This window comes from Dromaius novaehollandiae, chromosome 2, assembly GCF_036370855.1.
Source record: "Dromaius novaehollandiae isolate bDroNov1 chromosome 2, bDroNov1.hap1, whole genome shotgun sequence".
Taxonomy (NCBI): Eukaryota; Metazoa; Chordata; class Aves; order Casuariiformes; family Dromaiidae; genus Dromaius; species Dromaius novaehollandiae.
The window spans coordinates 146643586-146786811 of NC_088099.1; the positions used below are offsets into that span (position 1 = coordinate 146643586).

Below are 143226 nucleotides of genomic sequence, written 5' to 3' on the forward strand. Positions count from 1 at the left end.
GCTTACTTCTTTGAGAAGCTATTCCAAAACACGACATGGATAACAAAGTCTAATGGTCACTGTTAACGTTAAGGAAAGGGCAGAGATGTGGCTGGTGCAAATGAAGATGTGTTTTGCATCCCTCCCTGGACCGCCTCGCAAGGACACGCGGAGCGGCGCTCGGTCACTGCACACCTAGACGTGGTGCACAAAACTTGCACAGCCGCACGGGGTTTGCGTGAGATCGGGTCCGCCGCGATCTCTGGGGCGCGGGCTGGCTTTGGCTCCCCAAACAGGCAGCAGGCACAAAAACAGAGTGCAAAGCGCCGTGAGAAGGCTGTCCGGGATCGTCCCACACGCGTCGGAGAGGAGTGCCAATTTCTTATGCCGAAGGGGGTTAAAGACAGGCTGGAAAATAAATTTCCGAAGCTGGACTGCATTCCCGCGTTCACTCGGCAGTTAATGCTGAGCGGGAGCTAAAACTGGCGGAGCCAACTGCGAGCAAGCCCTGGAGCGGGCAGGAAGCCCCGCGGATGCCCCTCGCTCCCCCTCCGCTGCTTTGTTCTCGTTCAGGCCACCGCAGCGCCGCCGGGGGCCCCGACGGCTCCCGGGCCCCGAGCAGCGCGGAGAGCTGTGACCTCGCCCCGGGGCCCGGAGGGCGGCGGCGGGAGGGGCGTAACGGTCAACGCCGCGCTCCGCCTCGCGCCCCGCCCCGCCCCGCCTCGCGCCCCGCCTCGCGCCCCGCCCCGACACCTCGCGCCCGGCCCCTCCCCGCCTCGCGCCCCGCCCCCCCCGCCTCGCGCCTCGCCGGCGCTGCCGCTGCCGCTGCCGCTGCCGCTGCCGCCGGCGCCCCTCCCCTCCCCGGGCCCCGCCAGCGGTGCTGCCGGTCCCGGAAGCGCTCGCGCGGGCGTCCGGAAGACCTTCCCCCTCGGCCGCGCCAAGATGGCGGTGGACACCGCAACGGAGCTGCTGTTTTTGGACACGTTCAAGCACCAGAGCGCGGAGGTAACGCGGCGGGGTGCTCTCCCTCCCCCCTCCCTCCTTCCTCCTCCCCCGCCTCGGCCGCCGCCGGCGCCCTGCCGCCCGCTCCCCGAGCACGGCCGCGGGCCGCAGAGCGCGGCGGGGCCGAGCGGCGCGGGGGCTGGTGTAGGCCCGGCGCGGCCCTCGCCTCAGCGGGCGGCCGGGCCCGGGCTCATCCCCGGCCGGGTGCCTGCCGGGGTGCGCCTCCGCCGCGCGGCCCGCCTCGCCCTCCAGAGCCTCGCCGCGGCCCCACGGGGGGCCCTGCCCTGAATGTCCCGGCAGCCCGGGGCGCCGCTGGCGGGGGGCTGAAGCAGAGGACGTCCCCGGGGAGGGAGCGAAGGTTCGGGCTTTGGGAGCTTAGCGCCCTTCACTCGCCCCTTGCTTAGGGAAAAACAAAGAGGAGAGGCTAGCCGGCATAAAGGGGATCCACTGATCCGCAGTGTCTGCAGGGGAAGATGTCAGAGGGACGGCTGAATCCTGGGAACTGGCGAGATACATCTGCCCCTCTGCCGTTAGTGAGGATGTGTGTACGTGAGGCGTGCCTTTAGGTTTGTGCAGCCTACGTGTATTCTCGTGCAGCGGGAGCAAAAAGAGTATTTTAAGCTTGCTTTGACAGTGAGAGGTCTTCGTGTTTTCCACTTGCGGGCTGTAGGGATCCTGAGTCTCCTTGAAGCTGCTTGCATTGGAGCAGATTTGCCAAGGATTCTGCCTATTGTGCTGCTCAGGATGGGACAAGGGTAGTGTGTATGACCAAGATGAGGAAAATATGAAGTGCACTTCAACCTGAGAGAGATGTTTTGTGTGTGGGCAGGTGTTAGGGAAAGAAAATGAAGTGTTTTGAGCTAATGCTGCCATAAAAACACACCAGGAGTTATTTTGGAGTCCCTTTTAGCTACCAGGGTCAGGGAAACCCAAATGTATTTTTAAATCTACAATTTAAAATAGCAGTGAGTAGGAGACCCCAGCTACTTCTGTTCCCTTTTGGGGCAGCACATTGTCTTATTGAACTTTTTAAATTGCTTATAACTTTCTGGCACTTTCATCTTTGTCAATGACATCTTCTAAACCTGAACTATGCTGAACTTTTACTAAAGAAAAAATGTATTTTATATTTTGCAGAAAAGCTGCCTTGTGCATTATTAATAGTTCTCCAGCTAAATGGGTTGTGAAACTTGCCTTAGAACTGGCACTTGCTGAAAAGTGCTGCTTAGTTTCTTAATCAAATTATTTATTTGGTTTAGTTGCACATTTTAATGTGCATTTTACAGTCCCCATGTAATTATTTTTTAAAATATTTTGGAGGAAATGTGAATAAGACTCAGTTGTGTTCTTGATAAGGTCACTGATAGCAGTCTTGGTATGGTCCCAGGAATGCATCTCTTTTTGGCAGTGCTGCTGGGGGTACAGTCTTCTTAGCAGTATGTCTTCCCCCAGAAACGTGTGTCTCGTACTTGATATATGTACCTTTTTAAAGGCAAAGCAAACAGTTCCCACACTTTCTGTCGTTGTTGATTACAGCCACCCCGTTCCATGGAATAATGTGCATCCTGTCATAGCATGTTGTGCTTTTGTTCTACCATCCTGATCATAATATGTCAGCCCCCAGGGCAAGATACTGTATTTGCATACTAAAAGATGTATGCATAGAATTCTTCATAAAAGAATTCTGTAATATAAATGTAATGTAAATTCCTGTAATTTTTTGTTTTTTGCTTTCCAAGATGTTTTTCTATGAAAGATGTTTTTCCGTGAAAGATATATAATTTTTGATCGCAGATCTTTTTTTTTTTTATTTATTTCAATTTTTTACTTATGTTGATAGGCACTTATATTGGTTGAGATTTTTTTTGCTAGTGCATTCTTTGCTAATACAACATTGGAACCATTCTATGAGAAATGTGCTTTTGACCTTCTGTTTAAGAAATTTATATGCTTAAGGTTGGACATATTTAATATTTTTTCCTATTTTACGAATTTATAGATACAGATGATCTAAATATAGCAATATCTAATATAATGAGTTTACTGAGAGGAGACTTTCAGCAAGAACTGCTTGGTGGCTACTACACGGGAAGTCAATGTAACTTTCTGATTACTTCCTAGTTTGCTCAAACATAACTTTTAGGAGTGCCAAAATATAAGTTGTATTTATATTTGCTATTTCTGTGTTGGAAATGGAAATGTTATTTCCAAAAGGTGTTAAAGTGTTGTTGCAAAATCAGAGAAATAAACATTGTACATAATTCTGTATGTCTAACAAAACAGTACTTACAATATCATTAATGTTTCTAACATAATGTTTGTAATATAACATTCTCTTATCTTTAAAATTAGAACACACATACACTTTTTCTTTTTTCTTGGGTTATAAATTTGATGTGGTTTGTTAAAAGGGAAACATATGCTCAAAATCCTTTTTCTAATAATTTATGTTCCAGTTTTTATCTTTACCAACATATCTTTCTACTAAAAAAAAAAATCTTTTACTGTTTAAAAGATTCTTGCAAGTAAAGGGAACCGATCATGTAAATGAAGCAATAACACTTTCTGTGAAAATGATATTAAATATATAAAAAGTGCCATAAATTTATTTAAAAAAATCTTTCCTGTTTAACGGTCAAAGAAATTATACTCTTTACAGAAATGAATTTTATAATTATTAGCATTCCACTTTAATTTGGTTATTTTTTTAACAAAGAATATGAGAGTACGTTATTGTGTTTCCATTTTATATTTCTTAAGCTTTCTTTGTTCTTTGTTTTGTAGCAAAGTACCAATATAGATGTAGTTCGTTTTCCGTGTGTCGTTTATATAAATGAAGTACGTGTCATTCCTCCGGGAGTAAGAGCTCACACCAGTTTGCCTGACAATAGAGCTTATGGGTAAGTGAAAGATAAGAGGTGTCTGACTCAGGTACACCTTCCTATTATTTTGTCTGGAACTTGTGTATCTCAATAAAACTTCCTATATAAAAAAGGTAAACTACGTTCATGTATGTGTTGAACTTATAGTCATTTTGGGGAATTACTTAAACAGTGAAAGGTGGTATTTTTTCCTTGTTTGTCCTACTTTTATTCTGACAAGGAGCTCGATGGGTTTAACTTTTACCTTTGTTTTGTTTCCAGAGAGACATCTCCACATACATTTCAACTGGACTTGTTTTTCAACAATGTCAGCAAGCCAAGTGCCCCTGTTTTTGATAGGCTGGGGAGGTATGTAGTTCCCAAATTACTTCATGATTTCATTATCTACCTTTTATTTTTCTTCCTGAGAATTTTTGAGTGCAGAAGATGCACAGTAGAAAATGTGTCTCCCCTATGCCTCTCTTGTTTGGTCTGTCTTTTCCTAGTAGGTATTCTTCTTGCCCTTTTCATCCAATCTGTGTGGGAGAAACAGACATTCATGCTTAAAGATGAGAAGATTTTGTTATTTTTAAACTGACAGCACTCTTTCAGAATCCATATGTGTTAAGGAGAAGTATTTTATGAAAATAAATATTTTTGCTCTCTTGATATTCAGCATGTGTATTGTTCAGTGTTCTATTATTAGCTTTCCTGTTCAGTACTGCGATGTTTCATTTCTGTAAATGTGTTTTGTATTAATGGAAAAATAACTTTGTATATTTTATTTAACAGCCTTGAATATGATGAAAATACTTCAATTATTTTTAGACCTAATGCAAAGGTAATGCAGTGTCATTTAAACCTCCTCCTCTTTTTTACATGTCTGTCATTTGAGTGCAGTATGGTTGTGCATGGTGTGTTAGCACTGTGTAAAGCATCTATTGCTTAAGACAGTTTAAGACCTCATTCTAAAACCTGCTTGTAGTTCTAATACTTATTACTTTAAAGCCTGCATTATTGATGGTATGTAAATTACATGAGTCTCAGAAGATTTGATTGCTTGACAGTTCTTGTTGAGATTACCAACAGGAGTATACACTACTTACCAGCAATGATAAATCAGAATGTTATGGCTGCAGGGCACAACCTAGCACATCCTCTTCAGTTCTGTTTGGGTTTATTTCATTCAGATAAGTGTTTGTGTGACCCACGCTAGGGTGTTTTTCTTTCTTTTTTTTTTTGTATAAATTGGCTGTAGTAGATTAGGCAATATATTGCAAGGAATTGAATGCTTTTAGAGAAAGATTAGTCATTCGTTGTAATGATTGATATATTTAAAGTTTTCTTAGTTTTCAAAATGCAAGGAAGAGGAATACTGTAGTGTTCCATTCTCCTTTCTTGCTTTTATGCAGATACCGATACAGCTATTTTAAAAAAAAACTCTTCTGAAATTCTCTTGTGTTGTTTTCAACTGCTTTTTCTTTTAAAAAACAGGTCAACACAGATGGATTGGTTCTAAGAGGCTGGTACAACTGTCTGACTTTGGCAATATATGGCTCTGTCGATAGAGTAATAAGTCATGACAGAGAATCACCTCCTCCACCCCCACCTCCACCACCTCCTCCCCAGCAACAGCCTGGTTTGAAAAGAAACCCAAAACATGGTAAGCCTGTTAGCACTAGCTGGAAGAAGACAGAAATATTTTTAAACAGTATTACATTATTGCATCTGAAAAAAGCAATTCTTTCACGTTTGAGATTTTACTGGATTTATTTTTCTAGCTTTATATCTTTGTCCTTTATTTTTCTATTTTTTAGGCTTATTTTGAATGGTTTTGAGTAGATTTTTGTCTAGTGCTTTTTCTGAGAGTGGGTTAATTGCTCTGTTGCGAAATCCCTATGATGGTCAAAATTAAGTATTTTAATTTGTGTGAAATAATTCAAATTTAGATGATAAATCTCTTTTCAAAAAAATCATAACAAGAGAATTTCAGTCACGATTAACTTTCCTTTCGTGACTTGTAGGTGACTATATTACAGAAAAGTATTTGCTTGTGTTGGTGTTAGAATTGCCATGAATGAATTCATGAGCAAGTTTCTTTTTGTGCTGTAATTTTGTTTTCAGTTTTTAAAACTAAACAAGTTAAACAAGTTTTTTTGTTTTTAATTTTATTTTAAAATTAGAACTGTCTTGTTCAAGGTAGAGGTGTCATGCTGCAGAGATGTGAATATTCTGTACTGTAAAAAATCACTGGTAGATCAAAATTTAATCTTTTAATTTTTTTTTTTAAGTAACTTCAGTTATTACTGGTAGAGTTACAATATTGCTAGATACTGTTCAAGCTGAAAAATGGCAATTATTCACCTTAATTTTAACTCGGTGTTATATTGACAAACATCTGTAGTGTTAATAACCTTGCTATTTGTGTTTACATCAGAAATTATTTCAGAAAACTGCTTCAGATACTACTTTATTGAAATACAGCTGAGAAATAAAGGTGTTTCCTAGTGAAAACTAGCACTGAAATACTAAAATGTCCCATTTCTATTCCTGTGATTCCACTAAATGCAATTTTTGTTTTCATAATAAATACAGTTGATGGGGAGAAAGAAGACCAGTTCAATGGCAGCCCTCCAAGACCACAACCTAGGGGACCAAGGACACCTCCAGGCCCCCCTCCTCCTGACGATGATGAGGATGAACCTATGCCAGTGTCAGGTAGAATGAGAGCACACTGTTTTATCTGCTGCACATCACTGCTTAGTGGAAGTAGAATTCTGTGTTCCTGCCCTGTGGTATGTTTTCTGTCTGCTTTTACTGCTGATGGACAGATTCAGTTTTAGGAAAGAGATTTGTAAGAAAACCTGTTGGGTATGTTAAGTTGTATCTATTTAAGAGTTAGTATATTTGAGAGTATCAGCTGTTGACCAATACACTAGTTGATCATGTTTTATACAAAGTTGCTGTTGATTTTGGTATTCATTATCCTCCTCCATCCCTCTGTTTGCATTATCTGCTGAGTTCTCAGGTCTCCGTATCGATTAAAAGTACAAAGAACTCTTTACATAATTCTTATAGTCTTACTGGAGTAATTGTTGTTAGTGTTCAGCCAAGTCATCTGAATTTTTCCTCAAGATGTTCTTTTTGTATCTCCACTGCATAATGCAGTATCATAAGACCTATTATTGAGCATTAGATTTCAGAGAATTATTCTTATTTCTTTGTATTTTTCTTTTCCTAGTGGTTGGGGAAAAAGAAGATGATGTTGACCATAGGGAGGATTACTTTGAGCCCATTTCTCCTGATCGGACATCCATTCATCCAGAAAGTCAATATTCTGATGAGGGAGAAGTAGAAGAAGATCAACCAGAAGAAGGAGAGGATGAAGAAGAGGATGTGGATGTTGAGGAGGAGGAGGATGAGGAAGAAGATGATGGGCATACAGTAGAGAGTATTCCTGAGGAGGAGGAGGAAGAGGAGGAAGAAGAAGATGAAGAAGAGGGTGAAGAGGAAGAGGAAGGTGAAGGTAAGTAATCTTGTAAAAATAAAAGAAAGAAAACTAGTTTACAAAATTTTGATGGCTGTATTGTTATGATGACTAGGAGTGAAGAGAGCTAGGTCTCATTTTGCCTCGGTGACTGTACTGTTGCATACTGTATTTACAGTTCTGACATCTCTCAAAGAGAACAGTATTTTACTGTGGAGTATATATTTCTTTATAGTCAGTCTCCCTGTTACCTTCTGTACGATAGATAGTTGCATCAAAAAATAGATGCAACTTTTATAGGTGAGAATGAACCTTGTTACTTGATTTGTTAAGAAAAAGTGGAAAGCTGTGGAACAAATGATTTCTTAATTAAAAATTAAGTAAAATTGTTTGACTCACCAAGAATGTGTATTATTTGTCATTAATGTTTATGTAAGAATGTCAGTAACCTTCTTGAATTATCCAAAGTTCCCACCATGCCTGTGCAAATCTAACTACAAGTTTTTTTAAATTTAGTTTCAGTAGTTTCTCAGAATTTATGAACAAGATTATCCATAACTGATTTTGTTTCATAAATGAATCTTTTTCTTCTTAGGAGATGATGGATATGAGCAAATCTCAAGTGATGAAGATGGAATTGCTGATCTGGAACGTGAAACATTTAAATATCCAAGCTTTGATATTGAATATACTCCTGAGGATCTGGCTTCTGTGCCTCCTGTGACATATGAGCCTTTCGAAAGGGAGCTTGGACCTCTTTTGTACTTCAGCTGCCCTTACAAGACTGTATTTGAGAATGAAGTTGGTAAAATAAAGGACCAAGACCCAGAAAAAGAAAATTCAGGGACAGTGGAAGCCTCGGTTAAGTTAACTGAACTGTTGGAATTGTATCAAGAGGAAAGGGGTGCAAAGTGGGTCACTGCATTAGAAGAAGTTCCAAGTTTAATCGTGAAAGGATTGAGCTACCTGCAAGTGAAAGACACAAAGCAAGGGTATATTACCCAGCTAGTAGACTGGACCCTGCAAGCATTAAGCCTTCAGGTAGCTCTTAAACAGCCCATTGCTTTGAATGTCCGACAGCTGAAGGCTGGGACGAAACTGGTGTCGTCATTAGCAGAATGTGGGACTCAAGGAATAATGGCACTCTTGCAGGCAGGAGTTATTAACGTGTTATTTGAATTGTTGTTTGCAGATCATGTATCATCTTCCCTTAAACTTAATGCTTTCAAAGCTTTGGATAGTGTTATTAGTATGACTGAGGGAATGGAAATGTTTCTAAGAGGTAGTGTAGATGTACATGAAAAAAGTGGTTATCAGAAACTCCTGGAACTCATACTATTAGATCAGACTGTGAGAGTAGTTACTGCTGGTTCTGCAATTCTCCAGAAATGTCACTTCTATGAGATTCTGTCAGATATTAAAAAGGTGGTTGATCAATTAGCAGAGAACACCCCTTCTCTTCCTAATCACACTGAGCCGGAGCAGGACCAAGACTTGACAGGACTTGACAGAACCAACCAAGAATATGAAAACGATGTGGAGGCTCCTATGGATATGGATCATCTTTTGGAATCTTCTAATATAAGTGAAGGAGAGGTGGAAAAGCTTGTTAGCCTTCTTGAAGAAATCTTCCATTTGATGGAAACTGCTCCTCATACAATGATTCAGCCACCTGTGAAATCCTTCCCAACCATGGCACGCATCACAGGCCCTCCGGAAAGGGATGATCCTTACCCTGTCCTGTTTAGGTATGGCAGTCGCAAGTTCACTTTCTGATGTGTTTTTCCCCCCAGTTTGCTATAGATAATTGTTAGGGATGACCTTGTTGACTAACGCTTTTCTAGATTTTTTCAGTTTGTACTTTACCAAAGTATTCTGGATTTTTCTCATAAAAGTCTGAGAGAATTGAGCAGTTAATGTTAACTGTTAATTTGTTGGCTTTCAATCGAGTCGTCAATGCCCATGATGGAAAGTTAACATCTTCAGTCCCATTCACAGATCCTGGACAGCTGTGCTGGGTGCTGTACAAGTGCACAGTTGAAGATTGTTATGGATCTGGAGTTTTATCGCTTTGTGGTCTTGGGACGTGTCTATGCATATGGATAAAACCAAACTGGAACATCTCTGTCTATATGCTGAACTGGCTAGATATATAATTCAGCCCTCATTGCAAGTCATGGTTGTGTTAGTGTGGCTTGCTGTTTCAGAGCATGGGGAGAGGAGCTGAGGCCTGTCTGCATTCAGCCGTGTAAAAATTACCTTGGTTAATTCTCTGTTAGCAAGTTTCCATCTAGAAAGTATTTCTCTTTACACTCACAGATTTCTTTGATAGTAGCAGTGTAGGTCAGAGCTGAATATAAGTATCTAAAAGAAAGCAGCCTTCAAGGTACCCCTTTCGTATACTTTAATTGTTTTCTTAGCACATTAAAAAACTACAAACCCAGTGTTAACGATAATTCAAATACAATGAATTTAATAAAAGACAAAGGTTTTTTTTGTGTTGATAAGGTGCTTCAGTGTTTGTTTTTTTTTTTGTAATCAGTACTGTATATGTCAGGAATTTAGCTCTTGTAGCTATTATAGCAGTTATATTTTTTATGATTAGAATTTTTTTACTACTTCACAATTGGTTGTTACTTCTCACAGTCCACAGAAGATTAGATGCTGAAGCTAGGAAGCATATAATTTTATATTCTGTTATTATACAATGTTGACAGTTGGTTGTAATATTGCTGATTCTTTTCCTGTACCTTTTTGCAGGTATCTTCATAGTCACCATTTCTTGGAATGCATTACTTTGCTACTGTCTATTCCAGTGACAAGCGCTCATCCAGGTGTGCTTCCAGCTATACGAGATGTATTGCGTTTCCTAGCACAGTCACAGAAGGGTCTTCTTTTCTTTCTTGCTGAGTACGAAGCAACAAATTTGTTGGTTAGAGCTCTTTGTCAGTTGTCTGATCCGGATCAAGAGGAAGGTCTCCAATCAGATGGTGCAAACGAGGATACTTTTGCCCTGTGGCTCCTGCATTCAACACAGACTTTACAGTGCATTTCTGAATTATTCTGCCACTTTCAGCGGTGCACAGCCAGTGAAGAAACTGACCATTCGGATCTGTTGGGAACACTTCACAACCTTTACTTGATTACCTTTAATCCTGTTGGACGATCTGCTGTGGCTCATGTGTTCAGTCTGGAGAAAAACCTCCAAAGTCTTATAACTTTAATGGAGTACTACTCCAAAGAAGCCTTAGGGTAACTTATGTATTTATTTACCTTCTGTAGGTTTTTACATTTAAAAGGTATTTACCCCTAAAAATGGTTCAATTAGTCTAAAAGAAAACCTTTCATTCTGTTAGACCATGATCTTTTTGTAAAAACTCTTAAGTAGAATAGCATAATAGAAAATGAGGCCTGTCATTTGTGATCAAGTACCTAATGTCCAGAAATTACATAGGTCATCCAGAGAGGTGCTATGATACATGTCAGACTTTTGGCTGAGAAGAAAAGATTAATAAGCAGACAGTTTTCATTCAAGCATAACATTTGACTGTGAAACAAGGCCTGGGGAAACAGCATTGCAGACTTTTCTGTGGTGGGGTGGGTATTTCTCAGTTCCCGAAGTTTTTGTAAGTGTTAAAAACACAGCCATTGTTTTCTCTGGACAGGCAGTGCTACTACCTAGGTTGCAGTGCTTTTAAAGCAAGATTTGAAAAACAAAGTTACGGAAACAGATTTGCTTGTTACTTGATTCTAGTGAGTGCTCACAGTTCTCCTTTCTGAATGCTGAAGTAAATGTAAATCAAAGAGCTTTCATTTTTCAAATAGTATAGGAGGTGTTTTTTTTTTTTATGATGATTATATGGTGCAAGCCTTGGTAAAGGCAAGAGTTCTGTAGGTAGATTACTAAGGGTCAGAGAATGAGTAATCTAAGAAATACCAGTTGCATTAGCTGAGACTTAAAGAAAATCTTTATCCTTGTTTCAGGGACTCGAAGTCTAAGAAGTCGGTTGCTTATAATTATGCCTGCATCCTTGTTTTGCTGGTGGTTCAATCTTCCAGTGATGTCCAAATGCTGGAACAGCACTCAGCGCCTTTGCTGAAGCTTTGTAAGGCAGATGAAAATAACACCAAATTGCAAGGTACAGTATATGTCATTATCAACTGAATTGTTTGAATGTATAGAAGAAACCTTTTATACGTGGGTAATTGGTACTTCACAATCATCTGGTTTGGATAATGTATATAATGAAATTCCTTTTCCAGCTGCATCTGTTTAGTTGAGTCACTGAGATGATGTGTAATTCTTTTCTGTTAATGAGAGTTCAATAGGAAATTCTTTCTAGTTAAAATATTTTTCAAGTAATATTAACTGCTGTGAATTTTGGATAATTACAGGAAGTTTGCAATTATTTCTATGTCAAAAATAACTTAGGGCAGCAAATTTTAGTAAAAATGGACTAGTCAGTCAGTGAGCTGACTTTACTTTGATTGTTTCCTTTGGTGATGTAGGCTTTGTATATACTAAGAAAAAGAATGTTCCTGGGACTGTTTTGTGGCAGCTAGACCAGCTGGCATGCTCTAGGTCCCTGTTATTAAAACCTTTGGCCTCCAAATTATCTCTTGGGGACATTCCATGGCTTGTGCTGATTCACAGATCAGGCCTGAGTTATTGGTCAAGCAAAATGCTGCTGGAGACCATTCTGGCACCTGAACAGTGAAGCTGTGGTGTGCAGGAGTGTTCTCTCCACTGCTTAATTGACTGGTATAGATGTACCATTAATTTCTTCCAAAGCTTAAGTGCGCTAAAAGAAATCAGAACTCTTCAAAAGTTTTAGTTTGATTTCGTCTTCTGCTGGGCTCCTATTTCTTTTCTCTTTGCCTGGTCATTAGACCATTTCATGAGAAGAGGGGCTAGTTTATTAAACCAAATCATGAAGTCAAACTGAAAATAGTTGTCAATTCCCACCTGTTTGACCTTTGAACCTTCTCATTCTTGTGAACGTTTTTTGAGAACAATGGATTTTGAAAAGTTGCTCAAGACGTTAGGACATTCAGGTTGTTTTGGACTAAGAGTATATCAGTGTATAAGAACTTTCTGAGAGAATATGTCCTATTAACGGGGATGGGCTCCATTTGGGCACTTAAAGGAAGGTTTGGAATCGGGTTGTAACAACCTGTTATGAACATCAGGGGGAATGTGCTTTGGTCCTTGTCTCTTTCTTTACTGATAGTGGGACCCTTAGTGTCCTTTTTAAAATACGTTTAATCACAGATAATACAAATAATCTGAAAATTATATGAGTGTTCAGCTTGATCTGAGCAGAATTTTGTCCATGAGCAAGAGATGGATCGACTGTTCTGAAGTCTTACTGTTTTTGGTGATGCTTTTCAGCTGGCTATGACTACAGTGTGTGCCTGAAATTTCACATTTGGGCTTAGGACCTGTTGTGTAATTTAAGTCTATTTGCATTTCAAAAAGTTTTATGTTAATAAATGCGTTGACAAAATATTTGATTAAATGTAAGTAACTTTTTCTTTTTCTTCCCCTAGAACTTAGCAAGTGGCTCGAACCTTTGAAAAATCTTAGATTTGAAATTAACTGTATTCCAAATCTCATTGAATATATTAAACAGGTTAGTAAAATACTGATAGTGCTAACTTTTAGTGATGCCCTATGATCTTGCACATTTTTTTAGTTTAGGATTTATCTTCTCGTGTATACTAACATGATTGCGTAAAAATGTATATTATTACCCAAAATATATGTTTTTATTAAAGCTTATGCTCTAGGCCAGTTCTTACCCTCACTTATCCTGAAGGAACCAAAACTAAGGTAAATGAATGATGCAAAGTTTATCTCATCATGCAGAATATCAAGATGTAATTTGGAAAAATGAACAGATCCTTTTTTATATGCATTTTTTCACTATTGTTTCTGATTCTGAGTCTTTCAATCCAGACACTTAAGTAGCAAAAAGAAAATATAAAAACTTTGATTTAGATGATACAAATTTTTGGTTTACAGTACATTCTCATTAGTTGAAAAGCTTTAAATGTTAGATCTGTTACTATACAGTGATCAAGAATGACTGCATTGCTGTGATCAAAATAGAAAAGGTATGTTCTAATATATTACAAAGACTGTAAGCAGGAGCTGACCTGAAAACCAGAAGGTGCAAAGAAGAAATTCAAGAGTTGAATTAGAAAAGCTGTCAGGTCATCCAGCAATGTAGTGGGGATGAAAAGACATTCTACAGTGATGTGAAAATATGTATATAAAAAAATCTGTAAAATAATAGCATGTTTCAGTCCTCTTCAGAATTGTACTGCTGCTCAACTTTTTTTGGGTGGAACTGATGTGGCTGTCTCAGAGACACTAAAACTGCTGGATTTTGGAAAGGTTTGGGTAAAATTACTGGAAGACTTTGCCTGTTCTCAAATATCCACCTCTACTGTCCCTGCAAAGATCCAACCATTTTAATCTTTTAGCTTGCCATAAAACCACCGTGCAGACCTTGACCCTATTTTCTTTTTCTTCTGCCATATTTGTGACTGCTTCCCAAAAAGTGGAATAATTGAGCTTAAGTTTTGGACAATACTTACAATAACTAAAAACAGAACTTGAGTAATTGTTATTCTAAAAAACTATGCTTGCCTTAGGTAGGTTTTTGGAAGAGTGGTGATGAGAACTTAAAATGTTATTCTTTTCAGTATTTTTAATTTTTTTTTTAAAGATATGGGACATGACAAATATGTTGTTTCCTCGGTGCTTAATTTTGTTAATCTGCCTTGAAGAATATATTTTCATTCTTTCCCCAACAAATCTTGAAAATTGCACATACTGCAGCTTAGTTCAGTTTAGGATTTTTGCTCTGTTCAGAAGGGACTTCATTCTAAACTGATTTTTTTCCCTAATGAAGAAGGTGGCAATAGAACGGAGCAGCTAGTCTTCTAATTTATTCTGATCTCATGTGGAGTAAGCAAGTTACTCCAGTGCTTTTTTTTTTTTTTTTTTTTTTTCCCCCCAAATCTTCATAATATCTGAAGAAGCTGCATAGGGTCTCTTGTCAAATTCTGAGAATGCACAAAGTGTTGCAGAATAGAGCTAAGATATATGATGCATGGAATATTTTAAACTTGAAGGGTTTTAAATGATATGCCTTAGTTATCTAAACAGGAACAGGATCTCCAAAGCTGAATACAGAGGTCTCTTGGAAGACCAAGTGAAACACAAGAGGGACTGAGGATAGGCATGTGCCTTAGAGTTAAGCCAGTAATACTTCATTAGAGATAAGAACCTTAGACTAGTATATCTCAGGTGTGCAAGGAGCCAAAGGAATTAATCCAGAACTGAAGTTGCTTCTTAAAGCTGGGGTGGTCTTTTGAAAGCTAGATTGTTAGCACACCCTGCCCTAGTTGTGTTCAGCATTCAAAGAACTGCATCTCAAGTCTGATAATGAGGAAGAAAAAAGAGAAATCCTGTTAAGAATAAGGTAGATCATGTTGTTTTATGCATGGCCTTGTTCCCAAACTGTGTAACTACTCCTTTCTTCTGAATCTTTGCTCAAAGACTTGCTATTATAAGCCTTTCCTTTTTTCCTTACTAGTTTGCGTATTGTCATGGGTATACATAAAGTGAGGTGAAACTGATAGTTTGCTACTTCTCTAAATGCAGCCAGTCAGTATAAAGGTGGATGTGCCTCTGGACTATAGAGACCTGTACCCCGGACCTGTGCATTGGGAACTTAGGGCATGGCGAAGCGTATTATCAGTCTGAAGGGGGGACAGCATAGGCACTTGAATGGTCAGCTGCCAGTTCTTGGGAATTAACAAGACAAGCTCTGTTTTCAGCTGTAATGAGCAGACAGCAGTTTTTCATCGAGCGGCTTCAGTTGCTTCTGAAAGCCAAATAGAGAGTACGTAATTTTTCAGTAGACAAGCTGAAAAGGGCTTCCTACTGGTTTCTCCTGAAGCTATCTCCCAGAGGATAATTCCTCCCTTTCAGGGGACTCCACTGAAACACAGTTTTAGCATTAGCTGTTACTTTCCCTTTTTTGCTTGAAAATCCATCTGAAACATACTTTTGTTGGGAGTAAAGAATAAAAGAAAGTAGTCATATTAGAGATAGCCATCTAACAAAATAAAAAAAAATCAACCTCTGTTTCAGCTAGCTGCCTTCTGGAAGAGAGTCTTGCAGACCTCCATTCTCTTCCACAGAGGCAGGTATTAGTGGATGAAAACCGGATGTAAATATATATTTTAAACACTAATAGTCCTTTGACCATAACTAATTTTCAGGCCCTTTGTTCTGGTGGAGTCTTTGATACATTGGTTCCCTAGTCTATAGAAGTGCAATGTATAGCTGTGGATTATCAGAATGTGATGAGAATTAGTGCAGAGTGGACCTGTTTTTTCAAAAAGTAGGAAATGAGCGTTATGTTAGATTTGCTCATCTGTGTAACTGGGTGTCTTGATGAATGTTTAGCTGTTGGCCAAGCTATGTATTTATTCCAGTTCAAAAAACTAAGATAGTAATATATTTGTCATAAAGTTCTCTCTTGTAATACAGTTCATTTTTTGTTTTATTTTAAGAATATTGATAGCTTGATGACCCCAGATGGAGTTGGTCTTCCTACTGCACTTCGTGTTCTTTGCCACGTTGCATGTCCGCCACCTCTGGTAGAAGGTATGAGAGATGTATTTGTACCACTTAACACAGAAATCTCAGCTTTCTTAACCATGTCTGAAGCATAACTGCGATTGCCCAAGAGAAATTTGACATACAGAAATGTTATTTCTTTTCTGTGCAGGTCAACAGAAAGATCTTAAATGGAATCTTGCAGTTATTCAGCTCTTTTCCTCCGAAGGAATGGACACCTTCATTCGGGTTCTACAGAAGCTGAACAGCATACTTATTCAGCCTTGGCGACTCCATGTCAACATGGGCACCACGCTTCACAGAGTTACTACTATTTCTATGGCCCGCTGTACACTTACTCTCCTTAAAACAATGCTCACAGAACTGCTGAGGGGTGGATCTTTTGAATTCAAAGACATGCGTGTTCCGTCAGCTCTTGTCTCCTTACACATGCTCCTGTGTTCTATTCCCCTCTCAGGCCGCTTAGATAGCGATGAACAAAAAATTCAGAACGACATTGTTGATATCTTACTGACTTTTACACAGGGTGTTAATGAAAAACTTACCATTTCAGAAGAAACTTTGGCAAATAATACTTGGTCTTTAATGCTGAAAGAAGTTCTCTCTTCAATTTTGAGAATTCCTGAAGGCTTTTTCTCTGGACTTATACTGCTTTCAGAATTGTTGCCTCTTCCGCTACCCATGCAGACAACTCAGGTATAATTCAGATTTATTTAGTTTTTGAAGACTTTTAATTGTGCATAACCCTTTAAACCATTCTTACTTGTGGAAAAAACAGAGATATATGAAAGGATGAATTGAAGTTTCTATAAAGCAATTCTGTTCAGACAGGTTGGTTGGAGATGCATTTCTTCATCAGAAACAAAATTGTTCTTACTCGGAACATCTTTTTATATTAATGGTTATATGTTGTTCTTTTGGCCCTTGTCAAGTTCTCTAGAATTTCATTATATTACTTAAATGTTTGATTCTGAAGCCTTTGAATTTAACACTGAATGCTGAGCTCCTGATGTATTAAGACTCTCCCTTCTTTTGGCATGAATCTTGAATTTGTTATCTTTAACAAATAAGTCGGCATAAAAGATGTGTGACTACAGGTGTTCCCAAAGGGATACCTAATTTTTTGGAATTATTTGTTTAATTTGTTATTTTGAGATCAAATTCTGCCCTGTCATTTAGTGATATTAATGAAAATGGCATTGCATGTTTTTGATGAACACAGTATTTTGTGTTTATTTATGCCTTATGGTAGAATTCAGGTTTTATGATAGAAGTTGAAAACAAAACCCTTCTATTCTTCTGTTCCTGCAGGTAATTGAACCACATGATATTTCAGTGGCACTCAACACCAGGAAGCTGTGGAGCATGCACCTTCATGTTCAAGCCAAGCTGCTACAAGAGATAGTTCGATCTTTCTCTGGTTCATCTTGTCAGCCTATTCAGCATATGTTGAGACGTATTTGTGTTCAGTTGTGTGACTTGGCTTCACCTACTGCGCTTCTTATCATGAGGACTGTGCTGGATCTGATTGTAGAAGATCTGCAAAGGTATTTACATTTTCTGTTGCAAAGACTTTTTTTAATGGACTCCTTTAAATTCACCCTTGTTCTGTGCAGTAGGTTTATCAGGAGAAAAATGTTTAACTTGAGAAGTACCATTTATCCTTTGGGAACTCAAATGAGTTCTCAGTCCAGTACATAATGCTTAATGTTGTCAACCAACCATGTCTTACTTTTTTTTTTTTTTTTTAATATACAATGTTTCACCTTATGTTTGTAATAAGTGTTTTAGGAAGGTGTTTTTCAAGTCCCTATACAACCTTTTCTGTTTCTGTGGACTGCTTCTAAAGGATCTGTTTGAAATAAATGAGAAAAGTAGGCCTACTGTCAGTAGGGTATAACTACTATATTGGGTTGTGCACCTCAGCTGGAAAATGTATGGGTGTCTGTAAGCTGGAAGAAGTTCACCACCACCATTTCAGAGGTTATTGAAACAAAGAATTCCATTTGTTTCAAAGCATATTTAGCCACATATAATTAGATGCAGTATGGTATGCAAAATGAATAATAGGTTAGTTAATTTATAATACAACCAAAAGTCATCTAGTGGAATTTGAGCAGTTTTCCAAGAATACTAAAACTAGAAGTTTAAGTACGTAGATGTTTTGTTTAAAATGCAGAATTATATGACTCTGGTCATGGTGGTTGTTACAGCTTTAAAAATCACTTTAAAACAGCTTTTCCTACATATTCAAAGTGCATTGACTTCCTTTCAGCAACACAGAAGATAAAGAGAAACAATACACTGGACAGACAACCCGATTACTTGCTTTATTGGATGCCCTGGCTTCACACAAAGCTTGTAAATCGGCTATTTTGCATCTGATCAATGGCACTAGTAAAGGTGATGAAAAATATGCAGAAGTTTTCCAGGAGCTCTTGGCTTTAATGCGATCGGCTGGGGACAACGTTGTTCATCAGCAGAGCGCTGAATGTGTAGCTTCCCTTTTGCAGTCCCTCTGTGATCAGGTATTTATATATTCAATGTATAACGTCTGTGCAAATTTTAATTATAGGAGGCAAATCTAGTGAGGTTATTTCTTAGGTGCTTATTTTTTCCAAAAGAAAAGCCTCATCAACATTATTACAACACAAAAAGAAAAAGCTTGTATGGTTGGCTGCTTTGACAGACTTGCTGTGGGTCTTGTTGCTCTTGAATGTAAATCATTTTATTTATGATATCTCTTTTGTAGTAGACACACTATTCTGATAGCTTATGAGAGACTAAGAACTGAATGGCACAAAGATTGACTGTCCTTCCAGCTGAGAGGGATGTCATCTGTGTTTGTTGGAAGATTTTGGAACATGGGTCATTGGCAATGATCACCTTTTACCTGCTTGAATAAATGTCTGTCTCTTGGCTGTCTAGCTGAAACCTCTTAAGAATTTATTCCAAATGTAAAGATATAAGCAAAAAATAAGAATGATATGCTGTTACCATAAAATTCCACCATTAAAACAAAGTATAGTAATACTATAGCAAAATAAGAAGTGTTACCTGACAATTGATTCATGGACTAGGCCAGGTAGTTTCTCATTGGTTGCATGCATGGATTTACATGTTAGTGTTTTACTAGCTGCATGTATTTATATGCTATAATGCTTACCATTTATGCAAAAGACATTTGGGCATTGTTGGCCAGTAAAGAGATCAGTCAGGCATATACATATAAATAAGAACTGTTTGCTCATGCAAATTCATTGTATTATGTTTTATGTTGGTAAAACATGGAGGGGACAATAGATCTTAAACTTTCCAGATGGTATTTGCAACGTCTTAATTTTGATGAATATTTTGAAATAAAGGGACAGTTTGACTACCTAAGCAAGAAACTATATGCAAGTGTGAGACATTATTCAGTGACAGTTTGGCTTTTAGTTATGGCTCTGCTCTCACCTTTTAGCCTTTGAAGCTTTTATTTTTTAAAAAATCAATAATTGTTTGCAATTCTTAAAAGAATCAAATTGAAAAGGATACACTGGGTTCGTGTTTTACTGGTCAGTAATCAACTCTCTCAAATACAGGATTAAAATGATAGAGTGGTAGCGAGAGAATTTAGTGTTTTCTGAATTAATGTATAGTTTATATTTATTGCTGGTACAACGAATGCATTTTTTTTTTTTACTATGTATGTAATAATCACTTCTCATAGGATATTGCACTCATTATACCAAGTTCGTCAGAAGGTTCTGTCTCTGAATTAGAACAGCTTTCCAATTCCTTACCAAGCAAAGAAATGATGCCCTTAATTTCTGACTGCCTGATGGAAACATTGACTAATGCCGAGAGCAGTTATAGTTGTCTGTTGACATGTATCCGAACAATGATGTTCCTTACAGAGCATGACTATGGCTTCTATCACTTAAAGAGGTATGGTATCTTAAGATAACTCTGAGAACTTAAGATTTTTAAAAACTTCAGTGATGTGAAATCAGTGGTGTGTTTAGAAAGACTTAGAAATTTTGTAAATTATTGCCTCTCTGCCTAAGAGCCCAAAATATAATTGAAATAGTGGTGTACTAGAAAGGCAATATTTAATGACAGTCTGCAAGATTTACAGTTTAAAATGAAGGAAAAAAAAAACCATTGGGAAGACCACTGAGAAGTGTGTGTGTGGGAGGGGGTTGTGTGTGTGTTTTGGGCAGGGGAGGATAATCAAATGATCACACTTCTGTTTTAGGTAGGGTTTTAAACACTGCAGAGTTCATTGTTTAGCTGCTGTAAAGAAAAAGTGCCTAAGCTCTTTTATACCTTGCATGCAAAAAATGAAGTATTTTACAATGAAATATCAGCAACATCCAGTACACCGAGTAAGGTGTTGCCTTAGGCTAGTAGGAAATTCTGAGAATAAGTCATCTGAACTTCCATTTTCTTGTGGCTTTGGTGTTTTACTCTGTACTTAGGTCTCCCTTCACTTGAATTTTTTTAACTGTGAATTATTTCTGCAGTATGCACACAGAAGCACTTTCTTTCTCAAAAAAACCCCCCAGCCAAGCAAACAAAAAAATGAAGAACATTTGTGCCCTCCATTTCTCCACTCCAAGGCAAGAGGATTCGAGTGAATACAGTGCTTGTGGCCTGCCCTTTGAGAGTAACTTAAAAATTAGAGCTCTTTCACAGGACGTTAGAGACCTGTGTCTCATTCCCTCTCTTTTAGGGGATTCAGTCTGCAGCTTTCACTTCTCCAGGATGTCCTAACCACGGAGAACTGGGGTTTTTGGAACGGGGATTTTGTTACTACTTTTGTTGAGTCCATTTCGTTTTCAATGGAATATACACGTGCGTTGGACGGTACTGTGTCCTTTTGACATGTTATCCCCTGTCCTGTATTTGGGCCCATTTCTTCCTATTAAGGTGATGTGTAGAGGGGCAAAAGTGTTGTGAGGCTCCGGAAGACAAAAAGGTGATAGCTGGAGTCTCACCAATAAAAGGCTCTGCCAACCACTCTTCCAGGTAATGGTATGGAATTGTGCTGCTCAGACTGCAAGAAGCTGCACTATCCATGAATGAAAGATAAGTAGGTTAAAGCTGCTGTTATTTCTATAACTCCCATACATCTGGCTATCGGCTTCAGTACGTGGCCTTGCTATTTTGACGTTGATGATTACCTTTCTGGTTTTGTTCCTGTAGTTAAGCATCATGGGATGCAATGAAATTCTAAAGCAGGTGTAGTACTGCTATATACATGAGGCATTTGTGCAAGTGAATATTTCTGTACTACTATCCCATGTCCACCAGAACTAGAAGTTTCATTTCTTACAGTTTTTAGAGATATTGCTATAGTATATATGACTGTATGTGCAGTCTGAAATATCTGCAGACACCACCAGTGAGAACAGCGGGTTAGTACAGAGAGAATAATGAAGCTCCAACTTCATAATCAAATCCCAACTTGATGATTATCAAACTACCATACTTGTTTTTTGTCCATGTTGTTTTCTTCCTACAGCAAGTTACAGTGGAACATGTTCACAATACATGCATTAATAAAGTATTTTCTCTTTTTTATTGTGCAAACAGCTCCCTCAGAAAACACAGCAGTGCTCTGTACACTGTATTGAAGCGAGTAATAAGTAGCTTTAGCAAAGACACAGGTGAACTGGCCTCTTCTTTTTTGGATTTTATGCGACAGATTCTAAACTCTGATACACTGGTAAGTGAGTATGTATTAAACACTTAGATAAATTCAGCTGCATCTCCTTGAAATCTGCAATGTGAGATGTATTCAAGAACTGTTTTGTCAGAAAGTAGTTGACTATATAGATTGTTGTGTAAGCCCTTTCCAGCAGTATTTTTAGTGCCATTTTTATTTTTTAATAAAATCTGTGAAAGCTAGGCAGAGTATACATTTAATAAAAACAAGTTTTTTTCAGTAGGAGGAAATGGCACTGTGATTCTTAAAGGAGAAAAGTGCAGTTACTTGTTTTCAAGCTGGAAATGTGATGTTAAAAGAAGTCACACTGGCAGTACAAATAAAGAGAAGGGCCTGAGCAAGCATTCCAAATGCTTACCCTTTGCAGAAAACATATTTATAAAAATATTGAAACTGAATTCAATATATCTTACAAAAATCAAAGTTCTTGGTAGGAACTCTAAAAAAAAAAATTGCAAAATGTTTTGGTCCCAGCAGATTTTAATTTCTGTGTTAAAGTAAGAGAATTGATGGTAAAGTACATAATATTTATGGGGGAAGAAAAGGCTTTTGTAGATTTTCTATGCTTAAAGAAGACTTTTGAAATGTCAGTTTTACCTAAGTGCATATATTTAAAACTATCAGCACTGTAAGTTAGGTATACCAACTGTTCTAAGTGAACAGCATGCTCTTGTGTCCAGGTTTTAGATTCACGTTATCCTGTTAGAGAGCTGCTGGGGTTTTAATTTAAAGAAAGATAGCATAAATATTTAGTGCAGAAAGGAATCTAAAATATTTATTAGTTCTCTGATACAGACCCCAGCTTATATGGGAAAGGATTGCATGCATCTTGATACAGCAGCTGAATTTGCCTATGGAATTGTACTTTATTAAAAATACTTTGCCCAGTATGTTTTTAAAGCAGTAAAAATTACTTGTTTTGCTAAATTTGCTCTAATGTACATTTGAATTCTAAGGGGTTGCAATCCAGGAGTATAATGAGTATTTAAATAGACTTATTTCCCACTTGTCATTTTTTTCAGGGATGTTGTGGTGAAGATGGAAATCTTATGGAGGTAGATGGATCTCATCCAGGCAGAACACTGGGTCTAACGACAGCAGAGTTAAAACATCTGTTGCAGAACAAAGAAGAAACTCCAGAAAACCTACTGCTTGAGCTGGAGAAACATGTTATGGTAAAAGAATTTGAATAATCAGGTTCATGTTACAGTCTTGTACATTAACCTGCTTTTAAATAATATAGACTATCCCTTCTTGATAAGAACGGTACAAATTTCTGTGGCATATCTTATGGAATTGGTAGTAGCTGCTGCCATTGTTTTAATAGTGATGTCTAAAATCACCTGTTTTGATGCAGGATGCGTCAGATTCCGATTTCATTCTTTGTACTGTGCTAATGCTAAGAAGTTTCAGGTAGAGTTGGGATCACCTTGTGCTGAGAGTGCTTACACAGCACAAGAACATAAACAATTAACTGTGTGCCGAGAGGCAACCAGGGTATATGGTAGGGACCACTGGACACCAGGACCTGATTGTTAGTGTAAAAAGCAGTGGTCCCTGTTGCCTAGCACTGTCATAGGCACACAGGGCTGGAAGGAATCACCTGAATATGATCCATGGTTTGATGTCCAGCTGGTGACCAGTAACAAGTGGAGCCTCCAGGAGTCAATACTGGCACTCATATTGTTGGACATTTTCAGCAGAGACCTGGATGATGACACATGTTCAGCAAATTTGTGGATGGCACTAAGCTGGGGCAGTGGCTAATGTGACAAACAGCAGAGCCTCAATCCAGAGGGACCTTGATAAACTTTTGAGGATTGGGTTGACAAGAACCCACTGTCGTGCATTAGGAAAACTGAAAAGTCTTTCACCTAGAGCAGGATAAACCCATCCATTGATGCAGACAGGGTAGCCGTGGACTGAGTAGGAACTCAGCTGAAAAGGGGTTAGGGTGGATGTCAGGTTGAGCATGGGCCAGAAGTGCATGCTCGTTACAAAGAAGGCAAGCTGTGCTCTGAGCTATACTGGAAGAAGTGTGGGCAGCAAACCAAGGGATATTGTTGTCTCCCTCCTCAGGATGCTGGTGAACTCTCCTTTGGAATGCTACATCCAACTTTGACTGGCTTTGTCCTCCCCCTAGTTCTACAAAGATGTAGGGAAACTGGAGAGGGTCCTACCAGCATGGTCTGGGGCCTAGAGCACATGTGTATGGAGAAGGATTGAGGGAGTTAGGCTTGATTACTCAGGTGAAGAGGGCAAGGAGCTATCTAATAGCTTCTTACAACTGTTTGGAAGGTATTTACAAAGGTGATGTAACCAAACTCATCTTGGTAGTACCAGATGATAGAATGGGGCAGTGGCCACAGATTGTGGCTTTGGAGGTTCAGGTTGGGCATTAGGAAAAAAAAATTCACTAGGCGGTTGTGAAATCTCTTTCATTGGAGTTTTTCTTATTTTAGACTTGGCTAGATAAAGCCATGGCTGACCTGATCTGGTTTTGGTGATAGTCCTGCTTTCCCTGGAGGTTGGGCTGGATGACCTGCAGAACTTCCTCCATCCATTCTTTCTGTATTCCTAATACTGGAATCTAATCCTCCATAATTTGTGATAGCTATGCAGTAGATGGCTAATTTAAGAGTCCAAAGAAGATCTGTTCCACAAGCTGTTTGCCACAAATGCTTTCTGGTTCTATACTCCCCTCTTCTTTCTTCTGCCTCCTAAATCTACAGTAAACAAAAGCCATAGCTCTGCTGAAGGAGAAAGACCATTCCCAACATCCTAAGCATTAGCTATAGCAAAGGTCTTAACTAAAAACTGAGGTGGTTCTACATACTGGACTATGTTACAGAGACTGTTGCATCAGCTAGTAGCAAAGCCTAGAATGTACATGTGGTGACTTGGTTTGTTTTACAGTATACTGAGGAGCTCTCTTCAGTTTGTGTGTTTAGGTGCCTCAGTTTTGCTATTTGTGGAGAGAGGAACTGTCTTGTCTAGTGTTTCATTTTCTTCTTTTATTAATCCAAAAACATATTTCCCCCTCTGGGAAGGGGAGAAAATTTCTGACTTGTCATGTGTTGACCTAGGATCGTTCTAAAGAAGATGATGGCCTTGAATCCTTACTGGACAACATCGTTGGTGTCAGGCAAATGTTGGAATCAGCAGGTGATTCTTGTCCGCTAAGTGACCAAGATGCAGAGCCGGTTCTTTCTGCACCAGACTCTCTTCAGAATTTGTTTAACAACAGGTAAAATTGTTAAATATGGGGGTAGCAAATTGTATTTGAAAAACAGTGTATTTAATTTCATTTAAACATCAAGGGTAAGGCAGCAGTGGGCACTCCAAATTCTCTGATGCTGTGTGTGCTTGTAGTTGGTCGTAGTTCGCGGTCAGGAAGGCATTTGACATTGCTATGTTGCAGGACTACGTACGTGTTGGCAGACGTGATGGATGACCAGCTGAAGTCTATGTGGTTCTCGCCCTTTCAGGCTGAAGAAATTGACACTGATCTGGATATGGTAAAAGGCTTCATTAGCATAACTGAAGTGGATTTAAAAATGAGGGTTAATGTAAGCTGGTAGCATCAGAGATTCCCTTGGCAAAGTGATTTTATTTCCTTAGCTCACCCTTTTAAATTGGCCTAGCTGTAGGAGCTGTCATTTTTTAAAGTTTGTTATCAAATGCCTTCAAGGTCACATGGAAACAGCCAGAAAATTAGCCTCATCCCCAGTGTCCTAGTGCAGGAGTCATCATCTTTAGGACAACAGTTGGTGCATCAGTCCTAGCCTGCATTTGTATTGCTGCTGGGGATTTTCTGCAAGTTGTACTAAATGTGGAAAAGGAGCGTGATATCTTTGCTCTTTTCCTTGCTTACTTTCTGTCATTGCAGTAATACCCAAAGAACCTGGTCATTACATTCAGTGTTTTAAAATCTTCATTCTAAAGTGACAAAAGTGGAAAAAATGCAGTAGTAAATGAAGTTATTTGCACAAAAACTTTTCACTGTACTTGCAACTTGATTTTTATAATCTAAAATGTAGTTGTCATTTTGAAAAATACAAAATAACTTTCCTATTTTATTCCTTATTGTCTTTTACCTAAGCAATTGTTACACTGTAGTGCCTTAGTTTCTATGTGGAAAGCTATCAATTTCTGTTGGCTTCATTCCCTTCATTTTTTTTCTAGCTTTACTCTTTTTTTTTTATGATTACACACAAATTTTTACTTCAGTTTCTGTAATTTCTTCAGCAAAACCAAAACTGCTCATTCCTCTCTAAAAGCAGCATTGATAAATTCATAGGACTGTAGCTTAGGCGAAAGGAGGCCTCACTGCAGGTCGTCTAATGACAAGACAGCCATTTGTATTTGAAACCTAAGCCTTTGCTTTTGAGGTTCAGGACTGTCAAGACAATAATGCTGAAGCTCTGCTTATTTTTTATTGCTGCTTTTTGTTTTGAGCCACACTAATGCATTGAAAGGGGGAGGATGGGGCTTTGTACTCTTGCAAAGGAAGACCTAGGGTAGGTTAGGACCCTAGCTGAATCTTATTCATCCTGCTGCAGCATGTTTTCTTCTTCAGAAGTACTAGTAATGATTGTTGTGATAAAGTTAAACTCTCTCACTGCAGGTAAAAGTTGACTTAATTGAACTGTCAGAGAAGGGCTGCAGTGACTTTGACTTGCAAGCTGAATTAGAGAGATCATTTTTGTCAGAACCATCATCTCCTGGTCGTACAAAAACCACAAAAGGGTTCAAACTTGGCAAGCACAAGCATGAGACCTTCATAACTTCAAGGTAAGATGAATTTAATGAGTAAACAGTTAATGTGTTCTTGCTGCGAGGATTGGTAAATGAAGTTTTGTATACTCTCAAAATGTAGACTGTCTTTTAAATTGCATCTCCAATATGGAGAATGGCTGACATTCAGTAAGAATAAACTTTTGCATTAACTGAGTTATCATGATTTGTCATGACAGTGGAAAATCTGAGTACATAGAGCCTGCAAAGAGAGCTCATGTTGTGCCACCACCGCGAGGAAGAGGCAGGGGAGGATTTGGACAAGGGATTCGACCACACGATATCTTTCGTCAGAGGAAACAGAATACAAGCAGGCCACCTTCCATGCATGTGGACGATTTTGTTGCTGCAGAGAGCAAGGAAGTGGTTGCTCCAGATGGGATACCACCAGCCAAACGACCACCAAAAGTATCGCAGAAGATATCTTCACGTGGTGGGTTCTCAGGGAATCGTGGAGGACGAGGAGCTTTTCACAGTCAGAACAGGTTCTTTACACCACCTGCTTCAAAAGGTATGTTGTCTCTTATATTAGAATTGGAGTAAATGAATTAATGATGCTAAAAAATGCTTCGGTAGGATCCCACTTAACTAACAACAATTAATCATCTGTGCTGTGAACTGTTCCTGGAGCAGTGTGCCTGGGAGGGAGATAAGCTCTTGGGCACTAGGAAAGTTCTCTAGAGTGCTGTGGAGTTAAACCAAAGCTGCAACTTCCTGTGTTGCCTCTCTCTCTAGCCCTCTGGTAATCTTACATAAGTAGTTAGCCGTTTTCTTTTCGATCTAACGGTCTTGTATATAGCAACTGTTGGAGTGCTTCAGAGCTGTAATGAGGGGAAAAAAAACCCTTCCCTGCCATTTGTGATACGGTAGTTCCTAAAATCAGACATTACAGTACATCTCTGCACTTAAATGAGACTTGAATAGAAAGGATGGAGGAGCCTGACAAGAATGAGATGCAATTTTCAATGAACTTGGAGATTCTGCTAGAGTATTAAGTTTCTTTCATTTGCAGACAAGGTTGCATTCCTTTCCTCTCCATCTTCTAATTAAGGCAAGTATTCCCTTGCACAGTAGAAGCAGAAAATACTTGCACTTAGTAAAGTTATAAATACTAGAATTTACTTTAGCGTAAAAACTTAAAATATAGGAGTCCATCTTAATACAGCAGATAATGTTGTGAAATTTTTTAAAACCAGAGTTCATGTCTGAAAAATAGATATTTTTCTCCTGATTCTGTGCATAATACAATAACGTGTAGACTGTGATGAGTTAGAATACTAAGGGCATATTGATGCAGAGTTGATTTTATTTATTTGAATTATGTAAATACTGCATTTACTCACCCTAAGCATTGCGAAGATTAAAATTAAAATGTGAGATTTACTCAACAGCGTGTGGGTTTTTTTCTCCATATCTAGGAAATTACAGTCGTCGTGAAGGTGCTCGAGGCTCAAGCTGGAGTGCACAGAGTACGCCCAGGGGAACCTACAATGACAGTAGAGGTGGTCAAAGCAATTTTAACAGGGGTCCACTGCCACCATTGAGACCATTAAGTTCAGCAGGTACATGGTATTCATATGGGCATCGAACTATAGAAAATTCCTTGAATTTCATTTTTGCTTTACAAATGAAACCATGCAAGGATGCTACAGACACCTTGAAATTCAGCAAATGTTTTAAGCATATATGAACCGTTGTCACTGAGACTGTCAAATACATGCTTTCATACGAACTGTCCTGTAATCCATAAAACTTGCTGAATTGAACACTTGATCGCAGAATCTTAATTTTGCATTCAGATTTTTGCAATTCAGTTGTCTTCGTAACTACATGGTAATTATAGAGCCAGTCAAAACAAAAATGCTTGCCTAAAAGAAAAGTGAAAATTAAAAGGAGAAAACAGACCCAGTTTGTGTCTCGTCTTGTTTTTGTTTCTTATGTTTTCACAGCACCTACTACGCCTAGGGTTTTTTCTTTTTTTTTTTTTTTTTTTTTTCAACTGAGTATACTTTTCTTTGCTTTAAGGCTACCGACCGAGTCCTCGCGATCGTGCTTCCAGAGGCCGGGGTGGAATTGGACCGTCTTGGACAAGTGCTAATAGTAGTAGCAGTGGTGGCTCAAGAGGGAAGTTTGTTAGTGGAGGCAGTGGAAGAGGTCGTCATGTACGTTCCTTCACACGATAAAATGAGAGCTAAAGGAAAAGCCAACCACGTGGACTTCTTGTGAAGATGACAAAGAAAAATGGAGGCACTAAAGGACCAATTTGGAGTTACTGGGTATCTGGAGGACACCAAGAGAATATTTTTGTCTGAAGAGAACAGTTTTTGTTTGATACAAGACTTGAAATTTCAATAAAATTCAAGACTTTTTGTGTACAATTGTATATTTTTTTGTTCCTTTTGAAAGAACGTTTTAATTTTTGTGGACTTTGGTAGACAATATTCAGTAAAGAAACTCTTTGAGTTAAGACTTGAAGGACTTTTAAAATACTCATTGTGCCAAAAGAAGGGTACAGGTGTGTTGTATATGACTTATTACTGCAAGAAAATTAAAAAAATGTGTAAGGCAGTTTTGGTTTTTTCTCTCAGGTTTAGAGCCGTTAGCCCTTTTTTTTTAGCCAGTCTGTAATTAATGAATGAGGTATATCTGACCCACAGTTGAAGTAGAAGGGGAAACACTTAATAGAAGATTGACTTAATCTGTGAAAGAAAACAAATGTATAAATGTAATTTATATAAATTTTGTTGTACATCCTTGATGTCATGATTAGACACTTAAGTAAGATCCTGCACCTGTGTGAAATCCATAGAATATCTTTCATTGACTTCAGTGAGAATAAGGTAACATCCTGGTATTTACTTTACCACTCCAGCTTATGTATTAGGAATATAAATATCCTTTCACTGGAAAACAGAATATGCTTCAAGGTTAGAAGGCAAGATACTCCTGCTTTGAGAGTCTGGAGTTAATGAGCTGCTTACCTGGCTGCAGGCTTGTGTAGTTGGGGAGAGGGGCTAGAGACAGATGCATAAAGTGAACAACCTCATAGTGAAGCATTAACACCAGACCTTTCCTTTGAATAGAAGGTTTGGATTTGTGTTTCTATAATTCTTCTTAGACTGAGATATATTGCAAAAAGAGAAACTTTGAGAAGTAGGAATTCACGAAGAAATGTTACCACTAGATTTACCTCCAAATTTATTTTCATATTAAACTCAGTGACTGAAGTAAGCTTTTTACATGCCTGCATTCCTTTGAGCTCCATGGGATGTCATAGAAATAACCAGTTCCCAGTAACCTTGTGTTGGATATTTGGATAGGCTGAGCAGTGGTAGCTTTTTCTTAAAGACTATATAAAATTTTTACATATGATCTCCACTATTAGACTTCACTGAGCTTGATTTTTTCACTTGCCCTTTGATCTCTTGACATTACAAAAGTGCTATGAAGGGGTCTTTGTCTACTCAAGCAAGGCGTGGTTGTGCTGTTCTTGTTTTAAGTAATCTTACTTTGGACAGCTAGTCTGCATAGTATCATAAGCTTTAACACCCTATTTTAAGTGTTCCCTAAAATATGAGCATACTTTAAAATGAAAATTTTCAGCTTTATACTGACTGGCTAGATTAAGTAGGTTTCTATTCGAACTGTAGAAGGCCCCCTCTTGCGTGTACTTTCTTCTCTTTGTGGAGACTGCAGGCCACACTGTCCCACAATTTCTGAGAGTTGATGAGTTTGCACAAAGTCAATTGACATAACCTATAAAAGTGGTAAAGTAAATTTTTCTACTAGCTGACTGGGTGTGGTTAAAGGGAATAACATTGGTTCACAGAGGTATGTATTTTAACATTGTTTAGATAACAGGGTGGACAAAAATTGCTTGGAAGTCAAAACTTTCTGAATGGTAAAAATAAGGAAGATGTAATTTTACAATAATGAACTGTAATGACTAAAATGGGTGGAGCTCTCAGACATTACAGGTATTAATACTATTTTTTTAAAGAGCACTGCATAAATATTTTTAAAGCTGACTAGCTCCTTTACGCCATGTGTTTAAGGTTTTTTATTTTTTTTAGAAATTTTACAGCATTTGAAACTAGCAGGGATGCGAATGATTTGTTTTCAGTCAGGGAATTTGAAATGAAAAGTGAAGAAAAGTATTAAGCATGGAATAAATGTGTAAATATTCCATACTGCTTCTTGAAAATATGAGATATGGCATGTCACACTGGTCATTTTCAAACTAGGAAGAAATAAAGGGTTGGTTACATTGTTCAACATGAACACAATCTCTGTAAATTTAGTCAACCTTGAAAAAGAAGTATATGTCTATTTTTTTTTTGAAAATAATTTAGTTCTGAGGTCCTTCACTGCACAGTGGTTCCTTTCTTGGATAAATTTAACTTGAAATAATGCTGTAAATGCCATGTTTAAAATTTTGAGTTACTTGGTTTGACTCTTAATTTTTACCTTGAGCAAATAACATTTAAATCATTAAATTTCACTTTTTATACCATGCCAAAAAAGGAATTTAAGTTTCGTTTCCTAACTGGAACACCAGAACACTGGATGTGGCTAATGGCAATGTCAAAATACTTTTTAGTATCATACACTTACCTGATGAGCAAAGCATTTGGGAAGAGCAAGTAATGTTGAACAGTTCCACAATACAGTATACTTCTTCCTCCTAAAGTCCTGTGGCTGAGTACACGGACTGTATGTCTGACAGTGTATGTTAAAAAAAGGAGAAAATATTAACAAGAGCTGCTTTTTAGGTTTACATTTGTAAGAATTGCCTTGGTTAATTTAATGTCCTAGTTAAAGGACTGATAAAAATGCATAGCTGGTGGGCTAATGGTGAGACAAGTTGTGTGCATTTTTTTTATTTTCAAAATCTTCAGCAGCTTGTTGCTTGTTATTCTATACTGTCTGAAGGCCAGATGTAGATGATGTATATAAGCAGATAAACAGGTTTTTTTGCAAGATGCACTACTCTTTAATGTTGTGACATGCAAGCTTTTAGCCTTTTTTTCACTGAGTAACTTTTCCCATCAGGTAAAACAATATGCATGAGAAAGTTAATACAGGCTGCATGCAGCAAATGCATGCTCTGGCTTGCCCTGTATCCTGACTGTTAATGTTCAAGCAAATGCATCTCAAGATTACAACCTATGAAGTGAAACTTCTGAAAGACTCTTGTTTTCCTGATCTTACATATTCTTACCTCACATGTAGGATATATAGTGGATAGGGAAAACCTATATAGGGATAAGATCCCTTTAATTGATGGATAGTGTATTTTTCCCTTCTTGCCAGTTTATTATCCTGCTGTCTCTGCAGGACTGGCCATCATACTCCTGTGTTCTAGTTTTTGGCTTTGCTAGTTCTTCTCTCCTTCAAAATGGCTGCTCATCCCCTTCAGAAACTCCCATCTGGAAAGCAGGGAAAACTTCCTTGAGCAAGAGGCTGTTCAATCAAATGCTTCCCTTATTTATTACTAAATACATCTCCTTTACTTGGCAAAAAGCCAGTCACAACTGACTGGTATATAGTCTTACCTACTTCAGTGCGTTGACCCTCTAATACAGCTTATTCATGGCTTTCTGTACTGTGCATCCAGTGTAGCTGAAGTATGCTATTTCATCTGATAAAGAGGATACTCAAAAATAACAGAAAGAAGTGAAGCAAATTGCATTCATCATTATATATACCCTTTATTAATTCAACTTTTATACAAAGTGTACTTCAAATTGATACAAATACTGTTACTGTTTCTTTTACAGACTAGAGTTTAAGGTCCGAGATACCACTGTTTTATCCTTCTTGTATGTATAAAGGTAGAAAATGTAAATAGATTGGCAGTGAACCATAATGCTGGAAGACAGTTCAGTGTTTATTTGTTAATATAAAGTTGCATAGAGTTGTAGGGCTTTGTAAAGGCATTTCTCCGTGTGATAAAAATCTCCCTGACCTACCGTTCTTCATCCAAGCAGCAATACATGAGGAAGGAAAAGGCTAGTACTGCTCCATTTAAATATTATCCAGCACTTCTGCATAAAACAGCTGTAGAAAAGCACCATGCCAAAAACATTGAGGAGAACAGCATATGGAAAATTTAAATTTAATTTGCAAGGCTCCCCATTCTAATATGTCAGGAACTGTTTGCCACCTGGGATTTACTAATACATTGAACTTATGAAAACCAGAGAGATAACACATTTCCCCAGTTAAAATACTTTACTGTAATATGTACTTTGCTTGACTGTACAAATTGGTTCTCTTCTGCCCTAACAAGAAACTATTGTATATGTGTGCTGTTAAATTAATGTCTTATATGACTGTTAATCTAGTACTAGAATCATACTAACTAAAAACTCTGTGCTTAATTATTAAGGCCAGCATAACTCTACCTTGCAACTCTGACATCTCACTCAGATGCATGTTTCTGTATTGTAGAAGCCTTTTAGAAAGTCTCATTTAAACCTAGAGGAAGCTTTCCCCCAAAATACTGTTACCTTTCATGAAAGAATGCAAGCCTAGCCATAATGGTCCATACTGGCCAAGCCCATTGACACTTTTCCTTTGGGAGGAGAGAAGGACAGGGCATGTAGCTTTATTAACGAATGAAACAGAGGAAGCATGTCTTGAACTTGACCTCTCAAATGGAGAAGTTAGTGTAAGGGAACTAATTTAAATATAGCTGAATTGGCCTCTTATGTCTTCAGAGTAAACATGTAAATTCTGATTTTTCTTTCAAAGACAAACTTACTTACCACTGACTTTAAAATGCTAATTTATATAGATCCTTAGTGTTATCCTTTATTACCCAATTTAACGTAATTGTCAGGATTTGCTCAACTCCTTATAATTTCATGTACTTTACTTAACAGCTTGCTCTCAGAGTTTTATTAGAGAATCTCCCAGGTTTGGTACTGTTACATTTAGTACCCACTTAGTTGTGGATAAAGGTTTAATTTCCTTTTAATTCTAATGCTATTTTAATTGTAATCCCACAAGCTAGCAAGCTAACACGTACAATGGTGAGCGGGTGCACAGGCTGGTGCAGCTGTATCACTGCTCTCAGGCTGAGAGAAGTTGATGGAACTGCAGTTTCTCTTTCTTTCCACCCTCCATTAATCTGGGCCTGCTCTACTGTTTGTGCTCTCCCTCTTCTAGCTGCAAAGTGCAATTAGAAGCAACTAATGATGCAACTGTTTGCATGGTTACTGGTCCATTTGAGTAACTGTTCAACTCCCTATCAGCACAGTCCCCATTGTGAGGGAATAGAATCAAGATGTGATTCAGTCTGAGAATATTTAGGATTCTTGTTACCTTGTTCCATGCTCGAACCTTCTGGTAATGTAATTTTAGCAGTCTTTCATATAATCCTAAAATACAATTATGACTAGGGAACTGTGCATTTCCAAGTGAACATCTACACTTACTCAAAGTCTTCTACAATATTTGGACCTTTAGTTTTTATGAAAAAGATTAACAGACTATTTAAAAGAAAAAATATCCTTTGCTTCTGCCAGCTGTTATTAAAAGCTGTAATACATGAGATTGGAAAAGCTAAATTTAGATAAAATTCTAATCTAATGGGCTATTTAATTTCACTCTAGTTTAAGAAATAGGTAAAATGATGACTACGTTCAAGCATACACAGCCCTCTGTGTGAGTGATTCATTAGCAGAAGAAAGTCTTAAGTGCATCGGTTATCATCACTAAGGAATGTGATTAAGCTCAAAATTGAATGATTTTCCAGTGTAACTGGAGAGATCTGGTGTTATTAGCTAATATACCTCCATTTAAAATATCTCTGTGAGTGCTTTCTTTCTGCTAAGGGAAACCCAAGCTGACAGGTCATTCCAGCTACAAGTGGTCCCAAAGCATTTCCATTTTTGAACACTGGAATTTCAAACTCCAGAGCTGGCCACTAGGAGCTACACAGACTGCACAGCAGAAAGTGCTCACTTTACACCGAGGAGCTGTTTCCTTGTGGAGTTTTGTCTGTCCCCTTAGGATACAGACAGCAGACCAAATGCTAAGTAAATATTAAATAAGCCCTATTTTCTGCACTAGAATTAGGAATGTCATCCTCTTTTTTGTAACTAAAAACAAACACAGATCCAATTATGCAAAAAGCATGGAGCTGATAATGTGCTTTTTGTGGTCAGAATGTAAAAGATAAGGTGATCATTACTGCCCTCCAATTCAGGAAGGATGATCCAGCTCATCTTGATAGAAGGAAGGATATAGAATTTTGAAGGAATTTTCTTCTTTCACTTTAAGCAAGGTATATAAAGTTACATCATAGAACCACACAGTTACACTACACAGAAAAACATCCTGAAAAAACACTGATTCTAATAGCATGAAATCTGGAATGGCCAAGCAGCTTCAAAATCAGTATGAATGCTGAAACAGAACCACAAAGACCACAAACACTAACAGCTTGCTTATTTGGAGCACAAGATAATAAGAGCATTCTTAGGTTCTAACTACAACTTTAATGTGTCCACTGATGTATGTGTAGTGACCACTGAATGCTTGGTGTGAAGGAAGTTTAAATCTTAGCTACTATTTTACTGTCTCACATTGTTAGATATGGCTGCTTAAGAGATGCGCTATGTCATGAGTTGGGAAAGACTGCTGTAATGACCTAAATGCTGTCAACAATTGTAATTTCATCTAGAATTTAAGTGTGAACTAAAAAATAAACATTTGGAGATAGCTCTTCCTATGAATATTTTCTTTCAGGAAAAAACCTTTACAGGAGAGTTATTTCAGCCAATTTCTAAGTGCACACAAGGGCTGAACATGTGTACATTTCCTTTCAGTGGCACTAAAGAAAAAAGTGAATTAGAAGGATTTATTAATGCCTGAAATTTAATCAAGAGAGCTCCGACCACACATCTTTATAATGTAGTGTACATGCTAAAAAGGGTTGCTGTCTCTCTCTTTGGTTATGTTGTTAGCCATGAAAGCTTTGATCTGAGTGACAGCAAGGCACACACAGTAGTGAATCTGCTTCCTAAACTAGAAAACTAGCTTATTAAGACTGTTGCACCTGCATACTGTCTTCCTGAAAGTTCAGAACTGATTTAGCACATTCAGTAAACAGGAGGCCAGGTTTCCCCTTAGTTACTCCACTGAAGAGCTGTAACAGAGGACAGAATATGGCTCAATTATAGCACTGAACACAACACAAACAGGCTGTAGGAGAAGTTTAGGGAAAAATCTTTGAACTGTACAAATTTCTCAAGCATACTGCAGTCCTTACAGGCAAATGCCCCCTTGTTTCAGGATCTGTGGATCTATAAAGTCCTAGCTCTTGTATATTATAGTTCAGTACTAATAAGGAAGTCCGAAGTCCATACGACTGTGCAAATGTTTGTCCATTGTGGATACTGATGTTCAAGTAGCCTTAAAGCTGCAAAAAGAAAATTAAAGATACTAAGATATTCATATATACCTTAAAGATATTGAGTACTGCATAGGCTGGTCTTCAGCCCAAAAGGTCTCTGTAAAAATAGCTGATATTTTCACATCAAGGAAATAGTGTTGTGAACTGTGAAAACATGCAGAACTCAACATGCATTATTACTGACTAGGTAATACAAATATTACTGAAGTGGCAGAGGTATGGGAATGAACATGAACAGCTCTCTAGCCCTGCTGCTCAAATACAACCTCCCCAAATTTCTGAATACAAAGCAAACTCCTTTAAGTTATGCACACACCTGTATAAAAGATTATAGATGACACCATTACCTTGCTCTTTGGTATTAGTCTCTTATTAAATGTGTATCAGCCTGGGAAATTAGAGCGGCTCTAAAGTAAAAATCAACCTCACTTGAAGCTGTTACATAGCAATAGAATTAAAGTGCTTTCTTTTTGCCTTTGAAATATATCTTCTACAGCCTATAAATGAACAAAATCTATTACTTTCTATTATTGACTTTCCCTAAAATTAAACTAAATCCCAAATGTCAAAACTGATTATAAAAACTTAAATGCACTCTAAAGGACCAGGAAGGAGAAAAACTTTATATATCATCTAATTTAAAAAGTTCTAATTTCCAGGCTTGAAGGAATTCTGTAAATGATGCGCTGAAGAGCTACAAATCAAGCCTCTCGTCTCCATTTTATGAAAACATTAGCTAAAAATGTCTTTTTAAATTACAGGTTTTAAAGTCCAATGTTCGATAAGAGAAAATTCCCCTCATTAGTTTTTATAGACCAAGAGGAAAAAAGTAGTAATTTAGATTTAAAAAGAAAACCAGTAAATCACAAATGATATAAAGTTTACCAATCATTCATTCATAGAAAGCAGAAACATTTGCTAGACAGCCAGAGAAATTAGAAGAAAAGGTTTTTGAGCTTACTTCTACTTAGATAACCGTAACTTCCCTAGGTTTTCGTTTTACACTCTCTAGTCGTGTCAGAGGGCGGAAGTTTGTTGACTTCTTGTTTCCTTCTGCAGTATTTAATCGACAGTCTTTCTGTAGGCCTTTTAGAAGCTCCATTAATTCCCGCTTCTCTAGCTCTGCCTGCTCCAGCTCTTGACGATGCTGTCTCTCTGCTGCCATCAAAGACCGTACATCTGACATCATTCGTGACATCTGACTCTGAAAAGCAAACAGAAACTCCCGCAAGAAACAAAGACAAACTCTTTTCTAGTGATGGTGATATGACGGTGAAATGGCCATGCATGCAGGGCAATGGATTCTAAAGAATAGGCACTATTGAAATTATCTAGCATGTTTTTTGATAGCAGAAAAAATGTAAGCAAGATGAGACACAATCCAGCATTCACCTTCTGAGATGGTCTTGTTTCAATGATTCCAATAGAGTTTTCCCAAGAAGTACAAATAGTTTCCTATAAAGTGTAATATCTGACAGTAGATTCACCTGGTTGCCGCGTAAATTTTGTATTTCAAGACTCCAACCAAAATAAGGTTTTGGTTATGTTCAGATACATTCTTCAAGGATTTATAATCAAATCTCATAAGAAGAAAAATGTAACCTACACAATATCTCGAGTGCTTTGGGCTTTAAAAATCATTATTTATTCTGTGATATAGTAAGAACTGAATGAATGACAAAAATAATCAAATAACAAGCAAAGGCTATATTAATTTCACTGTGTAAGTCTCCAACCCTTTCACCACAGTTGAACCATACTGTAAGTATCACGGTCTACAGTAGGGCTTTTGTGTCAGTATTGGATTAAGCTACTTTGGACAGCACTAAAACAGGAGCTGGATTTTTAATTACATCCAGTTTGTGAAACACACTCTACATCTGAGCTTCAGACTGATTTACTGACATGTTATGTGTACACAGAACAAAACAGTCCAGGCTATCCAGGCAAGCTCCAAATGAATCTGAAGAAGATCAGCTGCACTAGTGCAGCACTCAGCCTGCTTCTCAACAGAACTTATCAGCCTAGGCAAAGCACTGTGCTAATAGCTGTATTGTTTCCCATATTTAATGGGAACTCTTATCTCTATGAAATTCTACATTTACGAAATGTAAAAAGAAATGCAAGTTTCTTTGCACAGAAAAAAAAAATGGAGACTTCTACTGGGAAGAGCAAAAAAAGATAAACTATTAGGAGAAAAAAAAAGAGAGAAGAAAATGATCATATCTACCTTTAGTTCTTCAATTTCATTTTGCAGAATACTCTCTTTCTGGACCATGTGTCTTCTCTGTGAATCTAATCTTGACTCCATCTCATGCTTTGCCTCCTCCACTCTGCAGATCATTTCTGACCTAAAGAAAAAAAAAAACTTATTTCTCCTTTTAAATCTTGTAAATATGGCAAAAATAAATTTTCAAATTCCAGAAAGATTTCTTGCAACCAAACAGCCTGAACCAATTCCCATCATACTCTAAATGACCCTGCTCATTCTTGCTGCTCATCATGCAGTATTCAGTAGCCTTTTTCCCAGCCAGAATGGTCCAGTCAAAAACACACTAACATCAAAAAAGAGTGTTCGGTGCCCAAATGCAACAACAATGGACTACATATATAAGTGACAACTCTATCATATTACTTAAAAAATTCTAAGAGCTCAAGATCATGTATGTTGAGCCTTAAATGATTTATTGCCTTTTACCTATAGCATACACTTGGTTAATACTACTAAGCATATGTAGTCAAGATAAAAATTGTGAGTACTATAGTATCTGTAAACATGTAATCTTGTCATTTTTAGGGTGGACATTAAATAATAGGATATACTAAACTATTATAACCTAATCATAGTGAAAAACTGTTACTACATTAACCTTTTGAGTTTAGGAAGTAGGCAAGCTAGCATCCTTATTAGCAGAATTCCTTTGTGTCTCAATGCATTTAAAAAAAGTTTTCAGCCTGACTTCACAGCAATGTTCAAGAGCACAGGACTTAAAGAACAAGTTAAAAGAGAGAAATGAGAAAGAACATGGAAAAAACAGTCCAAATGGAACATTATGGAAAGGAAAAGCTAGAGTAACATATATAAGAAGAAAAAGAAGAGGTTGGAAAGAACTGGCATATTCACTGACCTGCCATGATTTTAATCAAAATTTAAAACTAGATTCTCAGAGGGAGAATCTAGTAGAGAGAGACTACAGAGTGGAGAGAGAGATTCTCTACCAGTTGGTATCTGCCTTTAACTGCCATAACGATTAGAGATTTTTATTTTCAAGGCTTTTAAAAAAATATAAAATGTAATTATAAAATAATACGACTCTGCCTCCATACCAGGCAAAGGGAAAAGTGAAACTGTTAGCTTCAGTTTAGTTCCTGGTAGGTATTTTGTCATTTTATGTTGTCAGTTCACAATTTTATTCAATTGCTGCCAATAGTCTTTTAAGATTTGTAATGACTTGGACAAAAGAACAACAGCAAAAAAGTCAAAACAGTGAGTTTAAAGACTGCACTGATATATAAAAATACTCTGGCCCATTAATATCAACTGGTTAATGGATTATTTAACAAATACCAGAATCCAGTGCTAGTATTTGAAACGCCCTATGCAGTGGCTTTAGGCTCAGATTAATACAAACACCAAAGAAATAGAAGATTTGTACCGTAGTAGTTCTAGTTCAGTTCTTAGCTCTGCTACACAATTATGCTGTGTGTCTTCCGCGCTGAGAATGGTGTAACCACAACCATTGGGGCATTCACGGCTCCGATATTCGCACACTGCCAAATGGCCATCTAAGTTACGTCGTTCAATCTGAACTGTACAACCTGAACAAGGAACAGTAAGGTAAGTCAGCTGTTTCAACAAAAGTATTTTAGTTAATTCCAAATAAAAACACTCAAGCAAGCAAGCCACAATATCTTGAGCTAAGCAACTGTCAATCTGTTCAAGCAATGAAAAAAAGTCATTTCTTTAGAATATGGATTGAGATCATTATAACACACATACTAGTAATAATACACATTCTATGAGTCTTACCAATGGTAGGTATTTTTTTTATAACTTATTGTCACTAATCTAGCATTAGTGCAACTTCAGTAATGACAGCACTGATGTCAAGCTGAGACTATAGCAGCTTGCCTGCACTTCTTCAGTTCAAATCATTGCAGTCTGGCGTAGAAGAATGAAAATGTGTTAAAAAAAAAAAAAAAAAAAAAAAAGTAGACCTCAAAAATAGAAAGGAAGTGTAAGGACACATAGTAAACCAGTGGGTGAGCTGGAATGGAACATTGTTTTCCTGACCATTGATTTTGGGTATGACATACTAGACCACAGAAATAGTTTAGAACATTTATTTATCTTTAAGAACCAGTTGCAAAAATAGAAGCATTTACACAAAAATTCTAGGACACAAACTTTACAAATCTGAGGTGACTAAAAACAAAATGTGGAGAACCAAAAAAGAACACCACATAAACTGCTGCCATGTTTAACACACTAAACTTTGAAGTTTGTAGTCTTAATCTTAGACAATGTTTGCTGTAGTATATATTTTTAGCTTGCATTTCATTTAAAGATAAAAGAGATGTAAGAAAACTGAAAGAAACAATAGCACAATGAAACTTGTCAACAAACTATTCCAGAAAATTACAAAAGACAGCTCTCTAATGGAGATTTACTAATAAATATTATGATATTTAATTGAGGTTCTTTAGTAAATACTCTGATGTACTTTTGAGAGAGTTCAAGGTATTTAAGAATCCTCAGTCCCCAGAACATAATGCATCAGAGCTAATGTGTGGTAACTGTATAAATGCTACTAATCAGGCAGAAAATAAACCCGGTTAATTTAAAGCATCTACAATAGTTGCTTACTGCTGAGAGAAATGTTAACTTCCAGTAGAGCAATACTAGCACCTTAATCTTCTCATTATTAATTACAATGGCAGACTTGACTATGCCCTTTGCATCATTTATTAGAAATTAAATCTGCCTAGTAACACAGCCTTTTGAATAAAGCTGACCAGGAAGCTTTAACAGTATGTTTCTTCCTCAGGAAATGCAGGTTTGTTTAAAATAAAGACATGAACATACCAATTCTGACAAACTTCAGTTCAAAAAAATTCTCACATACAAGATAAGTTCTTGCTAAAACTGAGAGAAAGTGAGTGACTGCGCATGAAGGCTACATACCTAGGCAATTGGGTGTTTTAAAAATAAATGACGGCCTTTAAGCATGTGACTTCTGTAGATGCTAATACATTGACTCAGTCACAACAATAAACGGTCAAAGCTGAAAGACACACTAGTAACTTGACAAAAAGTAAAAGAAATGCACTAGTACATTTTGGCAAATCTGAAGTCAATCTTTCTGATTCAAATTAGCTATTGGATAAGAAATTGTTGCTCATGATCAGGATTGCCACAAATTAGGAATAAATTTTGTACAAAGATTGCTGCAAGGAGTACTAATGCTTTGACTTTCTGTTTAGCTCTTTTTGTATGTTTGCTGAACAGCAGCACTCATGCACCAATGATTGTGTCCATACAGAGAGGTGCCAGCGGTAGTACCTACTTGCCTCTGCCGAAAGAATATTTTCTTGGCTCATTTTGGTCTAGCATTCAGAAATCATGCAGAGTTCAACTCAGAAGCAAATGAATGGCCATTTTTGCCATTCTGTTGGACAAAAGATGACAAATACATGTTCTCAGAATAAAGATGATTTAACTTCTTTGAATATTACTCACCAGCATTGGAGCAAAGTATCTGACTGTATTCACATTCCCTTTCATGCCTGTCTATAGATTCTAGAGAACAAACCATTTCACAGCCATACTCTCTGTTTTTGCAGTGTAGCTGAAGACGGTTTAAATCATTTTTCATATATCTATGTGCAAAAAACAAAAAACAAAAAACCCCACTTGGATGGAGAATACATTATTGAAAATCTGTATTTTCTACTTTCAGGAAGAGAAAGTGGAACTGTAATTTCCATGAGGAAAACTGATGAATAATGTGCCTAAATTTTTTTTTTAGCATTCAAGTGACCATACTGAAAGAAAACATGGAAGACCATGTTGGCTTAAAAGAGAGAAACAACGTTAATGGAAAAGTTAATCTCCAAAATTAACCATGCAAATGAATTTCTGAATAAAGTTTTAACTGTATCCTTTAATTAGCTCAGCAGATAATAATAATAATAAGTGCTTAGGCTACAGTTCAACAGTCATTCACTATTTAACTTTTTTGTTTCCAAACACGTCAAACTAAATTGACTACAATAAGCACAGACAATACAAAGTATAAATTGTACTTTGGGACTTTATCCACATTGTACTTCAACTTTCCATACAGTATAATCTCATTACTGATAAAAATCATGGGAATACCAGAGTTAAAACTCTCAGTAAAAGGAATTAAATTAAGCATAACATAATTTGTTAATTTGCTTGAGCAAGATTAGAAAACACAGGGGTTAAAGACCCAGCAGTGTCTTCTGATGAAACTGTGTGCTGGCAATAGCAGGAATTGCAGAAAAGTGACTTGTGAAAACAGCCTGCTTTGTGTGACAAGGACCAAGACAGATACTCCGATGGCTAAAGACCATTTTTTTAAAAGGGATTTTGAAGCAAATAGTATTATTTATATCTACAGGAACCCATTCATTACAAACCCTACTACAAAAATATTGTAGCACAGCTGAGCAGAAAAACTAAAGATATACAATGTTTAGTGACTGTTGCTGTCAAGAGCTGCATTGCCTGGTTTCTCTAGAAGAGATAGGAAAGTATTTTGGTGCTGTAAAAGAGATTCAGAATAATACCCAGAAAGATATCTACAATCAACACTCACAATATAAAAAGGTGGAGAACAAACTAAGCGTTCTATCCATTCTGAATACCTCAAAAGTCAGTTAGAATAAATAGAAAATGTTAATGTTCTCATCCAAGTGATCAGTTTCTGCCACAGGCATATTGAGTAAGTATAATTTGAGTGACAGTAAATGAGAAGAGATGAAGCTCTGCAGGCAAATTGAGAAATCCTATATTTATACAATTTCAACATAGAGGGATTGTTGTATACCTGTAGAGAGGTCGTAGCAAAGATACATCAAGCGTTTGTCTGTCTTCAGGGCAGTTACTGTGATGAATGAGCCATCCATGTATACAAGCAGTACAGAAAGCATGCTCACACGGAGCCTGTAATGGATCTTCTAACACATCTCGGCAGATGGAGCATAAAAGTCCTTCGTTAACATAGCCAACAAAACGCTCAATATCATAGCCCATGCTTTCCGCACACTTTCAACCTATTAAAACAACATACAGAAAAAAAAAATTAATCCTGAATCCACAGAGCTAGATCCACAATGGGCCTGGAAGCAGTTAGAGAAATCTGGAGAACTTCAGGTGCAAACTTAGTTGGTGAGAATGAGAACACTTATATATTTTGGAGACTTCAATATCTACGTGAGAATTTGCTAGACTTCAGCATTCTAGTTTTGTATCAAGATTTTCTGAATGCTGAAAGCAAAGACATAAGCAGATACATAATCCTTGCTTGTTCTGAATTCTGCTACAGAACATGGTTCTCATGGCCATTGTGAAACATACAGTTTCTATTTACCTGAATTCTACCTGAAGTAGAAACATCAAAATGTTCAAATGGAAGTGCTTGCTTTCTATTTCATTGCCTTTTATACGCCTAACAAACCTAAAAATAGTATCCCTACAAATAACAGCTGCGGTACTTTCAGCCAGCAGATTCTGTATTTTATGTTGCTTTCATACTGAAAAAAACAAAAACCCTAAGATTCTCTATTCACTCTAGACTTCCATTCCAGAAGGAACAGCATGAAATCTCCACATGCCTAGAGAAGTACACAATCTTCAGGAAGAAAAAGAAGCCAGAACCGCAGCTAACCTTAAAACATGTTCTCCTTCAGGGTCTGTTTTTATAATACTGATTGCCTTTTAAACTGACATGAAAGTTTTGTGAAGAAGAAGTAATAAGCAATCTGCCTTTATTAAAATCCTATCAGGAAAAACTTACTAGAATTTGGTAAGACTCCACAGTACTCACTTAAAAGGACAGTGTTTTAGCCTTTGCATTTCTCTTAATCATATAAGCTTACTTTTCCAACCCCACTGAGACTCATAAAACAGGTTTTCATTATTTTTGAGGTTTTCTAAATAAAATGGAAAAGCAGGAAATCCTACCTTTTTAGATTTAACTACATAAATACCTAATTTGTCCAAAGACTTCAGAAACAGTTTTCAGATCAGCAACATAGTAGTACTTCCTTCCTTCAGTTTCTCTTCACTGCTTTATTATGTCTATGAGAAAATTAAAAAGAATAAGACTCAGCTGCATCCCCTGAGTCCTATGTCTAACCAGCTAGCTGAGGAATAGAATACTGTCCTAACAGCCCATTAAAACAAAGCTTTCAGAAGCATGTCACTGTGAAACCTACCACTGAACACAAGAGATTCGACTAGAAAAATTCAAGAGTGCTAACATAATGTTTTTAGGAAGTGTCTGGCGTTTTAAGACAATGGATCTAGGTAGTAAGTGAAATGTTTGCAAGACAAAGTTATAACCACAAACTGTTATAATAATAGATTTTTAAAGTTATTTCTGCCAAACCATACTTTCCAAGGTGCTGATTTATAGATAGAATTAAACAGAACAATGTAAAACAAGTAAAAAAAATGCTGGGAATAGATACACCTTGGTTGTAACTGGCATTAGATCAGTGTTGCTGAAAGCCCGTATTAGTCTTTTTATTATCACTAGTAATATATTTGAGACATGAAAAGGGTAAAACAAAACAAAACAAAACATATTTTTCCAGAGTGGTTTACTTTAGAAAAACACAGTAAGGACAGTTCTTCCTTTCCATTTTAATTCCCATTGTGATTTCTGTACCTTAAAAGAAATCTCAAAGTCAGGACTGTCAGGAAAGTCAGGACTTGAAACTGTTAACTTCTCATTATAAATAAAAACTAACTGTGGGAATCCCAACAGAATTGAAAGCTCTGACATAGGTGTAGTGAACTTCACAGCTAGATAAAGCAAGAGATTAGAAACAGGTATTTACCTACATTAGAGAGAGATGTTTTTTTCAGAGAATGAAATAGCTTTAGAGTTTTCCATGGTCAGAGGCCTTTTTTTTTCTTTTTGCCAAACAAACAAACAAAAAAAGTGGAACTTGGCAAACATTGTTCTCCCTGCCACATTCTTACTCCAAAGCATACTTCCACACAGAACAGTGGGAGGAAAAAACAAACAACCAGAAACCCTACCTATGGAAGTGAGCCAGAAAGTATGAATCAGTTTGACTGTCCAAGATTAAATGTAGAGATTAATTAAAACTTGAGGAATACAGTATTTCAAAGCTTGCAGCAGTGTCCATATATGTTTAATATAAATGTTTGTAATCTTAAAAAAAATTACCTTCCTTGTAAAAATCTGGCAGATTTACAGAGTAGGGTATTCTTTTACAGATGAGGAAACCAATCCATAGAAAACTAATGTGCCTTGGGTTATATAAAGCCAGTAAAAGAACATCTTCCCCACATCACTTAACCCCACTGATAACCAGTTCTTTTCATACTGTTGTTTTCTTGTATGCTTTTATAGGTCTCCTGCAAAGACAGGAAGTTCAGGACTTTGCTAGTTCAGGGTGAACATAACAAGCACTAGCTTTGCACAAAGCTGTGATTGTAAGGACAGGCCAACAAGGAACACAATACAAAGTTTAGAAAGTGAAAAACAATGCTAATCATTAGCAGAATGTGAAGTCAAGTACTAGCTCCCAGTACTAATGTTATCATTGAAACATACTGTATGTTTCTACTGGAGGAGAGCTTACTGGCACATGTACATTCTGCCATTTGAATGGTGAGCCTAAAATTTTGGTTTGGCTTGGATCCCAGAGGATCCAGCTTTTAGAATATTTTCATAGAGATAAATATTTTTAAATAGAACTGTATATATTTTTGCTGTCCTAGAGTTTCTGTACTAATGGAACCATGGAGGTAGTAAGTTATATTTAGCAGATGCTTTGCTGAGATCTGAACACTAAGCCTTCAAGACATCCTTTGGCTTATTTTAGCATGTTTGATGACTATCAGAATGGAGGAAAGAATATTTGCATCAAGTAGGAAACAAAAATTTCATTTGAACTTGACATAAAAATGAAGTGTCTCAAATACATATACGAAAAACCTCAAACCAAAAGAGAGTTTAAATAGAAGGTGGATGGGAACTTTGAGGTAAATGATACACTTGAGGTGTTTTTGATGAAAACTTCAGTAAGTTTTAAAGACCGATACTGTAGCAGCACCTACACAATGCCAGGATCCTTGTGGCTGATATAATGAGTCAAAGCATGTTTTCACTCTGAAACCTAAGACGACGTCTTTCACTGAAGTCCCTGTCATGCCCTGGAAATGTTTTACCTTCTGCCAACTTCAAGAGATGTACATCAGTGAGGAGACAAGCAGAAGGAGAGCAGCAGATATATGCCAACCTATCTAGCAGTACAGACTGCTTATTTCAACCAAACAAATTGCATCAGTTTCAACTTCTATTCTTCCCCAGCGATCTTTCTTTTCTTGACTTTGACCTCAAAGCCTCTTCTCATGCTTTGGTAGCATTTCCAAACCTTGTCTTGCCTTTGCTTTCTCTAGTCCTCAAGTTTGCCCATCGCCTGGCTGTTGCCAGCAACAGTGTCCCCAAGGATGTGGAATTTGCAGATGCTAAACCTAGAAGGCAAGAGAAGACAAACTATGACATGTTGCTTGGTTTCCGTTGTTTCAAATATATTTTATCTCTCCCTCCAGTTTTTGACGTGCCACAGTCTCTCCTCATACCGGAGATATTACATCCTTTTCTAGTAGCTGTCACCGTGTTGTCTGCAGATACACATCCACACCAGCCTTGGTGTGGGCTATGGCCTGCATTGCCTTTGCACAGATTTTGCAAACATATAACAGCAGAAAGAGGAAGGATGGGATGCAGTTCCCAAATAATTAATGGCATAGCTTGCCAAATGTCTGGCACTAATCAAGGACACTACATTGGAAATCAAGACAATGAAATCAGATTAATGACTTGCATTTTTTCTTCTGCACTAGTATCTAATTTTGGAAAAAAAATGTTCTTGTTCCAGGTGGTAAAATAAAGCAAAACTGTTTGAAAGGCTGGAAGGAGTCATGAATCATTGGACGTGTAGCGCTAAGATAGCACTTCTACAAGTCCCATGTGAATAGGAGAAGAGCGATTTATGCAGGGCTCAGTGATGAGGTGACATTAAGATTCTGCTAAAACCCACTACTGCTGCTGCTTCTATTTTCACAAGTGGTTACGGTCAAAAATATACTGTGCTTTAAATCCTCCTATGTAGCAACATTTTAGAGTGTCTTATGCCATTGTCAGTCACTGTAACCCAGTTTAAGCCAGCAATAATGTCAAAAGAAGTAGCCTCACCCATTCAACCGTGACAGCAAAAGCTTGATGAATTGTGGGGATAATTGACCTGGTTTAAGACTGAACTGGTAAAAAAAAAAAAAAAAAAAAAAGTTTTAACTTTAACTGTGGTCCTACAATAGTCTAAGTCAACCTACTTACTAAATAATGTCCTTTTAGCATTTTTCTGCTTCTTCCCTTGAATCAGCTAGAAGAGTTCACATGGCCCTTTCCTCATCTGGCTCAACACACTAACCAGACAGAAAACTATTCACTGATTTACTAGGTTAGGTTTTGTCGTATTGATAGGCTAGGATGGCTTAGCAAAAGTTACAGTGATTGAGGAACTGGTGCAAGACAGTGGATGAGAACCTGTAGCCAGGGCAGAAAGGAAAGAAAGACAGCAGCAGTGATTCTAATTAAGCCTCCTACAGAACTACAGTCTCAGATCAGTTCCCCAAACTGGTACACCCCGCAGCCACATTAACGTTTGTGCCAGCAAAAGAAAGGAAGCATAAGAGACTAGACTAAGAATGAATAGCCAGCTAACAGTGAGGAAAAAACTGTGCCTTCAGCAACAGAAACTTTTATGATAACCAGTAAGAGCTATACTATCAATTTAAGGTCAATGCCTCTGTCAGGAACCATTTAAGAAACTGGAACTGCTTTGATAAGACAATTTTTTACCTAACACTTTAATTTGCTCTCCATTGCAAAACCTACTATTCAAGCAGAGCAATACAAGAAATTTACCTTATAGACTGCTTTTTGTGGTTTTGAAGGTCTGAAACCCTGGTACACAAAAGACAAGAGGACAGAAAAGTGTTGTTCAGAGGGCTCTGGTGGAGAGGACCTTTGTATAGGTAAGAGAAAGGACTCTGGGTTATCTATGAGGAAATTGTTCTGGAACTACAATTGATCATCTTGTTCATGTAAAAAGAGAAAGAAACAGAACTGGTATAGATACTGGCCCATACTGGGGCTGCATGAACATTGAGCAACCACTCCTAAGCAGATTCAAACAATTAACACATGCTTACTATTATCCCTTTGATCTCTTCTAGAAAACAGTTGAAGAAGCCACCATCTGTCAGGCACAGAGACACAACTTCCAGCCTGCACTGTCTACAAAACTGGCCAGGCTTGCATGCGGCGAATAAACCCAAGCAAACACTACGTTTTTGCACAACACCTCCAGTCCCCCGCCGCCCTGCCCCGCAGCTCAGCTCCGCAAAGGTGTCCGGGGGCTGCCACCCCCCAGCACGATTTGCCTGCCATTTCCACAGCCCGACTCGGCAGCCACGGGGCTTCCGCCCTGCCGGTTTCTTTCAGGTGAGGCACGCACTTTCGGGTGAGATTTCTCCCCTGCCTTCCCTCACCCCCGCGTGCGGAGGGCGAGCAGCGCCCCGCCGGAGGCGCGCGTGGCACGAGCGACCGTTGCGGGTATAACGGTCGCTGCAAGCCGCGCGCGACAGGTGCGGCTGTAACGGTCGCCGCTTCGGCCCCGCTCCCTCCCTCGCCCTCACCAGCACGACTCCCGGGGCGCCCCCATGGCAGGGAACGGCAGAGCCCGCCCGAGCCGAGCCCGCCGCTGACCCAATGCCGCCGCCGGCCCTCGGGCCTCCGCGGCCACCTACCGACTCACCGAGCCCGCCGCCGCCTCCCGCCGACACCCTCCGTCACTTGGCGTCGTGAAAGGGCGAGGCTGCTTTTGCTGCCAACGTTGCTTGACGGCCGCGCGTCACACCCCAAGGAATCCGGCCCCTCGGCCATACTGTGTGTGGCACAAAAGTCTCACGCATGCGCAATCCCCAACAGAATCAGCCACCCGGCAGATCGTCACCAGATGGCATTACGCACGCGCACAGCAGCGGTTCCTGGGGGGGGGGTGTCTGTCTCTCGGGCATGCGCAATTGAGCTAACCGCAGGCACGCGCCTGGAGCATGCGTATTTGGCAGAGAGCCCGGCACTCGGCCGGCTGCGCCGCGAAGGGCGCATGCGCGCTGCGCCAAGCGGGTTGACGGGAGCCGGCGGCTGCGGCGGGACAATTGAGTGCGGGGCGCCGGGCTCCGCGGGCGGTGCTGGGGCTGCGGCGGCCGCGCAGGTACGGCTGGGGCCGCCGCCCTTTCCCCTCTCCCCGCGGGGGCGGTGTGCGGAGGGAGGAGGCAGCCGGGCGCTCCCAGCCCGCCTACCCGCCGTGGGGAGCCCCCGGCATCGCCCGCTAGCGGGCGGCGGGGCGCCGCGCCCGCCCGGCAGGGGCCGCGCGAGGGCAGGGCGGTGGCGGGGCGCTCGGGAGCCGCCGGTGACCGGCCCCAGGCTGCCTGCGCCGCCCGAGCCGGTGCAGCGGGCGCTCTCGGGCGGCTGTGTCCGCGCGGCAGCGCGCCGTGCCGGAGACCTGTCTCACAAGCAGCGCTGTGATCGGGGAGCTCAGGGGCTTGGTTTCCGTGTTCGAACGCGTGATACTTCGATTTTCTTTAAAATCCATAGTGAGCTTTTTAATTGTCTAACTACTGATACTGCATTTAGGGTTAACACCTGGCCTGGGTTGTTTCTTCTCAAATACACGTTGTAAAGGTGTCTTTTTGAATCTCGCATGTGTATCTCGTGTAAGGCAGACTCATGTTTTTTCCTTACAGATGTGAGTAACGTTGGGCTAATAGTCATTTGAATAGCACTGCGCTTTCTGGCTGCCCCAGTCCTTACAGTTACTGCTCACCTAGAGTGATTTTTCACTAATATCGATATCCAAGGTGATATGTTTGTTGCCTCAGATAACCGTGTAAAACTTACCTTGTGTCTCATCTTTGCAAACATTTACAAAAATACAAAAAAAAAAAAAAAAACAAACCATTTAGCCCAGTCATATATGCCAGGAATCTCTCTCAATGTTCAAGGAAGCAGCATGTTAAATTTCTGCTAAAATTGGATGCAGTGGGTAACACAGCTGTTTTTAATGGGGCTCTATGCATCTTCTGCTGGGTTGGAGGTGTAAAATTTTGAAATATCCTTTGTAATATATTTCATTTTGATGCAGCTGTTGAGCTATTTTAAGGAATGTAATTACGGCCTATTTCAATGCTTGCGAAAACAGGTTCATTTTGTGAGACATCTTAGGCTGTGGTTTCATGGTACACTTAATCCGATCGAGCTACTTTGCTAATGAAAGTGGGAGCAGTGCTCTTCTCTTCTCATTATCTCCAGCTGTTTCTCTGGAACAGTGCTTTACAGTATTTTAACAACAGGGTGATTGAGCTTGCTGGTGGCTATCTGATAGGAAGGAGCATAATTGGTTGCCTGTTGGCTTAGCTGTAAGGTGGAGCTGTTGCCTGAAACACATTTTTGGCTAAGCTAGACTCAACTATGTGTACTCTGATTGTATGCAAAAGATCTAATATCAATCACTTGTTGCACGTCCATAATGGCTTGTTTTCTGTTTGGTGTTATAGAAAGCTTATTTTACATTTTTGTTATATTTTATAAAAGCTTACATTTTGAGGACCTTAAGAAAGAAAATATGTATTACTAGAAGCAATATTGCATTTTAAAAAAAGCAGAAAACCCTAATGGCTTTCATCGTTGTGAATAGATGCTACTCAGAATATTTTTAGATATTCATAAATCTTAACAGGAGTGAGGTTAGTGAGTTATCAAGGGTCACGTCTTTAAACTTTTTCAGAATTTGTAAAACTCTTCTTATGAATCTGTTGTTGAGGTTTTAAAACCAAATGGTGGTGTGGAGACTGAATGGACTTGAAGGCCAAAACACTTTAATGATGAATACGTGCAATTTTATGAATTTCATGGCTTCCGTGCTCCAGGGGAGAGCTGAGGCAGTCCAGAGGAGAGGTAGGGCGGGTGAGCGGAGCAGCTCCAGCCGTGCTGGGTGAGGTCCTCGTGCAGGGTTGGGGACCCCCGGGCTCTCTCCCCACATGTCACCCCAGGCACAGGATTGAGTAGAGAACATCTCATTCTGGACTGGCTTGTTCAAGTCCACGCGGCGCCTCACAGCTGGCTGTGGTTTGTGCTGACAGTCTGCTCCTCTGGAAGGTTCTTGGCACCTTTGCAGTTTTCACAGTGATCAGCAGTTGTTTGTGCTGCAGGTGCTCCTCTACTCTTACAGCGAAGCTACCCCCTTACCATATAGGGTTAACTGAAGTGCTTATGCTAGCACTGTTGTGACGCAGGCCCAGCTTAGGCTAACTGCTACACCTGCTGATACAGCCAGAGACCTTCCTTGCATTTTTAATAACGTAGCTATAATGAAAATTATAGCAGTTAAGGCCACTTTGCCATTAAGGTTTACCTCTACTAACAGCATCGTATACGTGCCCTTTGTTCAGTTAGGAGGTGGAGGTACTCCTGTTAGTGTCCGTTCGTTTGCGGAGTATTTTGACGGTACTCTCACCAGTTTCGTGCCGCTCTTGGAAAGGAAGGTTGCTGTGCAGCGAGTAGGCCACTAGAGCGCAGAGCAGCGTGAAGAAAGTGCAGCTGCACACAGCGGCTGTCGGAACAGCCCTCCAGCGTGCTTTCTATGCTGTGGAGAGGCTTGTGGCTGCAAATCGTATTTTGGTTTATTCTTACCTGATAGTTGGAGGAGCAATTAAAATAAACAGTCCACTGAGAAATGCGGAAATAAACCAAAGGATGTTCCAGTAATTGCTGTACCATGCTAGTCTTGTATTCATAATTTGGTCTGGTGGGTAACACTACTGGGATTTTTTTTTGTTGCTTCCACTGCTTTAGAGTATAAAGGATATAAATGTTTTTATTGCGGTGGTTGCAAATATACTTTGTCATATTAACTTTGATGTATGCTTGGTTTTGTGCTGTGTTTTTTGGGGGAATAATGTTCTTATATTTTGAGGGGCAAGAAAAAAAACTATATTACATTCCTTCTGCTGTTCAAGTAGAGATAATATTGACTGATAATCTCCATTATAAGTTTGAGATCATTCTTTACTGAATTCTTGTCTTATTATACTGAGTCGGAATGACCAATATAATTGACTGTTGAATTGATTTCTCCCATATATGTCATATAACTTAAATATTCATTGCTCATTGTGTGCTAATAATAGGTTTTTCAAAATTAGATGTTTCAAGTGTTTAGAACAGTTAGTTCTGTTTCAGATTGTCTCTCTTTTCATAGACTGATGTAACTTTTAAGAAGCCCTATGTTGCTCATTTCCAGAGCTCCAGTTGCTCTTGAACTGCATTATTTGGTTTTCAAATGAAAAAGGAAGTGTTCAACCGCTGAAGTTATATAGTGGAAATGTAGTCCATCTTTCTTGGTACTTAATGCATTGCTGTTATCTTACTTTTTCATAATTGTATTATACTTGGGAATTAAAGTTGTTACTTAGAATTTTTTTAAGCTTTTAAGTTTTTTTTTTAAGAGTGCTTATATTGTTATCTGTGGATATATTTTTATATTTAAAGCCTATTCTGACTAGAGTTGTCTTTATCTGCTTGCTTCCTTCCTTCCTTCTCTACCATCCAGAGCAATACATCTAAGTATGAGGCGATCAGCAGCTCCCAGTCAAGTGCTAGGAAGTGTAGCCAAAAAGCCAAGGTTTATACCACCAGGAAAAAGTAATGCAGTTTGCCTCAAGAGCGAAACTGAGGAATCAGACCAAGAAATGAAATTGAAAGAGGTAAACTGAACAGTGCCCTAAAAAGCATATTTGTTTGTACAGTCTTGTTATTAAAAGATAGCATCTGAGCTCACCACAAACAATCCTTGCTTAAATAACCAGTCTGTTTAGGTTAGACTTTGATACCTTTGCTTTTACTACATTTGGTCTTGCTTCTCAGATCGGTTTCTCTCACCTCAGTGAAGCAGGAGAAGAAAAATGTTTTTCAAATTAATCGGTACTGAGCCCAAATACAAGTCTCAGTATAGCTGAGGCATGGATTGCATCTTGGCCTGGGCTTTGTTGGATTTGAATGTTTGGAAGCCTTGGCAAAAGTAGTACTGTACGGAAAACAAAATTAAGAAATGTCAGTACATTAAGTTGTGGCTTTACTGCAAGGAACTCTCTCTGAAGCTTTTAATATCAACAAAAAAAAAATCACCATTTTTATTAATCTTATGAATGGAAGATTTCTGTTAAATTCTGTTCATAACACTATATGCACACTACGTGTGCATATGGTGTTTGTCATTGTGTGCATGCATTTGTTTTCCTGAGTGTTGGGATGTACACATTCATGTAAATAGTTTGATGTTTTCCATTCTTAGATGTGAAAAATATGTGACTTGTACCAATTAAGTCAGTAACACTTTGTTTTATTAAAAAATGTCAGAATTTGTATATGATTTGTAAAGTTGCCATGGTAGTATGGGCCGTTCTGTCTTTCAGAATTGCGAAGTGCCCAAGTCTGCATGACAGCTGTAGCAAATTATTGTCTTGAATTCTAAATTTCTCTTGTCTTTTTTTATCAGTAAAAAATGATGTACTTATATTTTAGTAATAAGGATTATGCATCTACTAAGATCTTTTTGTTGCTCTTTTTTTTTTCCATTCTCTTGGTCTGTGTGAATGAAATACTATCCCGAACTTGTTTCTCTTTTGCAGGTAGATGAGAAACAGGGAAGTGCTCCAGGACATGCAAGAGCCCTTTCTAAAATACATAGCCAGAATCAAAATGTAAATTTTACACAGTCTGTGGAGTCAACTGGAGAAGTAAAGACTACAAAAACATCTAACAGAGTTAATAAATTTTGGAGGTTGGAAGTGAAAACACTAAATCCACCCAAAGCTGGTAAGTTTTTTTTTTTTTGTTTGGTTTTTTTTTTGTTTTTAAACTACTGTCATGTATTGTGAGAGAATTTGAGAGCTTATGAGTCATACAGTGCTTACTTACATTACTATTTCATAAATGTTTACTGTCATGCAATGGTGGCATTATTTGGTCATTAGTATAACTTGTGTAATTATAGCTCTAGATATTTTCTTTTGCAGTGTACCATAATAGTGTAAAATGATTTATAAAGAATTAATATTGAGATGTCTCTGTTGGGTAAAAAGTGAAAGGAACAAACATTAAATGATTCTTTAAATTCAAAAAGGTTTAAAAAACCCAAAAAGTTGACTTTTCAGAAGCCAGCTGGTAGTGCTGCTTCATGTTTCTATCTTTTGGAAGAGTACTATGGTCAACTCACTCTAATCCAAAGTAATACAAAGAAGAGAGTTGGGATACCTGAAATAATGGAAAACGTGTAAGGTGGATACCTTGCTGGCCTTGTGTGGACATGCCTAAGCACAGAGAGTAGATTCACATTTTTCAGGATTCATGGGCTTTTCAGTGCAAGATCTGAGCTATTGTCTTCAATGTTTCCAGGAGGCACTCCAGATTCAAGCCTCTGTTATTAACTCCAGGGTAGCACCAGGCCCAGACTGGCTCTGTTCATTGGTGTGTGTGTATTCATTCATTAGCCCCAGTAATGAGAATTACTTCAAAAAGTTAGGTCGTAAGCGCTGTAGAGGTGTTGAAGGGTCTCTGAACTGTAGCAAATACGCCTTGATGGGCCTGACTGACTCTGTGGGGTTGAGTGTCTTCACTGCGCTCTTTTCACGTGCCCTGCCCACAGATGCAGTGCAGGGTCATTCCATGCTGTGTGAAGGCAGGTCTACTGCCTCTTTCCCTTTGTGTTAGGGTTAATTTAATTGATAATACTTTGTGTAATGTTTAATGAGACCTGAAGTTTTAAAACGGCATTTAATGACTGCTTATCATTCTGACTCTGTAATGGTTGGAAATATAATTTAGAAAGTTTTGATGAAATCATATTCAATTCTGTCCATGTTAAGAGCTGCTGAACCTGGTAGCCTGATAGAGGCGAGGCTGCCATAGCTTCATGACCTCAGGCCCAACCACTGGTGAGACTGAGCCTGTATTCCTATTAGGGACATGTGCACATATGCATGCATAAATATATATGTATATGTACGTGGCTGGTAACATAGGTCTACACAGGCAGAACACAGCACTAACGCAAATGTGAGGCCATTGGCGCCATCTATCTTGTTCCACTCTCTGGCTGAGCAGGATGAAAGCCTGTTCATGCAAAATATATTTACAACATGAATCCCACCAGTAACCAGTCTTGGACATGCAGTCTGTCCAGTAGCTGGCTCCTGGATTCACTGGTCACCCCAGTTGCTGGCACCTTTACCAGATGCTGGTACTCAGACCTATGCACATACAGGCCTGTACAGATAAAGGCACTATGGATCCCTCTGATAACAGGCCTTAGACACTTGTTCTACCCAATAGTTGGGCCCTAGGTCCCCTAGTCTCCCAGTTGCCCCATGCATAGGAGACACGCACATGCAAACATGTCTCTTCAGTAGTGGAGACTTACCAGCAGGCAACCCCCAGGTGTCCTGGTCTCTCCAGTAACTGGCTTGTACCTCCTGGTCCCTGTATTAACCAGTTCTCAGACCCCTCTGGTCTCTCCTTTGTCTGGCCCAGACTCATAGCTACTCCAATACTTGGCTCCCAAGCCTCTTATCCTACGTGTCAGCTAGTCTGGCTTGATGTCCCTTAGCAGTTCCACACTGACTGACGTACTTGGACGCTACACATGCTCTCTGACCTCCGGTTGCTGGCTCCCCAGGCATACAGGCCCCCCGACCCATGATCCTACTCCAGTTTCTGGCACTTAGACCTCTATACACATGCGTGCACCAAGATTAGAGTCACCTCACGCAGGAAAATAGTTAGAGGTGGAGTTTAATAAGAAGACAGGACAAACTGTGGTGGTAGGGTGCAGAGTGTGGGTGGACAAGTATACTGACCAGCCACCTCTTTGCATGCAGCTGGCCCCTTTTATCCTCTTATCCTTCTGTTTTCACATGCTTGTTCCTTCCCAAACAACTTCAGTCCCTCCTTTTACCTGTCTGTTTTCTTCCTCCAGTCGTCCCATAATAAGTCTTGTACAATCCCAAACCGCCCTTCTTGGCATCTCGTAGTAAGTTCCATACCCCTGTAGGCAGCACCACCTTCAGGCTGTAAAGTGATGCAGACAGGCTCTCCCAGTGATTCCTCTTGCTAGGCTTCACCCCTGGAAGATGGGGCTGCAATAGCCCGGGGAGGATGCTGCAGTCGCCACGTTGTGACCCAGAGCGTGTGTTTTTGTGAAGCTAATGTGGGAAAACGCAGCCTCCTTGTATGTCTTATAAGTCGCTCTGGATCTAAGGCTGTTGTGTTCACCTGTAACTTGTGTTCCTTCTGATGATAGTCGTAATTGCAGAAAATTTTCGGTGTGTATGGGACAAGGTTCTTTGAGTGGTCTCTGTAGCTACATCTGCAAAAAACTTATGTCTGCTGCTTACAGCTAACAGTGCACCTGAAAGATAACCAGTGGATTTCTTTCCAAAATATCTTCCTGTTGTCCAGAGGTGAAATCAGCAGTCTTTCCAAAAAGAAAATGTAAAGTGAAAAAGATATTAAATGCTTTTTCAGTGTTATGAATTTCAAATACAGCTGGCATGGCTTTTCTGTGATGGCTTTAGAAAAAACAAAAAGTTGTGGAGGGTTGATTGGGAGACCTGGCTTCTGCTGGTGTGGTACTGCTAGCTTTCTGAGTGACTGAACAAGCCCTTTGGACGCTGTGCCATGGTGTTCCTACATCTGTAGAATGGGGCTCATCTACCAGATTTTGTAAAGCAATGATTAGATATCTTTAGTTGTTTTATACCATGTTTAATGTAAATGTTAGTTATGGTCATCAGGTTCACTGGTGATACAAGCACTGTACTGTGAAGACACTCCTGGCTTAAGGCTTCTGTAAATCTTAAGTAATTTCTTAATGACTTAGATTTTTCCAAGACAACTTCTGCCCTTTATTTCACTTTTATCTGCTACTGAGTACAGCTGAAGTAGCAATTACGTAGATCATGTAAACCATAACCTCCTTTGTAGTGCGAAACTGAATTGTTTTGTCAAACCTGTTCTGGTATGAAATTCAAAAGTAATGGAAACCAGTTGTGAAACCTAGAGTCATTTTTTTTTTTATTGTAATGGAATTATATCTGAATGTTAATCTCTTCAACCAAAGACAACTTCTATGAAATGGATGTTAAAATAATTTTAAAATTGAAAAAAATCTGTGTGTATGTGTATTTTGGTTTATTCTCTTGATATCATTTAATGCAGATAACAAAGCTGTTAACTTTATACCATGCTCAAAGCTGTTGTGTTTGGGTTACCAGTTTCAGCAGTGGAATGTGTAAATAAATACCCTAGTTTCCACTGAAATTCTTATGAAACACCTATGGACGGTCGGACAACTGCACTGTTCATTGAGCTAATCTGTCTAAAACCTAGCCTGAGAATGCTGCGCGTTCTTTCAAAAAAAAAAAAAAAGAAAAAAGAAAAAAAAAAGAAAAAAAAAGAAAAAAGAAAAAGTTATCTGACAAACAGCATCCATTTTCTGGAGGAGACAAGTAAGGATTTGATTAGATAGCATCGATCTAAGAATTGTAGCTTATCTAGCTTTAAAAAAATACTTGCTTTGCTAGATTTCTTTTCAAAATGCACTTTTTCCTGAAAATTTTGCTAACAAAAGTAAAATGAAATTAACTCCGAACTTGCATAAGATGAGATTTTTCTAAATAGGTTTTAATAAGATTGTAGCAACTGTTGTAGAGTGAAACCTTTGCATGTGTTGTAATTTTAGGACAGTTTTGGTGATATCAGGGTTTGAATTTTAAGTTATTTCAGAAGTAAGTTCATAGAAACATTCTGTTCAGCAGGCAGATTACTAACCATGATTATGATTAGTTCCGAATACTGGAAAAATGCTTATCCATATCTGGAGGAAAATAAACTTTATTACTGTTTTAGAAATTGTTGTTTGCTGTTTGTTTTTCTCAAAGAGGCAAAAAGTATGGCAATCTCTATGGTACTTTTTTTGTATTCAGAATAGAGAACATGTTGATGCTGACAATGGATGTGGTGAGGGGAGATAATTTATTTAACTTTCACTATTCTTTTTTTCTCACATGCCTCCAGAGACCTCTGTCTGTATGATCTTAAAAATGAAAATTGCTTTAACATACTGAAAATATTTATCAGAAACTAGATCCTCTTCAAACTTAAATATAATCACTGTGGAAGAATATTATTGTAGCTCTTGAATGTCTCTTGCTTCTGCTTCTACTCATGAAATTTGGAGGTCCTACAAGCAACTACAGGAAATGCAAATAATTTGCATTTGAAGTTGGAATGAATGGGTGGATGTCTGAAATACACTTAGTATCTCCTCAGTGTCCCAGTACTCTGTCTGGATTAATTTTTTGGATTTGTACTCTGTGAAACTGTCAACTTGCTGTGCAGTGCTGATACATTTTTAGTAAGCAGGGCTGGCCAGAACTCAGGTTCTCACCTGCACTGCCGCCTTTAACGTTACATATGTGAAATGAATCTAAAATTAATTTATTCCTGCTATCTGAGTTTGCACCTTGTGTTCTGTTGCTCTCTTTTATTTAGGATGTTGTCCAGTTTTTCTTTGGGCTCTTTATGTTATGCATGGAGATGAATGGATCTACCACCTGCTTACTTAAACATAACATTATAGTTGGACTGATATTTCATTGTTTGAACCTTTTGTAAGTGAACAGAAAACCTGGATACAGTCTGTCATTCTCTTACAACTCACCTCTTGTTTGGTTTAGGAGTACTTTGTCTTTCACCCATGACTAATGTCTGTTACTACTTCTGCTAAGAGCAAGTTTGTCAGAAGTCTTATATTCAAATATTATCTTTGAACTAATAATGCAGAGAGATTGTAACCATATTTCATAACAGGGTTAAAGTGCTCACTGTATGTCTCTCGACAGAATGTTTTTGAACGTCTTTCACGCTTATGATATTAACCATATTTATTACTTGCATATAGTTTTGAAGCATATTTTTTCCATGTCTGCTGGAATTTTTTTTATGTACTGATATTTACAGAGCACATTTGGTCTATAAAGTTTAGACCCTTTGCTCATTTCAGTCAGTTGACTTTTGTAATAGGAATGTTTGGCTCCTTTGGCTTTTTAGAATATTGTTTCAGGTTAATCAGATACCTCCTGTTGTTTGATAGGAATGCAAAGTTCTCTTGACTAATTGATATGAATGTTATAAGAGAAAATCCACTTTTCATTCAGTTTTAACAGCACCACTCAATTGCCTATTGCTTTTAATCAAAGGATTTAAAAATGTTGTATATTCGGGATTTGATTTCAGGCTAGGTGCCTAGTCTTGGTTTCTAGATAACACAACTGAAAACGTTCAGGCCTGGTATCTCAGAATAAAGTATATTACTGCTAGAATTGTTTAGGTGTCTGCAAAAGTAGAAGTATTAATTCTAACTTCTATTATTACTGTCATTTTAATATTTTACTTTACAATTGAACTGTAAAAGAAATTCCAGATAAGTATTTTGATTTTTCTGTCCATATTAGTGGTGGAACTGCATACGTGGCTACGATTCGGTGGTCTCCTCAAACTTTATCTGATAAATGGTTGGTAAAGCACTTTAGATCTTTGGATAAAAGATACTGCATAATTGCCAGTAGCTCATAGTAATAACTAGTGCAGCTAAGGTGTTACTGAGTGCCTGATTGCAAATAATTTATTACTTTATTGCTTGCAAGTAAGCTCTTACAAATTTGTAAGTTTTGATACAGTTTCTTATTTGAAATAATATCAAATTACCTTGCTCCTCTTGTGATTTTAAAATTACTCCTTCTCCCTGTGGTGTTCTGGACAGAGTGGTTTAGCAGTGAATAGACTAGCCGTTGCTAAATTCAGGAGTTTCTGTACTGCTTAGGTATCATCTGTAACTGTTTGATCAGTTCATTTCATGAGATGGGGACTGATTAAGAAAACTCAATTAGTGCTAAAGTAAATGTATCTGGAGAGAAATTGTCCTTAGCTCTGCTTTGACACTGGTTCCAGAAATGTTCCTTTATGTCACCCGTGGTAGGTAAACATGCAAATTGATTGTCACCAGTTGGCCCAGTACCCTGCTAGACAGCAATCAGCATGTAGACTGGTCACAGAGACTCTTGTGATTGCTTAGTCCTATGACACATTTTGCTTGGCACTCTTCTTTGGGATGTGGGATGATGTCCTCTACTTTGCTGCTGGCATCTGATCTTACCTGGTCTTTCCACAGTTGATCATGCACACTCAGAGTTTCCCCCTTGGTGTGGTTGCCCTTGGTTTCCAGATATGTGTGGAGGTGGTATGGTAGCAAAACATTAATCTTAAAGCATTCAAACTCTCAGGAGTTCAAAAATAAAGTACAGAGAAGTTCTCTGCCTTTGTTCACCATTGCTTGTTCTCATCACCCTTGAGATTTTTTTTTTCCTGCCTTTCTCTTCCTACAGATGATTCATCACCCTCTGTGTGGTAGTGGCCGGAACCATGTACAGTACAAAACACAGCCCTTAAGGGCTTCTATTTCTGTGCTCTGCTTCAAACTCGGAAGCGCCAAATGCAGCAGCCATGACTTCCCTACTGCTCTAGTTTCAAGGTCTGTCTGTGGAGGAACCATTATTGTGCAGGTCTGTAGCAACAGTCAAGTAACTTGGAGTCAGTTGCTGTATGTAGACTGAAAGCTAGCAAAAGAGTATAGTGTGGTTACATGATACACTGGCCTGTTAAAGAGGGTCACATCCCTGATAACTAGTGTTACTCATCTTGAATTTGGGTTGCCAACCAGCTGAGTGGTAAAATATACTGTGGTAGTAGGAACAAGCAGCCAAGAGTGAGGTAGGAGGAAGGAACTTACACGCGCTTTGCCACCAAGGGGAACATATCACATAACCTTCAGTGAGTGCAAAGCTGCTTCCCCAGCTAGGGTAGCCATCTGCAGTGCAGTAATAATGGGCAGTTGTTAAAAAAAAAAAAAAAATCAAGACTTACGTAATTCTAGTGTGATATTTCCACAGATAAGTTCATATCAAATTATAAATTACATTGTACTATCTTGCTGTCATGTGAATAACTAGGCTTTATGTAATGATAGATGATATAACCAGGATATTCACACATTTGCAAAAAGGGCAGTGAATTGCCAGTGAAATGTACTTTTCATGTGTCCTAGTTAAGTGAGCTCTGATATGTGCGGTTGAACTAATAGAGGTAATGAAGGGGAGAGGAAGGAAACTAGAAGTCAGAAGGGTGTTACATAGTCAGAAAACAAAAATAGAACTATTTTAGATGCAAGATACCCAACATTTTCCAAAAAGTTGGGGGAGTCAAGTGAAAGTATTTCAGTAGTAACTTGCTTATTAAACTGAACCATGTTTGCTTCTTTCAAATGGAAAAAAAAAAGTATTGCTAGGTTCTTTACTTTTGAGTAGTGATAGATATATCCACTATTGGAGAGAGCTGTGTTGCACAGAAAGATATATGCATCTTTTATGCATGTTTTCCTTATTTTTGATTTCTCAAAAATTAAAATGTTGTAGAGAAGAAAAGACTTACATACTCTGTCAGTTGTGTAGATATAGAGACCTAATGTTGAAATTGCAGGTATAGAAGAAATTCATCTCTTCAAAGGGAGATGGTAGTATAGGAAATGAATCTACTATCCCCGTATGTTTATTATAACTTAGGTCCCTGGAATTTGCATTCAAACAAATGGACCATACTCTGTGATATATAGAAAATAAAATTATCTAATACTGTAATTTTTGAAATAGGGAACTTATGAAATACTCTGTATAGAAAGTGTTTGTAAGGATTGAGGTTTAGCAGTAATGATAATTCCTTCACTTTCGTCACTCATTCTGAGGGAGGTATTTCATATAATTTCTTCTTAATTTCTCCTTGACTTTCAGAGTTTCTTATCAGGCCATGCGTGTGGGAAGGAATGAAGATGGGCAAAAGAGAAAATACATGGCTGTCCTAAATCTTTTGAATCTCTTTCTTCTTTTCCACTTCCCCACCCTTTGGAAAATGCCAGGTTGGGGATGTGTGCGTATGTGCCCCCCCTCCCCCCGATCCTTCTGTCTCTAATAGATACAAAGGTGGATTTAAGGAAAGATGGGAGAGAATGTAGCTATTGGGAGGAGGGACAACAGATGCTTTATTCAAGGAAACTGGGAGGTTTGGGGAGTTTTAATACACATTATTACAGACTTGGCCTGGATCCCTTCAAAAATAGCCACCAAATCTTTCTGTAGCTAGACCTATTGCTTGGATGCCCTTTGTTGCCATGCCAGCGTAACCAGTCAGCACGCCAGTTCAGTCCCAGCTTTTGGCTTTGGGCCTTAAGTTTACCCCTAAAACAGCACAATACTATTTTCCTGCAGTCAGCAAGATGGTGGTAAGATGGTCATCTCAGAGTCCTCAAAATATCCACCGAGCAAAATCAGAAGAATGGAGAATGCTGCTTCTATGTCAAATGCAGGGAGTAGTGCGTGGTGAAGCATTTGGAGTTTAGTGTTTAAAAGCATAATCTCCAAAAGATGGGAGAATTGCAAAAACCTGACTTTTCTTAGCCTCTAGAAAAAGAATGGGTGTATTCTGCTATCAGGGACTTCAAGAATTAAACAAGATATTCTGAGAAAATCATATTTTTAGTCTTCCTATATTTCTCATCTGCTTTTGACTGGTCATCAGAAAGCTTGTTGGGAAAGAAGATCAGAAAAGTGCAGGCATGTATTAGGAACTGGAGACAGTTTGACAGTTCTGGATTTGTCAAGAATGATGCTACTAGCTTTTTTTTTTTTTTTTTAACATGATTTACAAAGCAAAAAGCTAATTTGTGATGCTATATAGGCATTTATTATTATAATTCCTGGAGGTTTAAGTCCTGTAGGTTTAAGCTGCATGTGATTTGAAGGATGGCTACAGATCTAAATGAGTGAGCCTTTGAATGTCAAATTGAGATGAAGATAATTTCTTTAAAATTTGTCATGGAGAAGAATTGACAAGTTTGCATATTTCCCATTTAGGTGGGCTGGATGTTGAGAGTGTCTAACATCAGTGGACAGGATGGAAGTATTTCCATATCCAGCTTTTATGCCTGGAATTTTAAACGATGTAATAAGTTTTGGAGTAGGCCACGCACAGTGAGCATAAGAGTGCAAGAGTGCTGTAAAGGCACAAATTACACTGTTAGTTCCTGTGTTTTTCCTGCTTATCAGGAGATACATGCACTCAGAGGCTCCAAGAACTGTTAGATGTTAAGAGTTAATACATGGCAGATGGTAATGATGGAAATAGATGCAGCAAAAGAAGAGTTAAAACTTCCCTCTGCTCTATTTCCCCCCCCCCAAAAAAAAAAAAAAAAAGGACAGAGGTTTGGAAATGGTTAGAAGTAACTGCAGAAGGAAAAGAAGTGGTCCGAGAGGTTCAGGTACAGCACAGTAGGAAGAAGACAAGTGCAAAACGATGATGGAAATTTTGATAAGGGAGGGGGGAGAAAATTGAGTGAAATGAGAAATGTCATCCTCATCCCTCTCAATAATGCCTGCAGACCTTAATTTTGGAGATCACCTATGAAACAAGTTCAACATCCAGTTCATAAACTCCTGAAATTTAATGAAGAATTACCAAATGCTGTGGCTTGTTACACTAGACCCTGATCTGCCCCAGGCTCTTAAGCCAGATCAAATGACTTGGCACTGTCTTGCTGCCCTGTCAGAAGCAAGGGCTATATGATGAGCTAATGCAACTTTTGCAGCCCTTCGTACCTATAGACACTCTCAAGTCATCTCATGCAGCTGCCAAATTAATTTGCAAGAGTAAGCAATTGCCTTAATACCTGCCAAATGTGTCTGTTGCCAGCATACACCAGTATACTCAGTGATGTGTAACCTAGGCCATCCCAGCTGCTGAGTCCTGTTACAGTTTCTATTCAGCGCAAGGTTATCAGGATTTTGCCTCAGCTGAGGATCAAATCTAGCTGTCATTCTCCTGTTCTTAAGATTGGGTGATGGTGAATGCCAGACTCAGGTCTCTCCCAGGTCTAGTTTGCTTAGATGTTATGAAATAAAACAAGAACGGACATCTTTCAGGCTTACTCTGGGGCTACCCATCTGTGGACAGAGGACCCTCGCAGAGTTTAGCAATCCTTTTTTGTCTGCTGACCTAAGATTCCTTACACTAAAGAGTCACAGCCTGAATCTCTTCCGCCAGTGTCATTTCCTTCAATGTTCAAGGTTGCTGTCTGATCTAAACTATGTATTTTTTATCTTTTGATCATGTGCCTTATAGCAGATTGTTTTTTCTGGCTGATATGAAGAGACTCTTCCTCAGTTCTGTGTGATAGGGGATTTTTCCCCTCTCCCTTCCCAAGATGTTTCCCCAATAAAATAAATTTTCCCTTATAGGGCGTTCTATCCCATACGTATCTAAATTTATATGGACCTCTTGATGCAATTATTGGCCATGGTCCAAATCTGTCACTTCACTTATATAATTTGAGCCTTTAAAAAAGTTTTTATAATCATTTGGCTACTTTAATCCCTGACTGCATTCTGTCTGTTATTCATTCTTCTCTTGATAGCTCTCCAGGAAGCAATATTTGAATCCTTTTCTTGGTAATTATTCTAGACTACTTTCCAAAGCAAAAACCTGAATTTACCTATTACCTGTAGTTTTGAGTCTTATTTCCCAACTGTTTAAGTCCTGGAACCCCATCAAGGCAGTATTGCTTGTGAATAACCAAGCTGATTTTCCTTTCCACAGAAAAATGTCTGGAACTACTCTCATAGATCCCATTTTGTTCTGAACTCCCAAGTGTGAAGATTTAATCCACTTGAAAGCTGGGTTTTTAAATGTTAACATTTAAATTGGGAAGCATGTGGTATCTTTAAAAGAAAATTCAAGCAAATCCCCCCAAAATTTACTGCTGAATGTAAGGCTGTGCTTTTTCTTTATTAAGCACAGAATTCTGAGTAGATTAGTGAATTCCACTCTGAAGATGTGAAGGAAAAACGAGCTGTGCCTTGTTCATAGGATTAAGGCAAGTGGCATAGAAGGTGTAATGAAGTAAAGAGTGTATGTATGAGTATTTTTTTTCAGCAGTGATGAGAGTTTCCTCCCCACCAACTATGGGTTGCTGTCCCCTCAGTAATGTCAGTACAGGTGTATGTAGGGCTGTATTATAAAACATATCCCTAAAATGATCCAGATTGAAAAAGCTTCTTTGGAGGCTGTATGTATTTCTTTTGCGCTGGTTCTTTATCCTGTGGCACACTGGATCAGGGGACTGATGTTGCTTAAAACTAACCCAGCTTAGAAAAATGATTAATTTGCAGACAAATCAGTTATTTGGTCTTACTTGCTCACAAGCTTTGTAAGTGCTAATATCAGCACAGTGAAGGGAGTAGGAATGTGTCAGGGATGGTGGGGGGGGTAGGACAGGACTGCCTGTTTGGCAGTGTCTCACAATTATATTGACTTAAACCAAATATTAAACTACATACCTGCCGAAAAAGTTGATTTGCTTTTAGCTGGATCATCTCCCTGAACTGGCTGTACATAGTGTTGCATAAATGCTGATGTTGGTGGAAGGTATAGGATGGAGGGCAGACTGTGGCAACAGTTTTGGTTTGTGGTTTTGTTTTGTTTTGTAGTTTTCTTGGAATTCCACCTTTGTTTTGGCTGAAAGAAGTCTAAATGTTCATTAATATCCAGGCTTTTCACCTTCTATGATTTCTCATTCAAGTACTGACATGACCTTAGGCTGATGAGCAGTGATTTTTTTTTTTTTTAAAGGAACAAACTAAAAATCTTGGTTGGCAGCCAGCTTTATTTTTACAAGGGTTATTTAACAGTCCTGATGAACAATATGTAATTCAGACTCTGATTCCTTCAGGCGCTTGCTCAGAAGAAATCATGGTAGTGGTATATTGCTAAAATTGCATTAGTGTGGAAACATGGTCTCTCTAGCAACGTTGAGCAGTAAGGTGATAAAATAATGAAACTTTAGATAGGTCAATATTAGGATTTGCTGCACCTGGTAGCCCAGTAGAGCCAAGGTGGCTACAGTTTTGTGTTGCCAGGTCTCACCTGTAGCAAGGATGAGAATATATTCCCAATAGGCACACACATACATGATGCACATATACATACACATGTGGCTGGCCCAGTAGATCAATACAGAAACCACAGCATTCACACAAACAAGAAGAGCACCATGGCCTCATCCTCTGCTCTCTATGGCTGATCAGGATGAAAGCTTATTCATGGGAAATACATGTATGCTATGGATCCCTCCAGTAACTATTCTTGGACACTTACTCTACCCATTAGCTGGCCCCTGGATCCTCCGGTCCAGGGACATAAACCTGTAACGGGTCTTTCTGGTAACTGGTCCAAACTTATGACCTTACCGGCAGGCACCCCCCATCCCCACGGTCACTCCAGTAACTGGCTTGGACCTCCTGGCAGCCAGCTGTCAGACCCCCTGGTCTCTCCCGGCCCAGACCCGTAGCTGCTGCAGTGCTTGGCTCCCAAGCCTCCAACCTGCTTTGTGGGTGGATGCTCCCTAGCAGCCCCATGCTCCTACAGCTTGACATCGACTTTTTTTTAGGTCACTAAAATGTCAGGAGATTGGGTACTGCACAGCTACTTAAATATCAGAGGGTACAGTGTAAACTCTTTTTGCGACTCCTTAAGCTGTTGGCAGTATCAGAATTAAAATGTGAGGCATGGTCTAATTTTCTGTTGCAGTTGCTGAAGAGCAATCAAATACATCAATTTTAAAAATGATTGTAAGGCAAAACCCCAGTATTCTACTCTTAATGTTAGTAAAGAGTGAAGTGTGTGGGGATATACGGAGGGCAAGGTGATTAAGTGCAATGGTTTTCATAAAGTGCTTCTAACCACATGAGTATTTTGTTTCTTAAATTCTATTGAAATGGGCTTCTGACTATAAAATGCTTTATTTAATCTCGGCTTGAAAGCAGTTCCAGCAAAGCAGACTGGTCAGATTTTGTTAGGTGGTATGAACAAGCGAAGTTTCAGAAATTGTTTAAAACATGCTGCTTGTTATTCTAAATGGTAATTGACTTTTAGCAGTTAGTCTCCCTTTGTTTAGCTGAATTTCTTGTTTTGAATATGGCTTGTGGCTGCTTTGGTTTTTTTCCCCTTTGAGCAAACAAGTTCATACCTAGATCTTTATTGCCTTAAGATATTTCAAACTATAATTAGATTTCTCTTTTGCCTCCCTCCTCCCCCCCCCCCCCCCCCCCCCCCCGGGCTGCCTTGGTTTCAAGGCTGAACACGTTAAGCTTGAGAAGCCATTGCCCGTCTCAGATCGTGCTCGTTTCCACCCTCTGGACTCTTTCAATGATGCACGTAATTTTTCAGACTTAGCTTTTGCTTTTTATATTTGTGAGCACCTTTTCTTACCTCTGCAAGCTCTTCTGTTTGAGAGACTCGTTGGTTTGGTTTAGACCACAGATATTTAAAACCTTGTGTGCGTTTTTCTGTTAAAACTTGGCTTAAGGCGATATATTTTTGAGCAAACATTAGAAATGCGTGAGCATAACATGCCCATCTTGTTACTAAAAATCAGATCTTATCCTGAAGGAATGCCTGGAAGTATTACCATAAAAGTGGATTGTTTCCTGGTGGATATTAGGAAAATCCCGGTATCCACGCACCGTCATGCACTCAGTAAATCTGTCATGACTGAATGTAACCTTTATTACATGTAGCCGAGAGTTAGCTCATGCCGTTGCTCAGTCGCCGCGGCCTGACTGGCGCTGACACATGCATTCAGAGGCAGGCATGTTTTAGCAGGGCACAGCTGCAGGCTGGGGTTATAATAAAAGGTGATTCAGCGCCCGTGCGGTGGGGCCGGGGCGGTTCTTCGGCCGCCGGCTCCGCGCTCCAGCCGCCGCCGGGCCGCGAGCAGCAGCTGCCGCTTTAAGAGGCCGCGCGGCGCAGGCGGAGCGGCTGCGGCGTGGCGGGCAGCTTAGCTTTGCTGCGAAGCGCGGTGTAACCTAACCGGCTAGGGGATGTGCGGCGCCTGATTGACAGCAGGACCAGCATTATGCAAATGCCGCCGGCAGCCGCGGCGGCCGGGGGCTCTGTGAGGGCTCCCTGCGCGCCGCGCCGCGCCGCGCTCCCGTGTCCCCCTCCGCTCCGCTCCGCTCCGCCCGCTTCCCCCAGCGGCCGCGGCTGCTCTGGGCCGCCGGGACGTTCAGGGTCCCGAGCGCGGTGTCGGTTCGAGATCCGTGCGAGGGAGCTGGGGATATGTGTCAGAGCTTGTTACTCCAGCTAAATTAGGTAATTTTTAGCTGGGTAACGTGCTAATCTTTAAACCTTTATGTTTTTAAATCCTGCGTACGCCTGGGCTCCTCATACAAAAGTGCGTTTTGCTTGTTTCTTCTCGTCTTCTCCAGTCTGAAGCCTTATGTAGGTCAGGCTTGGCTTAAGCAGATTTCCTGAACCTGCGTCAGCTTAAGCTGAAGGAATTTTAATAAACCCTCCCTTGTAGGCGTGGGCCTAAATGAGACTAGCCTAGTTAAGCCTGATCTTTTTCTGTTTGTGAAAAAGAGCTGAGCAGAGCTAGGGACTGCATGGTGGCTTCAGGAACTGCCTCCTTAATTCAAAGATAACAATGGTTGGGAAGGCCAGATCTTCTAATTTTACCTTATCTGAAAAGCTCGATTTGCTAAAACTCGTGAAGCCGTATGTACAAATTCTTGAGGAACATACCAATAAGCATTCTGTAATAGTGGAAAAAAACAAATGCTGGGATATCATAGCTGATAACTACAATGCCATCGGAGTAGATCGCCCTCCTCGCACTGCACAGGGCCTGCGCACGCTGTACAAGAGGCTCAAAGAATATGCCAAACAGGAGCTATTGCAGCAAAAGGAGACTTATTCAGACTGTAAAAGCAGCATTTCCGAGCCAACCAAGAAAGTTGTGGAGATGATTCCACAGATTTCCAATGTGTGTTTAAGAGACAGGAGCATTTCACAAAGGTGAGATAATTTTTTTTTTTTTTTTTTTTCCCCCTGAATGAAAATTATGGCGCCTCCTACCTACTCTGTAAGGCTTTTCTTAACTTGTGTTCAGTGTCCTAAAGAAAAGGCTTGTGACAGAACACCCCAAAATTGGGAGCAATGACAAAATAATATTTCTTTTGTTTTTATGGTAAGCTTTATGGTGGCTTAGCACTGCATTCATTTTTCAACTCCGGTTCAAAGCCTGTTTCAGAGTCTTTGTCATACTCTGGAAAGTGAGGGTTAAGAGGGAATCAAAGAGAAATAGGAGCTCCAACCTCTACCCCTCCCCTACCTTTTAATAGGCAGATTATTCAAACACTTGCAAAGTGATGGCTATTCTCCTCCATTTAAGGTAATACTGCAGTCATTTTGCAGCATATGGAACAATTACTAGTTTATATAAGATCTTTAATAAAGTTAGTTCATAGGATTAAGAAACCTTGTTCATATACCTTTTTTCTCTCATTTACTGTGATGTTTGCATATTGTATTTTAACTTATCCCAGTCCTTAAAAAAAAAAAAAAAGACTCCCTACACCACAGTGCCTTTGTGAGTGCAAATGTATTTTTAAATTACAGTTTTCTTGCGCTGACGGTCATTCTCTGAAACTGGAGCAAAGCTAATTGCGATCTAAACTCCAAAGAGTTGTGTATTGTATGTTAGGTAGTTTAAATAGAGAGAGAGAACTGAGAGGTACAGCAGCAGAAGTTTTCTTTTTTGTAGTGTTTTTTTTCCTTTAACTGCTCAGTAAAGTGAGACACACTGTCTAGATTTGAGCCAGACATAATACAGGCAGGCAGGCAGCATGCAGGCTTTCTCACACAGCTGGCTAATGCCCCTCAGCGCTGACTTGCAACACTCTGCTGCTTCTCTATGGGTCCTGGAGGGATCAAAAAATGCCTGGGTCCGTTTTGGTTCCACCAGCTACAAAAACTAAGATGGAGGTGTGTGTCAGATCACGCCACAGCAGTCTTAAGAAAGCTCTGATTTTTATTATTTCCACTAGCAGATTAATGGGAAGTGAACTTGCCATGTTTTAATCAGATATACTGATAGCTGGTGCAGCAGCGAGGCGCTCTAAGAGAAGCTGGCATGCGCACGCAGGGTGAATTTTATTCTTGGTGCCACTGGTTGAACTGAATGCTAACAATTGTCTAAATCCCAACGTGCCAGATGCTCTAAAAATATGCTGTTGTGGGTCCGGGCGTAAAGAGCGCCGAGGCAACTGGGCTGCACTGCTGCTGCTGGTGAATGCCCTTGGAGGAGCAGCGCCAGAGGAACAAAACGGGGCTTTAATTGCGCTAATAAAGGTTGCAGTGTCTTGGCTACCAACTTTTTTTAAGGGGGGGGGGGAAAGTAGTGTGAGAACTTTGGTTTGTAGATCAGCTTATAAAAAGCAGTGGCGCTTTTCATGAATGGTTCAGAGCTAATGATGTCCACAGTTTGTCTCCTATAATTTAAACATTTTTTGCAGTCCATTATGGCTCTGGGAGCATTGACTTGATTACTGCTTACCCAAAATGGTTGTTCCTAGGATCAGCCAATACACCATGTGCTGAAGAAATGGAATATCATTTAAATATTTTTTTTCTGCCCAAATACATCCTTGCTTGATGGTTCTAATTTTAACTGTGAGTTACATTTTCCCCTGATTTTGAGTAATATATTGGGCTTTAACTCACTAGAGTATGGCTTAGGTTTTTGGAGGGAAATACGACTTATTATGAATCCAAATTCTTAGTCGCACCTTTAAGCGATTTCTAGCTCACCGTGATTAAATGAAACCTGGTGAATCATGGGGGCCTCTAGGGTTATAAATACCATCCCCCAATTGTGGTAACTGTTGTGTGTCTGTCTTTCAGTCAAGTTGTCAGAAACAGCATTTGTAACCACCATACAGGAGTTTCTTTTGTTCCTCAAGTCCATCTCTTTCTCTTCACTGTCTAATTGTTTTCCCCTTAAGATACTGACTTAAAAAAAATATATTAAAAAAAGGGCCTCCTCTGAGTTACCTGAATATTTGGTAATTTGCTAGTTCTTAATGGATTATACTGTAGGAGATGGATTTTTCACTGTTTGGAGGCTCTGATCTGTGTTAGACCAAACCTTACCTGTCTGTCTTCTCTTTAACCTCTCTCACTTTCTCTTTCTTCTGTTTCCCTTTGTGAGAGTGACCTGCTTCTCCAGCTAGTAGCTTCCACTTTTCTCAGGCTACAAGCTGGCTAAAAGCCAGGAAATAAGAAAGAGGGAAGCTGTATTAGAAGCTGTTTTTGTGAACAGGGGGAAAACCCAGAATTATAGTCAGCACTGGGGAAAAACGGTGGAAACTTGTATGGTGAAAATAAAGCATAGTTTGGAAGAAGAGACTTGTGGTGCTCCGTGAGAGGAGTAAGAGGAATGTGAGAAAGGGGTATAGTGAAAAAGTGAAGCTTTGTGGGGTGAGGAGGAACTGAGGTCTTAGAACGGTACTTTATAGGCAGGTCAGGTAACAATAGATGGAATTAGGAGTATCTGACGTTTCCTTCTGCAATAAATGAAAGTTCTATTCTAGGTATCTGCTTCAGATGGTTTTTTTTTTTTTTTAAGCTTTAGTTAAAATAGTTTGGGTGGTTGACAGAATTTGTTTATGGAAAGTATATTGCTCTCACCTTGTTAAAGAGCCTTACGGTGAGCATTGAGAAGCTTTCATGCTTTTATTCTAGAAGTTGCACCTTCATGTTAATGGATGGGGGCTAGATCAGGGTCCTGCAGAAATTGTAGCCATGGCCACTTTTGTCTTTTGAAGCAAGAGTTTTGAAGACTATGGGGCAGATGCACAGGAGATGATAATGCCTCCTTTTAATATCGCTGTTAAGGAGTTAGTTCATTTACACAAAATGCAGGATATACAAATTAAAATCCTAATTTGCTTCTGGGAAGTTGAACCCACATCTGCCACTCGCCAGGGCAGTGTGTTAATAATTAGATAGTTTCTGGAATTGTGGATTGTAGGGCTCACAAGGAGTTAAAAAAGTTGAAACCCCCCATCCCACAGCTTTTAATAGCAGCTCAGGTCCTTCAGGGTTGGAGAGCATCTGTAATTACTGCTGTGAATTTATATTAATCGTGGATCCACTCACTGCCTTTAGCTATTAGAGCAGGTCAGTTCTTCCAGAGTTGGGGAATGTTTCATATCTGCATCCAGTAGTTACAGCCCCTGTTTTAGAGAATCCGTGCCATGATGGTGCACTCCCTTTGGTAGCAGTACCAGCTTAATGTGTTCCCATTCCCATATTATAGTGTACTGCCTCCCAAGTCATGCTGAAAGTATTGTTTGTGGATCTATACAGTAAAACAGGTCAAGAACCTGATCTGGCTTAAAGTATTTCCTGAATAAAGGGGTGATGTGCAGAACTGTAGGGTTTTGAAACACAGCTGAGAGTAGAGAAGTAGGCAGGGACAGCTTGAGCCATTATTATCATTAAAGCTAGCGTAATGTCAAATCCTGATTTGAGGTGCTGCTGACTCAGGGGTTTACACAAAGACATATGAGTCAAGAGGGTGTTGTACTTGTGAAAGCTGGGGAAATGCTGTGCAGAACTATAGGCTGTTCTTGATGGAAACATCTTGAACAAGCCTTCTCTTGAAGCTTCAGAAGAATACTGAGATCACCGATGCAAAGGGAAGGAGCAAGAATTAGCTTGACTCTGTAATTTACTGGCAGAACCATCGTCTGGCCTCTGGTTTCTTCTCCCAAGACACTAATTTTGTTCAGTGATTCTTTTACATAGAATACACTTCTATCTGGGTGCATGAATCGGCAATAGGGAGCACATTAGAACAGGAGGAAATGGAGTAAGTTTGGGAGGTGAACATGTTTCTAGCATAGTCCACTCAATCTAAATTTATGCTTTTTTTCCCCCCCACACACTGTATTGTACAAACTATTTCCTATATCATTTGCATCATTTGCACCTGCTGCTGCTTTGCTTTTGTTCTTGTTCTTGTTTATCACTAATAGCCCTTCTTGCTTATCCTGTTTCAGAATAAGGACCTGGCACGTGGTTCTCCAATAGGCTATACTGCCTGCTTAGTAGTGATAGCACCTGGATAAGAGAGGGCTGTAAGTGTGTGGTGGAAAGGAAGAGGGGTACAGATAGTGTTCATGAAATGAAGTAGAATCATAGACATAGCAAAGAGTAGTATTTCAAATGAAACTTTGGTTACTTGCAGCCACACTTCTTTTTTTAATGGATTTTCATGGATGATTTAAATATGATTTTGTGTGTTCTAGTGCTGTTATCAGTAAAGAAACAATTGCTGGTACCAGTTCACCACAGGCAGTGTTGGATCACCATCCTGCGACAGTCATGATGGAGTTGCAATTGGAAGAGGATGTCAAACCTCCTCCCTCTTTGGTTATAGATTCACAGCAAAGTGAGACCTTAGGACAAGAGGAAGAACACCAATTGGTGCATGTTATGGAAAGGTCTCCTTCAACATCGGTATCTTCAGTTGATATGAGAGTGATGATGTCTCCCTCTCCTATTCCAAGAAGAGATGAGCTTTTTAGGCTTGAGGTTGGAGAACGCTTTAGACCAATGTGTGGGTATGACCCACAGATGTTGCAAATGCTGAAAGAAGAGCATCAAATAATATTAGAAAATCAAAGAAGAATTGGGCTTTATGTCCAAGAAAAAAGGGATGGTTTGAAAAGAAAGCAGCAGCTGGAAGAGGAACTGTTGCGAGCGAAAATCAAAGTAGAGAAGCTGAAGGCAATACAACTACGGTGTGGTCTGCCAGAATACAGCAATATCTAAATATTTTACTACTTCTGACATATTCTTTGAAATACTTAATAATAAATGCTTTTGCCCTAGGAAAATTCTTATGTTAAAGAAGAATTGTTTCTTATGTCAAAATCTGGTCTTGAGAGATGAAAGTGTATTTTCCATTTTGTTGTTTATTTACCATAATAAAAATATCTTGTATAGGTTTGAATCTGCTGACTCTTCCGAAGTATAATCAAATCCTGTAGCTCTAAGTGTTTAGGATGATAAAAATCCCAATGTTTTGAATATTTTCACTTATCTGTAGTAGAGTTATAATGAGCTAATGGAAATTTAGCACAGCTCTTCTTAAAAATTTTGATCACATACATAATTTTTTTCAAATAAATACCTATCCTCTAATGATCTTTATGAAGTTACAGGTTAATAAATATATATTAAAAAGGACGTGTTAGAGTCTATGTTTAAATATCTTTCTCATTCATTTCAAGTTGGTAAATCTTATGACAGTGGTGAGATTTTGCTGATAGATCAGCTTGGAAAAAAAATTTCCGGATTGTTATTTTTTTTAATGTTCCGTAGACAGGTGAATAAATGTACATCTTCTAAAAAGTTAACACTCCTTTTATTGTTTTTGGTGGATGAGTGTTTCCATAAGACTTTATCAAAGTAGATACAATGAATGCAACACTTCAAGTTTTTAAAACTGCATGCATGCGCAATTTGTGTGTGTATAGTTACCAGATCTTATATTCAGTTATAGTGATTATACTGGTGAGCAACCACAAAAATGTCTCATTTGCTCATTTGCATGCATAATTACTGCAGTGCATGTGCAACCAAGACTGTTGCAGGTGCCTTTTGATCAATATGACTATAAGCTACCAAAATGAAATAGTTTCTGTATGTAAGTAATATGTGACTTGAAATCAACAGAAGATTCTTTGTTATTCTGGGTACCTTTTATAAATGCTGTTGTTCTGGTCTTTTGATTAGTTTCAAATAAAAAGCCCGAAATGAAAAAGAAAATGATTCTTCTGTCTGTCCCAATAGCAGCCCTTTCCTATGCTGTTATGATCAATGTTCATGAACTAGAAGCAAAATACCAGGAAAGCATAATTCCCAGACTGTTCATTTCCTCATAATTCTTGCTCTCCTGTCTGTTGTGAATGGATCTTCAGCTGCCTTGGCCCTCTGGCTCCTTATTCCCTCTAACAGTATATTCTCCTTCCTCTAGCCTTTAGTACAAGAAAAGGAAATTAAATATAGGGTCAAGGAAAAAGGGAGAACGAAGTAATTCCTCCTGTGTCTCCTATCTTGGACAGCCCCAACAAGAGAAAGAGCAAAACCAACAGGAAGGAGTGTATTTCCTCCTGTGGCTGCTTGTGCTCTCCTCTCACCAGTGTCGCCCAAATCTGCTGTTTTGTCCGTCCCCGCAGAACCTCAGCGTGTGAGCAGGGGCATTGGTCTGCCCAAGTAGGCTCCCTGAATAAGGTAAGCCTTACTGCTGCTCGTCAGGCTCCTGACTGAATCAGGTTACCTTTGACCACAGGGATAAATGCTTGTTAAAAACCGAAGGCTGGAAGCATGTAAGTTTGGTTGAGGTTAAAGAATTGTAGTTAAAATTTAAAGGTAATGATGTGAGAGAAATCATCTTGACTATTGTTGCCCAGGATGACTGTAGCAGGTTTTATGTGGGAAAGGTAGAGGAAGCAAGTCTTTTGTAAACAAACTGAGGAAAAATATAGACAATGAAAACAGCTGCTATCAGTCTGGAGTTTCCCCAATACTTTTCCTGTTCCAGTGTTTTGTTTTGTTTTTAGAGGAGATAGCACTTTAATTGTTTGTTCTTTTGGGAATTTTTGTGTGTGCTGAAAATGATGTTGTCTAAATAAGTGGCCTCTGTTCTTAACAGTCTTTGGCTTTCTTCAGTATTTTTTCAGTTCCAGGAGATTGATCTGTTTTTTATATAGCTGGAAAGACTTCAGTGAGATGCCTGCATCCCTGACATTACAAGATTCAAAATCTGGCTTTGAAAATTAAATAAGGATTTTATTTGTTGCACTTTGGCATCTGAAATGTGTCTTCTGCAAAATGGGAAAGAGCACTAAATTCTCTGCACTTGTTTGTAACTTTGGAATACCTGATTTTGTGTTATCCTTTCAGCTGGGAATCAGAATTCTGGTTTCCAGTGGTAAGGAACTAATTTCTAATTTCTTTTTCTTTCTTTGTATATAATGTGAGTGGGCAAACTTTTAATAGTCCAGAAAATAATTCTTATAGGGCTGGTTGTCTTGTAGCAGTTTTGAATTACAGCTATTCTTTCTTTGGCCACCAAAATGCTTTACAGAGACTTCAGAAAATTTTCTGTTGAGTTCTCCGCTCTCCTTGAGGTAGTTCAAGTGGAGACCTCCAGGGTTTCTATAGGCATGGTATTTCTTTTCAGGTACTAGAACCAGAGGAGTTTCTAATCTTTGAAAGCCTGCGTTTGTTTGAGTTGAAATGTGAAGTAGATGCAAAAATCAGGTTCTAGATAGAGCAAACTCTCCTTTGTATTCTACATAAGGAGGAGGAAGGATGCAAATGAGTAAAGAAATAATAAAATACACAGGTCTGCTAAGAATTGTCTCACTAGAATCAGTGCTCCCCCATTGGTTGTTCTGGCTTTGTTTTGTTTGTTAGTGGAAGGCCTTTCATCTATAATTGCAGGCAGCATCTCTAGTTCGAGGTCTCTTATGCTTCCAGTTTCCTTTGTTCTCTGTTTTGTTTCTTTTGTTTTGGGGTTTCTTTTCAGGGAGGGGAAATCTCTTGGGTCCCTGAGCACCTTGGTTGTTTCTTTATCTGCAATGTCATGTTTATTTTTTTCCACTGCAGAAGTGTTTCCTCCTCTGACATTATTTTGCTCCATTAGTGTATCATAGTGCTGATAATATGCCTCTTTGTGCTGGTGGATACACATTTCTTTCTCAACTCCACATCTGCTTTACAGTATCAGATTATCTGTTGGAGTCAGACATCTCATTTCTCAGTGCCTGTTCTTGTTTTTTCAAGTATTTGCTAATGCAGATACATGTGCTACAGCTGTGCCTAGTCCTTCTGGACCTTGGAAGTACTATGAATTTTTACTGTTCCAACAAATGATTATTTCATTAGCATGTGTGAAAGGGATAGTGGGAAGCCCTCATCTCCTTCACCATTTTCCTTATCCTATTACTCCCTTGACTACATCTGGCAGGGCCATTCCTTGCCTGCATGTTTACAGTGTACTGTGTACATGCAGAGTAATATTAGGCAAGGACAAATTTCCACCGTATGTCCGTGTCCTTCTGCTAAGATAACGAAAGTAAACAGGCACTAGAAGTAATTTAATTCCCAACGCTGAATGGATTTATTTAAGATTACAGTAAAAAATTGTAACGGTGATACCTTTGTGATAATTGTGATAACATCTTGTGTAACTTCATCTGTCTGAGTAATAGTCTAATTTTTATTCTAGACTTTTATCAACTCTCCCTTTTTCTCCCATCCTGACCTCCCATAAGCTTTCGTCTCCTCTGGAATAATCTTGTTTGCTGTGCTTGCCTTATATTAGAATTCTTATCAGGTAAAGTAGTAGGAAAGAGATGTACTCTAAGACAGGGCAAGATTACTTTCAGCTAATCTTGCTTGTCATAGTCCTCTCTTCTAGCATCCTCCACCTCATTTGCTTTAATTGTTTTCTTCCTTTCATTTTCTGGTTGGGATTTTTTCCCCATGCAATGAAAATATATAGACTAGAGCTTGCACGCTATCTTCTATGGGCAGACTTTTTGCCAGTTTGATTTCCAATAGGCAAAGCCATAAAGTTGCTTAAAATCACAAGAAGGAAGTTTTCTAAGTGGGAGGAATAAAGAGAGAACTGTTACACACCAGCTTGCTGGATAAGCTGTCTTTCCATAGTTCAAATTGGACACATTTGGAAAGGGGCAATCATGCTTAATCACCTGATAGCCTTCCATGATGGGATGACTGGCTGAGTGGATGAGAGGAGAGCAGTGGATGTTGCCTGCCTTGGCTTCAGTCTGGCTTTTGATAGTGTCTCTCATAACATCCTCACAGGCAAGCTCAGGAAGTGTGGGCTAGGTGAGTGGATGGTGAGGTGGATTGAGAACTGGCTGAATGGCAGAGCTCAGAGGGTTGTGCTCAGAGGTGCAAAGTCTAGTTGGAGGCCTGTAGGTAGTGGTGTACCCCAGGGGTCAATATTGGGTCTGATCCTGTTCAGCTTATTCATCAATGACCTGGAAGAAGGGACAGAGTGCACCCTCAGCAAGTTTGCTGATGATCCAAAACTGGGAGGAGTGGCTGATGCCCCAGAGGGCTGTGCTGCCATTCAGAGGGACCTCAGCTGGCTGGAGGGATGGGCAGAGGGGAACCTCATGAAGTTCAGTAAAGGGAAGTGCACAGTCCTGCACTGAGGGAGGAATAACCCCAGGCACTAGGACAGGCTGGGAGCCAGCAGTGTGCCCTTGTGGTTAAGAAGGCCAGTGGTATCCTGAGTTGCATTAGGCTGAGCATTGCCGGCAGGTCGAGGGAGGTGATCCTCTCCCTCTACTTAGCCCTGGTGAGGCCACACCTGGAGTACTGTGCCCGGTTCTGGGCTCCCCAGTAGAAGAGAGACATGGAGCTGCTGGAGCAAGTCCAGCAGGGAGCTGATTAAGGGTTTGGGGCATCTGTTGTACAAGAAGAGACTGAGAGGGCTGGGACTGTTCAGCCTGGAGAAGAGAAGACTGAGGGGGATCTGATCAATGCGTATAAATATCTGAAGGGAGGGCGCAGAGAGGACAGGACCAGACTGTTTTCAGTGGTGCCTGGCGATAGGACGAGAGGGCACAAACTGAAACGCAGGCAGTTCTGTCTGAACATGTGGAAAAACTTCTTTACTGAGGGTGACTGAGCACTGCCCAGAGAGGTTGTGGAGTCCCCATCCTTGGGGATATTCAAAAGCTGTCTGGACATTTTTATAGGGATATTGAATCTCATGTTGAAGAAGTTTCTAATATTGCCCAAGGGCCACTATTATGCTCCTTGAGGGCCGGGAGGTAATAAATGTAATAGTTTTTTCCTTTATTTATTCTTTTTGAAAAATTAATTTTGCTCCAAAATGCATTATACAAGGATTAAACCTAACAAAACTTTACATACATTTAACCTACAGCATTCAGATTTTAAATTGTGATGTTTTAAGGTGTTTTAAAAAGGTTTAGGTAGTATATGTAACTTCTAAAATTTCTTGTATCTTATTTTACAGTGCAATGGAATAGTTCCATATGAATTTTAATTTTGGTAAAATCAAAAAGGCTACCCATGGAGATGTTGTTTTCCTAGTATGTTGATTAATTCTATATTCTGCATATGAAAAGAAAGAGAAGCCCTTAAGAAAGAATGCTTATTAGCATGGTAAAACATTTTAAAGTACATGAAATGTAGCTATTCAGTGTGTTCCTAGTGAGTCATGTTTTTATTCTGTTCTCAGAAAACTCGTTCTTCGATCATTTGAAAATTTTATTGTCTAAGTCTTAGATTAAAAAAAAAAAAACTTTGCTGTTTAGAGTAGTTAAAACAATACAAGTCTGCTAGCTGGGCTGTGTAACAGACAACTAAATTTCAGTTATCCTGTGAGGTAGGTTTCTTTGTTTAATCTCCGCTAAAATAAAAGCGCTCACTTTGATGTCAGCCAGGTTGTCTGTATAGCGATGGTTGCTATTAAATGGAATCCAGTTACTCTGGACAAAGTTTCCTCCATGATGATGATATGATTTCTTTAAATTTTACTGAACACTGTCTAACATAATTAGTCTCAGTGAATTCTCGCTAGTAAAATCTGCGGTCGTTCAGTGCTAAAGTGGCTGTAAACATTTGTGATGCTTGTGTAGGGGGGGGACGAGAGACAGAACCCATCGGAAAAGCCAACCTGCTGCTGGCGTTGACATTTGCCGGTGTTCCTGCCGGCCTTCGGTGCCCAGGGCTTGCACACCATTTATCCTAGTGACCACACGGGACGATTTGCTGATGTATCCCAACATCTCTGAGTGAACATAACCCCTTGTTTGATGGGGTGTTGTTCAGATGAGAAGAATATCATGCAAGTTGCACTGAATGCATTATTTTAATCATCAGTTACTCCACCTCAGTTGTTTGCTGTTTAGCAAAACTGCAGGCTTGAAAATCCTACTTCATTTTTTTATATTTTAATTATGCAAAAAGAACTGGGGAAGAAAAACAAAGTGTTTGTCATTTCCTGACTGCTGCAATTTTGATCAGTAGCATAATCACAATAATTAGCATAAGTTAACATAAATCTCAGGTAAAAAATAATTCTGCTGGATTATGATGCCCCTCCAGACCCAGCTGATGTCAGGACCGAGTTTGGTTAAGGTTCAGTCAGTGCGTTCACAGTATTATGTTTGTCACCCCATTTGCTCACTTTACATGTCTTTGTATAATCCATGACTGTATTCTTAATGCTTTTTCAACATGTGTTTGTTTTTGAAGTTTAGATCTTTCTACGTGCTTGTAATAAATAAATGCATATATACATTATGAGTTATATTTTTTAGATGTAATTTACAGTGATACAATAGGAGAAAAATAATTTGGGGGTGGGGGAGAAGGGCTGTGGTACTGTCTGTGGTTAGTTACTACGACATTATTTGTTTCCTCTGTATTGTATCAGATAAAATCTGTTGCAGTAATCCCAAGTCAGAGCTGTTATTTATTGTTGAAGGTTTCATGCAAAACAAAATAAATTACCATAACTCAGCAGTAGTTGGCAGGTAAACTTTACTGATTTACCTGCTACTATTAAGATTATGTTTCTGTGGACTCTAGGGACACTTGCATTTGACCTGTATCAGAAATCCAGAATTGAAATCACAGATATGCACAATTTTACTGCTATTATTGATGCATTGTATATCATTATATGTCATTCATTTAGAGGTTCATGCATCAGTCAAAACTGGGGTTTTTTTTGACTTATAAACTCTGCAGCTTTTGGCCAGGTGATGTTTACATTGTAAGTAAGCTTTGACAGTAGGTTGTATAATACCATGATGGCTTTCAGATGACATTGCTACCATCAACTACCAGTTTGGCCAAAACATTTTATTCTTGTTTACCTTCTTTCAGGCTAAAATATGTGTGTGTATGTGTGCGTGCATTTGTGTCTACTTACACTTTTTCGAAGTAGCTTAGCTTTTTTCTGAGACCCAGATTGAGAGGAGACTTTTTTTATATGTACTGAATTCTGATGATCTTTCCTAAGTAGTGTTGTAGTTTCCCTATGCTTTTGAAAGAGTGCCTGAAATTTGTCATCAAGATGGCCTTTGGCCATTCCCGTAAAAACTCACTCAAGTTTGTCCAATTTTAAGCCATTCGAAAACATAGGATTTGGTCATTTTCAGTGAAGGTTTGTTATGCTTCAGTTATAGTCCCCAATAGCTGAATTCCTAGGAGAGTCTGTCTGTACTGGGCACGTTGCGTTGAGAGAGCAGAACTGTGATTTTGTTTCTTGACTGTGGACACATGAATGAAAGCAAGAAAACTTGTCATTAGTTTTGCCTCTAGCAGGCCAGAAAGCCTCAATGAGGAAGCTGCTTGCTTCAGACCCAGGGAGTATGCCAGATGACAGCAAGAGTCTTGTACTACTGCTCTTCTTTCAGCCGGTATCTGAGAACTGATGGGCGAAATGTTTTCTCAGCATTTGGTGTTAGTCCAAATACAAAGGACAGACTACAGCCTTATCCATTCCTATGTTTTTGTTTTTCCATCTGTAAAATGGGGCTATTACTATCTCCTCATCTCAGAGTAAGGTGGAAATAAGTAAGGTTTTAAAAACCATTGAACTATGCAGCTGAATTACTAATTGCCCAGCTTTTATGGGCAAAGTTAAAGACCAGCAATAGTGTGGAAACTCTAGTTTGTACTTACGTGATTTAGACTGCTTCATAATCTGTGCACAGAGGAGGGCTGAATTAAACTTGCTCAGGAAATCTAACCATTGTAGTTTGTTAGAATTATTTCTGCTAGATAAAATTTTTTAATTTCAGAAAAGTTTTTGTTATGTAACTGTATATGCTAATTACGGTATTTTAGTTTTGGAAGTAAATCAGTCCCAAATCAATTTTGAAGATGGTACTAAAGACATTTTTCAACAGTCCAGAAGTCAAATATGTTTTGACATGTTTAGATACTTTGATTCTTAAGATATAACGGATAACTGTAAACGTTGTTTCTAGATGCAATATAGTAGAGAGAAATTTGATCATTTTCCTTAGCTTATCCTTCCCGGATGAGTATGCACTTGTACATGCACACATGTGCGAACATACACACAAATACACACACAGAATCAGATCTACATATGGTAATTTGAGAAGCGCTGAAGTTGCATGTGCTGCGGAGGCTGGTCGAGCAGCTTACAAGTGACATCAAAGGTAGAAGCAGTCCCTTGGGAACAGCACATGGAACGGGAGCATGTTGTTGGAAAGCTGCCACATCTCCATGTGTTTTAGCATTTCCATATATAAGTGGTCAGTTCAGGACCAAAAATAGGCAGGACTGACACAAAGTCAGCTCTGTCGAAAGCATCTTGAATGTATGGCTCCCTGCTGGGAATCATCTTATTAATTTGCATTGGAATTTCTGTGCAATTTAAACAGTGTTCAGTTTTCTTACTATGATGAACCAGCAAAGGCAGTGCAGTAAGCACCACTCACTCCACAGGGATGAATTTCTCCTCTTCCCTCCTCCCTCGTCTTCTCTCTTGCAGTTTTGCTTTCCTGGTAAGAATTACAACTAAACCTCTAGGTTTTTGTGCTTGGGCCATAAATACTACTTTTCTGCTTGGACTCTTCAATGGATTACATTTATGTAAATCAAAGTTATGTAACTTGATTTGGAAAGATTACTCTTTCCCTCTCCAAATATTTCGTCAGCCAGTCTGTAAGCAATCATTGCTGCATAACGCATGAAAATTCTCAAAAGTATGACTCATCCTCTGTGTGCCTCTTTCCAGGGTAATGCCATAAATTTTAACAAGTCCTGTTTAAATAATTTAGACAGGATAAGAATACTTTGCATCTTGTACTTCATGCAAATTGATCTAATTTTCTCATTGATTATTTTTATTTTAAAGACTCTTATAATTCAGGGTCACCAAAGATGGCCATTAACAAATGCACAGAAAAAAAATCATTAAAATGGATTTCCTTCAAATATGTGTTAAAATAGATGTTAATACCAAGTATACATAATCTTAATAAATCCCTTTCTGCCTGCTTGCTATATGTTACAGAGATAAAAGTCTTTGGGTTTTTGGAAACAAAAATTTTGTAGATCACAGAAATATAGTTCTCTTTTTATAAAAAACAAACACCCCCTCCACCCCCGAAATAATAGCAAATGTTTAGAGAATGCCAAAGTATATATTTTCAAAGTACTACGCTGGGATTTAGCTGTGTACCTTCCATTAACATTTAACACAAGAGATTGCTTGCCTAAATCTCTGAGAGCTGCTTTGAAAATTGCCTGCTTTTGAGATGGCTGCAATTAACCTATGATTGCTTAATGTTCTAATTATTTTGCTTTGCTCATTGTGTGCTTCTTAGTGATTTGGGATTTTTGGTAATTTATATATTTTGAGCTTTTCCACTCGTACGCTATTTAGACTATGATATATTGCAATAACATTCAATATTTACAGAACTCAAGTATAGATGTTGCTTTTTGACGTCACTTTTGCATTCATTTTTGAAGTAAAGGAGCCTTTAGTTGACAATTTAATCAAAACAGCTTTCGGTGTGGACTAAATGCAAGGTGGCAACCTTAAGTGTAGTAAACAGTCAACTTGGAAGGCATGTGAATGGTTCCAACATTTTCTCGAGCTGATGCGGTTTACTGCACCGTGAGATGCCTGCAGCATTTCAGAATTCTCAACGATGCTGCCTTTCCCTTTGATGATAGGACTTGCACATCTATTTCTGTGGGCTTGACAGAAGCTTTCAGCTTAGTTCATTAAATTTTTACAGTGGAAGCTGGAGTCAGTTGGATTGTTAGACAGCTGAGAGCTTTAAGAAGAATAGTTTTCTACCAGGGAGCTGTAATTTTGAAATTATTTGCTCTGTCTCCCTCCCCCCTGCCCCTCGTAGTCGGTATCCTTAAGAGCTAAATGTTTTGTTACAAGGTGGTAAGAGGGCATTGTTCCTGATTGCTTCAAATTAAGTACACCTAGCTTCTCTACTATTGTGCATAGAAAGTTCATATTTGAAAGGAAAATTACTAAGGTTACAAACTCAAGTACTCAAAAAACTGTTGCAAATATGCACAACCTGAGTTCAGCTTTTTTGTGCATTATGGTATAGTCATGAATTATGTGGTCGTGTATTATTATTATTCCATAGGTTTCCTTGCCAGTTTCAGTTCACAGAACGGGCTGCATCCACTTAATGAGCAGCTATTCGGGATTTTCTTTTCTCCTTCTTCTTTAGTGATAGACTTTTGCCTTGTTTTCAGCACACTATTCAAACTATTCCGAGTTAATTTCCTAATGGGTTTTTCTCTGGTGCCCATCATGATAGCATCTGAGTGCTTCACAAATGTAATTACTTTTCACAACGTCCTTGTGAGATGAGAGGTTGGTATAATCTCCACTTTATGGGAGATAAAGTGGGAGTTGAGGCATAGAAAGAATAAAAACAAAAAGTCCCATTAGTGCCGAAGGTGCAGTTTGAATCAACTAGAACTGTATTATCTCAGTACTGTGGCATACTGTAGAGTTAATCTGTTCAAGCCACAGCTTCCAGTCACATCTCTGAGGGCTCAGCACGGCTGCAAATGAGCCTGAATCTCGGTTCAGACACTCAGCAAGTGACTACTGCTGATAAGTTTGGGTGAAATGACTCCTTATACCACAAAGGAACTCTGGCAGAAATGGGAGTAGAATCCGGTTCTTTAAGGCACTGTTCAAAAGATCTAACCGTGAGAGCAGACTTTCTCTCCTTGCAGCCTCTGGCTCCTCCATCACACACCTTTAGCCTTTGGTAGCACAGGAGCTCAAGGACCCTGTGGGCAGCAGCCTCCTTTGCCCATAGCTGCAGAGAGGCTCAGTTCTGCGTGCTGAATGGGAAAGAAGGCCCGTGGAAAAGTAGTGTAAGGTGTATCCTGTCTTCTGTAAAGACTGTATCATTAATGCACATGCACAAAGGGGCAGATCAGGTCACTGGAACAATCTTATCTTTGACATTTCCAAACTTTGAGTGCCTGACTACACAAACTTAATACCATCCTCTTAAGGTAAGTTGGTTTTTTGTTTTTGTTTTCGATTTTTTCTTGGGGAGGGGAAGGAGTATTGTACCACAGGGTTGTAAATATTATTTTTCTTCTCTTTTAAAGTAAAGTAACATTTCTAAACAAATTATTCCATGTAATGTGTTGTTTTCACCTATATAAGGCAAAAGCAAGGTTGAAAATTCTAACTTTAGCCTGCGGTAGGAGGTTGCTGAATTCAGTGTAGACCATTAGTGTAGTGGCATACAGTGTTTTGCCCAGTGGGTTTAGCATGTATTTACTGACAGCAAAGGAACTGAAAGACTGAAAGTTTTCCAGGCTGAAGAGCAGAATGTACCCAAGGGAGATGGGGAAAAACGGCAAGAGGATCCAAGCTTTAGCTCCTGTTCTGGCTCCCCTGACTTGTCCATTACATAATCAAATGTTTTCCTGATTCTGGCTCCTCTGCCTGCCCTAAGCTTGGGATTGATTCTAGCTGGTCTCACAGGGACCATCAGTCAAATGGGTCCAGTGCAAAACTTAACTGCCTCAATCTTGTATCTAGTTCTTCACTTGCCCCTCTCAGTGGAGACCTGCTGCTGAATCAGATTCTGTAAAATGATTTGGAATTTCTTAAAAATTTTTATAGTTGTTTTTCTGATGTTTTTAACCTTGGTAGACCTAAAAATTGAATTAGGGAAAAACAGTTAAACCAGAAGGATGGGGAAAAGGAGTGCACCCTATTTACTTACTTTATTTAAGGAGATCTGAGTGCCCTCAGTGTCTTTGTACAGCCAGTTCCTTTCTGGACTCACCTACTCACCTTCTTTTCGGTTGCAACTCCTTGTCGTCCTTAGCTGTTCTTTTCCCTGTCGCTTTTCATTTTATTTTCCCTGTCACTGCATGGTCAGCTCCAGTTCTCATTTCTTCTTCCCAGGTCTTCTCATGATTTTCTTTGGTGGCTTCCAGCAATCCATACATTCTTGACCAAACCCTGAATTTTGAAGGATAGAGATCAGATGTCATAGTTTTTCTTGCCCCAGTTCTTCTTGCTCAGAAAATCCCAGTTTTCTTTGCTGCTTGAGTTTTATGCTAGCTTTCAGTCCCACTCCACTCCAGTCGCAGTCTGCCCTGGTCTTCCTCTCCATTTCACCTCTTCATCCATTGTCTTCCTACTCCTTTTATTCCCTTGCTGGCTTCCAGCCTTTCCCTGGGTGCTCTGCATCCACTCACACTTATGGTCTCTTACCCAGCTCTCTGTTTTTCTCTTTTGTAAGGTCAGCCTTTCGTTCCAGTTGTAGGTTTTCTTCTCAGGCTGCTTCTCCCAAGCAGCTCTCCCACGTAGCTGTCCGTGTCCCCTCTGCCATCTTTTCCTGCTTGGTTCCCAGAGGGGAGACGACATCTCTGAATGAGTGGGACAAGGAGAAACTCCCCGCTGGAGCACTGGGAGCCGACCCAGCTCTGGTCAGAGCAGCGAGAGCCGTGACTGCAGAAAAAGTTATTCTCAGCCTCAGTTAGAGCATGTCCAGTGGGTAATCCTCAGGAAATTAAGCTGCAGAGAATGTGCAAACTGCGTTCATTTCGAAAAGCTTTTAGCTTTCAAGAATGGAAAAAGTTTTACACCAGCCAAAATAAAAAAGTGCTACCTTCTCCCCAGATTTCTAGATTCTTTTCCAGGGTATTGAGTTGTTAGAGCTTCTATAATGAGTAATAGTTTACTGTAACTAAAACTGTATTTATCTGTGATTTTTGGTCTCACAAACAGTGATTTTTATCTTGTCTGAAGTTTTTATGCATGTTGTATGTGTGTGCGTTAGGATGTAACACAGCATAGAAGCTACATAGAAGACACCTAGCACAGAAGACTTCAGCTAGCCTGGTGAAAGTCTGGCAAAGTTATCAGCTGCGTAAAGTAAGATATATTAATGGAAATCCCCACAGTAATTCACATTCCTCAATCTAGATGCTAGTTTGGGATGAAATTTCGGAGAAAAGCTGTGCATATAAAGTGACTTCAACACAGATGTTCAAAACTGTTAAATCATTTACTTTTTAAAATCTGTTTAAGATAGTTCTGGATGTAAAACAATGGTGTGTTTTTTCAAAGAAGATATTACTTCTTGAAATAACAGTCTTTAGGTGAGATTGCGAACTTTCACATTCAGCAAGCTCATTCAACAGCTAATGCGAAATGGAAAATATTTTACTTGTTTTTGTTTTTAAAACACAGTAAAGCAAAAACATACTACAGATCTCAGCACTCTACTTTTAAAACTGGGCTGATCTCTGATAGGATTTGAAGTGTCTACAGGTCACCCACACACCTTAAATACTGGTAAGACTATGGGCCTCCCCAGGTAATGGTGGTTTCATTTTGGCAATGATGTTGATTTATGCAAGACAAATTACATATTATACATTTTTGTGTAAAAGAGAGTTACTAAACACTGGATTGTTTACAAGGAAATCTGAGCTGTTATCCCAGCTGTCACTGATTCCTATGGTTTTAGAGCAAGTCAGCTCAATGCTTTCTGGTTGTGCTCTCCATAAAAAGTCTCATAGAAGTGCTCTGCAAAGAGTTATTACATATTTTTCCATCTTCACTGCATAGTAATATACATTTACATGTTAGCTTAGTATTAAATTTATCATTATGTTAAAATTACTTTGCAAATGAAGGATGATGCTCTCTCTGTATCATATTTCTTTAAATATTCCCGGGGATCTCTTAGAAGTGTTTAACATACAGATATTTCATACAGAACAAGATACTTAACTGCTGTGTAAAGATCTGTTCTCTGAATGTTATGAATGAATTTGATAAAGCAACTTTTTGATTACTGCAAAAGTGAGCTCCTATAAATTTTTCTTGCTTCTCAGGAGACAAACGTGCCCTTGGCTCTGTGGAGCCCACAGGTTGCAGGTATGCGGACGTGGCTGCAGAGGCTGCAGCAGGGCCCTGCGCTTGAGTGTCGGCTCTGATTCATTCCGAGTCCGGATTTTCTTTTGTACCAGTCCAGACTTTTGGCCCTGCCTACCTTTCTTTTTTTTATTCTTTAGCACTGTAGAGTGCAATTTGAACCAGGTGTTTTCTTTAAACTGTAATATTTGCACTTTGACAATGATTTTTGTTTAGAAGATTTAAAACAATTCACAGAAAAGTCCCTACCAGTTAATACACACTTAAACTGTGAAAATTCAGGTATAGAGTCATTAAATAATTTGACTGACCCTGCGCTTTCAAAATTGCTCTAATCTAACAGTAGCTGCCACTGAAAGGCGACAGTCCTCTCCTCTCCTTGTTGAGGCACATGTTTTCTCCTCTTGTGTTGACTCTGGCTGCTCACGATGTGACTTGCCCTGGCTGTTCAGTCACTAAGGCTGGGGGATGAAATCAGTGGGGGAGGGGGAAGGAAGGGGAAGCTTGTGGCGTCTGGCAGCAGCCTACAGTTAGGTGGTGTTAAGCCATCCATTAAACCACATCTCAGGTTGAGGTGTCTAGTGTCCTGCTCACTGGAGCATGCTGTGCTCCTGGTGCTAACGCGTATTTACAGTGCTGCAAGCTACAGTGTGTATTTTACTGAAAATGCACGTTCGACTTAAATTTTGCAGTCTTTCATAATTAGGCTCTGCTTTCTTACTGCACTGGAAGTAACCTAATGCATTTCATCAATATATTTTCTCTAAATCCTGTTCCTCAGAAACTGGTTAAACTAGTTTGCCATTGGAACACTCCCCCCCTTTCCCCTTTCCTGGATCCTGTCCCATTTTCTGTAAATCATCACCTTCATGAAGGTTGCTGAAACATTTCCTCGTATCAAGTAAGCCATGGTTTATATCTTGAAACTTAAGCCTTTGCTTTCTCAGCTGGGTATGTTTCTATTTGTGCAAGCTTTTCCAAGCCTTTTTACTCATGTTTTCAAGATTTCCAAGCCTTTCATGCTGGGAAGAAAGAAAATGTCATTTGCTGAAGTTTCTTCACAGTTAAGGAAACTGCACTTCCACGCTAGGCAGTTTGCTAGATGGGAGAGAAATGGGTGGGCATGACTTCCCGATCTTTTTCTTATTACAGAAGTTCCCATTACTTTTTTTTTTCAGTCCAAACTGCCTTCAGTAGAGCTTGGAATTTACAATTGCAGTTTATCTTCCAGGATCTCAACAAAATCATCTCTATATAGATACTGTCTACTGGCAGTGAGCAGAAACGGTTTTACTGTCCCAACTGTTGCTCTCTATATTCCTGTATCAAACACTGATATACACAGCATACTAGTCTCATTTCAATTCACGAAAAGTTCCTGACACCATATTTACAACTCTTGGATATTGCCCTGGAATACATCTCCAAAGTTAAATAGGTGAGGTGCAGAGTGCCAACAAAAGTGACAAGCGGAGCGTGTCCTAAGTGGGAGGTTGAAGGCAGGTAACCGAACAGCACCGGTGGCGAACAGGTTTGGGTTTTCTGTTCTAAGGAATGCTACAGAAGATAATTTTGAGATTTTTTTGGTTTTTTTACTGAAAAATGTTTCTTTTTTAAAGAAGAAAAATGTCTTAACACTTTTATCCAGAATTCTACTCTAGTTATAAGTAGAAGTGGAACACGTTATGCAGCAGAGAAACTAATCATTATTGAGCTGTTCTATAAACAGAAATTACAATAATTCCAATGTCAAATTGAGGGAAGAATTCTGAGCATTGCAGAGTCTGTTGGTTTTCAGTTTTCCCTTAGAAACATGATAATGTTAGATGTAATGTGCATCCAGTTTTCTTCTCACTGGGGGTGGATTGCTTTAGAGTGCTTCTCTGCACAAGTCACTACTATAAAATGCTAGCAGTTTCCAGCACTGTTTGTATACTATCGTTTTTTTCTTATTGTTTTAAATGAAGTAGGGAAAAGAAGAGTTTGAAGAATTGTTATTGACCTTAAAGTTAATCTACCAGTGATTCAGATAACACCAAGCAGGATTCCCTGGGTAAAAGAGCAGTGACTGTAAAGGAGACCTCAGGGGTCACCAAACGCATGTGGGGGGTCAGTGGAGGAGATGAGGAGGTGGCCATTCGTTTTCAGATGGCCATCCTTCAAGAGAGAAGAAGAAAGTTCTGCAACGAAATCTCCGGTTCTTTGCAGTAACAGTTATTTAAAATCTGAAAAGGAGGAAACAAGTAGAAGTTGCTGATTAAAAGATGAGAATTCGTTCCAAGGCCAAAGACAAAGTAATCTTTTGTTTTGTTGATCCAGTTCACATTTAGAGACCCAAAACAGAAACAAATTTAGTCATTTGTATTTTTAGCAGTGTGTTTTCTCCTTCTCCTCCTCTCTGCTTCATCGTCCAAACCTTATTAATGGTGGTTACTGAAGATCCAGCAGTCCTTGTGCCTTTTTGCAAAACTGCAAGGATTTATTCTTGCTCTCTGTCTCATTTCCCAAGTTTCATCTAAATACAGTTCCCTACATTTCAGAAAGAGATAATCTGTTCTCTACTCTGATCATCATGTGGTGTGTCAATCTTCAGTAGCTGTTCTGTTGCCACTTGGAGATGGGGTCATCTGTGGTGCATGAAACACTCAACAGGTGTAGAGGGCTGATGCCCTGAAAAAAGATCAACCTATGGAAAATCCTATATTTACAGTCTGTGCTAGCGCTGAGTTCTATACAAAGAATAAAACTCGTAGAGAACTTTGGGAAGAAAATCCTTTTCCATAAATATAGCACTTTGCATATATTTAATACTTTTGTTAATAAAATAAAGGCTAGTTTGAACAATTACTCTGATTTTAGGCAAATGACTTACATACGAGTGTTTAGCAGTTTTAAGAAAATGCAGACTTGATGTCTACCTAACTTAATCAGGTTGCCCTCTTTATTAGACCATTATTATGAGAAAAATTTTACTCTTGCTACTTCTCCTTTAAATACAAGCATAGCTGGAAAGTTTGGAAAGGTTAGTCTTTGGCATAAGCAGTTTTTTTGTATCAGGTTTGTACAGTGTTGAATCCCAGATGGAATCAAAGGAGCAAACCGATTTAAGCCTTTAACCAGCTTGCAAGGGTATTTTAATGAAAATTAGTCTGATTCTCTCTTTGAAGTTGTGCATGTGCTGAAAAGGAATGCTACAGATACTCATTTAGATAATGCTGAGGACTTACCTACCATTACTTGACTCATGTCAGATTGCTAGCTCTTGAAAGCATGTGTTTATTCTTAATCCATATTATAAGCAACTGTTATTTGTTCTATTATGATTTCTTAACCTTATTAACCTAAGTATTTCCTATTAATATTTACACCCATGATACTTATAATTAGTTAACTGCTGACAAATCTAAATCAATGTAAGCCTAGTAACAACGTTTGAGATGCTGCAAGCTCAGGAGATGGTCTATTTCAAGATTTGCATAATTATTAATTTTTAAGAGGATATAAAGAAAGCAGTTGAAGTAATCTTTTGCTATAGTATGATTATAGTGATTCTGCAACTTAATACTATGGGCTTCAGATCTGCTTACTGGCCTCCTTTACTGTCTTTCTTGAGTTCTGGATTCCTGTTCTTGCTTCCAGAACATTGCCCAGCACCAGCTCATCAGGACTCTGTTTTCATTTTCTCCTAGCCTTACTTCCCTTCTGTTTTGTCCAGCCTTTCCTTTTATTCTTTTTTCACTCTCATCATCTTCTATGCCAAATCAGGAACTCTCTTATTAATACACCAAGTAATGTCCTGTTCCTGAAAGTGCATACTTTCCAAAAACAATTTAGTAAGATCAGTTCCTATTTCAGGTTGAGTCCCTGTGCACTGCTCTGTCTCACTCCAAATTTAACGTAAGCTACCCAGGACAGGAAATACACTTTGTTTATACAAGATGAAATGCATAGATTATCCTTGATTTGTTTGAAAAGAAAATAACTGTATGCTTCATGAGGAGAACTTTAGATATTCTGTGTTATTTTATTTCCCTTTTAGATGCAGTGTATTTGCCAACATCAGGAATGGCAGGAGAAGCAGCAGCTCAAGAAGAACCTGAATGCCTTACAAAATATTTCAGTGTTGTGTGGTGTAAGGCGTCAAAGAAAAAGCACAAGAAGTGGGAAGGTGATGCTGTCCTTATTACAAAAGGAAAGTCTGTAATACTGAAAGATATGGAAGGCAAAGACATTGGAAGAGGTACTGTAGATCTGCATGTGTGTGTGAGTGAAGAACTGGCTTAAAAATAATGTGCTTTGAATGAAGCAAACACAGTTCTTTTGATAGTTTACAGTTCCCAAAACTAATCTGTCGACCACAGGATGCAAAAAAAAAGTAGATTTTCTTTTTGGCAAGAAAAGCTTTATACTTCTTCTTACACATGAGGCAGATGCATGGAGGAGGCTGGGGCAGGCTGAATAACATTATTCACAGAAACACGAAATGCTAGTCCAGGGGGGGTTGTGGAAACAAACTGCTGCACTAATTCCCCAGAGCTGCCAAATGGGGGATGAGAAGTTGATTTCTGTTGCTTGAGTAATGCACTAGAGAAGGTGTTAGAATTAGGGGAAGGCATACAGGTAAGTTGCTTGTAGATATTCCAGTCAGTAATATAATAATTGGGAATATCTGAGATTGGATCTGTACTTCTCAGCTAGTCAAGCAGCTAAAAATATTATCTTTGTTGGAAAGACAAGCAACAGCAAAATTTTCCAGCCAAGCCAAAGTCAACTGTGTAGCAATTTTTAGTCTTGCAGTTTTAGGAGCAGCTGCTGCTGTAAGACACAGTTTGGGTTGATATCAGAGTTAAAAATAAGACTAGCAAACTATAGGCTGCAGTCAGCTCAGAAACAGTAATTTTTTGTTGAAAGCGAAGCAAGAATTAAATTTGCTAACCGAGCCAAAGATATTTAGTAAGGGAGTATGATTGGACAATGTTGCTACAAAACACAATTTGATTAATTTTAGGACATGGCTTCTCTGCTGTTTTGTTACAAAGCTGACATTGTGAGCCTTGTTAGGACCAGGCAGTTTTAATTTGCAGATCAGTTTCTGACTTGGAAGCTAATTTGAATTCATTTATAGCAAAGCAATATATGTACTGGCTTGCTTGTTTTTGAAGAAAGAGAGAAGGAGAGTAATGCCTGGAATGCATCAGCCACCACCCTGTTGTTTTTGTGTTTTTTTTAAAGTCCTGTCCTCTTGAATTAGCAGAAAATACAATAGGAAAATTAATATTCTGTTTTTTTGGTAAAAATCTTTTTGCTATGCTCGATGGTGTCAGGGAGCACAATGATGTCAATGTCATTGGTGCTAACTCCCCCATTCAGGGTTGTTTTCATTGCTATGATGCTACATAGCTCATTGATTCTAAAAAAAATCATTAATTGACCAATTTAAGAAGTCTCAGTTTTAAATTTATGCAATTATTCTACATGCCCACTGAGTGAGAAGGAAAAGGATTATGTCCTGTAGTGGTGATTACCTCCAAAAGTGTGTTTAATACTAGAAAGTTTACAGTGAGTAAATTAGCATGAGGCTTATTATTTTAAAAATCAAAAAAAGGGCTAAGGAAATTATTTTTTTACTCAGGCATTTCAGGCCTGGATCTAGGAAAGGATATGAGAATGTAAAAACAGCACGGGCTTTAGCTTATTTTTGAGGTTAGGCAGCAGAACTTCTTGCTCTTCTCCCCTGCAGATGTCCTAATTCCTCAATAATATACTATAAAGAAATTCAGAATTCATTTCTTCTGATTTGCTCTGTGTTATAGAAACAATTATCTCTGGTAGCTGAATAAACGTTTGAGCTTTGCAGATTTGCTTTTTGCCTTTTCTGAATTCCTGTCTATCCTTAAAGCCAATCCTGGCTTAGAATTAGAGCCTTCAGACCTGAATTCAACAGAGTCTGTGCAGAGAGGCACCTATATTCAGCATGCTCAGCTTGCAGCTATGTAGAGGTAGTACTAGAAAAAAAAAATTGCTGAACAAGGGTAAGTCAAAAATCCCCTCTCCAGGCATCTCATTTACAAAGGCACTTGCATTTACTTGTGTTCTGGCATCTTGCTCTTTCCCGAAAGCAAATGTTCTTCTTTCAAGAACCAAACAAAGATCACTTTGTGTTTTTTGCATGCATTTAGAGGAGAGAATAAAAAATACCTCCTTTTCCTTTCGGGCTAGACTGTTTTTCAACACTTGCTTAGACTGTGGAACACCTCTGTTAATTTCTTCCTCTTAGAGGAATTCAAATCCAGATATTCACCTCCCAGCCTTCTGGGGAAAGGCACATATCCCTAGAAGTAGGAGACACGGGCTTTGGAACAGCTCCCAGGACTCTCTATGCATAGTGAGTGTTGGATTTAATGTGTATAACCTTGGGGAACTTTGCTTCTATCACAGGCTTTACCTGCTAGTCTTTATTTTTTTTGGCCCAACTAAATATTCGGGCCTGTTTACCCTAAATGGTACAAATTTGACGGGGTAAAAAATATGCCTGCTTCTAATTTCAAGGTAGAGATGTGGCTTTGAGCTCCCTCAGTTAGGAGAAGAAATTATATATAAGCCTCCCATTTTTATGTGAGAGCTTTAACCGCTAGAATGCTATTTAAAAGAAGGAACAACCACTTTTTCCTTCATCTTCACCTTAAAACAAGGTGGCATCTGCTGCTGTATTTTGTAATGAGACTAACAGTATGTGTTAGGTGCTCTGAGAATGCCCACCTGACCAAGTCCCGACAGGGGCATGGAAGAATGCACCAGATTTGTTTCCTGATAGGTTTTGCAATGGACAAAGTATTGAGTTGATAAACCCAGTCAAAAATCAGAGCATATATGCTTTAGGGCATATGTGGCAGTAAAGCTTTCAGATATATAGGAAACCTTAATTTTGAAAAGCTAATTTAGAACAATTTTTCAATTATTCAGTCCATCTAAATCAACAACAAGCGGAGGTAGTGGTGTTCAGTCATGAAAGGAAGGAAAAAGAACCCAGAGCAGTCAATAGTTTTGAGCAAGTTTAAAACTAAGGCAGGCTGCTAATTTTTATGATATGGAGCTGTTTTTTTTGCTGAAATTCCATGAAACAAATACTCGATATTCAATAGAACTACTCTTAGATGTGGATGGATGATAGAATGTTTGCTCATGTAGCCTTGTATCTTCTTATAATTCTGATTATTTTCACTGAAATGTTGAGCTCTGGTAAGTAGAGGAAGGCTTTATGAATTCAAATGTGTAAAAATTCAAGTGCTTAACAGTCCAGTACCTGTTGACAATTTTGTTTTTCCTTCCTGCAGGTGAGTATTGATGTTAAGGAAGTAGTATTTGCTGTGTTGTCCTAATTACTAGATTTTGATATTCTTTTAGGTACTGGATATAAATCTAAAGAGCTGGAAAATCTTGATGAAGGTCAGACACTGAGGATTGGAGGAAAAGAAATTGAAGTGATAGGTGTAATTTCAGCACAAGACTTCAGCAGTGGCAGGTGTTTTCAGACTGGAATAGAGACTCATAACACAGCTCCAACTGTTTTATCACAAGCTACTACAAAACCATTCTGTAATCCTTTCAAAAGACTGTGTCAGCCCAATACTAAAGAGAATATGCTCAAAGATTCTCAAAGCTACAGACCTCGCCATGATCCATATGCTCCAAGTAAGATTTAGAGTTTTAAGTTTAGTTAAGCATGCTCTGTCCTACAGTAAAAAAGTTGAGCCTGTAATCAACATTTTTGTATTCTCCTATGTATTACTGAAGTATTTCTGAGATACAGTAGTAATGTTTATGTTAACACCATATTAGGATTTTATCATGAGTGCTTTTAATAAGTGTAAAACCCAGAAATGCTCTGCACTGTATAAAGTTTCTTATAGGTAATGAGAGTTAATAATGAGTTAGAGTGGTTTCTAAGAGTTTTGCCAAGAAAAATGAGTATATTGAACAGAGAAACAGTCTGACATATGCTAGATATTCTGTATGAGTCCCAGCTTTCCATTGGGTCAGTGAAGTACTGACAGAATACAGCAGTGTGGTAATTACAGTGGAGGATCAGTAATAAAGAGGTTAAGCCAGGTTCAAAGAATTGCCCCTGACAGTGCCTGATCCTTCACAGCCAGTGAATGTAATTAAACTGCCCAAGCTCAATAAGATATGTTTTGGAATAAAAGTTTTTTGTTTTGTAATGCTAGACCTACCCTGTGCTGAAGAGCCAGGAGAGTTCACAAATTACATGGAAACAGGCTGGATAAGCAGTTGTATAAGAGGGATCATGTAAACATTTGACAGTCATAGGAAGTGGCATTGCTTATCTAAACCAGGAGTGCTCGTTTTTCTATCAATAACAAAGCAGGCACGCAACCTGCTGATTAGGAACAGTATGCTGCAGAAGGCTTTATCTTTCAGATGAAAGCGAAAACCGTTTAAAGAAATGTTAATAAGTAGAGCAGTGTCTTACTTTTTAAATAGGAAAATACAAGTTTGTTGCACATTCTTACTACAGTTTTGCCCCATCCTATTTCTTACCTCTTATCCTGAAAAGTATAGGAGTTTTCAAAGCTGCTACTTGGCTCACCATTCTGTAAATTTCCTATCATTCTCTCCCTATGTAAATAAATAATGAGATCCTAATCACGTGGTAATTAATGATATCATTTGCACTTTTATAAGAGCAGTCTTATTAGCACAGTCTTCTGATCTGAATTCAGCTTGATTATGTTGTGTCTAATAATGTTGCTTCCTGTGGTTTCAAGATGATACTGCATTAATTTTCTAACCTAAAATCTGGAAAAGAGCTGAAATATTCAGTACCCAAAGTAACTCCTTTGTTTTTACACTGCTCTGATCAAAAGCTAGATTTTATTCTAATTCTTTTTCTTCTGTGACTTATCTGCTGGTGAATTGGAGTACCTCCTATGAGATGTCCCTAAACTGATATGGAGAGCCCTAAATGCATCAAGAGGTGGGATCTTCAGTCATAAGCGTTGCTCACACAGGAGAATCACATGGCTTATTTAAAGTTTTGTTACATAACCCGTTTCAGAAGTTAGTTGAGACACTTTCCTAGACTACGACTTTGGGATACAGTTCACTGAATACGAACCATGTTAATTCAGTAGAGCTAACTGGTATTGGATCATTCAAAGGTGTTCATGTGGATGCCTGTGATGGTAGTCGATTGAAATGCAGTTTCTTCAAAATGGAATGCCATTTATCCTCTTGCTCAACGGGACAGGGCACACGTGACCAACGTGTAAAGCTATGTCTTCCATGTATCATTTCTAAGCTTTTTGTCCATAGCTCATCTAAGCCTTGTTTATTCCCCATCTCCAGTGCTGAAAAATTTTGTCAGAAAAGTTGTCTTTTTGTCACCATTGGATTTTGTATATTCACACACAATTTGATGTAATCCATCAGAACTCAGCCCTTTGTCACTAGGAAAAAAATATCCCTGAACAGTACAAGCCTTCAGCCAACCTATGCCCATGAACAAAATATTAATACAGATGTACTCTAGTGGCATAAGATATCAGAAGCTGTTGCCCATTCTGTCCTCTAACAATTCAGCTTTTCAATGAGGATGTATAACATCAGTTTAAGCAACCAAGTATGGACATTGTCTAGCAAGATAATGACATTAGAGTTTGTAAACCAATAATAAAAATGATGGCAAGCAAAACTGTTTTTCAGATGTAGCCAAAGCATATTTTCCAATATGCTCTCGCTGCCTCTGTCTGTCTTCCAACCTGTCAACGTCTTTTATGCATGCGCTCTGGCAGCCTGTGTCAGCTCACTCTCAGTTCAGCCCTCTTTTTTAACAAATCATTGTCTTTTCGTCTCTCTTTCTTGGGCAGAGAAGTCTTTCTGGGTATCTATAAGAATGCCCCTTTGAAATATGGTGTCGAGACTTTAGCTAGGACTTTGTTTACATTCTTTTTCCTAAACTTTCCTTTAAGAAGTCTCTTAGAGCTTCTTCTGATTAGCATTCAAAGTAGTTGTGCAACATTTATTAGGTAGGCAGTTTCACGTCATCATCATGCAAAATACTTGGAAATTTTCCAGTTTGTCACCTTCACATTTGAGAAAAAGTGCAAACCATTTTAGAGTCATAGGTAAAGGATTTTCTATTTAGAAGGCTGCCTAGATGCTCTGTTATTAAATGTATTTTCTGTCTGAGAATGAACAGTGTATTAAACAGTATTTTTAGTAGTTGTTAAATCATATGTTTATTCTATAGTTAAATTAGAGAAATAACACTCTTTGTTAATAGAGTAAAAATAAATGATTTGTACAATGCTTGCATGTGTTTTGAACTTCAAGATTCTTTAGTTATGCCAAGACCAAATGCAAGTCATCAGTGGATGTTCAATAAGGCTGGTTTACCTGTGGTGGATGTAGTTGTGGATCCTTACATTGTAAATAATCTCCGACCACATCAGAAAGAAGGAATTATATTTCTGTATGAATGTGTAATGGGAATGAGGTAAGAAGATAATTATCCTTTTTGCTTTCAAAACAAAATATTTTCATGTCCATGTTAGAAATTTGTCAATTTGAAGAAACTGTTCAATTAATTCATATTAATAAGTTTCACACAATAAAGGTTGCACAGTTTTTTTCTCATCTGTGTGTAGCCTCATGCTTTCTTAACTTTGCCAGATGTGATGAGAAGCTAGTACACCAAAAGGCTTGTCAGTTCTGTTAAAAATATCAAGCCTTGTAAAGACAGATACTGTCTGACCTATACTAAAGCCCACTGCTTTCTGGTAATTCAGGTATTTGTAATAAAGAAGCTGAAATACCAGCCTGTTCAAAAAGATACAGCACTGTTTTCAGAAGTGTTTTCTCAAGTTATAGATTCCTTAAGGTATACGGAAGCATTAAAAAGGTAATATATTTTGTAAAATTTTTAATTCTAAAAAAAGATTCAAACTATTTGGTTTTGGAAGACTAGTGCATTAATCTAGAAAACAAAAGGAGTTTCACCCTAAGGACTTCTGGTGTAACTGAATGAAAACCTACAGTAGAGCATAATAAGTATAAATAGGATCTTCGTACTTCAGGAAACAGTGACAAAAAATGATCCTCAAACCAGTTGTAACTAATAAATGATATGCCTTTTAAAATGTTACTACAGTCTAATTATTTTTTACAGAGTTAGTGGCAGATTTGGAGCTATTCTTGCTGATGAAATGGGTTTAGGAAAAACATTGCAATGCATTTCGCTTGTCTGGACTCTTCTGCGTCAGGGGGTCTATGGATGCAAACCTGTAGTAAAGCGAGCACTAATTGTCACCCCTGGGAGTCTGGTAAAAAACTGGAAAAAAGAATTTCAGAAATGGCTGGGAAGTGAAAGGATCAAGGTCTTTACAGTTGATCAGGTAAGATTTATTTTTGAAAGGGGATTAGGTCATATTTGACTCTCAAAATAGGACTTTTTTTTCTTTTTTTTTTTTTTTTGAAACTGGAGACCAAAACTAAAAATTCTCTAGTAATCTGGAAAACTTCATTTCTCCTTCAGGTAATTGTCCATGTTTCCATTTAGCTGTCATTGCCCAGGTGATAGCTCAAGCTTGCCTGCCTGTGTAGCATGTCTGTCCAGTCTTTCTTCAGGCTTCACCTTTGAAGATGTAGGAGGTGATATGATCCTCCTTGTGCCTCTTCTGTTTGAAGAGGAACTTTCTGTTGTATGTCACAGTGCATTTATGTAACAGAGCTGCTAGCCGGGCTGACCTGTGCTCGGTTTCTTTGGTAGTTCTGTTTGCTCCGTACTGCAACCCTTTTCCTCTTTGCTTCAGCTGTCTGCTTCAGGTTCCTTTAGAAGGTTATTCCCTTTATTGTTACTGTCAAGAGGTAGGTTTCTGTAAAGATGATTTAAAATCTCAGGAACTGTCAAACCTAGAGGCCCAGGGTTAGATATTGAGAGTAGTATCTCATGTCTCCAGAAGAAAGCAGATAGGTGCCTGTCTTAGGACGAGAAGTTGGATGATACTGATCCTCCTATGGAGGAGCTCTTCTGGCTGGTAAGGGTGCTCCCACGTTCCTGTGTTGCCTCAGTGAGTCCTATGTGCTGACAAAGTTTTCCATCTGGTAATCTCCTCAGGAAGCCTTTAGGCTCTTGCCTTTGTTTTCGAAACACAAAACTCTGGGTACTGTACTGCAGAGACTAAAAGCTCTAGCATGGACTGTGTGCTTCAGTGGTCTTTATTGACCACAAGTAAACACCTACTAAAGTAAAAGACAAACAAGTTTAAGGGATGAGAGTATATGATCACTGACTGAGGTTTTTTTCTGGAGGAGATCCACATCGTGCTATGGTGATCCGGTACGACTTTTCTTGCCATGTATATTTTCCCTTGAAGTTTGGCTCAATACCTCGGTCAGGGGGTAGGATCCCCTGGGGGCTTGCATTTGTGAAATTGTAAACAAGAGACTTGCTCGTGCCTTTGTTAACACTTCTGAAGCTTCCAAATTTAAGCTCTTTTTTTGTAATTTACAATCCAGTATTTATTTTCCTAAGATTTCTGGGCCCTGGGCCCCTATGGAGTGGGTGTTCACAGCAGAGAGAAGAGATGCGTTATTTAGCAAACACACAAATTGTGTTGTCTGTGTGTACATTCAACAATCTGCCCTACCTCTGCTTTCTCCTCTCTCCTGTCTGTTTGACCTGCACCAGTGGAAGGAAATGGAAACCCTGGAGGCCTGTGCCTCTAAAACCTAAGGGAGGGGTGTGAGGGGTACCTGTACACGGACACAGCTAATTAAAATGTCTGAATACAGTGCTCAGGGTGTAAGGTACCACAGCAGTTAAATGTGTTACAGACAGTATATCTTAGACAGCTTTTGGCTACTTTTTGAAGTAACCAGACACTTAGTCACCAGTGTTTGCTAGTAAGGAGTGTCTCCAGATGAAAACACTGAGTGAAGTAGAATGGAAACTCACTTGACAGCTTTGATTGTGGTAAATGAGAGAAATGAAAAATCTAAATGATAAACATGCAGTATCTACATCGGTACCTGCAGCAGAGATACAGATATTTATTTTCCAAAGTTTTTTTTTAATCTAATAGTTCTGTACAAGTAAATTGAAGAAGCCAGTAGTACTTCATGCTGAAGATGACCTAATTCTTAAAGCAACCAGATTTGCTTTTAGTTTCTTGCATTATCTTTATTGTCTGTATGGAAGAATGAATATTTCAGACAAAATGAAAGCTTTTAAACTCTCTTTTTTGGATTTTACAAAATTATGCCAAAATAGTTTCTTTATGTTTTTATGTGAAAATAATTTGTAATTCTGTATGTTCCACTCTTATTATCATCAGCTCCCCCAAAGTGCCAAACCAGCTTATTTTCTACTGAGGTCAATCCACACGTCTGTGTCAGTAATAAGCGCTCTTTGCATCGCCTGCATTTTTAGTAACTTGTTTCAAGACATGGCAATGAAGGAAACTGATTTGTCAGGAACTGTAATGTAATGTAATTGAGAAAGTTTCTAAAAGAAGTAGCTACAAGGCAAAATATAGTATGGTAACACTTTTACTTGAAAAATGAGCTAGAAATAATTGAATGTTTTCTCTCAATTTTTGTAACTAATGTTTTGGGAGAAGAAAATCTGAATTTACTGACAGTTATTTTTACCCAGAATGACAATACCTTTTTTTTTTTTTTTACCCTTTTAATTTAAATAATTTTAATATTCTTATCCATCTCACTGGAGCCATCTGGAATTGAAGGCACGCAGCAGCTTTTAAGATTGTGTTCCCAAATAGTAAGGAATACATTGTCATGCAAAAGCAAGACACAATATGACTTTCCTGGGGTATAATGAGGGATTTCAAAATAACTTCCTGTCTGTCTTCTAGGGGGAAACAGCAATTATCCTGTTATTTCTTCAGTGTAACTTTAAAGGAAGAGCTTGTCTCAAAGTTTTTTTTTTACTTGCGTATAAGGAATACATTCAAAGAACTGGCAGAATTTTTAAGATATGAGGTGTGTTTTCCTCACTTTCACAGTGAAGCACTAAGAACTGATTCTAACCCTTCAGTAATACACTTTTGAAACAGTGCATTTAACTTTATCTCCTTTTAAAATGTGATTACAATTTCTTTCTGTTAAAATGCAAGTGTCATGTAGAGGATATTTGGTCTTAAAATGAGGGCATCCCCACAAAGGTTGCATTTAGGTCTCATTTATCCATATTACCAGCATTTGAGATGTGTTTGACAGAATAATTCCATTATCTGTTGGTTGAGAATGTCATTTCTGTTGGGGTTGTTTTGATTTGTATTTTTTAAGTCAAAATGTCTGGAGAATGAATTAATTCAAGGTTTACGCTGCTTTGTGATTCAGCACTTTTTAATTCACACTTCAGTGGCTACATTGGATTTGAATTGGTGCAAAGAAGGGTCTGTTCAAAGAGCAGGTCTGGGATATTATGGAGCTCTAATACTGATTGACAATTGCTCCATATGTAGCTCTGAGCAACTCGCTTAAACCTTTCAAGTCACTTTGGGTAATTGCAAAAATGGAGGCTATAATACAAACGTATCTTGCAGCTAATTAAGAGGATAAATTAATTATTTGAAATTAGCTTGTAAATTTATTTTATTTTTTATTCCATCATTTGCTGCTGTTATTAAATACAGTGGTGCGTATATTATGTTTGGATGTAGGGGGCTTATAATATGCCAGGGCTCTCCTGATCTTTCTAAGGGGTTCAAGTAGGCCAGAAGAATTGATGAATTCCCAGGAGAGGGAAGATGGAGGCAGTACCCCGATACCCAGCACTTTTCCTGTAATCTCAGCTCATGCCCAGAAAGTGTAGGAAAACAAAATGCTTTCTGAACCCTGGACATCTTCTGATGATTGACAGTCTCTCAAAAGACAGAGAGGCGTTGTGTCCGTCTCCAGGGCTGCAAGGAGCCTGAATGCCGGGTAGGGACAGCAGTGGCTGTTGCCTCCATAGCTCAGCGCCTGGGACTGCTCTGTGTGTCTGCTCCTGTGCTGGGAGTGGAGGTCTCGGGAAAATTTTCTGTTCCTATTTTGAAACTAAAAGTAAAAATACTGGCCGGAAAACAAGCTCTTCACTACAGTTCTGGAAGCAACAGGAATACCCTGGTCCAGTCCCAACTCCTGGGGGAGGCAGGGGAAAGGTTGCATGCTCTTGTTACCTGCTCAGCACCTCTCCTTGCTGCCTCCGTCGCGGGCTTGTCCTCTCTGTGAGCAGGGAGTGGGCACTGGTCTACCAGAAGCTATTTTGTGGGACTGAATGTGCCCAATTTGGACCATAGATTCATATGAATCACCTACTAGGAGGTTACAAAGACTGTGGTAAGTAAGTGGTGTTGCTTTTTCACTGTATTACACCATCTGGCTCCAGACTTAGTTGTCTGTGTCTAGTAGCTGATCTTGTTTGGTAACAAAAATACCCTCTTAGGCTCTAACTAGATTTGCTCTCAAAATTGAAGAGGTACTTCAGCTTCTGAGCTGGGACCATAGTCTGCTTGGTTCATGAACACAGTTAGGGAATAGTGGGTTTATTATCAGGCAAAAGTATTTGCCATGTTAAGAAAGCCATCCTTCTTGTCTCCTGAAGAGAAATGATCCCTTGCTTCAAATCATCTCAGCAGTCATCAGTCCGTATTGTGCCTCCTTCCTCCAGCAGGGCATGTAAAATGTTGACTTTCCAGATTATAATGGAGGTTTCCTTTGTTCTCTTGGGATTACCAAGTAGATGTGTCTTGAATACTCACTGGGAGGTGAAGCTGTCACAGATTAATAGTATTTATAATTTGTTGCTTATGAGCCACCAGAGTGCTAAGGAAGCTATTCTGTTAAATGGCATTGAGTATTTTGTTGCAAGTTTATTTGTCCCTTCATTAATTTTTGAACATGGTTAAGAACTGTAGAGATACTGCACACGCGTATTATCTAGTTACTCTTTATATCCAGCTGTATGTAACTGTCCAACTGTATAACTGACTGGTTGCGAGTGTTTAGTCTTGTGCTTTCCTTTTCCTCACTGATGAATAGTGAATTGAGTTTGGTAACTTTTGAGGTATTGTTTGGTGTCAATACTAAAGAGGCTATATTCTGGCATGTATAGCAATTAAAAACAAAAATATTTTTTTTAGTGAGAGCTGTGTAAAATCTATATTGCATAGGGGCTGCTTGGGTTTAGGAAGGAGTGTGGAGGCAATTTGTGTCTGGAGCTAAGGTAAGAAACGTGGTCACGGTAGAATTTTCCATTTTTACACATAATTGCAAGCAAGGCTATTTTTTCCAATTCTTTATTCCATTATAGGTTGCATTTCTGAAGCAAGCTAAACAACCTTAATACATTCACAGGTCTGTTCAGAAATGTAACTATTTCTAGGAAGCTTTGGGGGAAAAATCTCCCTGTCGCATTACAGTGACTTTTTGTGTTTCTTTTTAAAGTTAGTTCTATCTCTAAGGCCTAGAACTGTTCATCTCTGATTCTGTTCTGACTCCAGTGCTATTGTACGGACAGCTCTTGTTGGTTTCCTTCATTGTCATGTTTGATAATAAATAAATAAACTAACCAGAATGAAGTGTGTTTAGGAGTTCAAAACTATTGATGTCCGTTGAAGGAAAAGGGTTTGAAGGGCGTATAAAGGTAGAGGGGCTCACAACCACTTTCTGACCGTTAATAAAGCGTTTAGGACTCAATTCCATTTATAGATGGACAGGCATGTTTTCTGGAGATAATTACTGGCTTCATGCTCTGGGTCCCAGCTTGCCCTTACCTGTCAGCCAACCTATCGATGCTAAGGGTTTGCTGCAAAGTGAATATCATATTCTGTTTAAAACTACGAGAGGAATTATAGGTCGGTGGAATACATGTGGTAACTTGTTGTTGGACCATGTGACTACACACTGCAGCTTGAGATCCCAAAGTGAATGTACAGGCAGTTACTTATGCCTGTTCATTATCTCAGTTTTAATTATTCATCTGAAGCTCCCCTAAATGCCAGGAGTGGGAAGCTGTTACGGGGAGTCTGTGCTTTTCACCTTCATGGTAATGTGTCTCAGAGGATCTGAAGGTGGTAAAATTCTAAATTGCTGTATCAGATCCCATATTTCTTTTGCAAATTAGCAAAGAATCAATAATCCAGAATTTGTGTCACGTTGGAAAAATTTCTGTAGACGCTAGGTGATTAAGTAATATGATGAGTGATCTTCAAAAAGATTGTTGTGTTATATATTTTCTTTCATGCTTGCAGGATCACAAAGTAGAAGAATTTGTCGGTTCTCCGCTTTATTCAGTTATGATAATCAGTTATGAGATGCTACTGCGCTCGTTGGATCACATTCAGGCTACAGAATTTAACCTCCTAATCTGTGATGAAGGGCATCGTCTGAAAAATAGCTCTATTAAGACAACTACAGCCCTCACTAGTCTGTCTTGTGAGAGACGAATTATCCTTACTGGTTAGTATCTATGGTTACTTCTAATATTTAGTTATGCTAAAAGCACAAGGTGAGGTAAAGGATAAAGATATTGTAAATACAGCAGGAGCACAGTATAAATTTTGGGAATTGGTATTAAATACAATATGTCTGTCTTGTGAAAACAGATTATTTCCAAAAATATTTTATAAAAATTGCAAAATTTATCTAACTTCAGGGACCGACAAGCAGTCTGGGAACTTCTGTAAGGGATCAGGACTCTGTTTACACACAAGCGTTGTTTTCCTTTGTATTTATTTAATCAAATTGGTTTAGAAATTAATTTTTTTAAATTAATTTGTCACAATAACTAAATGTGCAGTCTGTATAGTTACAGAGACAGTAGCTTATTAATCATGATAAAGTTGTAGATTAATTAGTAATCTGAGTAATTCACTTTGAAATAAGATATCTGTCTTCAGGATGCATTCTCAACATTAAACTCTGAATTCAATGATTGTACTTCTATCAGTTTCAAGAAAAACCTAACAAATGCAGAATTATTTTTTTCTCTTTGCAGGTACTCCAATCCAAAATGACTTGCAAGAATTTTATGCATTAATAGAGTTTGTAAATCCAGGAATACTTGGTTCTTTATCCACATATAGAAAGATATATGAGGAGCCTATCGTCAGGTCCAGAGAACCTTCAGCAACAACGGTATATTATTAAAAAAATGCAATTATAGCAGAAAATTCATAGAGAGCATTGTGAAATTTACTTCCTATGGAATAAAATGAGGTGTAGATACTTAAACTCTGACTAGGTTATTCAAAGCAACCAAATTTTTTGCTTCTTTTGAGGATCCTAGATCTAATATATTTGGGGGGTAGGATGCTACTGTGCGTTCTCTGTCTTTTTTTTTTTTTTTTTTTTTTTGTGTAAGGTCCTAGTTCAGTGTTCCCAGCTTATGTTTAAACCTGTTGGGGGTACCAAAATAGTTGGAAGAGTTGGCATTTTGGCATAGTTCAGGACTGTTAATGGTAAGGAAAGCTTTTCAGCCTCATATTTGAAATAAAATACTGTTGTTCTCTAAAGGGAGATGGAGGAATACATGCATCCTGAGATCATAACACTTTAGTCGCCTGTTCATAGTTAGGCAAAATGTATTCTTCCAACACCTTGCATTCCCACAAATACCATGCACATTGCCATATGATTATATGCTATTCATTCATGGCTTCTTCACAGTACTGCAAAATCTGCATGATTTTTTTGCATCAGTCAAGAAATTCTGGAATATAAATTGAGCCCTGTATGTCTTCTGGGACATTTTCTTCCTCTGTTTAAGACTTTAGAAGCCAGATCTAGAACTAAGCTAATGCAGTCATACTAATGGGAAAAGAACCAATCATTATAGCCCTGTGTCAGAAAGTGTTATCATACATTTAAACTGTTTGTTTCTGCCTAACTAAAATCACATAGAAAATTATCGTGGAATCTTGATGGAATGCAAAATTATTACTAATTTTGTTCTTTGTTCTTTTAGGAAGAAAAAGAATTAGGAGAAAAAAGAGCAGCAGAACTCACACGCCTAACTGGACTCTTTATTGTTAGGAGAACGCAGGAGGTTATAAACAAATTTCTCCCCCCCAAAAAGGAAAGCATAATCTTCTGCCAACCGACAGCACTGCAACTTGAACTGTATCGAAAACTGCTTAATTCTCAAGCTATTAGGTCCTGTCTACAAGGCAGGCTAGAAAATAGTCCTCATCTAATATGTATAGGAGCTTTGAAAAAACTTTGCAATCATCCTTGTCTTCTCTTTAAAGCCATAAAGGTATCTATCTGTGTGTGTAGGGGGCATGCCTGCAATTAGTCGTTTTAGCAAGCAAAGGTCACTAGAAATATGTTATGGTCAATGTGCATGTTCCCAAAGATCATTCCATACTCTCTCCTCATATATGACTTGCTTTTTAGGAGAAAGGCTTTCAAAAATGTATGTGTTAGGAAATGCACACAGGAAGTATATCTAACCCGTTTCCTATTGCCTTAGAGTATTTTCTTGTTGTTTATTACCTTCTTTTATTTACCCTCTTAATCTTGTCTGTGAATGCTTGTAAAAATTCATACAAATGTGAATTTTACAAACAACAATTATAAAATAATTTTTCTAAAGTAATGTAATTTCAAATGCTAATGCATCTGGATAAATCTTTTAACCTGAAGCTCCAACTGCAGTGTTAGTTAGAGAATACTCTGTCTGCTGGTTCCTCTGAAACCTCCCTGTCTGCATGAGGATTTTCGCCCTTTCTTGTGTACACTTCCCTCTTCAAGTTCAGTGACAGTGAGAGCTGCAGGGTCTGTGTGGCTCCCATTCCAGTTTTAGTGGCATCCTATCACTGTGCAACTTGTTATTTTTACAGAAATGTTCTCATTCCTATAGGTAAATAGGGTGATAGTTAGAAGTTAGTAATACTTCTATAGCCACTAATCAAAGTCCAAGCAAGTTGAGTGGAAATATAAATCTTTCTTTAAAGGTGTTCTTCCAGACTTTGTAGGGATGTCCATACCAGGAACCTGCCTGTGACTGACAAAACTGCCTATGTTCATTGAATTTACTTTATAGTATAAGTATCAGAATTTTTTCATAAGTGAAAGCTTAAATCTGTAGAGACTAATGAGATGGAAAGGCTAATGCAAGCCATTTTTTACTGTTGTGATTTTGGGATTTGGTTAGTTCAACTTTTTCCTCCCTGTGAAACAATGGTTTTCAAACTGCAGCAAAATATTACTTGTATTTTTTCTATTTTATTTTAACTCTGTTATTACTTGTTAGCTTTTCTTCATTTCCAGTTACATGACTGAATCTTAATGACACCAGCCTTCTAAAGAAATTAATGTTTGTGGAGTTTGGTAATACGGTGTCATGGAATTTGGAAGGAAGAAACAGAGCATTGATTTCTTTTTCCAAGTTTTAGATATGGCTTTACTGTGTGAATATCTGTATGGTCTTTTAGAAAGAGAAGTAGAAGTGAAACACATTTTTCAGTTCTCAGTATTTCAACTTGTTCTCTACTTAGTTGTAAATAATGTCTTAGATTATAGAGTATAAACCAAGGCGTAAATGCTATCAGTATTTTAAACCGTGCTTTCAATGCAGGATTGGGAGGTTATCGTGCTCACATGATACACTAGTTTATGGTGGCTTTTGATATTTAATTTTTTCTTTGTAATAAAAATATCAGCAAAGTTTAAACAGAATTATTTTAGAGAGGACCTGGAGCTTGAATCCTTTTATTTTTCACAGGAAAAAAATTGCGAATCTGTGTGTGATGAACATGGTGAATCCAGCCTCTATGAAGGTTTAACAGATGTCTTCCCACAAGATTATACTTCTGACACTTTCTCTGAAACTGACTCTGGAAAGCTGCAGGTGCTGGTGAAGCTGTTAGCAGCAATCCGTGAACTCAGCTCTTCTCAAAGGCAAGTGCAAAAGAAAAGTAAAAGGGAGATATGGAGGTGATCTTCTGCTTATTCTGTTTTGCTTTTCAAATCTATAATGATGTAATATTCGAAACAAAGGCTTTGCAGAGGTGCTAAGTGTATTTATGCGTTATACTCCTGGCTCTTCCTTGTTAAATTACTAAACTAAGATTTGGAGCTGGCATAATTTTCACAGTTGCTCCTTATGTTATTTCCAGATAAATGAACTTTTCATACTGAATTCCAACAACTAAGAAAGAGTTTGCTACAGCCCCTGTACTATGACATACAACCTGTACTTGTGCAGACTTTCTAGTGCTTTGCGTCTCCTTGAGGCAACTATTTAATGTATTAAATATTTAAAATTGCACAAAAATATTTTTAATTGCTAGATTATGAGTTCTTTCCTCTTTTATCATCTTTGATTGTTCAGTGCTGGCTGCCTTTCCTGTGTGGGGGATGTTCACAGGAGTGAGTCCCAACAGGTGAACTGGCACAGCAGCTGCCTGTGTCTCCCATGGTAAACGGCACTGACATGCAGCAAAACCTCTGTCGGTTTATGCTGGGATTGTAGACTGCACCAGGCCAGCTACTGGGAGTTGCTCATTCATGGGAACCTCCCATACTCTTGTATCCCGTGGTAAGATTTTTGTGTGCCCAGGCCCTAAAGCCCAGTTATTCCAAAAGTATTTATCTTTCAATTTTTATTTAAGTTGATGGAAATCAGTGCCTAAATAGGACATGCTGTAATTCAGTGGTGGGAAGTAACAGCAGATCTCTTGGCACTGATATAATGGAATTTGTTTCTTTCTGATACTCTTTTTTACAAATCAGAAAAGCTGAGCTTGTCATGGGTATTTATATGCCTAACATCCCTTGAAACCAGTGACAGCTAAATACCTAAATGAACTCGCCTTACTTCCTGCAGCCAAAATGTATGGGAAGTTTTAGGAAACGCAGCTTCCCCTGTATCAGTGCTGTGGGAGCTGCTGAGTTGCAACTAGTGTTGAGGCTTTATTTTGCAACTGTTAAAGTTTTGCTGCTTAAATTCAGTACTCTTTATGGGTTTTTTGTGTTGTTTCTCTGCTATCATCAGTACTAAATAGTTTTTGCAATATAGAGGCTCAATTCCAATCTCCTTAAAAAGTATATATTCTATTTGTTAGTGAAAACAGAGGTATGAATTTTAGTTTGATTGACAAAAAAATCAATCTTGCAAAGTCTTTACAAACAAGTCTTAGATGTAGTTCATTTGTAGAGTCAACTGTAACAACAAAAATACTTTAAAACAATTTTAAAATGCTAATTTACCAGATTTCTCCAAATTATCTCTGTCTAGTTCTTCTGTATTTGTTTTTAAAAGACCTCCAAACAAGATCTTGCAGCAAATGTCCTTTCTGCTTATTATTTTATTTACGGTTTAAATTCTATAGATCTGTCTTTGTTCTCTCAGTAGAATTGTGCTCAATTCCTGGAAGGATAGAAGTTCTAGGTTTACAGATCTCTGAAACTTATGTAGTCAAAATTTCTGAGGAAAAACATTGACATAGTATAGGCCATTAGTTTAAGGGACCAAGAGACTGGTTTTGCATTAACACCACTCTGCCAAAACTATAATGTTTATGAAGTCCTTCGCCATCCCTCATCCCCTTTCCTTTCAGTCTCAAGATGTAGGCAGGAGGCATCGTCTTCCTATTTGACTCTCATGATTTTGTTTCTCAGAATTCTCCTAGATTCTGTAAATAACTCCACAGTAGCTTTTTTAAAGTTTTGCTGCTTAAATCAGTACTATTTGTGGAATGTGTTGTTTCTCTGCTGTCATCGGTACTAAATAGTTTTTTCAATATACAGGCTCAATTTCAAACCCCTTAAAAAGTATAAGTGAAAATGTAGAGCCATATATACTGTGTATTAGCCTCCATGACACCCTCTGCAAATGCCTGTACTTTTTCTTAACAATGGCTATTTTGTATAAGTAGAGATTAAAAAAAAAAAAGAAAATCTATCTCTGTGGTTGGTTCTGGACCCCTGCAATCTGTGCATTAAGTAAAATTCTGTTGGAAAAAAATACTTAACGTGAGTCCTTGAGAGTAGATGTAATGCATCCAAATCTTGTATGTGCTTCAAATTAATATTAAATGTTTTATTTTTTTATGATTTATAAGTAATCTCAGGTTGATGTGTAATTTTTACTTGACTTGTGATTTTTACTTCCTTAGATGTCTTCAATAATTTGTTATTGTACGTTAACTTCACCAGGGTCTAAGATAACAAGATAACTTTTTTTCCTGTTTGACAGAGTTGTGCTGGTATCCAATTACACTCAGACACTGAATATATTACAAGAGACATGCAAACGTTATGGATACTCGTATACTAGACTTGATGGAAATACTCCTGTCTCCCAGAGGCAACAGATTGTTGATAGTTTTAATAATAAATTCAGCCCAGCTTTTATTTTTTTGCTGAGTTCAAAGGCTGGTGGGGTAGGACTGAATCTAGTTGGAGCATCTCATTTGATCCTGTATGATATCGACTGGAATCCAGCTACAGATATTCAGGTCTGACACAACTGTGTACCTGTGGGTTGGGATGGGCATCAAATGAGTTTTTGATTGATTCTGAAATGTCTGACTTTACATGTCTTATTGCTACCTGATTATCATTCCATTGCGTCAGGACAAGTTTAATATTGGAGGAACACTCCATCTGAGGGAAAAAGGGATAAACGTTTCTCTGTCAAATCATATATATTGGTATCATTAGAAGCCCTCTTGCAGTAAAAAATGATGAGTAAATTCTAGTTTCCTTCGAGAAGTGAGTCATGTGCCCCCTGTGTCTCTTGATCACTTATTAACTGGAAAGCTGTTGTTTTCTAAAAAGAAAAGAAAATTATGATTAGATTGTGCAGTGAGTGTTGCTGAGGAAAAAAAAAGCAAAAAAACCCCAGCAGCCTGTTTGCCATACCTGAGAAAAAGGGAGAGGTCCTGATCAGAATTAGGAGAATGAGAAAATCATGCGGCAGCCATGCTGAAAGACAGAAAATAAAGCCAAGTGCCATGCTATTCTTTTAATGGTACTTTTGATCTGAAGGGATTATTTAGTTGGTGTAAGAATGCTTGGTTAAAATATTTCTTAACAATAACAGTTTTTAAAAAATCTTTGTATAAACACAGTAAAAAACCTCTGATTATACGCTAATGCTAAGCGCTTAATACCTGAAATTGGCCTTACTCCTGTTTCAAGTGCGAATCAATACCCTCATGTGGTCACTTGTCTTGTTGCTTGAAACAGAGTCATGTAAATCCGTCAAAATTGCTACAGCTTGCCAGATACTGCATGCCATGTTGTGAGTACCTGTACTAAATATGTATTTGTAATCCTTATGTTTTTGACAAAAATCCTGTAACTGTACTCTCTCAGTTACTTTTTTGTTTGCTTAAGATTTAAAGGTTGTGCAAACCACTAATTTTACAGTTTTAATAGAAATGGAAATGTCATTTTGAAAGATATATTGTGGCAAAAATGTTTTTGGAGAAGAGGAGAATGATGAATATTCCTGTGAGATATTAAACTGTTACTAATGCTTAGAAAATATGAAGAGAGGATTACTGGCAGGAAAGAAATGGAACTCCTAGTTTCATACACAAAGAAAGAGGAGCATAAATGTTAGAAAGTAAATTACACTTTAGAAATTATTTGCTGTTTATACCAGAAGGTTTTTATAAAAACAGTCAAAGACAACTATTAAGGAATGCCTTGTTTGGACATCATCCTTTTGCATGAGCTGGCAGAACTGGTAATTTGGTGAGAAAAGGCTGCAAGTTTTACCTAAAATACAATTGTAGAGCAGGCTGTTAAGGATCTTAATCTTTCTGCTTTCTTTAGGCAATGGCCAGGGTGTGGAGAGATGGTCAGAAACATACTGTGTGCATCTACAGACTGCTAACTACAGGTTGGAGATGATGTTCAGACATATCCTCGAGTGAGAATAGCTATTGACATTTTGTCAATAAAAGAAGTGGAAGGAATGCTTTTTGAAAATCATTCATTCTTTAAAAAAATATATATAATTCACTCTGAATTGATTTAAAATACAGATATTACATTGATTCATTTGCCTTTGCTTTGCTCTTATTTTAATAGCTGAAAATAATAGTTCAGCATTTCCTATGAATATCATTACAAAAAATGGATTTGACTTTTCTTTTTGAGAAGTATTGGCCAAAAATTAACCCCGTGTATCTTCTGGTTTTTCAATACAGGCTCAATAGAAGAGAAGATTTATCAAAGACAGATCAGCAAGCAAGACCTTTCTGGGGCAGTTGTAGACCTTTCCAAGACATCTGAACATATCCACTTTTCCATTGAGGAGCTTAGAAATCTCTTTACACTTCATGAAGATTCCAGCTGTGTTACCCATGACTTGCTTGAGTGCAATTGTATGGGAGAGAAAGACCATCAAAGTGAGTTTCTTTTTCATTATCTCTAGCCATTGCTGAGGAAGGGCATCCATTTTCAGTATATCGTCTGTTGCTGGAGAAAACTCTGACACCCAGTAAAATAGGATTAAAGTAATGAAATTCTTTATGAGATCTTCCACGTATTGCCTGATTTTTCTAATCCGTAGGACCCCTTCACAAGATGAAGAGAAAAGGTTCACTCCTTGCAGTAACAATCAATGCATATATCCCGCTTCTTAATTCCTTGAATTAGCTATGGCCAGCAGGACTAGTGACTGATAACAACCAAATGAGTTTATACAGTATTTTGTTTCTAACTATTCAAGGACAATAATGATTATCTGGTAAAAATGCAACAAGTTTGTTCAAAAGCTGTTTGCCTGTGGACAGCTACACCAACAAGTACCAGATGAAGATCTGGATAATGATATGCCAAATTTCTGAATGTAGCTTTTCATTTCACAATTATTAGCTAATGTTGAGGCAGGATGATTAAAATAATCATTTGAGAAATGCTGGAAGATGCCCTGGCAATCATACACCCCAGATTGCAGATTTTTGCATTTATGTGGGAACATGACTCTCTTGTTCTTTGTGCATGTCAGAATTGTGTTAATAGCATGTTGTATGTAGGTTTAAGTAAGGAGCAGGATTATATAAAAAAAAAAAAATTACCCTGTTTAAATTATGTTTATACCCCATCCATTCTAGTTTTTATAGCTCATCCAGTTTCTCAAAGGAAAGTGTCTATTGCCCTGATACATTTCTTTCCTTTGGGCATGAAATATCCATATACGATATACATAAATGTGATAAAGAGGTGCAAGTACTGATCTCTTCTAAATGTCACAGTAAAACCACGATAAAATACCGTAGTAAGATACTACTGTAAAAAGAGCCAAAGAAATGGCTACCAGCGCGTTCACACTCTAGACAGACAAAAACAAGGAATTAAGTAATACAGACCCAATGTGACTATTTTGTCTGATGGTTTGAATGTCTCCAGGTAATAAGATCAAGTTGTATTCCTTTCTCATCTCATTCTACCCAAAGTGGGGGAGGGCTTATGGAGTTAAAAATGCAGAATCCCTAAGGACTTGAGAAGTGCATCTATCCTAAATTTTCTTCTGGACAGTAAAAGAAGACGTTTCAAGCCTAGCACAAACATGCATCATGTGTCAGTCAAAAGGAAAGTCTTATATGTATGAGTCTTTATGGGCTCTCCAGGTAAAAGTTTCAAAATCTCAAGATTGCTCTGAGTCATCATGCTGCTCATATCACTGATCTTTGCTAGGGAACGCTGCTATGAAAATATTTGACCACATGTTTTAAACCAATAACAACAGTGATGCAATTTTGTCCATCCAAACTCATTTCTTTGTCACATGTGTGAGATGAATCACGAAGTCAGCAAAACATAAGATGCTCTGCAATGACCTCGTATTGCTTGGGGCTCTAAGATTCTTTGTGCAAAATGAATTTCTGCCTATGTGCTTCACAGGAAATAGTCCTCTCCTTACTGTGACGCACAATATATACGATATACTGTTAAACAACTTGGCATAACCAGGGTGTACAGAGTGCACTAGAGATCAACCTCTAGTGTCCTGATTCAATGAAGTAGTTAGCTATCCAAACTATTCTTAGCTGGTTGGAATGACTCCTCTGGGAGGAAACAGAAGCCAGCATAAGATTTGCTGCTGCATACTTCCATATTCAGAGTTACTTAAAGAATGCGGACAGCCAAAATGTCACAGAATTAGGAAGAGAGCACACGGGAAATTGCCAGATAAGGCATTTCCTTTTCCATCTGTTTATAAAAGGATTTGTCTTTGTGCTAGCATATGGTGATTTTGATAAACTCAGTCAATAAGCAAGAAACAGCCTTTCCCCTCTGACTGTGGATACATATGTTTGGTTTTCATTGACATAGAAGGATTACACTTACTGTTCTATTTTTCCCTTATTCATTATCACGAACTGGCTTATTGATTCAGACTAAGAATTTTCTGTCTCAGTTTTCTCTGATTAGTCTGCTGTATCATTTTTCAGATCCTTCCTCAGAAAAGCCTTCTGTGTCCAGAGGTTGCCAGCTTGGACAAAACCATGGGAAGCCTGATTCAAAGAAAGCACTCTCCATGTCACAGTTGATGCAATGGAAACATTTCTCTGGGCAACATCAGACTCTGGATGATCCTTTCCTTGAAAGGATAAACGAGAATGTTTCTTTCATTTTCCAGAATGTAACTAGTCCGACTTCCCCCACCTAATTAAACTTAAACCACAGGAAGACTTGTATTTCCCTGCAATTTTCATCCTCCTTCTCATAGATATAGTAAGCAAATGATATGCAGTTACCTTTTCTTCTTTTTGCCAAATTGTTTTGTGTCTTTCTGATGAGTGTGCAGATGTTATTCCTGATGTTTATACAAAGTTACAGCTATTACTAAGTTAATTGTATTTACAAAATTACAATAATTATAATACAGATTTATAAATCTAACTTTCCTTTCAACTCTTCTATCCTTTTGGTATCATAATTAGTAGAATTGTTTTTATACATATTCACATGTATGTTTTCTGTTTTATAGTTTTCACTTGATCATAATGATTTATTATTTGTAAATGTGAAGTTGGCAACTCTTCAGCCAGATTTTAAAAGATAGACATTACTGTCTACGTAAGTATATATGCTGTTTACAAGAGTCTGACTGGATTTATGTTTTGACAACTAAGTTATAGATCTGCATAACTGCAGCTTTATGACAAGATAGCTGTTTGTTTCCTTGGATTTACAATTTAATGAAACAAGGAGTAATAGCCACTGAGGTACAAAATTCTGAGACCACAGCTTAATATTATGCCAAAATCTTAAGAAATTCTCCTGTTGCTTTTACTTCAGAAAATAAACACACTTCATTCCTCAGACATACAGAGTGCAGGCTTATCTCATTTTTAGCTAACTACATACAAGGACTCTTTTTGCTGAACACTGGAGTATTGCACACACTTCCATTGTATATTTTTATTATGAGCATATTTTCCTTCTGTCTGTGAAGGTGCAAAAGGTTGAAATCAAATTATGACTTTTAAGTGAAGTTTGACTTTGGACTTTGAAAGGCTCAGAAGAACAAATGATTGGGTAATTTTGAGAAATACAGCGAACTTACAGGATTTGCAAGGCCTTGAGCAAGAAGAGAGCTCCATTGTGGTGATCCTGCATTGTGCTGCATGATGTACAGCCTCTTAGTATTTGGTACGTGTTGTGACACTGGTGGCCCATTAAAAAGCCCAACCAACTTTTAGAAAACAATTAAAATTGGTTTGTTCTACACATTATAGCAGTTAGTGCTTTCCCCAAGTTCGCAGTCCATCCTAACCCATCATCAAATCTTTTCCTTACATTTTGATGCTGTTCGGAAACTGGAAATCCCATGCACTGTGCAATACGGACGTAGTAACTAACTTCTCTTCATCATCCATACCTATTTCAGAGGTTTTTTTGAATTTCCTTTGCCCCGATAGCTAAATGTCACAAGCAAATAATGAAAAATGAAGTGAGGGAATGATTGAGAAAGTCATTAAATACAAACATTACAAACGGTAAGTTTTGTTGGCATGGAGTTTATGTTCTTGGTGACAATTAGAATGATGTTAATGTCTTGGTCAGTGTATTGCTGTTGATAGCCTAAAATTTTAAAGAATTAAACTCTGTCTGTTATAAAGAGCCAGTTCTTCACCCTGTATATGATGGAGCCTGGTGGGCATGCTTACCCAGGTGCTGTGCTGTTGTGGTACCCATTTTCTGTTAGACAAAAGCTGTCAGATGTCTTACAGTTCCCACAGCCTATTTTAATTAACATAGGCCAAAATTTGCCTGTGGCTATGTAAGTCAAAGCCAGATTCTAGCCAATCTTTATATTAATGATTAATCTAATTAATAATAATCTGAGACCAATAATATTTGGATCTGTGCTAGCCAAAGTTTCTAAAAGTTCTGCTCTTGTCACTGGTTGTAGGAAGCCTGTTCTCTACCGATGCTGATCTCATACGTAGTTTACTGTGTAGTTTCCTGCATCTACATGAAACAGTGGATGCCAGTATGGTTCCATTGCTGTTTTGCTTGTGGAACCCTGGTCACTTCCACTGAATACCCACATTAGTCCACTCTGGTTTGGAGCAAACCAACTGGAAACACTGTTGAGGAAACTTGGACATGAAACAGGAGAAAGTTTGCTTCAGGCTCTGCGCCACACCATGTTTCATCTCTGAGGCAGTCCTTCAGGGGTTTCTCAGCAGGCCTTCTAAGCTCACATGTTGATTTCTGCCCTCAGACAATCCTACTTGCTGTTGCATCATGCACCAGTCCACACAGTACTACTGTAGCTGCATGCTGGCAGAACACAGGTCTGGCAGAGAAGCCCTGATAGTGTTTGGCCTGCAGGGTAGTTTTATTTTTGGCAGCTTAAAAAAAAAATTGTTGGTGCACCACCAAAAAGCTCTTGGGATCAGAGGAGGTGAGCCCCCACACACATATTGCTGTACGTGTGAAGATGATCTAGGCTCAGGTCATTGTTCTGGGAAGGATTCTTTGTGGCAATTATGAGGAGATGAGCTAGAGCACTAAGTAATGCTGTCTCAAGGTTAAAAAGCCCAAAGTACCCTCTACAAAGACATGCAACGCCAATTACTGCTTTGATACGATTCCCTGTCTGTGCCCTGCTATGCCAAGTTGCACTAGAACTCTGGCAGCAGGAGCTACGTGGTTACGCTTAGTGGAAAACTTGGTGGGTAGTCCTCCAGTATGCATCCAACCAGCCAAATGTACATCTCTTTAACCCTTCAGGACTTCTGGGCATAACTACAGCATGTATGTGCTTCTTAGTTGCTCAGAGAAGACAATATGATCCAAATAACAGGTTGCATATGGCATCACCCATGATGCGTATTGAAACTCTGATTCTGAAATTTGATGTCTCCTGGAAAATGTGAGTTCTCACTGGAAGAATAGGTTGTAGAAGATATAGGAAGCATGAATGCAGACTCTAATTTATTATGCTATCTGTGATCCTCCCACAGTAGTCTACAAAAGCCTGCAAAATGAGACTATTAGCCCATCCTGCTGACATCCTCATAGTATAATCAGTATTTTCATACAGGGTGCAACATATGGAGATGTGAATTTTTCCACCCATAGGTGAAAGGTTTCTGCTAGATAAAGGCCTCATGGTAATTTTACCCTAATCTGGTTGTTCACTGTTCAGGATTATGTTGAGGATTTCAAGTCTCTATAAGTCTCATGTTGCCCCTTTTAACATGCCTGGAACCTCAGAGGGTGAGGAAGGTGCCTGGTGCTGAAAGGGAAGTGTTGGGTCCTAGCAGATGGCCTCAGGTGTGGCTTCTGGATTTACTGCTAGTGATGCAAAGTGTAAAGTACTATGGGGTTTACGTTGCATGGTCCCACAAATCATTACTAGGCTCCACATTTATCAGTGCTACAGAATCAGTAAAAATATACGGAATATAATGGTGTGCATGAGGCAGCAAGGGGTAAGTGCGGTGCCTGTTAAATGGACCTGTGCCATTATAGATGCGAAAGTCTTGGGGCTATCAAGTCAGTAACCATCAGCATCCTTCTGAATTGCAGTCTAGGTGTGTTAAGGGGCACTCACACTGAATAACACAGATTTGAGCTGGTTTGCACCAGTGGGCCTAGGGAGCAAGTGCTCACTCTGGCAGAGGAACAGATCACAAAGACGATATACCCATGTTCTGAGGGAACAGTCTGCTCATCTTTGAATGGCTCCTTCAGAGCTCTGAATCCCACTGGGCAAGGTGTGTTGTCAACCAGCCCTCAGATTCAGCAATCGATATTCTGTTCCTTGCCAGCTCGCAGCTGGGAGGAGGTGATTTTAGAGGAGTTCTGTTATTCTGGTGCAGGGCATTCTGCCAAGGAGACAAGCGTACTGTATGTTCTGGATTTAGACCTACCCTGATTTTAAAAAGTAGAAGGGGTGGTTGTTTTATTTGTTTCTTAGTGCAACATCAAGTTCTATTAACCAGTTTCATATGACTGGTTTTGTTGATTCAATTTTTATACATACTGGCCCACTTTCTTTTTTTTTTTTAATTCAGATGATGATCCCATGTCGTTATTCACTTGCGGACTAGCAATCCAAATTATATACAATTTGGATTCAATTATTCAATTATTGTCAACAAAATGTATAGCTTTGGGTTTCATACAAGTTTTTATGGTAACTACAACAGACATATTTTGCATTATCACAAGAGGCTGACATCAAGTCTAGTTAAGGGTCTGCCTTTTTCAGAGATCGTGAAGTTCTTTGACTTGTCATCTGCTGCAGAAAGGGTGCCAAATGCTGACTGAATGATTCTGTAATGGAATAAAGTCACAGGAATTTCTTAAAATGCCAGATATGGAACAAACTTTTTCAACTGCCTGGGGTTACCAGCAGGAATTTGCAAAGAGAGATTCCAGCCCTTGCAGGCACACACAAAAGGAAAGTAGCTGTTTCATGTGCTTTCCGCTGAATGAAAATTTGATGTAAATCATGGTTGTTTATATGTGGCTTAAATAATGTGCTTGTGGCTAGAAGATGTGGGAAGGCTACACAAAACACTGAGAAAAACCACTTTTGGCTTTATACAATAACTGAAGGATGAACTGAATTGAAATCTGGTTTTAGCAAGGCCTTGTGTACTATTAGTACAAAAGCTAGACTGGTCTCGTAAAAGTGTAGACAGAATTTACTGTACTTACAGAATTCACAGTGTATGATGCAGTGTTTCACTCTCAAGGGGCAAAGTGGCAATAAGTGTTTGCACAAGTACCACAGAATCAGGACCCAGATAAATAATATGGAAGACTATAACCATCTTATGGGTATTTTACTAGAAACTTCCCTGTTTAGATATATTGGTTGCTACTATCTTTCACCCGACTTTTCATCAATATGTTGAAATTTATATGTCTGTTTATAAGTATCAGCTGCCTTTGCTTCTTTCTCTTCTCCCTTGATGTCAGCTTGAGTTCTCCCTGTGCTCTTTTGTTTGCTTAGTTTGATTTACACCCTCTTGATAACATATACTCTTCATTCTCCTTTAATTCATTTCCTTCCAAATAGGAAAGATGTCAGTCACTGGGACAAATGCCTGTGCCCGTACAAACTAGTTTTTTTGTTGTTTTCTGTCAGTTAATCCAAGGTCTTTCTTTTTGCTTTATTATGCCTGCCTTGGGCAGGTTTTCTAGGGTGTGAGTTGTGTCACGTAGCAACAAGCTCCCTCATGACCCTTCGCTTTTCAAGGTTCTGTTTGAGGGATGGGGCTTGCTAAAGAGTAAAAAGTGCAACCTGAAATTTCCTCCCTCCAGTTGGAACCTGTTGCCTTTGCTGGGGTTTTCATCCTAACGCATGACTGGTTTTAACACACAGGTCTGGACAGAGCCTCATTAAGACAACAGAGTTTTGTTCATGGGTCAAGGTTTACCCATAAACCATGCAGAGTTGGGATCTGGACTGGATCTGGGTTAAGTAGATGAAACTTTGTGGCTTGCTTATACCAATTACAAATTTGACATATTTACTACAAATGCAGAAAGGTTAGCTGTAATTTTTAATGCTAAAGCTTCCCAATACTTCCTGCCATAGAGCACTTTTCTCACTCACTTGTTACTTTGAAACCTTTCATGTTTGGACTAAAATTTTCCCCATCATTTTCTGCTGCCAGGATGATATATTTTTGTGTTGAGTTGAAAGCTTCTGAAAAAATGGCTGATCCATTCCCAGGCATGTGGGTAGGAGAAAATAGTTCTGTCTCTGTTCCAGAACTTGAAACCCTTCTGCTGAAATGCTTTCCTGCCTTCACATTATGGCTTAGGACTTAAAAGAGAGATGGAAGAGATGAGAGGAACAGGCATGACTTTTGTATTAGAATGTTTTCCACTATTCCCCTTAGAATCTGCACCAATGTAGTCAAGTTTATAAATTTATGCAAAAAAAAGGCATTAGCAGTATGTATGGTAAAGACTTCCTCCTTCTGAGCAGCTAAAATGTCTTCTGATTCCTTCTACATTGGACTTGTGTGAGGCTCGCAACTGCTAGGGTTTACTAATTTGAGCAGGCTGCATTCCCTCATAGCTTTTACCTGTGATCAGCCCCTGTATACAGCACATCCATAGAGTGACTAAATACAGCCTGACCCAAAGGTCTGGAGTTATTTCAAAAGACTCTTTCTGTAATTCTTGCTTTCAGTTGTTCTCTGCTCGGCAGGATCCAAATGCAGCAGCTGACAACACGAAAATCTCATCTGTGTGTTAAATCACCCTACCAACATCCCACCAGCCTTAAAGAGGAAAAAGTCAATTCAGAGCAGTAAAATCAGACCCAGGGAGAAGGCCAGTGGTATGGGATAAGGGAACTGGTACAATCAGGATTGGGGCAGAGAGAGAAAAGGAAGTGGAGGGGACCTAGGGGAGCAAGGAGATAGACAGGTAGGAGGGAGGGCTGAAACTGGGTAGACAAAGGCTAAGATGGGGATTAGAGTCAAGTAGAGAAGCCAAGGAAAGCTAGGTCCTGCTGAGTGAGCAGGATGGATGTGGATAAGACAGTGAAGAAACTGAAGTTGGAATCAGATGCCACCACTAAAAAGAAAGGAGCAGAAGTTTTGGTGAAACAAGGGAGAAAGCTCTTCTCTAGCTTCTGTAATGTACCCCGTGATTCCTGAGTCTCACTATTAGCAAATACCCTCTTTCAGTAAATACCTATGAAGCCATTGGTAAAGTGATTGTTTCCTCTCAGCTGACATCTATGAAGTTTTACGGAGTCACTGAATTCTCTTTGCTAGTGATTTGTGAATCACTGAAAATTTGAAAGTATGATCCAGATGAAAATATTTACAACCTTCATTGCAGCACAGACTCTCAAAGGATATAAATACTATTTTGCAAGCTGCAAGCATTGGATTACAGTTTTCTTATGGATTTTTCATGGCCTTGTAAATATGCAGCATAATGAAGTCTTGCATGAACACGTATTCTGTTTTCTTGCCTCATTCAGCTAAGAGGATGGACAGTGATCTGGGAAAAAGTTGAATCTCTGTAATAAAGAAGGTCATTGTAAAGCAGTTGTTGCTTCACTCTAAAAGTATGTGACGAATGAAGCAGAGAGTTGCAAAAAGAAGAAAGAGGGTCACAGGTTAAGGCAGCTAACTACAGCCCAAGGGGACTGGAGCTTCTTGGTTGTACGTCAGAGCAAGCCATTAAAGTCAAAGTTGTCTAAGAGAATTGCTACTTACATTTTCTTATTTTCTGATAACTTTCAGTCTGACTGGTGAAAGAATTTTGATGTGAACAGCTGATGTGAACAGAATTTGCGCTTTCTATTATGAAAGTCTAGTCCCACTTGCCTCAAAAGGGCCATTCCAAATCAGTGGATATCTTTGACTTTAATTTTTGTGTGTCTCTATCTCCATCTCTGGAGTGCGGTTAATAGCTCCTCACCTGTTAGCAGTGGTGTGAAGATAAATTAATCAAACTGTGTGCAACAGTCGGCTGTACAAGGGGAAGGTCTGACCTAGGGTTTATAGAGAAGAAGATCTAGATCTAGACTTTTGTCAGAGGTGGACTGCAAAAGGACAAGAGACAACAGTTACTAACTGCAGAAGGAAAAGTTCTGACTGGATATGAGGAAAAAAAATGCACAGTAAGAGAGAGTAACACTGAAACAAGTCTCCCAGAAGGCTGTGGAATCTCTGTCCTTAGCAGCTTTCCAAACTGTACTGGACAAGGTCCTGAGCAACCTGATCTAACCTCAAAATTGGCCCTACTTTGAGTAGGGGGTTGGACTAGATGACCGTCAAAGATTCCTTCCAATCTAAATTGTTCTGTCATTCAGTGATCCCCTGGACTTTGTTAGGCCTATGGAGAAAGTATGAATCTGTGAGGGAAAACAGCCATCGGCTATCTTCAGAAGTTCCTTGGGATTTAAAATCTGTGATGTATTTAAACAGCAGGATCTGGTCAGGAACCATGAGATTTAAAAATCTGATATGAAAAGAATTCAGGAATTCTCTTTTGTGGTGGGAGACTTGATACTAGCATTATGAAATATGGGCCTGGAAAGGGTTGTGGGGACTTCTTTTACTAAGCCAAGAAGATAGTTTTGGGAGTTGGTAGTGCTGGGTGTGAGAGTGGGAGAGGCAGCTCCCAAGAGCCTGTGTTAACCAAGGAGTTTTTGGCATGTCAGTGGACAGTGAAAGAATGCCTAAACCTGAGGGCTACTTGAAATTTTAACACCAGCTTCCCCCAAACTGCTTTTAGCCATGACTTTGTCCATCTGTCCTTCTGTCCTTGCATAACTGTAAAATTAAAAATAAAAATAAACTGTAAAATTAAAAACCAAAAACAAAGCAATAGTAATCCATATCTGCTCCCCTCTCCCAAGTATGTTGCAAGCTTTAGTGGCCTGAAAAGGTTTTTGAGATCTTGCTAAAGTGTTGTAAGTTCTAAAGTCTCAACTTTAGCTTGAAAGATAAGCAGAGCTCAAAAATCACCTTGCTAGAGCTTTCATTCCCTAGCAGCTATGATGGTCTCAGAATCAAACAAATACTAGGAGAGAAGAATATGCTGGGGACAGAAATAGTGTTGACCATGCTGAGTTGAAACTCTTATGAGCAAAACCTGTTTGGAGAAGAATTTTTATTTACTCTCTACTTCATTCTGCAGGGAATCACTGGAAACAAGCTTCCAGAAAAAATCCTCACCACTAGCAATGTCCTTAAGTGTACACAGTCAAGGAGGACATAAAGTTTTTCCCAAGACATGGTTTATTTAATTGTGTGCTTGTACGTGCCAGTAAAAGTGGACTCCAGACAATTAAGTTCTTTTTTTCTTCAGAGGAGGATTATAGAAGTATCACAGATCTGGAAAGATCATAGGTATTGCAGGAGAGCAATAAGAACAAAGATTTTGCCCACCTTCACGTTGATTGTTGTTTAACTAGCAAGGCAGCAAAAGTCAGCTTTCTGGTTACAAATGGGTGTGCAGAACCTAAGTTTACTCAGCTGAACTCATCCCTGCCCCAGCAGCACTGCGTGCCTGCAACCAAGGAGGGGCACTGGCTGCCTGCAGAGCAACACAGGAGCTTGCCACACATCTGAATTTTCCCCATTGCTATCTCATCTCAAGTGTGTCAAGACCTACACTTCTCAGCTCGTACGAGTTGATGCAGTTGTGGTGTGGTGGTATAAATGCAAGCAAAATACTTGTTAAAAAGCAATTAACATTGCTTGACACAAGCACTCTTTTCCAACCTTTACCACAGCTGTGAGTCTAGCTGCAAATGCACTCTTACTGCTGGGAAAAGGAGTGTAATGGTATGTGTGCATCTAATCCATCTGTGGATTTACCTGGTGGTTTCGAGGTGGGGAATGAAGGTGATCGTAGGCCATCCCCTTCTTTAGCTTGGTTTCCAGTTTCCCTCTTGCTGTTCCAGCCCTTGCAGCTAGCACACTCACAAGACCCACAGCTTGTTTTGAGCTTCTTGCTCCTGCAAGCCTGATGCAGGTGACTGGCCCATTCCCCAGGTATTCCCGGCTTGGAAGTTTTTGGGTAGCAGAGAGCTGAGGCATCGTGCAGCAGCGAGGAAATATGTGCTTCTCCCTGGCTGCAGGTATGCAGTGCAGTTGCATTTCTGGACCTGAGACAGCTCAAGGAAACCGACTCAATCATGTGATGTTACTGTGGCCCTGACAGTCCTCTTGCCTCTGCTCCATCCACATCAGAGCTGCCTCTGCTCCTCATCTTACATAGCACGTTTTAGATTAAAAAAACTTGATTCATCCACGGCAAGCAGTGTCATCATGCCAATAAGGTGAAAAAGTCATTTTAGCCGATGACTTTGCTGAGTTTGCTCGTAATTATTTGTTTTAGAGACAACAATCACCAAAAGCTGAAAGAGAGCTTTTATGCAAGAGTGACCTGAGGGTGGCAGCAACTGCTCACAGTACTGTTTATCTATCTGTGTTATGCAGTGCTTAAGTGACTGTACAGCAGGATTTAAGGAGAGAGACTGCAAAGCCCTTCATGAGAGAGCATATAGCACTGGATTATCGGGTGGGTGTTAAAGGGAGCCCCCAAAGGTAAGGATGACACAGGACCGTTATCCTGCCAAGCTTCAGGAGTGCTTGTAGCCAGAAAGGAGACTTTGCTATAAAGGAGACATTATGTGAAGCTCACTGCTGCTTCCAGACAGAAATAAGGCACGACTGCCATTTTTTTGTATTGAAATCAATGATGTACATGTTGGTCTGGTGAACAGCTCTGTCGTAAATGATTATACCTTTCAGTGAAGAGAGCCATATGGGTTTATAACTGATGTAAAAGACCACAGTTGTAAATCAAAGCTGCAACCGGCACCGTGTTGTGGATGTCTGACAGCAAGTGGAACTCAATGCAGGCAGTAAAGATTACGTCAGCAAAAGTGTCCTGTTACCTAAGTGCTGTCCAAGTGCTGCTATAAGCACCTAAAGATCTAGAATCTTAAAAAAATCCCTCTACCACTGCAGTCCCTTCTGGGAAATATCTAAAGTCTTTAAATACCTATGTGATGTTTTAAATTCATGGGGGTAATCTCAGGTCTGCATTAGGTTTCCTAAAGCTTGCCACTATGAGACCCCCGGGGGCCCACAAGCTGGGAACGCCTTTGCACCTTTCTCCTAGTGCTGTAGACATTTGTGGATCCCAGTCTGAGGTACCCAGATCTCCCTAAACATTGCAGAGTACCTATGTACCTAACTCAGGGCCATGGATTCCAAACATGGGTAAGGCACCGAAAAGCTTGGTGCTATAATGCCGAGTTTCGAAGCTCTTGTGTCTCGGCAAGTCTGGCTAACGCTGGCATCTTTCTCCAAGGCAAGCTAAGCAGCCAGGAGGGAGAGACAGAAATGACTGCATATCACTGCTGTATTCCTTTAATCTCTGAGGCTAGCAGCAGAAAGTAGGATCTCCTCCGTAACTTAAGTTAGCCTGGGAGCTTCTCTAAATTACAATGCCTGGTAATAGTTCAAAGGGTTTGCTACGTTATAACCCATTATAACCTTCAGACATGCCCTGAGTGGTGGTGAAGATCATGGAAGGTCCCAAATCTATCTATTGCCAAATTTGGCCACTTTGCAGCATCATCCAGGAACCAGAATCTTGACTTTTCTTTGGGAGGGCCAGAATCCCATGGGACGGAATTAATTCTTACTGCATTACAATTAGGCAATAAAATCTTGAGACCACACACAAAATTTCTTTCAGGCTGTGCTTCTCCTGAAATCCTTGAGTAAGAACTGAGCAGAGGGGAACAATGCTTCAAGTTTGGCCCATTGTTTTTCCAAATCATGAATATGCTCAGGGCCAGTTCAAGCAAGTCTGGCATTCTCCAGTTGCTTTTCCCATATGCCTAGGTGTCGTTGTATCCTAAGCGTGCTCTGCTGGGGCCAGAACAGAAAGCTTAAGACTCAGAGTGTTGATCTGCTAAGGAAGAATCTAGTGTGGCTTTCCCCAAGTTGCTCATTTTCTCTCCTTGTGTGTTACTCAGCTTCTGCTCCAGTCGGGGTGCTCACCACGTGAACAGTGCACCTCTCACTAACTTGTATCTGTTTTAGCATCCAAACCAACCCTAGCTGGGTTGATTTCAGTTTGGTGACATGTTTGAAGTGCATTTGTAAGAACCAAGAAAGCACCATCTGAGAAAAGCCGTAGGGAAAAGTCTAATAAAATGCAGGGAAACATTTGTTATGTGTCACTGATAACTGTCTACTAGCAGTGAGGTAGGTGCTAATTTCTCCATTTCACTCTGCAATGTTCCTGGCAGGTAACTTCTGGTGACCAGAAGTCCTTAGTAGAGGTTATTATTAGCAAAAGTTGCTGTTCTGCTTTGCCCAGACCTGTGAGAACTTACTGACAGCAGATTCAGTCTTTGCCAGTGGGGCTGATGCACAGACAGGTTTAATGACAAGTTAAAATTAAATGCCCAGTGTCCTGTCCCTGGCTGCTACCAGCACTTGTAAGCAGCAGGTCGTGTTGGGGGGTAGCTGAGCATGGTTGTCCTGCCAGCTGGTAAAAAACCAAAGTTACTCTGAACCTGAGCTCTGAAGCTAGTCTGCAGACTCTCCTCCAGTTGGCTTGTCTACAAGTTGGACCCACTTGATCCCTTTATGTCCTGAAGTAGAGAGGCTGGTCTCTGTGCGGACTTTCTCCTTCGACGCATGGGAGGGGAAGGAAGGGAATAGTGAGAGTGGGTGCTTCACTGCACAGGGAGGTCATCTGTTGAGACATACTGCCCTGTGAATCCCTCTCTGGGGAACACATGAACTGGAGGCTGGGCTGCAAGCACGCTCTGGGCCTGGGTTAGCCCCTTCTCACCCCTGTGAAAGGTGGTTGATGGCTACTGTATCATGGTTCCCACTGCACTTTTAACTCAGCGGGAGGTTTGGCTGCTCGGCTGAATAATCCGTCTTGAAGGTCCTCCTGAGGTAGCACCTGCCCTTCCCAGGGACGAGATACTGCAGTATTCTGCAACTGGGGAAGGGAGGTTTTCCTGGGCCATCCTGCTCCACCTGAAATGCCTGCTGGGTCCTGGCAGGAGCTCAACCTGCCAGAGGCTCCCACCAAGGCCCTGCAGAGCATCCTCAGTGGAAGTCTTTCTCTCCAAACGGTGTTATGTGCATCTTAAAAGAGGATGCATGCTGCAATTTACTGCACTTTGAACGTGGGACAAATACAGGAAAATAGATCAGGAAGCAAAAGCCAGGAGTTGGGAAGGAGAATTTTGAAGTTACACTCAGCAGACGTTCCTCTTAGACTGGAAAGGAGTTGCTGGGAATAATTCACTATCTGTGCTGATCTCCTCTGATGCTCCCAGGTTCCTCCGCTGGCAGCGGCACCTTTCCTGGTCAGGCACCAACAGCCAGTGAGGGGCTGTAACCAGGGGCCGGGGCTGGGGGATGTGGACACACACCAGCCCCTGTGCACAGCAGGTGGCAGGTAATGGCTTGCTTTCAACCAGACGGTATCAGCATCTTTTCTCCCCCTCCTCCATCTCCCCACATGATTTCAAAGCCAGGAAACATATGGCACTTTGTTCTTACGGCTTCTGATATAAAGAATTTGGTATGCAATCTGTAACGAGCAACAGCTGTCGTGGTCCGTTGTGCTGATAAGAAGCCCGAATCTTGCACTGCCTTGGAGAGGAGGGAGCTGTCTCGTGCCCTGTGCTCAAGCCCAGCTCCTGGATTTCGGCCCTCACGTGGGCTCTGCTGCTTTGTCCCTTGGCTGCTCAGAGCACCGTGCCCTGCTGCTGCTGCAATGGACTCGCAGCGCGGTGGCAGCTCCCCTCCTGCCCGCCCGGCTGCGGACGCCTGCCAGCGAGATCCTCCAGCGCTGCTCGGAGCCTCAGATTTACCTTTTTTTCTGGAACCACCAAGCAGATGAGAGCCCTGGAACCATGTGTCTGTTTGTCCTCTGCGTCCCTGGAGCTTCTCACGGCAGGCTGAGAGGGCAGAGGATCCCCAAAAGGTGTAAGCGAGTGCGAGGTGCGAGGACAGCTCTGTCCCCTGCTTTCTCAGAAGAAATCTTTGCCTTCCTGCTTTTTATCTTGGTTAAAGAAAACCTGTGCAGTCAGTCTGACAGCGAGAGGTCTGGGTTTCTCACGTCGTCTCTGGTGTGCGAGTGAGGCTGGGGGAAAGGGTAGGGAAAGGTCTGCCACCTTTTTAGGAAGGGAATCGCATATTTGGGGGGAGAAAATGCTACAACTGTGTGCGAGAGGAGAAACGTGGAGATGATGGCATCATGGCGACTTGGCGTGCTGCTCAGAAGAGGAATATCTTATAAGGAATCCCCAATATTATAAATGGGTAATGCAATGCTGTCTGGAGCGAAGAGTGCCAGCATTTCCCAGACCACTTTGAAATCCCTTTCAAAACTAGAGAAAATGTAAATGAAATACATTTTGCTATGCTAAAATACAGAATTAAAACCCAAGTTGCTAGAATTCAAAAAAATCAGTTACAAGTGTTAGAACAGAAATTTGCAGTCACTGATAACTTTGATGCAGACTCCAGAGGCTCAGCACTAACAGAATTAATTTGCAGCTGTTAAGTGTCAGCCCTGTCCATCAAGGGTAACTTCAAGCTCCGAGTATGTGACTCCAAGTAGGGGCCTTAATCCCAAATGGTCTTCTTTTGCACAGAGCCTTATTTCCTGGGGATTTCACTGGTTATAAGCACACTCCTAGGGCTTCCCTGTGACAAAGAGCATTAAAAATTAATTAATTATGATATCAATTTCTGCTTCTCTTGTTAATTCACTTCAGCAAAGAGCATATACACTGACCTCCTCTAGCTGGTAAAACACAGCATGTGGATATGCATTTAACTGTAAGTTAGTTACTCTACGTGAATCAATTAAATTGATTGCAGTCTCCTGGTTTGTCTCAAGTGTAAATATTGGAGGTCAGCTACTTTTCTCCTCGCATTTATGGATGCCTGAGATCATTCTCACTGCTAGCTTTGCTTAGCTAAGATTTTCTAGTAAAAGATGCATCTTGAAAACCCAAAGTTACATACATACTTAAGTAATGTCATAATAACCTGTCAATGCCAAAGCAAGCAGAGTTTTAATGTAATGCTACTGAAAGCAGATGTAGTGGTGGGATGCCACATTGCGCTCACTACTAGATTTGGGAAACTTCATTGCTGGAGGCTATATTGCTGTTGTAATGGGTGTACTAGAGAGTCAGTATCAACACTTTCCACTCTACAAATGGAGTGACGGAAATTCAGTGTTTTACATATTTTCTAGAAAGGTACCGATTTTGTGCTCTGACATTGCTTACGCTTTGCTGTAGTGGAAATGTGGAGTCATGGTCTGGCCGGCTGGCTTCATCAGCCTTTTGGGAGACCGGAAGAGTTGGTAATTGTAAATACATACTTTGGCATGAGACCTTTTCTGCCTGCTGTGACTAGTCTGTCCGATGGTCATCCAGTCCCTCCAGACACTGATGGCATCTCAGGGAAAGCATTTATGTAGGTAATGTTTCCTTTAAAGACTTCTGAGCTCATAAGAATGAGAGAGTGCATTCCCATGTGGTTAAGTTATGCTCTCACAAGTCTCGGCTAGAAGTGTTAGAAAAACAACTTTTGGTTGCTAGGAGGTGCTGTATGGGGATTAATTAATCAGGATGGTTGAGCCTTCTGTTTGCTATCACTGCTGATATAAAATAGAGATTTCCAAAGCCTGAAACTTGTGATGGAGTCCTCTTGGGCTGAGAGCTTTACTTACAGACACACACACACTAACGCAGTTGCAGCAAATGTTAGTCGTTATGAAATACTGCAAAGAAAAAGAAATCTAAAATGTGGGGCCCACGAGAGGTGTTCAGGCTCTAACTTCTCTGTATCAGCTGCACCTCTGTCCACGTCACCATGGGCAGCAGCGGCACAGATAACAGCTAAGACTCTGCTATTACAAAAGATTTTCCCTTTCCCACTACATGGACAAAAGAGGTTGATATTTAGCTCCAAGGTTTTTTGGTCAGATTTTAAAGCAATATGCCAAACTTTCTTAACACACAAGTAAGAGATTTGGCTTGCCCCTTACAGGCGCTGGAAATATCCCATTGGTTCCAGCTCCCTTACTGTCGCCAGATGAGCTGCCAGTGTGATTGTTTTCTAGTGTATTTCCAGTAACGTACAGTTTAAGTTTAATTTAACTAAAATAGATGGGGGAGTAAATGGGGTAACAGTAACTCAGCAGGCAAAACAGAAAGGCTCTGAGGAGGGTGGTAAAACATAACAGAGAGCAAGTTTGGAGGAGTCATCTCCTCAACTAGACGATGACGTGTGTCCAAAGCCCAAAACTACAATAGACACAATGCAGTCTTAATGACACTCACATATACAGGATTAAACCCACACAGCTTTTAAATGCCATTAGACATTGAACTCACTAGACTAGCTGCTAGCTGGCTCCAAGCATCCATTCCCTGGAAGGTACTATCCAAACAAAAACATTTAGTTTTCCTTCAGCTGAAGTCAGATATTCCATAGGCTCTTTGACAACTGTGTAGAAGGAGGGCAGGCACAAAGGTCAAATACCAGAAAGCCCTTAGCGTGCTGACATGGCATAGCTAAGTTTAAGATGACTGTCCCCAGGGCTCACATGTTCCCTATGCACTGAACCAGCCCGCAGGCGACGCCAGAGAGACACGAGGCCCCTAATTCTGTGTCTCCTGGGAGTGCCTCTCCTCTTTGCAGGGCTGTGCTGAGTGCTGCGTAAGGATGGGATTCAGCGCCCAAACCAGAAAAGGCAGGGGCTGTAATCGCTTCATCACATCTAGCACTTGTGTGAGGGACACTAGGAAGGGAGAAGGCTAGATCCAAAAAAAGGCTCATGAGCTCTTGAAGTGCCATGTGGGTGGTATTTGGGGGACTAACTGTGATAGAGCAAGCCATGAAATCAGACTTAATCTCCTTGTGCACCTGAGAGGTATTTCTTTTATCTTTGTGTCTCTTTTAACCTTGAAAAGAGGGACCTGAACAGAAGGTGATGCAACCTTTTGTGTAACGGCCATATGCTTACACCGTTCATCCATAACAGAGCTCTGTCCTGAAGAGATTCAAAGCTGCACCTTCCTCAGGAATGTGCCCAAAACACTAGCTTATAAAAGACTTTTAGGTGGTAGGGATCATCTTCTTGCCAAAATTAAGACATTGAGCTGATAATATTCATGGAAGCAGTCCAGTATGTAAGAGCATGAATGTAGTCTAGCAGCTAAAAGAGTCAGCTGAGAGGTGCAGGCCTAAGCTCCAGTGCCTACACCCTGCATTGTTTCCTTGGGGGTAAATTGCACCAACAGCCTAGGGAATAGGCTTGAATCCCTTCCAGTTGGAGAGAGAGGCAAATACTGCTTTCCCCTTTTCTGCACGAGTGCTCTATCCACAAGGCTGTTAGGAAAAACCTGTTTGGAATTAATCCTCTAGCTATTTTTGAATGGAAATGACCACTGCTTTTATTCGTTTGTCTGATCGCCTTTTGCTAAATTGATACTGCTGAATACTGTAGCTGTATGCTGAGAATCCCTGAGGGACCAGGCTGTCATGACAGCACGGGCACCAAAGCAGTTTGTGCATTTGTTTTTGGACCAAGGCTAGCACATTTTCCCTCCCTTCTGTTCCCCGTGCAAGTGCTAGACATGATGACTGATTACAGTCACCTCCTTTTCTGTACCCACTGAACAGTATTGCCACCAAACGGTCCCCTACACAAGTGCTAGACATAAGTTTAGCCACTGTCTTCTCCTAAATGCTGCGCTACCTCCTTGCTAGTGTCAGAGTAGAAGAAGCCCAGCCCAAAGCCTAGTCAGGGGGAAGGCTGGCTAGTTTTGTCTCTTCTGGGCAACAGGGCCTTTCCTCCTGGGCTTCAAGTACAGGCACCGTGGCATCACTGTTGTGGTGCTGCGTTCAGTGTTGTGCAGCACTGTCGTATCAAGTATTGCTCGTGTTGGAAGCTGTTTTGCACCCAGCAGTGACAACCATCTAATATTTATGGCAAACAGGATAACTGAAATGCTGTGAGAGAGCAGCTAATGGGCTTGCCGTGCAGGCGGTTCATCTCCCGTAAATCAGAACGTGGAATTCCCCAGGCACTTCCAGAAAAGGAAGGTAGATGGGTGCAGGAATAACGTATCGCCCCACTGGTGCTGGCACCTCTCTTCTGACAACGTAGCTTCTAGCAAAACGTTTTCGTAAAAGAGATGTTACCTTGCAATCCTGTATTTCACACTTTTGTTTGTTGGTATCAATGTGCAAGAGCTTATTGTCTCCCGAGAGAGAGCTGTAGGCACCTACTTGTGGTAGCAGATGAAGTGACAGTCAAGTGGCATGCTGCAATCTGGGGAACAGATCTGGGGTATGCAGGACCAGGGCTGCTAATGACTTTTCTTAGCTGCTCCTACCAGTGGCTTTTAACAGGCAGCTAGAGAAAAAGCTAGTTTTTATTTTCTATCACATGGGTGAGTGGTCATGGCTCTGATCCTGCAAGATATTTAGGTTCCTTACTCTTATTAAAATGAATAGGGACAAATTGTCTAAATATTTTTCAGACGTGAGTCACTGTGCTGCTTGCTGCAGTTCAAATGCATAGAAGGATCTCTATAAATATTTCATGGCCTCGGAGACAAACTGTGATGTGGCTGCGAAACTAGACACAAATATGTAGCCACAAGAATAATCACACTGCAGCAGCAACGGAGAAAGCCTGTTCCTAACCCATCAGTACTTATAGCTAGTAGATGCAGAAAGACAAAGTATTGTTAATGTTTCAGAAATATATTTTGTGCCTGTATAGGTTTTCAATTTTCAATATGTCTTTCAAATAGAACAGAAACTACATGCCAGTTTTCCTCATTAGGATTAATCAAGCACACTTGCTTACAGATGAATTAAATTAGAGATCACATATACTCTTAGGAACCAAAAATAATCAATCATGACTTGAGTGTACGTGCTGCTGCAGCTAACACTGCTGCTTGGTTTCTGCTGCAGCAACGAACTGACAAAAAAACCCTCCTAGAGCTGGAATCCAAATCATTGGCAGCAGGAGATGGTGAATGGCACACTTGAAATAAAGAAAACAAGACCACACAAAATGGAAAAGCTATAAAGTGCACAGTCACATGACTACATATGTGGTTGAAATTCTTTACTTTCTGACATAGAAAGAGCTATAATGGAGCACTTGAGCTCCATCCACATACGTACACAAATATTTTTGCCTATGTTCCAGTAAATGGCATACAGTGCGTAGCTGTTAGATTTGTGAGGTCACTCCCACGTCTTGTTTTGTAATACCAGCAGCTTCTTCTGCTTTCTTTTAAGCACTGAAGACAACAAGATGAGCTCTTAAACAAGCAGGGTGCCTGCCTTCAGGCTGTGTTTCTCCCTGCAGGTACATCAGCATAGCTTTGTGCACGAAGCATGTTTCACACACTCCTCACTGCACGTGTAAGTTTGTTCAAAGCCCACGTGCATGCACATCAGCTGAGGAGCTGGCAGGGGACGCCCGTATTGTACTGCATGCAAAAATCTTTGTTGATAAAAATAAAAAAGGAGAAGGGATGGAGGTGTGCTTTGTTTCTGTTTTGACAGTTTATTAATATTTCACATAAATTATTCTGACCTTCTGTCATCCGCTTTTGTTTCTTTTACAGTTTAGTTTTATTGTGCCGTAATCCTTATTCCTGCACATATCACCAGTGAGGTCCATGAGGACTGTCTGTGTGAATTAGGAGATGTGAGACTATGTATTATCTTTTAACACTGTTATGCAAACTGTCTGGGCCTTTGAGAGATCTGAAACATACTGAATCGTTTACTTAAGTGCCAGAAAGTGGCTGTAAGTGGAAAAACAGACGTATGAAAACAGAATAATACATAAAGAAACATCTGCATTTGAAATGATCTGTCATTGCTGGAAAGGTCTTGGAGAACAATATATACATTTGGCATAATGCCATGCATGTGACACTACAGGTGTTTTAGTCTATTGGCAGGCCTCACCTGGGCTGCAGTAGTGGCTTAGACTGAAAAACGTCTTTCCAGGTTTCATCATGTTTTTGAGACTCCTCTTGCGTGCACTGGCCGCAGAGCCCTCCCCTCAGCTGCGCAGCTCTGCGCGCTTGGGAGGGCAGAACTGCCCTTACCCCGTTATGCACTGGCTAAAAATCGGGTGGCACAGCTAGGAGGAGGGATCGCCCAGGGCTGGGCAGGTGTCTTCTTCATTAGTTACTTTCTTCTTTTCTTCTGCCGTTTGCCATGTCACCTGGCCGGCCCCTGGGTCACTCTTGGCAGTGTTGCAGAAGTGCCTGAGGGTCCCATCCCGCTGAGCTCCCCCCTTCCCAGCACGTTCTGCTCCTCCACGGAGGCTCACGGGGAGAACCACCTCTCGAGGAAGAAACCCCCTATGCCAATATATGCAAACAGTAACCATGCTGCTAAGGAGCAATGCGACTGCCGTGGAGGAAAAGGCAGGTACTCCGGTATGCGAGGAGCTGTGGGGTGGCACACGGTACGGGCCCTGGACGCAGGCATGAGTGAAAGGATCTCCACATTAATCCACATGCAGCAGCTCTCTTTCAGGGACCAGCAGTTACCTTGAACTCTTTCCTATTGCTGTGATAACATTAGCAGATAAATGGTCATGGTGCCGCGTAACTTCTCACACGAAAATTCACAGCCTGGAAGTCACCTTGTAAGTGAACTGGTGAGACACCGTCTCCACGGGCTGATGGGTGGGGGCTGGAGGTGCCACTACCACGCTTCGACTGCCCGTCGTCTTATGAAGTGCCTCAGGGTAGTTTGATAGCAAATATTGAGCTATTAGGCAAATACACAAAGAAAGGAAAGTCTGAAAAAGAGAAACATATTTCATATGAGTTTTTTTACGTACTTCTCAAGTGCAGATGTGCCAAAATGTTTCCACTGGAAACTTTATATAAAATGATTAATGTAAAGGGGTTCTGCAACTCTGGCATCCCTCCCCCGTCTCCAGAGAGCCGTCAGGGCTTGCGACAGCTCTGTTCTGTGTACGGGAAGCATCGGCAGCTGGGAATTATCATTTGTTAGTCTTAGCCTTTCTGTAGCTCGATTCAGAGACTCCGCTAGGAACGAGCCATCTTGCCCTTTTACCTTGGGGACGGCTTGGAATGTTTCCTTCAGGGTCAGAAATCACCCGTTTATAACCAGCAGAAAAAACAAGCGTTTTATATGGCACTCAGATCAGCTCTGGGCATTCCTCAGATTCCTTCAGAGAACAAGCGGAGAGGCAGCTGCGCCACCATAGCTCAGGGCTCTTTTTCACCACTGCTCTGCTTTTACGTGATGCCCTTAAAACCTCCTCCTTGTTTTTCCCCGCTTCCCAGCATTTCCAAAGATTTTAGCCGAGAGTTTTCCGACACCCTTTTCTGCCTCTTTGCCTTGCTTTTCCTTTCTAACTTCAGAATTCCCTAAAGAAATCCCATCTCTTCCTCACGGTGCTGGTTGCTGAGTGTGGCTCTGGCTGTCCCCTGGCTGGCTGAGGCACTTTCCCCGGCATGATCTACTGCTTTGGTGGCACTGGTTGGCCATGTGCTGGAATGTGACTTGCTTCTCAAAGAGGGGGAGATTAGGAGATCTGTGAGTTTGGGATGCCCACCAGCGCCCCTGTTTGCAAACAGCCCTCACTCCCTCCTGGTTCCTGTGGATGTGCCTGGTGAAGGAGCAAATGAGTCTGCCACAGGAATCTCGTGCGCGGGGTTTGCATGTGCTATTAATAAAAACTGCCTTCAGCTTCTAAATTCAGGCTCTTAAAACCCACAATGGATGCATTTTTCATTAATGAAAAAAACCACACTCTTTTTTGTTGAAATTTAAATAGAGCCATGAACTTTTATATCATGCATGCTATTTTAAAACTGTAAATCTATTTCTCTTTTTCCATTGTGGTTGTTTTTGTATTTCATTATGTTCTTACATGGCAAATCTTTGGCCTTTTAATACAAAGGTTTCTACATTTCCAGGCACAGGTTTTGATGTCCAACCCAGTAAACTTGGAAAGAACCTAGTTTTCAGAAACTGGTTTTTCTATGGTGCAAATTTAACAAAAGGAATCAAAGAAAGCATCAAAGCACCAAGGCATCAAGAAACCAATACTCCCTTCTGGGAATTTAGATTAAGATGTTCTAAACATTTTTAAAAATGAAAAAATGGGAAAGCTTAAGTATGGACAACTCAATTATTTTCTGTGATTTTTGTTTTTTAGAAAAGCAAGTGGGACTCAAACTAACAGACTATCTAAGGCCAGATGCTGTATTAGGTCACAGATTATAAACATGGCCTAAAACTGGGTGATAAATTCCATAGGCAACATAAAGACATGATAAAAGCCCAAAAGCTATTTAGAATTCTGTCAGGAAATATACTCGACAAGGTCCCAAGGAAAATTGAATAATCTCTTTCTTTTCCATAGCAATGAAGGAGAATATTTTTTCGTGGTCACGAAAACATTGAAAACCACATTTTCCGCTCTCCCATGCTTTTTCCTGTCTTGTCTCTTGTGCCTGGAAGAACATCCATATGGACAGCCACAAAAATATTTCATCCTCTGCCACATTCTCCACAAAACTCTTCTGTGATTGTTCTACAAATGTTTTGATGTCCGTTATGATGCTGATTAAATCTGGCCGTTACCTTTCCTATTGACCAATGCTCTCTCTTTGTTTCCTTCTGTTCTCCATGTCTCTAATTTAATAAGGAGACTGATAGTTATCTGGGAAAAGGGCTATATTTTTGGTGTATGTTTGTACAGTGTCCGACACGATGGATTCTGGTCTCTGACTGCATGTAAACTAATAATGATGTTGTTCCCAGTTCTTTCAATCTCCAGCTTTATAACCATTTGGGAAGTTCTCCTTTACACAGTTAGAAGCAAATTATTGTTTTAGCACTATTTTGCACATAAATTGTGATTTCTCCTAACAAGCTCAGAGTTTTTTTTCAGTATTCCTCACAAGAACTGTATCGGGCACAGATTATCTTACTGTTTTAATACCCAAGAGCTAAGGACATCTGAGATCTGCCCCGCACGTCTGAAAAAAACACCTAGCAGAAGCGCTGAAAACCAAGCGCTGCAGCTCCAGGGGGAGGGCCTGGCTAAACGAGAGCCAGGACAAGGAGCAGAACATGCACCTTCAAATCCCTGGCATATGCCCTTGTTGTCAGCCATAATTTAATCTTTAATGTTATCTCCTTGGTGTATTTACCTAGCTCATGATACTTGTGAGATGCCCTTGTTTTAGCATAGGAAATGACATGCGATTCATAAACACCGCTCTTTAGCAAAACCCACTATTCCCAGGTTTCTCACTGTGACTGGTCTCTATTTTTATAGCCAAGTTAATCTCTTCCTATTTTGTAAGTGGTCTTTCAGGATCTGCTTCTGTACTAAGCTAGTCTCTCAAGTAATCCTTGTGCCCAGCTAAACATAACCACAACCTATTTATGTATTGGGCTATCCCCAATTAAGCCGAAAAATACTACAACTTAGGTCAGTGCCTGGGTAGCACTAACTATTAATGGTGACTATTTATATCATTAAGATGTTTCAGACTTGCTGTGTTCAATAAAAGCTTTGACTAAGCTTTATAATGCTTGCTGCCACTTGTGGCCACATGGGCTTGAATATATAACAATGTGATGGGCCCCAAATTTTCTGGTTTGAGGTGGCTCTGCTGTGATCTCCTGCACATTGCCCATTCTGGGGTGGCAGCTCAAATCGGTGGCTTCTCTGAGCCCTACAGAAGGCAGTTTTTATGGTAGCTGTGAATGTTTCGATGCAGTTTTGAACTTGGGAATTCCTCCCCTCTGCTGCATCTGGCAACGTGACAGCAAGCAGGAGGTTCTGTTCAACCTACTCAAGAACTTCTTTGGGCATGCTGGTGTTAAATAAACTCCAATGCAGTGAGAATAATTTGTGCATTTAAATAGGAAGGATTCGGGAACTTGCTGCTTCGTTTGCAGAGAGGTATACTCTCTACAAGCGCATCATGGAAAGACAATAACTACAGCAGTGACGCAGGCTTCACAGTGTGCCCTACCAGAGATGTAAACAAAAGGCCACGATCAGGTGCTTTGTGTAGCTCACATGAAATTAGCAATTAATACTGGAGACTGTGCATTGCTTTTGACTCTCAAGGCACTGTATTCTTCTCACATCCAACCTTGGGGGTGTTTTACCTTTTACTTTGCCACAGACCAGAGAGAGCTGCTGTGGCTGCTGATCGTCAGTCACGATTGCGTTTGTTGCTGTTACTGGTTTTTGTCTTAAAGAAAGATAAATGGGTGCAGTTGCTATTTCCATTGCTTCTAGGCCAAGCCAGGACCAGAGAGGTGAGGTGCTCCCAGCAGCGGGTGCTAACCTGAGGAAGGTGGTGCGGCACAGCAGGGGACTGTGCTGCGGCACGGCTGCCATGGGGAAGCCGCTGCTGTGGTCTGGAGGTGAAATTAGAGCTATGAGGCCAATAGCAGAGCGTCACCATGTGTACACCCAAGATGTGGAGCAACCCCATGAAATAGCTCACCCCACACACCCTGTTTGTTAAGAATCTGGCCTTTCCGTTTTATAATATTTTTAATGTACTTCTCAAAAATTCAGGAACATTTCCCCTCACTGTGAAAACCCCTTCCCACTGTTTTTCAGAAATGGAAAATAAAATAATGTGAAATGCCAAAACCAGCAGAAGAGCTTCCTCCAGCATTCAGCCAAAGCGAGCAACAGGAACATAACAGTAAATTAACAGCAGGAAGGTCTTCATGACCAGGCTGCAGAAGGGCCATGCCTCGAATCCCCAACACCTAATCTGAGCTGAGGACAGCAGAAAGCCACCTGGCTCCTGTGGGACTGCCCGGGGAAGGTAGAAAAGAGAGCCCTCTCCATATTTGTCTCATTTCTGTGGGCAAGGGCTAACTCGCTCCCATCTGTTTCTAGGCCAATCTGTATCTCCTTGTTTTCCAATGCCCAGTGAGCAGGAAAATCCCTGTTCTTACTGATCCACTCTGCCAGGAGATATAGACAGTGCCCTGCTGGGGACATGCTGGGCAGGAGGACACTGTTTCAGGCAGTGAAGTTAGATGGTTTTCCACCTACACCTGCAGGATCTGGAGGTCCTTATTCTTACAGAACTTTTGTCTTGCACTGTCCAGATGAGTAAACAGCAACCTGTATCTTTAAACAACACCACAGAGTGGCACAAAGAGTGAGATAGCGCTAAATCTATAAGGCCAGATTGTTAAAGTTAGCATTTTGTGCACATATCCCAGCTGCTTGCAAGCCAGGTAACAGAAAGCTACGTTTCACGCCTGGTGCCTCCGTTCTAGGGCTTGACTGCTTCCTGGCCAGGCAAGAACTGAACTCGTCTTGTCTCACCTCTCCTCTCTTCATTGATAAAACGTTGTTAATGCAGTCTGCCCTGACCTGTACATCTAAACTTTCTCCCAGTTCTACAGACTTTGGACCTGAAGATCATCTAAATTGCATCTTTCCTTTTCTGTTGAGTTTGAATGAGGCATGTTCATGAGTTTCCCCCACCAGAAAGGGAAAGGCCAATATTCACTTCAGGTAGAGTTGCAAGTGTTTTGGGGTCATCCAATGTAAGAGCCTCCATGGGGAAAGTTCATTTTTATCCCCCAAAAGCTGGAGAAGGGACTCCCCTGCCTGCAGGCTGGCTAAAAATCCGTGATGTGGACCCTGGCCTCAGCCTGCTCTAAGGGCTGTTGTCTTAGTGATGGCTGAATGCTTAGTGGAGCTCTTAGGTGGTAGCATCTGTCCTGGTAGTTGTTTTGGGCTGAGGAGGCTTGGGGTCTTAATATAATCACATTTCTGTAAGCAATATGAGACCAAGATACTGGGAGCTGGGAGGCTAAGGACTTCCAAAGAGAACACTTTCCTGGGGGTGTAAGCAGTAAAAATCCAGAGAATGGCATTCTGCAAATGACATCTTCAAATATGGGACAATGCATGAATCTGCATGATCTCAAGAAGGCTATTCTGAGTACAGGACATTTTTCCCCTCTCTCTCTCTGCTCTCCTCCTCCCTCTTTCTTTACTAAGCTAGGAGGTTAACATGTTGCATGTAGGCAACTTAGAGGGACCAGAGGAATCACGTTTAAACAGGAAATGACCTAAAGGTGCTGTTGAAGGTCTTGCACTGTGAGGGCAGACAGCAAGGGACTTTGTTCCCTGTGCCAGGCTAACCAAGGCGGGAGGCATGGTCTGGTTTCTGTGTGAAGTGTGAGAAGCATCCAGGCACATTCTGCATTGTGTAGGTTTTGCTAAACCAGAAATGTGCAGGCATATGAGGCACAAGGTGTTCCTCCACCATAGAACATGTGGATTTCCATTACTTTTCTTCCCTTTAAATACTTTGGACATGTTTTTTAACCTCAATTATTTTTGGTTTTAATTTATTTTAAGGGTGATTCCTGATATATACCAGTGCGAGAGGAGAAGGAGACATTTCCTGCAAGCAGATATTTGAAGATATTCAGGTGAGCTGTCAGAACAGAACTTGCTATGTGATCCTGTAATGAAAGAACATTTTGTCCCCTAAGGATGTTGCTCGTTTTAGCTTCATCTTTTTCTAAAGCTGTGAGTGAAGGAGAGCGCGGGAGGCAATTCAGCGCAGGAGCAGCTACCTTAGCTGCTGTGACTCCACTTGCGAAGGAGCCCATTTCCCTTCACTGACTCACTAAGCCAAAGTTGCCTTTGTGAATACTCTGCTGAGGAACCAAAGAGCTTTTGGAGTCAGCGTTGCACAGCCCAGAGTGATGATGCAATTCCGGCAGTGTAGTCTTAGGTCGGAAGTCTAACAGAAGAGGGCTTGTAACTAGGAGACCAAAATATTTTCTATGGCTTTTGCAAGGGTATGCGTCCACACTGTTCCCCCTCCTATCTCTCTGTGTTCACTGTGATATGTTTTATCATCTTAGTTCATGTTTGTGGTACATTGGGTCTTACTTTACAATGTGGCAAAGTTGTTTAAAATCCATCAAACTGCAATTCCAGAGAGTGCATAGTGCAATAGGAGGACAAACGTGGCTTTGCAGCCTGCTTGCGCTGCATGCTCGATTGACGAGACTGTGAGCTACATGGAACTCACATCTGTACAGCATCAAAAATCACATCCAGTCTATGAATTGTTGTAGAATTATGTTCCTTGAGCTTGTGACTTTGAATTATCTATTTTCTTTTAGCTTCTAAATCTGCCAGTCTGATCATTAATTAAATGACAGCAACACAGAGGCTTTATGAAAACCAGGACTGCTATTGCCTCTTCTACAGGCACACAAACTCAAAGCTTTTCCCCACCAGTTTCTCTGATTTTGTACTTCACAGAAACAATGCATGTTAGGGCCCTACCTTCAGAGTGGCTCACCGGAGAAATTGCTTGAGCAGTTGATGGACATTCCTTTTTTCTTACCCAAATCTTTGAATCAATAGCATGCTCAGAGTCCTTGGCTTCACAAGAACAGGCTCTCTCTTGTTAATGTGAAAACCTTAGTAGCCTTTGGCATAGAAAATGCTCAGAAAGCATTAAAGAATGTGTTAATTACCATAGGGAAGAAAAGTGTGTGACAGAGACCTTGCAGTTCACTGCTTCTGAAAAGGCCTGTGCTGTCCCACATGTTATCTCAGAGGCCTACCTCTAGCAGGTGCCTGAGATGCGCTGGAGCACAGTGTAATGAAAGTATTAAAGGTTCTGCTAGTCATCACAATCCTTGATACCGTTTACTAAGGCTGGCTTTTTAAATTATGTCCAACTCGTGTGTTTATTGCCTGCTTTCAAAATGAATAGATTTTATGAGAGCA

The 143226-nt window shown here is 39.6% G+C and overlaps 4 protein-coding genes across 29 annotated transcripts; 3 read left to right on the forward strand and 1 right to left on the reverse strand.

Annotated features, from left to right (window-relative positions):
- Positions 1-835: 835 nt before the first annotated feature.
- VIRMA (vir like m6A methyltransferase associated) lies at positions 836-29066 on the forward strand. The gene is made up of 24 exons (XM_064507733.1): positions 836-984; positions 3766-3881; positions 4125-4211; positions 4635-4683; positions 5337-5505; positions 6438-6560; positions 7084-7368; positions 7925-9077; positions 10090-10581; positions 11314-11468; positions 12880-12962; positions 15922-16015; positions 16140-16684; positions 17300-17535; positions 18264-18516; positions 19701-19918; positions 21569-21701; positions 22724-22876; positions 24788-24948; positions 25123-25219; positions 26329-26495; positions 26678-27009; positions 27917-28060; positions 28524-29066. Exons 1-24 carry the CDS (start codon positions 922-924, stop codon positions 28679-28681), a joined length of 5466 nt encoding a protein of 1821 aa, XP_064363803.1. The 5' UTR covers positions 836-921; the 3' UTR covers positions 28682-29066.
- Positions 29067-32184: 3118 nt separating this feature from the next.
- Positions 32185-49206, reverse strand: LOC112983002 (RING finger protein 151-like). Of its 23 annotated transcripts, none has more exons than XM_064507739.1 (10): positions 49033-49205; positions 47409-47473; positions 46268-46684; positions 44135-44251; positions 42999-43224; positions 41663-41802; positions 39579-39741; positions 38153-38273; positions 36884-37126; positions 32185-35928 (listed from the first exon to the last, which is right to left on the reverse strand). In XM_064507739.1, exons 5-9 carry the CDS (start codon positions 43202-43204, stop codon positions 36890-36892), a joined length of 867 nt encoding a protein of 288 aa, XP_064363809.1. In that variant the 5' UTR covers positions 43205-43224; positions 44135-44251; positions 46268-46684; positions 47409-47473; positions 49033-49205; the 3' UTR covers positions 32185-35928; positions 36884-36889. The 23 variants fall into 23 exon arrangements, with proteins under 23 accessions (XP_064363809.1, XP_064363810.1, XP_064363817.1 ...); XM_064507740.1 differs by lacking the exon at positions 47409-47473 and adding an exon at positions 48141-48179; XM_064507747.1 differs by lacking the exon at positions 47409-47473 and having other exon boundaries at positions 44161-44251; positions 46595-46684; positions 49033-49206.
- A 133-nt stretch (positions 49207-49339) lies between these two features.
- Positions 49340-116689, forward strand: RAD54B (RAD54 homolog B). 4 transcript variants are annotated; one of them, XM_026099769.2, is made up of 15 exons: positions 49340-49491; positions 52888-53041; positions 53966-54152; positions 92408-92608; positions 95773-96060; positions 98722-98884; positions 99557-99782; positions 105645-105852; positions 106391-106530; positions 107360-107650; positions 109121-109296; positions 111596-111857; positions 113185-113251; positions 113562-113762; positions 115812-116689. In XM_026099769.2, the coding sequence occupies exons 2-15, from the start codon at positions 52904-52906 to the stop codon at positions 116027-116029; spliced, it is 2766 nt and encodes a 921-aa protein (XP_025955554.2). In that variant the 5' UTR covers positions 49340-49491; positions 52888-52903; the 3' UTR covers positions 116030-116689. The 4 variants fall into 4 exon arrangements, with proteins under 4 accessions (XP_025955554.2, XP_025955555.2, XP_025955557.2 ...); XM_026099770.2 differs by lacking the exon at positions 49340-49491 and adding an exon at positions 52013-52083; XM_026099772.2 differs by lacking the exons at positions 49340-49491; positions 52888-53041; positions 53966-54152 and adding an exon at positions 75309-75638.
- FSBP (fibrinogen silencer binding protein) lies at positions 68674-74591 on the forward strand. Its single transcript, XM_026099773.2, has 2 exons — positions 68674-69350; positions 73649-74591. The coding sequence occupies exons 1-2, from the start codon at positions 68980-68982 to the stop codon at positions 74172-74174; spliced, it is 897 nt and encodes a 298-aa protein (XP_025955558.1). The 5' UTR covers positions 68674-68979; the 3' UTR covers positions 74175-74591.
- Positions 116690-143226: the final 26537 nt, after the last annotated feature.

Excerpts from the sequence above, each read along its gene's own strand:
- VIRMA (XM_064507733.1), top strand. The coding sequence starts at position 922 with ATGGCGGTGGACACCGCAACGGAGCTGCTGTTTTTGGACACGTTCAAG. Across the intron at positions 26,496-26,677 it reads GAGACCTTCATAACTTCAAG|TGGAAAATCTGAGTACATAG; the intron begins GTAAGATGAATT and ends TTGTCATGACAG. Across the intron at positions 27,010-27,916 it reads TACACCACCTGCTTCAAAAG|GAAATTACAGTCGTCGTGAA; the intron begins GTATGTTGTCTC and ends CTCCATATCTAG.
- LOC112983002 (XM_064507749.1), bottom strand. The coding sequence starts at position 43,204 with ATGGGCTATGATATTGAGCGTTTTGTTGGCTATGTTAACGAAGGACTT. Across the intron at positions 41,803-42,998 it reads TTGCTACGACCTCTCTACAG|ATATATGAAAAATGATTTAA; the intron begins GTATACAACAAT and ends TTTTGCACATAG. Across the intron at positions 37,127-38,152 it reads ATGAAATTGAAGAACTAAAG|AGTCAGATGTCACGAATGAT; the intron begins GTAGATATGATC and ends TTTGCTTTTCAG.
- RAD54B (XM_026099769.2), top strand. The coding sequence starts at position 52,904 with ATGAGGCGATCAGCAGCTCCCAGTCAAGTGCTAGGAAGTGTAGCCAAA. Across the intron at positions 111,858-113,184 it reads ATCCAGCTACAGATATTCAG|GCAATGGCCAGGGTGTGGAG; the intron begins GTCTGACACAAC and ends TGCTTTCTTTAG. Across the intron at positions 113,252-113,561 it reads CTACAGACTGCTAACTACAG|GCTCAATAGAAGAGAAGATT; the intron begins GTTGGAGATGAT and ends TTTTCAATACAG.
- FSBP (XM_026099773.2), top strand. The coding sequence starts at position 68,980 with ATGGTTGGGAAGGCCAGATCTTCTAATTTTACCTTATCTGAAAAGCTC. Across the intron at positions 69,351-73,648 it reads GACAGGAGCATTTCACAAAG|TGCTGTTATCAGTAAAGAAA; the intron begins GTGAGATAATTT and ends TGTGTGTTCTAG.